The 139,125-nt window shown below is 43.8% G+C and overlaps 13 protein-coding genes across 21 annotated transcripts; 6 read left to right on the plus strand and 7 right to left on the minus strand.

The window, feature by feature from the left end:
• The first annotated feature begins 342 nt into the window (after positions 1-342).
• On the plus strand, positions 343-3,261 carry cpo (carboxypeptidase O). Its single transcript, XM_062380140.1, has 9 exons — positions 343-446; positions 958-997; positions 1,113-1,214; positions 1,304-1,408; positions 1,505-1,621; positions 1,886-1,979; positions 2,129-2,331; positions 2,548-2,632; positions 2,733-3,261. The coding sequence occupies exons 1-9, from the start codon at positions 379-381 to the stop codon at positions 3,005-3,007; spliced, it is 1,089 nt and encodes a 362-aa protein (XP_062236124.1). The 5' UTR covers positions 343-378; the 3' UTR covers positions 3,008-3,261.
• On the minus strand, positions 3,255-4,880 carry nudt15 (nudix (nucleoside diphosphate linked moiety X)-type motif 15). The gene is made up of 3 exons (XM_062380141.1): positions 4,589-4,880; positions 3,689-3,885; positions 3,255-3,596 (listed from the first exon to the last, which is right to left on the minus strand). Exons 1-3 carry the CDS (start codon positions 4,735-4,737, stop codon positions 3,481-3,483), a joined length of 462 nt encoding a protein of 153 aa, XP_062236125.1. The 5' UTR covers positions 4,738-4,880; the 3' UTR covers positions 3,255-3,480.
• Positions 4,881-5,638: 758 nt separating this feature from the next.
• trim25l (tripartite motif containing 25, like) lies at positions 5,639-11,435 on the plus strand. Its single transcript, XM_062380264.1, has 16 exons — positions 5,639-6,446; positions 7,152-7,247; positions 7,561-7,794; positions 7,971-8,130; positions 8,217-8,249; positions 8,343-8,381; positions 8,466-8,510; positions 8,600-8,653; positions 8,736-8,783; positions 8,873-8,923; positions 9,271-9,495; positions 9,619-9,741; positions 9,910-9,945; positions 10,045-10,113; positions 10,221-10,286; positions 10,531-11,435. The coding sequence occupies exons 1-16, from the start codon at positions 5,817-5,819 to the stop codon at positions 11,103-11,105; spliced, it is 2,484 nt and encodes an 827-aa protein (XP_062236248.1). The 5' UTR covers positions 5,639-5,816; the 3' UTR covers positions 11,106-11,435.
• A 53-nt stretch (positions 11,436-11,488) lies between these two features.
• trak2 (trafficking protein, kinesin binding 2) lies at positions 11,489-25,669 on the minus strand. 5 transcript variants are annotated; one of them, XM_062380258.1, is made up of 17 exons: positions 25,566-25,669; positions 22,735-22,931; positions 22,058-22,243; positions 18,607-18,666; positions 17,914-17,990; positions 17,707-17,823; positions 17,372-17,590; positions 16,954-17,032; positions 16,722-16,852; positions 16,465-16,539; positions 16,179-16,316; positions 15,861-15,940; positions 15,552-15,692; positions 15,159-15,457; positions 14,569-15,072; positions 14,385-14,484; positions 11,489-14,239 (listed from the first exon to the last, which is right to left on the minus strand). In XM_062380258.1, exons 2-17 carry the CDS (start codon positions 22,787-22,789, stop codon positions 13,456-13,458), a joined length of 3,045 nt encoding a protein of 1,014 aa, XP_062236242.1. In that variant the 5' UTR covers positions 22,790-22,931; positions 25,566-25,669; the 3' UTR covers positions 11,489-13,455. The 5 variants fall into 5 exon arrangements, with proteins under 5 accessions (XP_062236242.1, XP_062236243.1, XP_062236244.1 ...); XM_062380259.1 differs by lacking the exon at positions 18,607-18,666; XM_062380260.1 differs by lacking the exons at positions 22,058-22,243; positions 22,735-22,931; positions 25,566-25,669 and adding an exon at positions 21,488-22,014.
• Positions 25,670-25,692: 23 nt separating this feature from the next.
• Positions 25,693-31,864, plus strand: stradb (STE20 related adaptor beta). The gene is made up of 13 exons (XM_062380265.1): positions 25,693-25,968; positions 26,396-26,481; positions 26,630-26,696; positions 27,349-27,429; positions 28,466-28,568; positions 28,702-28,823; positions 28,916-29,024; positions 29,238-29,361; positions 29,451-29,622; positions 29,758-29,862; positions 29,942-30,198; positions 30,274-30,316; positions 30,440-31,864. Exons 3-13 carry the CDS (start codon positions 26,685-26,687, stop codon positions 30,599-30,601), a joined length of 1,290 nt encoding a protein of 429 aa, XP_062236249.1. The 5' UTR covers positions 25,693-25,968; positions 26,396-26,481; positions 26,630-26,684; the 3' UTR covers positions 30,602-31,864.
• Positions 31,865-33,691: 1,827 nt separating this feature from the next.
• nbeal1 (neurobeachin-like 1) lies at positions 33,692-68,523 on the plus strand. 2 transcript variants are annotated; one of them, XM_062380830.1, is made up of 54 exons: positions 33,692-33,718; positions 34,185-34,580; positions 41,505-41,596; positions 42,583-42,744; positions 42,959-43,040; positions 43,147-43,274; positions 43,382-43,464; positions 44,529-44,614; positions 45,198-45,561; positions 45,802-45,908; positions 49,008-49,091; positions 49,322-49,420; positions 49,550-50,121; positions 50,402-50,534; positions 50,655-50,774; positions 50,934-51,243; positions 51,346-51,431; positions 51,615-51,704; positions 51,819-51,996; positions 52,116-52,249; positions 53,090-53,249; positions 53,493-53,595; positions 53,702-53,861; positions 54,890-55,048; positions 55,206-55,365; positions 55,876-55,964; positions 56,140-56,745; positions 57,114-57,289; positions 57,374-57,662; positions 57,756-58,064; positions 58,160-58,309; positions 58,395-58,552; positions 58,841-58,965; positions 59,092-59,218; positions 59,320-59,474; positions 59,557-59,690; positions 59,786-59,887; positions 60,040-60,135; positions 60,227-60,351; positions 60,766-60,906; positions 61,021-61,151; positions 61,319-61,428; positions 61,729-61,846; positions 62,043-62,140; positions 62,250-62,366; positions 62,489-62,578; positions 62,731-62,840; positions 62,947-63,119; positions 63,224-63,318; positions 63,644-63,760; positions 63,870-64,031; positions 64,316-64,464; positions 64,556-64,691; positions 66,079-68,523. In XM_062380830.1, exons 2-54 carry the CDS (start codon positions 34,530-34,532, stop codon positions 66,181-66,183), a joined length of 8,196 nt encoding a protein of 2,731 aa, XP_062236814.1. In that variant the 5' UTR covers positions 33,692-33,718; positions 34,185-34,529; the 3' UTR covers positions 66,184-68,523. The 2 variants fall into 2 exon arrangements, with proteins under 2 accessions (XP_062236814.1, XP_062236813.1); XM_062380829.1 differs by lacking the exon at positions 33,692-33,718 and adding an exon at positions 47,160-47,246 and having other exon boundaries at positions 34,515-34,580.
• A 79-nt stretch (positions 68,524-68,602) lies between these two features.
• Positions 68,603-72,999, minus strand: LOC133933667 (uncharacterized). 2 transcript variants are annotated; one of them, XM_062380832.1, is made up of 8 exons: positions 72,888-72,999; positions 72,702-72,739; positions 71,803-72,003; positions 71,626-71,694; positions 70,105-71,489; positions 69,870-70,007; positions 69,196-69,307; positions 68,603-68,770 (listed from the first exon to the last, which is right to left on the minus strand). In XM_062380832.1, exons 2-8 carry the CDS (start codon positions 72,736-72,738, stop codon positions 68,697-68,699), a joined length of 2,016 nt encoding a protein of 671 aa, XP_062236816.1. In that variant the 5' UTR covers position 72,739; positions 72,888-72,999; the 3' UTR covers positions 68,603-68,696. The 2 variants fall into 2 exon arrangements, with proteins under 2 accessions (XP_062236816.1, XP_062236815.1); XM_062380831.1 differs by lacking the exon at positions 72,888-72,999 and having other exon boundaries at positions 72,702-72,852.
• Positions 73,000-74,018: 1,019 nt separating this feature from the next.
• LOC133933668 (adrenodoxin-like) lies at positions 74,019-78,384 on the plus strand. Its single transcript, XM_062380833.1, has 4 exons — positions 74,019-74,498; positions 76,337-76,461; positions 76,587-76,716; positions 77,189-78,384. The coding sequence occupies exons 1-4, from the start codon at positions 74,359-74,361 to the stop codon at positions 77,295-77,297; spliced, it is 504 nt and encodes a 167-aa protein (XP_062236817.1). The 5' UTR covers positions 74,019-74,358; the 3' UTR covers positions 77,298-78,384.
• A 365-nt stretch (positions 78,385-78,749) lies between these two features.
• On the minus strand, positions 78,750-81,280 carry LOC133933875 (uncharacterized). The gene has a single exon (XM_062381114.1). It carries the CDS (start codon positions 81,278-81,280, stop codon positions 80,525-80,527), a length of 756 nt encoding a protein of 251 aa, XP_062237098.1. The 3' UTR covers positions 78,750-80,524.
• Positions 81,281-81,349: 69 nt separating this feature from the next.
• Positions 81,350-90,429, minus strand: LOC133933876 (rho GTPase-activating protein 20-like). The gene is made up of 15 exons (XM_062381116.1): positions 90,199-90,429; positions 87,954-88,039; positions 86,517-86,690; positions 86,278-86,427; positions 85,664-85,705; positions 85,473-85,557; positions 85,250-85,327; positions 84,833-84,899; positions 84,411-84,599; positions 84,124-84,290; positions 83,719-83,883; positions 83,214-83,326; positions 82,943-83,135; positions 82,384-82,498; positions 81,350-82,269 (listed from the first exon to the last, which is right to left on the minus strand). Exons 1-15 carry the CDS (start codon positions 90,271-90,273, stop codon positions 81,350-81,352), a joined length of 2,619 nt encoding a protein of 872 aa, XP_062237100.1. The 5' UTR covers positions 90,274-90,429.
• Positions 90,430-94,524: 4,095 nt separating this feature from the next.
• On the minus strand, positions 94,525-102,276 carry pspc1 (paraspeckle component 1). Of its 2 annotated transcripts, XM_062380899.1 has the most exons (10): positions 101,748-102,276; positions 101,028-101,177; positions 100,773-100,924; positions 100,485-100,580; positions 100,182-100,378; positions 99,997-100,081; positions 99,735-99,840; positions 97,794-97,851; positions 95,919-96,055; positions 94,525-95,571 (listed from the first exon to the last, which is right to left on the minus strand). In XM_062380899.1, exons 1-10 carry the CDS (start codon positions 102,165-102,167, stop codon positions 95,278-95,280), a joined length of 1,695 nt encoding a protein of 564 aa, XP_062236883.1. In that variant the 5' UTR covers positions 102,168-102,276; the 3' UTR covers positions 94,525-95,277. The 2 variants fall into 2 exon arrangements, 1 of the variants encoding a protein (XP_062236883.1); XR_009912091.1 differs by lacking the exon at positions 97,794-97,851 and having other exon boundaries at positions 95,431-95,571.
• Positions 102,277-106,575: 4,299 nt separating this feature from the next.
• lypd6 (LY6/PLAUR domain containing 6) lies at positions 106,576-108,236 on the plus strand. Its single transcript, XM_062381117.1, has 4 exons — positions 106,576-106,741; positions 107,669-107,767; positions 107,864-107,994; positions 108,072-108,236. Exons 1-4 carry the CDS (start codon positions 106,621-106,623, stop codon positions 108,234-108,236), a joined length of 516 nt encoding a protein of 171 aa, XP_062237101.1. The 5' UTR covers positions 106,576-106,620.
• A 577-nt stretch (positions 108,237-108,813) lies between these two features.
• On the minus strand, positions 108,814-111,790 carry mmadhca (metabolism of cobalamin associated Da). Of its 2 annotated transcripts, none has more exons than XM_062380997.1 (8): positions 111,747-111,790; positions 111,259-111,304; positions 110,890-111,031; positions 110,542-110,759; positions 110,238-110,343; positions 110,003-110,124; positions 109,830-109,916; positions 108,814-109,669 (listed from the first exon to the last, which is right to left on the minus strand). In XM_062380997.1, exons 2-8 carry the CDS (start codon positions 111,268-111,270, stop codon positions 109,451-109,453), a joined length of 906 nt encoding a protein of 301 aa, XP_062236981.1. In that variant the 5' UTR covers positions 111,271-111,304; positions 111,747-111,790; the 3' UTR covers positions 108,814-109,450. The 2 variants fall into 2 exon arrangements, with proteins under 2 accessions (XP_062236981.1, XP_062236982.1); XM_062380998.1 differs by lacking the exon at positions 111,747-111,790 and adding an exon at positions 111,405-111,729.
• Positions 111,791-139,125: the final 27,335 nt, after the last annotated feature.

Below are 139,125 nucleotides of genomic sequence, written 5' to 3' on the forward strand. Positions count from 1 at the left end.
GAGCTTTGAGTCGACGCGAGGAAAAATATTCAATTTGGCGCTTAGGAAGCATTAAAAGTCATATTGGAAAAGAAGTTAAGGAGGAAGATAACAGTCAAGAGCAAAGCTTACGCAGCAATTCAACATAATAAATAATATCACATGACTCTTTTTTATTGCTATTTTTTTTATCAGCTTGTAAATAATTTCCGCCTGATGTTCACAAGGACAAGAAAGTAATTTAAGAAACATATCAGTGAAGAACATTAACCCAAACAATGATTGTGTTTGTGCTGCCTGTGCCTGGAGCAAAGGTGCATCTTTATCTGATGGAGGTCTTCTATAAAGACTCTCCTGGTTTCAACAGACGCCCTCACTTTGTTCTGTCTCAAAGAGATCATGCTTTACTCTGCAGCTCTGGGCTTTGTGTTGCTACTCTCAGCAGTGGAAGCTGCAACAAACGAGAGGTAAGTTTTACTCAGTTTGTAAAATGACAAAGACACAGAGAGGTGGTGCTAAAAAAGATGGAGCATCAGCTTCTTTCTGGATTTCTAAGCATCCAAATCCCCACACTGGCACTCAGGGATTGGGTAAGCATTCAGATGCTGAGCACAAATAAAAGACGCTGGGGGGGGCTTCATTCTGCTTCTATGACCAACTGGACGTCAAACTTAAATTAAACCTGATTTAAGGGAAGTCGTATTCTGTGGTAACTTTGAAACACCGTGTTCCTGTCTCCGTACACAGGCCTTTGTTCAGGCCGTGATGAAGTTCAATGAAACAAAGTTTTGCGAACTGGACAATGCTCCTTCCGAGAAAAAGGAAATATTACGACGGCAGATAATAACTGCAACAGCAGCATGTTTCCTTGCTGATTCAGCAATTTTGACAGTGGATGTTTCATGAGAGGAAGGGGGGGGCACTGAGGCTGCATGAATCTCACATGTCTTGCCATGTGTGTGTTTTTGTTTGCAATAGGGTAAACTATGACTACTACAAATACCATTCCATGCCAGAGGTAAGACCGACTGATAACTGTTAAAACACACACATTCACATGCTGTTATATAAATGTATATACACATATATATATATATATATATATATATATATATTTTATATGTGCTCTACAGATCTCCAAATGGATGACTCAGATTGCACAAAATCACTCTGAGGTCGTGACCATCGTGGATTATGGACAAACCTACGAGAAAAGGAATATCAGCTTGCTTAAGGTAGGACCGTTGTTTAACGGTTGAGTTCAGAATCCACTAACATGTGTATAGAGTATTGGTTTGTGCTCAAGTAGGCAATTATCTTTCAGATTGGTCTGAGCACTGGAGAGAGGAAAAAAGCAATCTGGATGGACTGTGGGATCCACGCCAGGGAATGGATCGCCCCGGCCTTCTGTCAGTACTTTGTCAGACAGGTAGGAGAGACGTGATTTATAATCAAGCAACAAACTCTCTGCAAAACCAATTAGTCTGTCTGAACTTAAAAGTTTCCGTCTGCTCCCCTCAACCAGATTCTGCAGACATACAGAACAGACCCAAAAATGGAGGAGATGATGAAGCACATGGACTTCTACGTCACGCCGGTGCTCAACGTGGACGGATACATCTACTCCTGGAAGGACAACAATGTCAGTCCTCTCATTTCATGGATATTTATCTATTAATTTTCCAGGGCTCTGTCCTCAGGCTCACAAGTAGCAGATGAGAAGGATGTGAAAAGATGAGTCTATTGTGGCGATGGCGGATCCATTATTCAATAAATTCATTTCTGATGCTCAAAATGCCTCAAGTATAAAATCATCTCCTCTTCAGAATAAGACGAGCACTGTATGTAATGTCCAGTGCTAATTTGATCCATTACTAAAATGGAGTGAACATTGTGACCCCTCCAGACTCGACTGTGGAGGAAGAACAGATCTCCAGGACCTTCGGGCTGCAAATGTGACGGCACCGATCTCAACCGCAACTTTGACGCCAACTGGGGCAGTGAGTGTCATAGCTCTGCATTCAGTCTAATCTACACGGCCCACTGCTTGAACATGGAGAAAGTTGAACTTGCTAACCCGTGTTGTGACAGGAGGTGGTGTGATGACTCTGATTCGGATTCTTCTATTTTTCAATTGCCACTCTCGCAGCGGTCGGGGTGTCGAGTGACTGCTGCTCAAACATCTACTGTGGGAGTGACCGGGTGTCTGAGCCCGAGGCCCAGGCTGTGGCGAGATTTGTCGGCAGCCGGAAGGACGACATCCTGTGTTTCCTCACCATCCACTCCTACGGCCAGCTGCTCCTGATTCCCTATGGAAACCCCAACTTCATCGCCCCCAACCAGGACGAGCTGGTATTCACGTGGACAGACACAATAATCTGGTCAATTCATGACAAGAGCGTTCACTCCTCCTGTTTATAACCATCACTGCATGTGTCTACATTGAATAAAATAACACTCTTCATATTTTTTTCTACTGATACTTATATACTTTTCTCAGTTTACTGACTCTTTGGATCCTCCGTGCACATTTCAGTGAATGACAAAAGCTAACGTGTGGTTCCTCAGATGGAGGTGGGTCTGGCTGCAGCAGAGGCTATAAAGGCCGTCCATGGGAAGATCTACAAAGTGGGAACCTCACCGGCTGTTCTGTGTAAGTACATGCATCCCTTCTCATTATGGTGACACTCAAGTGATTATGAGCCCAAACTGGAAGTAGGTTTTATGAGACTAAATGAAATCTCTTTCCACAGACGCCAACTCTGGTTCATCCAGAGACTGGGCTCGGATGCATGGGATCCCCTTCGCCTACACCTTCGAGCTCAGAGACAACGGGACGTTCGGCTTCGAGCTCCCAGAGGATCAGATCCAGCCGACCTGCGAGGAAGCCTACAGCGGAGCCCTGCACATCGTCAACTACGTCCATGATAAGACTTTTAAGGGCCCCATGGACGGAGCCGTGGCCACTGCTGCTGCAGCCCTGTGGACTGTGCTCTTAGCCGTGGGCGTCACCAGCGCCTCCATGTGAGATGGAACAACTCATCCTCCACATACGTCCGACTACAAATGATGTTTGTCTTTGTAAATTCTGAAAATGTATCTGATAAATTAATTAATTAATTAATGGCATCCTTCGTTGAAACTACTACACTGTAGCTGAGAAGTGAACTTCCCCATGGTTAGGCTTATTGTTTTCATCTGAGCTTCATGACATACAGGCATCACCTGTCACTTAAAAACCACAAACCAAAAGAATAAAATATTTGAAAGTGTAATTTTTTACTTTGGTTCATACTTGTGTTTTATTTGTGGCATCATTTAAATGAGTTTAATTTCTTATATAAAAAATACAAACTTTTCAATGTAGCAGCAGTTTGAAGAAATACCAGCGTGCACCATGAGGTCTGAGGACAGGCAGCTATCTGCTCAAACTACAGAGAACAAGGTGTAGAACGTGTGTTTATTTTGTGGAAGGATGCGTTGTTTGAGTACCATGCAGTCTCAATGCTGAGTTTCAGTGTCTGTGAACGGTTGGAAGCCTTGTTGTCTCACATCGGCCAGCGGCAGGAACAGCTGCTGCTCTGGAGGAAACTGGTCCCAGCGTGTCCACGTCCATCCTGAGAGAGAAAGGACCACACGCTCTTTCTTAACATCTGCTCAGGTGAGACGAGAGGATTTTTCTCCCCCGTTTAAATCCCAACTCACACACCTTCGTTCTTCTCGGGTTCCAGGTTCTCCGGCTCTCCCGACCGCTTCCTGTCCAGGACCCCCTGCATGAATATGGTGACGTAGTGGTACTGCTCCTCCAGCCTGATGGAGTTCACCACAGACGCGAAGCGGACGTTTACCAAATGCACCCCGGCTTCCTCCAGGACCTCCCTGTGAGCACATTCCTCCCACGTCTCTCTGTCAGGGACATAGAATCAGTCCGTCACATCTCAGAAGCGAAGTCAGGTCATTTTAGGGCAGGTTATATGTTCTATACACTGAGAAACACACACACACACATATGACAGCCTGCTAAATCCTCTAGGTCAGTGGTTCTCAGACTTTTCAGCCCACTACTCCCAAAACAACTGTTCCAGAGCCTTGTGACCCCAATTATCCCAAATGTTATTGATTTGATCAAGTTCACGAAGTTCAGTGTCTCTGAATGGTCAACGATGTGCTGGTTTAGCAGTTTGCTTTCAAAAGAGATTTGAAGAAGATGGCAGTTTTCCAAATGCCCTTTTGTCTCAAGGCATTTTTACCATAAATGAAGAATACATTTTTTACAAATTTGCTAAGAATCTGTTTACACTGTCTATATTAGTTTTTATTCCATATATATATGTACTAATAAAGGTTAATAGTCTTTTTATCATCTGATACTCACGCTGTTCCCCATCCTGCATTTGAGGAAGTAGATATTAAGTGTTTGAGGAAACTTTTCCAGCAGGAGCTTGAACCAATGCAAAGTCTAAACACGTGATAATGTTTGCCATCACCTTGGGGAGAATTCGGCGTATTAAAAAACTACTAAAAACACTTGATGTCTGACTTCTCTGCATTGAATATAAATAACAGCTCCTGAGCACAGTCACGTGTCCGGATGAGCCTGTCCACCCACCCGAGCTCCAGGTGCCCCCCGGGGAGCTGGTGCTTCCCTGCGCCCATCGCACTCCTCCGTTTCCCCAGGAGAACACAGCCGGGGTGGGCTGCGTCGGTGACCAGCACCCCGACCCCCACCCCGGGGCGTTTAGCGCTCTTATCTGACATCTGAACAAACTTAAAACGCCTCGTGAATCAACACGGGTTAGCAACAATAAAGCTAAAGCTAAGCTAGCACAACAAGCCGCAACCTGCTAGATTATTACCCCCCCTCACGTGCACTTCCGCCTTCACTTCAGAAAAAAAACATGTCAGTCCTGCGTTTCCTCCTTTTCACCACCAGAGGGTGCTTCAACAAAAATCACAATTCATAATATTTCTAGTTTTATCTTATTTTACATCTCTTGGCCACTTTCCTGTCTATTCACCAGACTTGTCATATAATATAGGATTTTATTTAAAATTTAAATTGTATTATTGTTGTTGTTGGGTATTCTGGTTTCTTCCACATCTAAAACCCATCCATCCAATTGGAAATTCGAAATTTCCCACAAATCTAAATGTCTTCAATTGTAAACATATTTAATAAATGAATGAATAAATGCAAATGGTTATTTATATCTGGAGTAAAACCAATCAACCATGAGATAATTTATTCTGCACTGTATTTTTCTACAGGAGCGACTTTCAGTGAAAAGATTCAAAGAAGTGAAGGTGACACACAATCTCACCTTCACTTCACGTCGCCAGTTATCTGCTTTTTATTCATCTGAGAGCCATAGTTACTATGTTTATATGACTTTCTAGGATAATGACTTTACACAAAATAAGGGATGGATGGATGGAAGGATGGATCGATAAATAAATACATTTATTGATAGAATTTTGGCAGGCCCAATTCTCGGGTTGGAAACCTGTGAACTGAACTGTAGCCTCTGAATACTTCTCTACGACTGGACGAAATGATCAAGTGATTAACACATTTACTTTCATGCATTTAGCAGGTTCCCACCGACACCCGTTTTCCCCGCTCGACCTGCCTGGTGGCTCTGGCCCCGCCCTGCTCACCTCTTCCTGCTCTCACCTGAGACTCAGCATTTAACTCCCAGACGTCCAGGCTCTCCACACCTCTGGATCTTTCTCCTTCACTGTTCTGCTTCATAGAAATTACTTTACTCTACTAACTACTGTCCCTCCGTCTTTGCATTCTCTCAGTTTCTTCCTTTCATTTGCTGGACATCGTCACCATGAGTGGTAAACTGTGGACAGAGGAGCAGTTTAACTGCCCCGTGTGTCTGGATCTCCCCAACGATCCAGTCACCATCCCCTGTGGGCACAGCTACTGCATGGCCTGCATCAAGGATTACTGGAGCAAGGACGACCCCCAGGGGACCTACAGCTGCCCCCAGTGCCGCAAGGCCTTCAGCCCCAAGCCCACCCTGTCCAGGAACACCATGCTGGCAGAAGCTGTGGAGCAACTTCGGAAGGGGGCCAGCAAATCTGATGTGCGTGAATCTATCCGTAAAGCCCGTAGGGCGTCCTCCTCCTCCACCAAACCCAAAGGGAAGCTCTCCTCCTCAACAGTGACCTGCGACATATGCAAAGGGGATCGGCGAGCAGCGGTCAAGAGCTGCCTGGTGTGCATGAGCTCCTACTGTGAAGCCCACCTGAAGCCCCATCAGACCAAGAAGGCCCTGAAGCAGCATGAGCTCATCGCACCCACGGGCAATCTGGCCGAGAAGATCTGCACACAGCACAAGTACCTGCAGGAGTTCTTCTGTCGCCAGTGCAAGATGTTCATCTGCTGGCTCTGCACCAGCGACCTGCACAAGGGTCACGAGTGTGTGTCAACCAAGGCAGAGCGCTTGGAGAAACAGGTAGGAGAGTGTGGAGGCTGCAGGGGCCTCTGGAAGAGGGGCCCTCAGCCAGTAACCAGGGTGTAATGGGATTTAACTGTGACTACATTTCAATAAAATTGAAATACTTAAAAATATAGGATTGTAGACCAGTGCAGTTTCAGTTCAAATTCATTTCTCTCAGGTCACCGTGACCTTTGACCTTTGACAATCAAATTAAAATCATTATCATTTGAGTCAAATTTAATGTTTGTGTCAAATTTTAAGTCGTTCCCTGAAGTCATTCTTGAGATATCATGTTCATTATGGGATGGTTGGACAAACTCTGTGTTATGGCTCTGACCAGTTTCAGTTAACACACAACATCATGAATCTTTCTGTTCGAACTCGTCGTGAAACATCAGAGCCTGGCTCATTTTGACATCATAAATATTTTAGATGACGGATCATAAACTGGAAAAAGGTTTCATTTATTTCCATTCATCCCATCAGTGGAAAGACAGCAACTCCTCACTCCTCCTGCTAACTGCCCATTGTTCTGGTGGATTTCTGTTGAAGGCGTCATCCTCTCTGCTTTTGTGTGTGACAGAGGCTCCAGCAGGCCGAGGACATTCCTGACTTCATTCCTGTCCATTCATAAAGATCCACCTTCTGCTGCGTCACGCACATGAAGTTGTTTCCCTGATTGCTTTGGGTGACGTGTCTTTATTGTGTGTCCCTGTGTAGAAAGTGATCTCCGAGCTGCAGGTGGGGAATCAGCAGAGACTGAGAGACAGAGAGCAGGAGCTCAAAGACATGAAGAAGATCATGGAGGGGATGAAGGTTGGTCTCTCTGGAGCCATTTAGAATGAAAACTACATTGACCATAACATCCTGAAGTGCACAGTCATTTCATTCCAGTGAGCTTCACTGTGTGTTTGAGTTTACTGGGACACAATAATCTACGGCGGCCCAGCTATTTAAATAACACATCTTCAAATAAGAAGAAACAACAATAACACAACAGCAATTCAAAAAACACATTGGAAAATGAGATGTGTTATGTGATTTGTTGATGTGTCTCCCATTGTCATTATGATTTGCACTTCCTGGTATCACCTGACATTCTCCCCCCTCCCCCACCCCGTCTGCACAGCGTTCCTCAGAGAGGGTACACAATGACACGGAGCAGGTGTTGTCGGAGCTGCAGCGCTCCATGGAGCGTCTGCAGGAGCTCCTGGAGGAGGTGCTGGACCAGGCCAGCATGGAGAAGATGGGCCAGGCCCAGGAGGTGGCCGACAGCTTGGAGGCTGAGATCATCGAGCGGAAGAGGAGGGACACAGACATGAAGGACCTGGGGCGCTGCGAGGACCACATTCACTACCTGCAGGTGAGAGGACTGTGAAGCTCTTCAATGGGTTTGGGGGCGGGGGGGGGGGTAACTCAGTGCTGACTCTTTCATCACAGCTCATCATCATCATCGCCCATTATTTCCACTCTACAGGGCCGGCCACCGTCTGTGCACATGTAGAGTTTGTGTTTATATCTCCCTTATTTTCCCTCCAGGCGTACGAGTCCATGATCAGCCCCTTGGAGTCGGGCGAGCTTCCCAGCGTGGCGGTCAACCCAGACGCTTCCTTTGAGCCTGTGCGAGACGCCATCCTGGACCTCAGGGAGCGAGTGGAGGACCTGTGCAACCAGGAGCTGGGCAAGATCACCAAACAGGGTGAGTGACAGGAGTCGTTCCTCTACTTGACTTCTCCATTCACACTAATTCATCTCACAATCTGATCATCTGTTTTCTTTTTCCAGTTAATGACACAACAATGTTCACCTTGGCAGACGGTGAGTTCCAAATGTTTTTATAAGAATAGAGAAAGTTAAATTTGTTTTAAGATGACGTCCTTCTTAAGAGTGACTCCCTCTTGCCTCTCACAGCCAATCAGAGCTCAGGAGCCAAAGCCGGGTTTTTAAAATGTGAGTTTTGAATTTTCCTATTAAACACAAATATATAATTTCATCTTTACATTATTTAAATAACCCATTTCTATTTCTGCACAGTGTTTTCTGGTCTGGGATCCCGCAACACAAACAGCCGTTCGCCAGGTATGAGATTCTTTTCTCTCTAACGTGGCTTCACTGCTTCTGATCACTCCGTCATTTTAAGTAAATTAAATAAAATCGCTGTCATGCAGCTTCCTCATCCAGTGTGTCAGTTGGAGGTCGGAGTACAGACAGAAAAGGACTTGGTAACTGACATTACATTACACTACCACACATAACAACAGTCAGTCAATATGCTCTTGTTAAACATGACATGTAATCGCTCAGGTTTAGGCTTTCAGAGTCAGGATGTGAGGAGCAGAAACGCACCACGAGGTGAGAATTTGTGCTTTTACTTTAAACTACACTAAAGCAAGAAATGACAATGTGTGCGTGTTTAAACATGTCCTCGTTTGTTGTTCCAGACACAGGCAACACAAACTCCCCCAGACAGAGGAGAGAGGAGAGGGAGACAGGTCGGTTGGTTTCTTATCACACTAATGCATTTTCTAGTGTTTATGATAAGTTTGGTTTTAATTAGTTATTTGATTCTATAAAAACAAGGAGAAACATCATGATTGACAGCTGAGAATGACTTGTGATTGGTCAAGTGTTGGACCTTGATACCTCGGCTCTATCCCCCGCTCACTTCTGCCCAGACTCAACATGGCAGCCTTTCTATCTGCTTCTTTAGCAGATATAAGAGTTATAGAGCTTTTTAGGATGTCAAGATCTGCTAAAAACACATAACAGGTGAGGCACGGCTTTAAAGACTATGTTTGACCTTGATAAGTAACACAACTTTGATGTGTCTTCCAAACAGTGAGGGAGACCAACCCCAGACCCAGCCCGACTCCCAGCCCAGCTCCCAGCCACAGAGCGTCCCAGTCCCTCGGGAGCAGGTTCAATCAGAACCAGGCCCCCAGTCCGACTCCCAGTCCGACTCCCAGCCGCAAAGAGTCCCGATCCACTGGGATCAGGTCCAGTCAGAACCAGGTTGCTCATGCTGCGTCTCCGACTCCAGCTCCAGCTCCTGCATCGTCTGGAGGTATAAACTAAACAAACCTGCAGACAAGCCTCAGTGTTGTAACTTTTTGCTGCCACCATCTGGTAAAACTCGAACAGAGCAACTCTTAAACATTCACTCTTTGTTGGTCAACTCTCTGCTCAGGCTTCAGTCGGATGGCGTCGATCAGCAGCCTCTTCCGCTCCGGCCGGCGGGGCATCCAACAGGCCACCCCCGCTACCTCAGCAATCCCCTTCACCAACACACCATCTGGAGGAGGAAACCCATGTAAGGCCTTTCTACATTTCATATCCTCTCCTCTCTAGTCAAAATATCATAACCACTACAGTGACTCTACCGGTTGTCTACGTGCCTGTTATAATAATATGTATTCAACCTTCTATGACTATTCAATTATGTACTGTCCAAGTGCGTTACTCTGTTCATCATCAACAGGGGGGATGGACGCTCTGTCCGAAACACCAACAGAAAGTAAGATGGCGGCCTTTGGGGAATAGAATATCTGATTTGCACGTTCACTCCTATTCAAAGTTTTCATGTGTCTAATGTTTTTTTTTGGTTTTTGGACAGTTAACCCTGGTCTCTTCTTGGACACGCCCACCCCTGAAACCATGAATCACGCTCCTGTTTTCCCTCTATGTGAGTTAATGTACCAATATTTTCACCAAATCTCAATTCTTAGACACAAAAGAAAACTATGTAAAATAAAGAAGATTTGTGCCTGAACTGATTGTTTGATTTTCCAGTGAGAGAAATCAGCATCGACAGCATCCAGGCCCCAGAGCCGAGATCCAGAGAGGAGTTCCTCCAGTGTAAGTCTCAGTGTTCTACTACTAGACGAAACCATTAAGGTGCTGAGTTAGCATGTCTTTACATCTATCTTCATAACAACTGAGCAGAAACCCTACTGGTGATGTGACTGCGTTGAGGGAATCAAGTAGACCTTGAGTTGAGTTTATCGAACTAGTCAAACATCCACTTTAATGCTTAAAGAATATTCTTAATTTTCAAACTGAAGATTGGATACTTGCTCATTCATCCCTCTCTCTCTCCCAGACTCTGTGAACTTGACCCTTGACCCCAACACAGCCCACCGCCGACTGGCTCTCTCCGAGGGCAACACCAAAGCCATCCTGCAGGTTGCGGCGCAGCCCTACCCTGAGACACCACAGCGTTTTGACGGCTGGACCCAGGTGATGTGCCAGAGCCCGCTGTACGACCAGCACTGTTACTGGGAGGTGGAGTGGAGAGGCCGCGGCTCCTCTGTGGGCGTGGCTTACGGAGCCTTGAACAGGAAGGGCTCAGATGCAAGATCTGGCCTTGGGTACAACGCCCAGTCCTGGACCCTGGAGCTCTCCGACACCTGCTGCTCAGCCATGCACGCCAACGAGAAGAGGGACATACCGGTCACCTACTCCCCCCGTCTGGGCATCTTCCTGGACCTGTCCATGGGGACGTTAGCTTTTCACAGTGTGGCAGAGAGCATGACACACCTTCACACCTTCCGCGCCAACTTCACACAGCCCGTCTATGCCGCCTTCGGGGTGGGGAGCGGTGTCGGGGTGGGTCTGGACTTTGCCCTCGGCAAGTTTACCTCAAGCAGTGACAGCATTAAGATCTGTCCCATGTGAGGACGCAGGCTGGACGGTGGTGAATCATACTGGAGTGGTGTCATCAGAACAGCTGCCTTCAGAGTTTAAACACAGCAACTTGGTGTAAAAAGCCTTGTAATCCATCTGTCACAAACTGACTGAAAGTTCCTGTGATGATTGGTTTTAATGTCTTTCTTTTTTCATATTTTAAATGCACTTCTTTTTTAATTTATTCTTTTTCTTTTTTATGATGGAATTATTATGATGATGAAAAAATATTGGGTACTTTGAAACTCCTGTATAACCATGATCCAATCCTAGGGTATTTATAATTGGCTGTTCAATTTTAAACACCACAATAAACAAATATACCACAGTACTAAGAAATGAATTATTATTTAACCAATAAGTGAGTCAGTGAGTGCTTTGTTTCCATTGCTTTATTTTAAAAAAAGAGGCAGCCGAATAAAAGCCAACAGTAGTTTACAGAGGATCATGAGCGTAGAGCTAAAGAAAGAGACAAACCTGAACCTCCTGCTGAACTGAATGGAGGGGAAACGACTTATCTTAGGATATGAACAGTCTTCTTCCCTCTTGCCTCCCAAATCACAAACATACAAAAACATTAAACCAAAGCTCTTCTTCCATTGTTAAATATGTTACAGCTAATGAGCACAGATCATGTCACGTGTACGTGTAAGTCAGAGCATTCCATTTCTTTTAAGAAATTAAAATAACACTTTGGGATGGATTTGGTTTCCCTTCTGCAGGCCTCTACATACAAAAGCAGAAAAATACAAATAAAGAAAAAAGAACAAAATGCTACATATATTAAAATCTTACGACAAACTGTTAGCCGACATTGTTACAACAGGCACCCTTTATGCTAAATTGTCTCATTAACATGTTAAAATCTATATAAATTTCAAATAGTATTGTCAGTAAAACAAAAGCTTAAATAAGACGATAAAAGTGCAGTAACTGATGGGGGAGGGGGGGCTGAAGGGTCACAGGGGTCAAGCACAAAGCTCAAAAATGTCCTTTTACCTAAACATGAGTTTATGTTGTATAATAGACTACATACCTATAGTGTGGACCACATATGATACAACCCCCAATTTTAAACAGTAAACAACCTCTCATAATAAACCTGGATGTGACATACAAATAAAATCAAGTGTCAGTGTTAATTTTTCCCTCAAAACAGAACCTGAAAGTCTCCCAGGCCTGAAAGAAACACCATGGCTGAAATGACCTTTCTTTTAAAGCCCAAGGTTGTAGTGAAATGTTAATATCCGCGCAGTGATTCCTTCAAATGAACCCGACCTCCACATCCCACTGAGTGCAACCGGTACTCTACATACAAACAAACCCAGAACAGTGCTAGCTTCTACTTAAGGCCTCAAACCATTAAAAACACACACAAATCAAGGTCCTGAAGGAAAAGGCAGATCTCTTTTTACCTGATGCCTGATTTGGTTCTCACCTCGCCTTCAGCCTGGCCCCCCCCCCCATCTGCCAACAGGTGCATGCTGGGACCTGAAGGCAAGGTCACTTCACGTGTCATGCAGATGCCTGACGCAGGGCAAATGGACAGTCACCAGACATCTGTGCAACGATGGTCTATTATAAAATCATTATTAGAACATTAATACTGGCATGTTAGATGCATGATCTGACCACAGGATGAACCTGGCAGTATGTTGTTCAAGCCAGCACTTGAAGTTCTCCAGTCCCTAAGTTGAATCCCTTCTCTCCAGACTGTAGATGTTTGAATTCACTGAGGCGAGAGATGTCTTTAAACCAGCGGACATGATGCTGTGTTATTACAGACCGAAGGTTTTCCAGCCCTCTATAGAACAAGCCCTTGAAAAAGCAAGACTCTGGATGTTCAAACCCTCTTTCTCCACCTTCTTTTACTTTCTCTTATAACATGAATAAACCTGCAGCGACCACTCTCTCTTGTCTTCGTCGCTCCACCCCGCTGTATATCATCTTCTTTTCTAATCAACTTCCACAAACTCTCTTCCACATACAGTTCTCTTCTGCACTCGACTCGCGCCTGAACATCCAGAGCCTCGCAGGAAAACTACAGGGCCTAGTTCATACACGACTGAGAAGGACCAGAGATGAGTAACCTGTTCATAGCCCGGCTGAGGCCTTAACATCTAGCATCATAGCAAACATCTAGACACAGACACTGTGGTGTCGCTAAAAACAGTCTATTAAGTTGAATTGTGCTTTTAAATGAAGTCATAAGAAGGAGGGATTGCTCTGACCACTGATGTCTTGACTCATCTCTCCATAGGCAGAAAGGAGGAGAGATGGGGGGAGGAGCAAGGGGATGGAGGTGTAGGAGAGGCTGAATCCTCCCAGTCCAACCTCCTGTTCAGCGCTTGGCTGAACCTGATGGAACGTGAGAGACGGACGGGAGATGCCGACGCCGCTCTTTAAGGTTTCCCCATGGTGGTGGGGCGAGGGCCAGGGTGGTTGGGTGAAGTGGGGGTTTGGGGTTACCAGCTGTCTTTCCAGCTCTGGCGCCAATCATGGCTGGGAGGCTTTGGTTGCGCCTCAGGCCGTCCAATAAGCTCCCTCCGCTTGCCGACACAAAAGTGGAAGAGTCCTGGCGGTGCACTGAGGCGTCAGACTCAGAGCCGTGGAGCACCTTTGTGAATCCCAGCCGCCGCAGCCTCTCTACCAGTCCTACGTTGACTGGGTCGGGCCTGGCTCGGCCTGGAGGGACAATGGCTGGGGTGTTCTGGGAGGGGCTCGGTAGGTCGGGGTGAGGGGCGCGGCCCAGGTTAAGCCCATAAACGTCCTGGAGAAAGAGCTCTGCCGGTCGCGAGGCAAGGAAATTGTCAGCGGGGTGCTGGCGAGATTCTGAGGGCACAGGAGGGTGACAAGGCGAGTGTGAGGGGGAGTTGGCTGGCGTGATTGGGAGGAAACGGAAGAGGGGCTGCCTAGGTGTGCTGTTCTGCGATGAAGGTGGGGTGTCAGTGGACACTTGAGCAGAAATGCCCCTCTCCAGGACCAGCTTGGCCAGGCTGCAGGTAGACGCTGGGGGGCGTCGAGGGGGGAAGGAGTCGCCCAGGCTCAGTCTGCAGGGGGTCACAGGGGTACTGGGACCTGTCCTCATGGAGCTCGGAGTGTTGGCCATGACACACGACTGAGAACTGACAAGCACAGACAGACACGTGTAGGGAAAGGAGATTTTGTTATTATCGTTTACCAAACCCCTCAATTTCTTGTCATTAACATGGTATGACTAAAAAGCTGAAATAACATAAAGAGCTTCTTCATCTTCCATCCCAGACTTACCTTGGGGTGACCTGTGTGACGTCACTGGGGTGCAGGATGCGGCAGGTCGTGAAGGTGTAGGTGGAGAAGGTGGAGCTCTGACACTTTCCTGGATTTTGGACTGAACACACAGCAGATGACCCATTAACATCTTACACTGTAGGATGCCACGTCACCACGTAAACATTCAGTGTTCACTATTTACCAGAGCAAGATGCTGTCGTTGATACTGAGGTGCAGATCTGACTCTGTGATTGGACCGTTGCTGTAGAGGTTGTTGGAATGGGCTGAGATGAATAGCTTGATGTGGCAGTGACATGAAGTGCAGGTGTCAGACAGATGTCCGACTGAACCAAGGAGGGAGATGTCGCCATTGTGGGGGAGAGAGGTGGGACAGGAAGAGGAGACACCGAGCGCTTTCTGTCCTTTCTCTCCTCAGGCGTAGATGTGTAGCGCACCTTGAAGGTGATGCCACCGTCGTCTTCCTCCTCATCCTCCACCTCCTTACCCTGCTCGGCTGCCCCCTTCTCAAGGACGCTTTTCCCTCTGTGCTCTTCGTCCTCCTCATCTTCCTCCATGTCAGACAGGCGGTAGACAGCATCCTGAGTCAGTGGCCGGAAACCCTTCGTCACTACGCCTGGGTGTGGGTCCAGGATGGTGGCCAGGTGTGGTTGGGCCAGCTGCTGCCAGTGATGGAGCGTCAGTGAACCTGAAAACCAGACAGTTGGGATTGAAAACACTTTTCACTCTTTGCCTTTGAAAGCACCAACAACCAATCCGGCAAATTCTAAATACCTTCCATGGGTTTGACGATCTGAAGCTTCTCAGGGAGGAAGGTCTTAAAAATACAGGAGCTGAATGAGAGCTCTGACAGGTTGGAGTAAGAAGAGTGCATGCTGCCCGTCTGTGAGCTGCAGCAGCTGCCCTCTACATCTGCCTCCGCCCCTGCCATGGACTGCAGCTTCTTCTCTCGCTCTGTGTGGAAGAACTGACGCTCAGACAGGAAGTTATGTCGCCGCAGCGACAGACGGTGGAGGGCTCTGGTGAGGTCGTTTCCACCCGGAGAGCCGGGCTGCCCTATTCGCACCTCCTCCCTGCAGACAAACACACATTTAATGAGCTCAAAAGGTCCAAAATGAGTCCTTTAGGTAAAAAGCATGAAAGGAAGTATATATCTTTGTGAAGTACCCCTGATTGGACTGGAAAGGCTGTGCAGTCATCACCAGAGAGCTCTGTCCTGAGCCAGGGATTGGAGGAGTGGCTGAAGCCGGCCGCGATGCCACGATGTTGACGGATCGGACTGTTTGGAAGACTCGCTTCTGGGATATCCTGCACGAAGATGTCAAAAGGTCACAAACAAGGGCCACAAATGATCAATTTACTCTTGACTGCTTCAGCAGTTTTCTTTCCTGTTTCTTCCTGACACAACATCAAACACTCCGACTCTGAATCTTGAGACCTCTTGATTCTGAATTGCAGTGTTTTGTTTTTTCTAACCTTTGGTCCTCGACAGCAGTTTCTTCATCCACACTCAGCTCTCTCCTCATGGTGCCCTCGATCTCTGCCGCCAGGGAGTCCTACACACACACAAGCACACACGTTTGAAGATTACTATCTGTGGTTAAAGGCTAATTGCACCACAGTTGAACATTCAAATATTTTTTGCTAGATGTTTAGATCCATATCTGCCCCAGAGTAATCTTCTTCACTGTCTTTTTTAAGGCATTTCTACGCTACTTTCTGGGTCACTGACACCAACTGTCAAAAAGTTGAATGGCAACAGTAATTGTGATGACTTCAGTGTGTTTCTCTCACCATGGGGTAGAGGCCGTAAGACAGGTGCCTTCGCATTCCAGTAGAGGGCGTGTTTTTATTGCGAAGGTCCCTGATCTCCTCCTGAGACTCATGAAGCATCTCAACACACTCAACGTTCCTCTCTGCCATCTCGTTCAGCTGAAGTGTACATGAAAACACACACATAAACCAACACACACACACAAACAAGCAGCAGTTCTTTAATAAATTTAATTCTCTATGCAACAACTAAAAAAGAAAACAAAGGATTGAATGTATATGTGTGTGTGGATGTGTGGGATGGTACCTCATCTGTGAGCTGTCTCTGAGCTTCTTTGGAGGCCTGCAGGTGGATCCTCAGCTCCTCTTTCTCCAAGGCCAGCTACAGAGAAAACAACACGACTCTGGCATTTAAACAGATACACAAACTTTATTTGTTACACACAATAAAAATCCTTCACAAGAAAAACGGTTTTGATTCTATTCAACGACCCACAACAACTTAAATGTGGCTTTAAAAGTAAATAAAACTTTGAGACAAAAGATATTACAGATATTCCTCACCTCCTTCACTCTGTGTTGCAGCTCCACTATCTGAGAGAGCAGCTGAGCGATCTCCTCCTGGTGTCTGACCAGCTCCATGTTCTTCTGAGACAATTCATCTGTCAGAGACACCATCTGGATGTTGGACTCACCTGGCAACAAACATGCACACAAACCAACACCAGTTAAAAAGAGTATTTCACACTTTACGATGTGCTCTGTGTTTGTGCACATGTGTATGTGTTTCACTCACGGAGCTCCTTGACACAGTCGCTCACAAGCTGCTGCTCCTTCTCCTCATACGTGATAGTATCTGTCTTCAGTTGACATGCCTGGAGTGGGGACAGTACAAAAAAACAGTTAGCAGCAAAAGCGGCAAATTCATGATTCATAAACCATTGACCATTTCTTCAGCCAGCACACTTGGAAATCAGGACATTACAGAACGATTCATAAAGTGATCAAAGCACTAAACTGAATCTACTTCCTCTTACACTGTGACATTGGTTTTAATTCAGATAATTGGTGTGCAAAATTAAATTGAACTTTGTAAATCTGTAATTTATTGCTGTTCAAAATGTGTTTATATATTTTACCGCTTCCCATTTCACTTCCCATTTATTATATTACTGTTCCGCTGATTCACAGGTTCAACTGTGTACGCCTCGTACCTCAGACCTCAGCACCAGGTTCTCCTCCTCCAGGTCCTGCAGTTTGCTCTGCAGAGACTCCAGCTGGCTGAGTGCAGCTGCGGCGACAGACCCCCCCGGCTGCTTAGGTTGTTGCAGAGGAGTAGACACGCTGGAGTCGGTCTCGCTCTCTTCCGAGGCGCTGGCCACCATCCGCAGCAACTCATCCTTCTTACTGAGCTCATGCTGCAGCTGATGAACCTGGCCAGTGAGGAACGTTTTTCGTAGTGGTTAGTCTTTTATGATCTATAGACAATTGCCCATTATTTTTTGTGGCTAAAATTGAAAGAGATTTGAAAAAGGGGTTGATCAGCTACCTGGTCCAGGGCCTGTGTTAGCTGCTCCTCTACGGCCTCATTGCGTTCCTGTAGCAGGTGGTTCCTCTGCAGGAGGGACTGGCCGATCCGAGCTGCCAGCTCCAAGTCTCTGTCCCGCTGTCCAATGAGAACACACATACCCCAGGGTTAATAAGCCAATAAGATGCTGTTTCTTAGTAGAAAAACAACAAGTCAAGGGAAGCCTACCTCGGCCAAAAGGTGAGTGACCACTTCAATGTCATTGTAGGTTTTGGTCATCTGCTCCACACGATCGGCACCGAGAACTGGCCAAAGAATATTTTTTTTAAGGACACAGCTAAAACATACATGCACACACACTCTAGCATGCACATTGTGGCATGTGCATGCAAATTGTGCATTCAAACTAATGGACCCACTTCACTACCAAGCCAGCTTTACTTACCACCTAATAAATAGTTCTGAACGCTAGCAAAGTGAGCATTGGCTCAATCTAGAAACAGCTGCCAGTCATTAAATTATGTGGTTAAGCTGTTTGTGAAGCAATCTGCTGAGCACAACTGATGCTATTGATATTAATTTGTGGGATCCACAACATTGGGATGTGGTTGCTTGTGGTAAGATTGAATTTAAGAGTCTCAGTAGCCCTACACAAACACAAACACGTAAATAGACCACAAACACAATACACTGCTACATTACTTCAAGCTGCCTACAGTGATGTACACTACATAGATGTCTGCTGTCATCTACATGCATACAGCAGAGAGGGGCTCCAGCTTTGTGGCTCTGGAGTGGTTCCAGATCCAAGTGTAATTACATCTGCCTGAACCCCACTGAAGACCAAAGCCCCTCTCTCACTCTAGAGCTAAGTGGGGATGTTGCAAAGCAGAACAGACGGAGAGAGGGAGAGAGAGATACCTTTGGAGAGGCTCTGAGAGCCGGGATGGGAATAAGAGGAAGGCTCCAAAGCAAGATACGCTAGTGAAAAACAGAAGAGAGAGAATAAGGGAAGGGGGGTCAATAAGGTTTAGAAGCAACCAGCAAAGAAATAAGCAAGAGAAGTGAGGAGCAGAGAGTGAAAGCTGAAGCTTCAATAAACCAGCTTCATGTAGAAACATTAGTTTGTAGAGTCAGAGAATCTACACATCAGTTAGTGTGGAGCCGCTCTCAGCACCTGAGTGGGTGTCACCGGCGCTGCACCGCTCCCACTTCCACCTGCGCAAAGAAAAGTGTCATCTCTCATCACTGAACCATCTGCTTTGATTTAACAGGGGAGCAACGCGCCACGCACTACAGCTGTGATTTGAGGAGAAGATCACCGTATCCTGAACATATTTAACCACACATTAAAGCTACAATTAAAATAAATGAACTGTGCTACTTCCTTGATGCATAATCCATTTGATCAACAAAGATTCACAAGAAAAATCAACACTGCAGCTAACAAAGATTACTGAAGAAAATAATAAAAGAAAAAAAACAACTATAGTTAATTTGTGTAAGATCTTTTTCTAATTAAATTACGACATTATTCTTTAAAATATCAGATTTATTTCCTATCCAATATGGCCCTTACACTCAATCTTTGCTAAATGTTAAATTAAGACTGTTAAGTACAAGTATTAAGTGTTAAAATGTTTTCATAACAGATTTTTTCTCCCTCTCCTTAATTTTGCTTTGTAGATGTAGCTTTAACTTCTCTGATAAAAACAATATCACTTTCACTCTCAGGATTAAATGTAAAAGGAAAGCCGGGGCAGCATGGAGTGCAGCAGCTGCTCAAACGGATCAGAGCCGTTGTCCAGTAATCAGAGGCCAACACTGACCTCTAGATCTGGACGCTGCACTCTCCTCCAACAATCAGCTGTTAAAAATAAACTCTGGCTGGCACTGCGATCTTTTGTGACACAGGAAGACAGATTCGGTACATACGTGATCTCCTGTGTAACAGTACGACTTAATCTCCTAATGTGATTACAAACACATCCACACATCTTTACCTGTTGGGAGGCGTATGGTGTTGCCGTCTTACAAATTCTGTCTGTGGTAAGGCTGTATCATATTCCAGGACTTTGATAGCTACAGATATAAATCCAAGTGCAGCCTCAAACTGACGGGATCATACACTCAAGAAGGTTTGTCAAAGCAAAGGAAAGGGACTGAACTCTGGTCACATTAAATAACTACAAAGTCCAATGAGTTATAAAATGATTACTGTTGTTTTGATACACACACACTGATCAGAGGGTGACTAGTAAAGAAACACTACTGACCTTTTTTATTTGAGATTGATCAGACTTTTGACACCATAAACTTTAAACTACACCAGCTGCAGGTACTTTATCTTTATTTAAAAGGCACAATGTAATAAATAATCAGAAATTCTGATTATTAACACAGCTCAGTAAAAATGCCATCAACTCCTGGTTCTGTTCAACTGAAGGTGAAAGTTGGAGACAAAGGTCAAGTTTAAGGATCTGTACACTGATACTTTTGGTTATATTGTACAGTAGCTGTTCTATAGGTCTTACTGTTGTGTACACACACACACAAGGTCAAATGATGGGTTGCGCTGACTAGAGAGCATTAATACCTATTACAGACTGATCCTCTGAAATCTGTACACGTGGGAACATTCCGACTCATCTCTTTCCACAGCACAAACATGTGAATACACCATCAAAATCTACATCACAATCGAAGCTGACAGATTCACAAAATAATAAGAAACAACATCACACCCTCATTCAACTATTATCTAAGTATGCTAACAAATATAAACTTAATTTACACAAATCTACAGTTCAAAATATAAATAGCATTTTGCCACATATGTGAGTCAGCTCCCTCCTCTGATTTCACAACAAGACACACAAACTGGACACTTGACACTTGAGATGTTTGTAGCTCCATGTAGGAGTTTGGAAATATATGCCATTGTCTTAGTGTGTCCACACTACATTTAGCATTACTCTGCATTTCTTCACATACATGTTGGTTTCAGGAGAAACCAAACCAGGGGGCATTTGCCTATTATCATGCCATGTCTCTGCAGGGACATCAAGTGCTATTAATAGGCCACGTTGGATTTTACACAGCACAAGTCGGACAAGCAGGAATGTGAAACTGAGGCTCCCTTACTGTAGCTCTTCTCTCACACGTGCAACACTGTTTGCAAAATGTGAGCAAAAGCGGCATTTACCGTGTGACACTTGACAGCTTCTATAGTCTGTGCAGGAACGGACACTCTCCTCGGAAAACTTCAACAGTTATATAGGTCAAACATTAGCAAAGAATGAATCACTAGAGTGTGAATCTGAGAGGAAAAACGTGCTGAGGAAATGTATTTATACACATATAATAAAAATCTGGTCAGATATAATTAAAAAACAAAAATGAACAAGAACACAAATGCAGAGGGGAAATATGTGTTTCAATCGCTTGCGTTAGAAAAGACTAAACAGGAAGTTGATTCAACCGCCAACACCGCCCCTGCATACCACAGCCTATTTGAATGTAAACACACAAGCATTGATTCAGACTTGTCTACTTCCTGTCTTTCAAGGATTTAAATCACAGTAGTAGTACTGTACTGTGATACACACACACACGCATACACATACACATACACATACACCCACACCCACACCCACACCCACTCCTCCTCCATGTCATGCTCTGCCTGACCTTGAAGACATGACACAAGCTGCCTCTGCAGTCACACCGGCTCACATGTCTCCCTCTCTCTCTACAGCCTGTCAGGCAACACGACGAGCACCATGATGACGCCTCCACTCACCTTCCACAGCAAAGTTATCGTAAGCCTCCTCATTGTAGATGTTCAAGACCGGCATGGCCGTTGGACTCGCCTCTCTACAGTCCCGTCTTCATCCTCTATCCGCCCACTCTGCCTCATCACCCGCTGTCCCGTGACTCTGGATTTGAACTCAGATATACTTAACTCTAGATCGTTGCATTCCTTTTGCTCACTGTCTATCCTGCCCCTCCCGTACACACACTCAGAGTGTGTGTACGCACACTCTGAGTCTCGCACACACAGGCAAACACAAATAGACACAATGACAACTCCTGTGCCAGATAACATCCACAGTAAATCCCTGTGATATTAACTGTAGAGGGTGCACGCTGAATAAAATCATTCACGTGTCAAATGCCCTGATACACCAACACACCATCTGCTCATCCGCTGTGATATCACCACAGGCTCGACCAATCAAAAGAGAGTAGAGAGACACACAGATGGAAAAAAGCTAGACAGAGGCAAAACGTGGCTGTTTCCATCCAAACAACTTCCTCAAAACTTGTGAATTCCTGTCCGACAATGTGAAATATTAATACTGACACTTACTCATGTAGCGGAACGTCTCCTCTGCCAGCATGGGGGAGATGGCGTTGATTTGGCCGGAGCCTTCGTCTGGGGAGCAGCTCGGGGAAACCACCCAGTCCTGGCTGTCTGACAGATACACGGAGCCGGCAGAACCAGAGCCCAGCGAACCAGAGCCATAATGCCTCCCACTGCTGCCAAGCCCCTCATCTTTGGGAGGACAAATGCATTAACATTTAGATTCTGACAATAATAAGGCACCTTTAAATCCTGGGTCAACATTGAACAACAAACCTTCTAATGAGTTGAGCGAGAGAAGTAATATTTTTCCTAAAATATTAAGTGGCTGAATGATTTGTAATTCTTTTATTAGGTCAGAATAATGCAGCCAAGTGAGATTGTCAGACTGCAGTGTTTATGGTTTATGTGTGTTTTCATGGCTCAGGCACTACACAAGCAAATGTCCTTCCACTTGAATAAATATGTGGTTTACTGGGACAGATGGGGGCTAACTATAGCATCAGGCTCAATGACACAGCCGACTGTACTACAGGGCAGCGATACATTGGCAGAGAAGCTCATCGAAGATGTAGACAAAGCTCACACGTGACTTTCAGTGCAAGATGTGTCACTGATTATGTTACATTGTTGTATCACTATTGATTTGACATGCAACACACACAACACAACTCCACCCCTACCTGTCTCGGTGCTCGACTCCTTCTTCTCCACCGCCCGTGGTTTCACCTCGAACATGTCCTTTCCTTGGAGCGAGAGGGTCCTCGCCTCTCGCAATAAACAAAGCTGGACAGAAAGACGGGCGGGGCTATGGGCGTGACATCACATCCTGTTTTTGCAGTGACGGACGGTGCCAAAAAACACACAACCACACCTTTACCTGTAACAAACGATTAAAGATATTATATAGATAACTTTGTCATGGAAAAAAAGATAATATTACAAATTCTACACCGTCTTCACTCAATCTTTCACTTGTTGATGTAGATATAAAGAATTACCATGTTAACTGGGTTTTATTTTGTTGTTAATCATTAGTATATGTGTGTGCATGGAGGATGTCTGCCATCCATCTCTTTCCAATGATGCTCTGCCTCTTTTCTACCTCCCACTAGGTTATGGGCATTTACAACCAGATGAAAACATTCCTCCCATAGCTTTTACTGTTGGACACTTAAACCTCTAACTGTCCTTCTGGTGTTTTCTTCAGGATTCCACAAAGCCTAAGGAATATCTCCTCTTTTTGACATTTGACAAGGTCACAAGAGGAAGCCAGCTGCTCTACTGTGACTCTGACACGTTTCCTTCTGAAGTGCCACATGTTTTATGGGAGGCTGAGGGGTGACACTGAGCCCTCCCACATTTCCTGCTGCTTATCTCCATTGGGACTGGTCTAGGCCTTAAAGGGATGAGTGGAGGAATGAGAAAGGATGCGCTCTTGAAGGGATCAATTTCTGGTAGAGAACTGGAAAAATGACAATCGATCAGCCTGTAATATAACGTACTAAGCAGTATGTTTTATTTATAGTCTCTTTAGTCTGGCATATTGCTATTGTTAGTGGCAGCACTAGTGCCCCCCAATGAAACGTTTAAGACAGCTCTGGCCAATGTTATACTACCAGTTATAACGTCCTCTTTTCCTCTAAAATGACAATATTGTTCAAGGTCATACATTGAATCCTACCACCAATTACAACCTCAGCACCATCTGTATCACCGACCTTAGTTCTTGGCCTGTAGCTTTGCATGCACACACACATGCAAACACGTGTGTGTGTGTGTGTGTGTGTATATCAGTGAGCATGTCTGTGAAAGGACAGCGTCCTTGTGCAACATTCATCCTCTGCTTACATAACACTGAAGCTAAAACTGCTTGCTCTATAAAGGAGATTACTGGGATGCACGCAATGCTACAGCCTCAATGTGCTGTTTATCATTAAAAGCCTGACCCATTAATGACATTGGTAATGACTGCATGATGTTGGATTATAGTGGTATCATTCACACAAGACCTTGGAGCAAGTGTATACACAAAACTCTGCATGTATTCATCATAAGTATGAGGCAGAGAAAGAAATTCTTATTGTTGAAATACAAGAGCTAATCTTGTCCCCTTGTCCAAGTGCTGGTGACTGATCCCCTGAGTAAGACTGTCACAGCCAGAGAGATGCTTGTTTATGATATAACTCTGTCTTCTCATTACGGAGAGTCAGTAAACGTTTTAGAAATGTCATCTTAGGAACAATTGCATTAAATTAATTTGTGTTTAACATTGATGACTGCACACAACTTTCCAAGTGAAGCTCTGCAAGGTTATTGTGAAATACAGACAGCAGCAGCCTTACACACAACACTAGTCCCTCCCAGTTGGCCCAGAGGACATGTCTACTTACATCAGCTTTCTGCAGACTTCATATTATTTCATGTCTTATCTAGACATCCAGCTGATGCTCACATCCATAGTGACCTACAACCAGTGTGGCTGTGTAAATGTCAGAGTCTGAGGTACAAGCTGAGGTCAAAGCAAATAATTCAAAGCCCAGAACTAACAGATATGCTTCCATGCACACCTGAAACAGTGGAAAGATATCATTCTTTGCTTTATGTGTATTTATCCCTGTTATCTACTTGCTTCACTGTTTCCATTTGTGACAAACTGGCCTGAAGGCTTCTTGCTCCAAGGAAAAAAAGACATGGCAGGCAGCATGTGACTGACTGGAACGGACTATTTCAACAGCACAATCCCAAACGGCACATCAGCAGCAGGTTTATTTGGCATGCCTTCACAACAGAAGCGCATGGAACAGTCTGCATCTACTTTGACAATAATTCCCACACTGGGCACGATGTAGAAAAGCCTATAAAGTTGAGGTTGTATTGTGATTCAGTACCACTTTCTAAATAACGCCATATTTACCATAAGATCCAAATATGATGAGTAGTAATTCAGAGTAGGCCTGTAATATTTATCTATATGGATAATAATCATAACACATCATTTTCCTTTTGAGATGGAAGATTGATTTTATCTCTTGAGTGAAGGTTTTGTGGTTTTCAACTCGTCTTTGATGACAGAGAATGACTAACACTTGCTGAACAGCAACACATGTAATACATCTTAGGAGGATCAAGTGTATGTGGTGGTATTACCTTGATATACTATGGAATTGAGTCATATTGCTATTTATAGCCTACTAACATAAACTGCACACATGTATCTCTCATATATCGATATACAGGTTGTCACGTGGATGTTTACATGTGCCACTAATGTTTAAACATGTTAAAAACATTAAATATACTGTTGTTATTATTGAGTATTGAGGGGGGGGGGGCTGCGGTTCTTCTTGTTTCCTGTGCGTGTGGATGACAGCTTCACCATTTGTTAGCAACACGGTGGCTAACACAACACAACACAAACACAATCACCACAGCGCGAGCTCATATTGGCAGCATCCCTTGTGCTGAATATTAGCGGAAATCGATGAATGTTATCGATTATCATGAATCTTACCCTATGTCGATAATAATCCCGGGCATGAGGAGGACATGAGCCGCCAGCCTGAGCCCCGCACTTCACCACAGCCTCAAACAATGGAGGGTGAGGATGGGAGGCGGAAAACACCTACTGGGAGTCATCACGGCGCGACGCTTCGTGTGGTGACGTATATATGAATCGCCAGTAGCTTGTGTCAAATTAAAAGTCCTCTCAGAAAAAGGCTTCAATCTTCGCTTTTTTAATAATGTAATATTCGTGACTGACAGGAGAAACCCCCGCAGTCCTCGACCCCTCTCGGTGTAGATTTGACAGCAGAGACGGAGGATGGACTTTGTGAGCGAGGACTTGTTCTGGTTTTCAGGCTCTTCGTTGTATTTTTAACTTGTTTACGTCGGGGCGCCCGTCGAACTGGAGACCGGTGAGCAGCCTCTTCTCGTGTCGGCTAATTTTAAGTTAGCACAATACGTGTACGGCTGAGCTAACGTTAGCTTAATGCTCGGACCAGGCACACATAAAGAGCTACGTGAGTGAGCTTAGCTAGCTGTCATGTATTCTGTTCCCTTTCCTCAGAGTTAAACATGTAATATAATAATTAAAAATGATATGAACGTCCTCTTTATTGTTTTCGTTCACTCACGTACACCGATATTAATGAGTAATACATGTGCTCTGGCTACAATACAAATGGCTGCAGGGAATCTAACCTCGAAGTGGAATTGAATTTCATAAATGTGTTGGGGAATGACAGCGTCAGCTCACAATGGTTCGCTTGGCCGCAGTAGAATATGACTGTAGCCCAGGCAGCAGCAGCAGCAGTAGGAGTGTAAGTAAACACTGTTTTCCAGACTGTTTCCCTCCCGATGTTAAAACCTGCACCGACTCGTCTGGACCTGGATCTCTGCGGGTGATTGTTCCCATCCGAGGCAGCTAGGTGAGTGTCAGACGGACGGGTGGATGGCTGAGTTGTGATGGATGCTGGCTGCTTTCTAGTCCAGTGATTTGTGTGTGTCTGATGGTGGTGGGTGTCTCATGTTACTTCACTGCGCCTCATCTCCCTGCCTCCCCCCATCTCCTTGCAGCCTGAGATCGGATGAATGCCAAACCCTGCGACTTTGCCTTCGCCAAAAGGACTCCATGTCTTTCTTGGTAAGGACACCAGTACCACGCTTTAAGAGCCTTTCGCTTCTTTGTGCCTCCGTGCTTTTTTGCGTGTGTGTTGCTTCACTTGGACCCGGTAGATATCTAGTCACGAATCAGATTGCTCATGATGCTGACGATAACCCTCTTTGTGGTACATGATAAACCCAGGATACTAAGAAATGTAGTGAAAATAATGAGCTTTCCGATGGAGTTGCACCAATATACCAATGTTTTTTCAATATATATCTATCTAATATTATTAATCAAATTTATGTTGCATCAAGTTACTGAGTTATATGAGATCTATCTATCTATCTATCTATCTATCTATCTATCTATCTATCACAACTGATAGGCACATCTATATGTTATATTTGTTGTGTTCTGCTGGGACACATCAGTCTCTCAGCTGTCTCGTTGTTGCCTGTTATCATCACTCTCATCCTCCCTCCACTCACCCCTTTCGATAAAGTGTCAAGTGAGTGCCCCCACAGCCCTGATGCTTGTGTCACCCATATCATATTGGACCCTCCAAAACTCTGCACGGCATGTGTATGACCCCATACCTCCTCCCAGGCTTCACACTTTCCTCACCACTCCCCCCCCCTGTCAACCTGCAATGCATGTCTCACTTGTGTTCCTCCCTCCCCTCCACCAGGACTGTTCCTGCATCTCCCATGCTCAGGTCCAGCCATTGGACATAGAGGAGCAGTATGAGGACACCAGCCACCAGTTCCTGGTCAGTACGAAAGACACTGTCAGCATGAAGACAGTGGTCTCACTGATGCTCTTCCATCATATCATCGCTTTTCATTTGTCATTTATCAGCTCTTTGGAGCTACTCAACGTTGTTTGAGATATTGACCTCTGGAAAAAGCACCCTACAGGGATATTCCATCACGTTAGCATTGCACTTCCATAAAGTCTACTGGCTCACATGAGACAGATTATAGCAAGACTGATCAAATTGTGTGCAGCAGAGGCCCAGTCACCCTGATGTTCACTGTCTAGCATGTTTCAAGCTCTAAAAACTCAAGATTTCCTACAATTCCTTTTATTAGACCCTTTATACCTGGTGAATGACCATGTCTCTCTCATTCCCAGTTCAAGACACAGGCTTTTTTGTGATGAATTGAACTGTCAACCCCTCACATCCTCATTGATTATCTTTTCAGACAATCCCCATTGGCTGGTAGAACTTAAGATGGTCACTAAGCTGAACTTCATAAACACGACCCCTTAAAATATCAATCTGCATAAAAAAGCAGTTTCATTTTTTCCTTTGATATCATCCCTCAATATGTGACCATTGATACTGACGTTTATGATATTTAGTAATTATTATTCTTAATAATATTTAATGTTCTGCGATTGTTGGAGGAGTACAGGACAACACTCTCTGTCTGTGGTGAGCAAAGGCAACTTTAATGCTAATGAGTGACATAATAGAGCGGGACAGTGGGATCTTATCACATGTGGTCACAGGGGAGCCAATCAGGATGCCTTTTAATACCAGGTGGACTTAATCACTTGTGATCAGATCTCCTAATGGCAGGTCTGAGGTCCGATCCTCTGCCCTGCTGCTCACAGTATGGGGGGGGTCCAAACCAGCCCCCCTCACATGAAGCGTACCAGAGAATAATCAGAGTTGAAATGTGTACGCCTTTGAGTCCCTTCACTGATATACTAAATTGTGTTAAATAAATGAATAAATAACAAAGATAAAAGCTTAATCGATGTTTGTTGTGTGTGTGTGGTTGTGTGGCTCCCTGCAGAGCTGTGACGGTTCTGAATACACTCTGCAAGGGCCCGCGGGTGGCGATGACATCACAGGGCTGTCGGCTGAGCCCGCCCACTACCAGCTACTGGCTGAGCTCGGTAGGAACACCACACGCTTTGGTCTGACGTTAACTTCAGACAAGGAAACTGCAAAGAGATCAACTCACACCATCCCCCCACGTTTTCAAGACAAGAGTGAGAGTTCACCTCAGCTTCATTCCCTGTGTTGCAGGTAGGGGCTTCAATAACCTGAGCCAGGTGAGCATGGCACGGCACATCCCGACCAACCAGCTGGTGGCTGTCAAACAAACCAACCTGGACGAGTGCACCGAGGAGGAGCTGCTGCAGCTCATGGTCAGCTGCTCTCCACAAACTGACACATGTGGTTCTAAAAGCTTCTCTTTGGTCTGGTGTGTGTTTTGTCTCATTTCTTTTTTCGTCCCCAGAACGAGGTTCTCCTGTCCCGGCTTTTCCGCCACCAGAACCTGCTGACCTCTCGCCGGGTTTTCAGCTCTTGCTGCCAACTGTGGGTCCTCACACCGCTCATGGCCTATGGTCAGCAGCTGCTCATACCTTTTATATACTTTCTTTTTTTTGGTCCTTGAAATATCCAACGGATTCTATTTGCGCTCGAAACATTTAAAGGTTTTTTAAATGCTGTTGATGTAAATTCATGTGATCATGAAACATTGTACTGTTTAGATTAAAGGTACAGTAACATCACTTCTTCTATCTGACTATCTCCTCTCGGTCTCCTCTTCCCTGCAGGCTCCGCTGACCGCTTACTGAGGACATATTTCCCTGATGGAATGAGTGAGTCCCTGATAGCCTACTTGCTGTACGGTGTTCTGAAAGCGTTGGAATACCTGCATCGGATGGGCTATGTTCACCGGTCAGTGGGAAACAGATGTTAACATTTAGAAAAGGTCTAAAAGAGTTTTGAAGTATTTGTACTTTAGCTACTGTATTTTATGTTTTCAGGGCACTGAAGGCCAGTCATATCCTGCTGTCAGGGGAGGGGCGTGTTTACCTCTCAGGGCTCCACAGTATCTACAGTATGATGCGTGAGGGAAAGAGGATGAGGGCGGTGTTCGATATGCCCAATCACAGCCCCGCCCTTCTGCCCTGGCTCAGCCCTGAACTACTGCGACAGGTCAGGACTCCCCCAATTCAAATCCCAAATCGTATTAGCTATGCAGTTAGACGTTAAAAATATTGAAGTGTCGTTTTTTCAGCTTGATTCTTTTCTGTTCTGTCGCTCCTCTCACCGTGACGTTCTCCTCAGCAGGACCTGCATGGTTATGGAGTAAAGTCAGATATCTACAGTTTAGGTATCGTTGCCTGTGAGCTGGTCAGTGGCAGGGTGCCTTTTCAGGACATGGCCCCCACTCAGGTAATGAAATAAACAGCATGCCCATATAAATTGTAAGGGTCAGTTCATTGTTAACAGGACGCTGTTGTTCTCTGTTCAGATGCTGCTTCAGAAGCTGCGTGGCTCCCACTGCTGCCTGCTGGACGTGGCCCCCTTCCCCCTGGGCGAGCTCGGGGGCCTGAAGGTGTCGCGGTCCGGGGTGGACTCCGGCATCGGGGAGAGCGTGGCCACAGGAAGCCTGACACACAGCGCCACTGCTCCTCCCACCGACCGACCTCAGAGCCCCGGACCCAAGAACCACTCGGCCACCCTCCACAACCTGGTCCAGATGTGTCTGCAGCAGCAGCCCGAGCTCAGGTCTGAATTTGACAATCTTATTTGAACACAAGGTTGTGCATGTGACAGTGTTTACCATGTCTTTCTCTTCTGTAGACCGTCAGCGTCTTCACTGTTGACCCACGCCTTCTTCAAGCAGGTAGGTTTCCTTCCTGTCTTGTCTCGGGAACTTTGTGTGGATGATCCTCGATCATTCATTGAAACAACAGCATGAGGTTGTGTCTTGCTGTTGTTTGAGCAGTGTGTTGTTGATCCACGACAGGTGAAGAGGCACAGAAGAGACTCCTTCCTCAGCCTCATGTACCCAGCGGTGCCGCTCACCAGCCCAGAGGACACTCCAGTATCCAGCCCCCCCGGTCCATCCTGCCACGCTCTGACAATGCCCAGCGCCGACACTCCCGAGGCTGTGTGGGACTTCTCCTAACCCCTTCCATATCCCAAGATTGCTGAAAGCCATGACTAGTAAACCAAACTCAAGACAATCAAAGCAAAGTGGCCACACTCTACTGTGCTTTCATTTTGTTCTTATCACTAACCTAACTCTCTGAGCCTTTTTAGTAGTTTTGTTTAAACGTGTTTATCTAATGCATATATGGATTTGGTTGTTGGTGAAAGTGCTGGATCTAAGAAGCTGCTCTGGTAATGCACTAAGGATTCATAATAATAATAATAATAAAGATAAGGGACTACCGATGAGTCACAGGAGAACAGATTATTAGTTGACTACTAATCACACTCTGACTATGAGGGCAAAAGGCAACTACGAGTTAAAGAAGTCCAGCCAGATACACTTCATCGTTAAACACAGATATTGTGTGTTTAACAGTTTACGTTTAGAACACAGTATTTTGTTTCTACGGTGAGTTTGTCCGTTAAGTGTTATGTCTTCTGACTGTGAATCGTGAATACTGTGGTACAGAAAATAGAGGTTACCGACTCATATGTGCAAATATGTTCACCGATATCAGAGCTTTCCACTCCAGAGCCTAAGAATCATTGCGTTGTTTTTTTTTGGAGACTGACAGCATAACAGTGATAGTTGTCTGTACATTTGTTGTCATCCACTGCACCCAGGAAGATGCACGAGCTAATTCAGCAAGCAAAATGTAAGAACTCCACTTGAACATAGAACATAACATACGTAAGAACTACTTCAAATGGCCGAAAACAACTGAACAATTTATAAGGTTATTTCAGTTTACAAAACTGACCTTGATCGCAAATGTAAATATATATTTTGCTGTATGTTTGAACATATATGCCCCTGTATTCCTGTATATTCATCTGAAATGTTTGCCTATGAGTTAATAGGATAAGGTGCAACTTGGCTTATTTAAAAAGAAGCACTTGAGCAATAGAATCTATCTCTCTATGTATCATTAGTGTTTCCTGCAGGAGTCATGTTAGAACCCAGCAGTAGAGACACTAGATGAAGGTAATCACCTTCCCTGATCATTAGTGATAAGGCAAAAGAGAGATATCTCTATTCTGTGACCCTTACACAACAACGCCTTTATGTTTTACTGAAACCTGATTTCTAAATATGGTGATTGATCTACTAACTGTGACAAAGTGTACTGTGTATAGCAACTGTGATTTGCAGTACATATCAAACCTGGTAGCTGTATGAGCCTGATATATACACACATAAATGATATGTATCAATAAAAGAAAATGGATTTCTTAACTTCCCTGTCTGCCTCAATTTCTTTCTTTATGGTTGTGGATTTATTGGTGTGGCAACATGAGGAAACGAAGTAAAAGGTCACTGGCACAGATCTGGACCCAGATACAATAAGATATGATAGTTCTTTAAAGGAAATTTTTACTGTATTTACTCTGAAAAAAATTATTGTCAGTTTTTGGCCTGTTTCGTCATTTATAATCACTTTTCGCCATCTGGTGGTTGATTAAAGTTACTGCAAGTGCAAAATAAATGAATCTTTTCATATACTACTACTGCATTACTAATACTTCTACTAGTACTGTTACTACTACTAAAACAAATAGTACTACTACTACTACTTCTACAACTACTACTACTACTAAATAGTGAAAAACAGTAGTTATTTGAATTCTCCACCAGGTGGCAGTCAAACATATGCAAAGTGTGCAGCAACCCTCAAAGTCCACATCGACAACGTAAAGGAGAAGAACTGTCGCAATCACTTCGACCATGTTTGATAAATGCTATAAACATTCATTTCACGTCTATTTAACAGAGTTTGCAGTTTAATGTGATGCAACACACACACATGGGACTGCAATGTAGTTTAAAACAAGGGTGTGTTGATTAGTTTTCGTTAAATGTATGTGTTGTCGCGGGGTAACATCCGGTTTGCCTACGAAATTAAAGGTTGGTCCAACGACGTGCATGCGAATTATTCGTACTAAATAACAACAAATAATATCACTACAGATAGATCTGTCACATAATAACCGAGATATACAGGTTATTCAAACAATAAACTTTTCTTTTACAGCGACATTACATTGTTTTCCAGCTGTTGCTCAACCTACGTTTAATACCACTGATTTGATATGTTTGAAGAACATATTCTAAAATTATCTTACATCTCGTAGCCACTTTTCTGTCATCCAGTTCATTGACAAAGTGTCTTTAATATCTTATTTATACTTTTTTATGAAGCTTTTGATTCAGTTTAATATTTTAAATTAGAAAAACATGTCAGTCCTGCGGTTCTTCCTTTTCACCACCAGAGGGTGCTTCAACCAAAAATCACAATTCATCATATCTCTAGTTTTATCTTATTTTACATCTCCTAGCCATTGCTCTGTTACTCCAGTTTATGAAAAAGTGTCCCTAATTTTGTAGCCATATTTTTTTATGAAGCTTCGGATTCACTTTTATATTTTAAATTAGAAAAACATGTCAGTCCTGCGTTTCTTCCTTTTCACCACCAGAGGGTGCTTCAACAAAATCACAATTCATCATATCTCTAGTTTTATCTTATTTTACATCTTCTAGCCACTTGTTTGTCAATCCAGTTTATGAAAAAGTATTCCCAATATCGTATCCATATTTTTTTATAAAGCTTCAGATTTAATTTTATATTTAAAATGAGAAAAACATGTCAGTCCTGCGTTTCCTCCCTTTCACCACCAGAGGGTGGTTTAACACAAAAATCACAATTCATCATATCTCTAGTTTTATCTTATTTTACATCTGTAGTTTTATCTTATCTCACATCATGTATCCACTTTTCTGTGAATCCAGTTTATGAACATTAAGTGTTCCTAATATTGTATACATTTTTTTATGAAACTTTCAAATCAGTTTTATATATAAAATTACAATTCCAATAGGGCCTCCTACTGCTCGGTGCTCGTAATAAAGTGTGTCTCTTTGCATTGAGGTGTTCAGTTTGTTTAACATCTTTCACGTCGGTCATTTCCGAGTCGACTCTTATTGTGAAGAAGTGGTCGGGACAGGAAGTAGCTGCGGGATGTTCCGCGCGCAACTGATGTTTACGTTGACTTGACGCATTAGCCCCAGTGACGGTCGGTCTCTGCTGCTCAGGTGCGTGTCCCCCTCCCATCTAACCGGGTTTAACCCTCTTTATACCTCGTATATGTGCTCAGGTGTGTGTGTTTGTGTTCATGTGAGACTTGTGTAGCCGGGTAGACTCCAGAGGCGTTTCTGTCACATGAGGAGGAGGAGGAGGAGGAGAGAGGAGAGGAAGGCTCAAAGAAAACCTGAAATAGGGCTTTTTTTTGACAGCTAGCATCTAAGCTAGCTTGTTCAGGTAAGGTCGTCTGTAGCCTTCACGTCAGCCGAGCTGTCACCGGCTCCTTGCTGCTTATTTGTGGCAGAAATACACACGGCTGTTGGTGTGTGTTGTTGCCGTGTAGTTAAAACCTCCAGCGTCGGTCCGGTCCTGCAGCTGTAAGGGAGAAAGTCTCCTGTTGTGTTGCTGCTGCTGCTGCTGTTAACAACACAATCTTCCATGATATGTCATTCTGTGTGTTGTTGTCATCATCCGCAGTGTGAGTGTGTCCCTCCGAGAGGAAGAAGCCGAGCTGAAGAAGAGGAAGCTCGGGCCCAGCTGCTCCGACTCCCCTCTGGGGCTCTGCTCCTCTCCTCCGCCATGGAATAACATTTTTGGGGCGAAAGTTTCTGCCTCAACACGTCAACCATCGCCCTTTTTCTGGATCTTTGAAGGAGAGTAACACTTTGACAGACATGCTGACGATGAGGATGATGATGAAGATGATGTTTATGAGCAGTGATACCAAGCAGCAGAGGTTCAGCTCATGACTGGAGAACATGAAGCAGCCAGGGAAGTGACCTCGGTGGACACTACAGGCCGTGGGTGCGACACACTGGCACCATGGCATCCAAGGAAAGACTGTACGAGGTCTGGATGCTCTACTACACTAAGGTTAGGACACACACACACACACACACACACACACACACACACACACACACACACACACACACACACACACATACACATAAACACACACACACACTCTTAAGAATCATTGCCATTTTTAAATATATTTCTGCTGATATATCTCTAACATTGGCACCGGCCTCTAAAAATCCATATCCAGTTTTTGCCTTTGGCCAGAGGACTCATGCAGTTTCTTTGTAAACTCCACAAAGAAACCAGGATTCTAACCTTCTTGCTGAGAGGCTATAATACAGGATTATAAATGGATAACTCATTGAACCATAAAATCAGGTATTACATGTTGCTATGTAGCTCATAACAGCACTGACTAAACATCCCCAGTAACGGCAACATCTCATCATCTGTAATAAAAACATCCACACCAGTAGGGAGGCTGTGTGGACACGTACCACAATCTAATATGAGGATGGGGGTGGGCACTGCTGCATGTATAGTGTGTGGTTTTAGTGGTGCAGACAAATGAATGACTCTCTAGTAGAGACAGCAGCCCTTGAGTCAGCTGTTGGCTAGATTTAATTCACTGGGCGATGCAGCATGTTCGCGAACTTGGCCACCAATCAAAACAGTCCGCCTGAGCCTCTCCTCACGTGAGCCAGGCTGCAGTCACACACTTTCTCCACACAGTAATCCCTCACAATCACACACACATAGAGTACACACCAAGCTGTTTCCTGTAAGTTTCGGATGTGATATTGAATAATCCACAGATGTTGACACAAATAGAATAACTAATTCCCATGTTGTGGGTGTTTTTGTGGGTTCAGCGGTACTAGAAGTTTTCAGGCACGCTGCTGCTCGCACTGACTTGTCACAGTAACTTGCCAAAAGGCCGCCAATTGCTGCCAGCGTACACATTGCATTTGCTCTAGCAGGAGTCTGTATTTGCATTGACTAAGCATTAAACTGCGACCAAGGATCATTTCATTCCATCCTGGCTGTAAGCCAAGGTCCACAGGGCCAGTATTTCTCTTTGCATGAGGCAAAAAGAAGCTGAGAGTGAAGCATTTCAAATATATATGTGTGCGGCAGAATGTGTCTCCCTCCCGGAGCAGCTGAAATGTCAAGTGTGGCTGGCGGAGCGTCTCTCTTCTATGTGTTTGTATTTGTGTTTTGCCAGTATATGTTGCCTGTGAGCAGAACCTGCAGACATGTATCAGATGAGGAATATCTCTATGTGAGCCCTGAGACCCCCTAGGTCCCACCAAAGGGTTAATGGTTCTACATACAACCTCATGGCTTCACATCCCCTTCGCAGCCTCTTGCTGTCTCAAGCAACGATTATCTTATCTTAACTGTGCGCGAGGAATCAAGACGCCATCTATTTAACAACACATGTAATCTACCTACATTATCCAGGGTTTACAACACTGAATGTTGTTGGCATTTGGATGGTAAAATTAAATTGATGCACATTTCATTTCAAATAGAACCATAGTACTGCAACTTTGAACTGGAAGTAGACACAACTTCGAAACGTGTTTTCTTCTTTCCTTCCCCTCATGTCCTCTGTCTGTGTAATGATTGACAACAATAGAGACATAACTGCCTGTAATGTCAGAGGCTAACGCCGGAGCTCTTCCCCCGAGGAGGAGTCAGGTCAGATGTGTGCTGTTGACAGTAGAGGCTGGCTGTTTTAGAACTAGCTCATCCTGTTCTAACAACACGACACCAGCAGCCCTATCCCACCTCCATATCTCTGTGTATCACCTTTGTGCACCTGATTATCATTGGCTTCAGCTCGTGGGCTTGTTCTTAAACACATGTGTGACGCTTGTGAGGAATAATTCTGCTGAAAGTTGTGTTTCAAGTCAGAAGAGGCAGCTGGTCAATATGTTGTTGGGTGAGCATCAATACCAGTCTATGGTCAATACACAGGAAAATGTACATAGCAAGTGGGAGGCAGGACACTCCTGTTTTTATTTATAGCACATCAACACTGGCATTGACCCGTTCAGAGGGTTAATAATATGATAATTTAAATAATGAGTAGTTGCGGTGGCTAAGCTTCTTGGAGCTGTAGAGGGCTGAGGGGTCACAGCCGATGCCTAAGACAGTTACATAACAAGCGATCCTCTTAGCTGCCTGTCACTGTGTTGTCCTCCGAGCAGAGGGAAACCGCTGGTTGCTGCTGGTGCACAGTGGCAACAACACAACCCTGTTTCACCAGTATAAGGGCTTGTCAGAGAAAGTGGAGGCTTTAACTGACTCCTCCTGAATAATGCCAGTTACTCTCTTAAAGCCTTCTTGTCTGCTGCAGAAAAGCCCCTTTAATGCCCAACCACACAGAACACGCCTCAACAGACACTGGGATTCATTTCGACCTCCACTGGGAGTCCAGTATCGTAATTTTGGTGGAGAAATCTGCCCTCTTTAAAAAAGTAAAATTGGCACCAAACCAGGACTTTCTGGTTGAAGATTCACAGAAACAGTCATCCTCTCTGATTTCACTCCACCCCGACCAACAGCAATTTGCATAAACCCACTGCACTGAATGGGAGTCATGATTTAGTGACAGGATTGGCAAAAGAGAAGCAAAAGGAAAATAGACGGGGAGAGAGGGGGAAGGGAAATGGAAATAAAAGTAAGAGTTGAGCAGGAAATGATGGACTAGGAGAAAGTGCCAAAGTTTCACATATTTGTACAAGTATATAATATATTGTATGAGTAGATTACATGGGTCTCTGTCTGGCTTTGCTGCTCGTTTTCTTGTTACGGTCTAATCTCTGCATAAATGTACACACACACACACATGCATTTGTCTTTACACCAGCCACGCAAGCTACACAGTTTCAGGAACTGGTTTATGTGCTGGTATGCAAAGTTTGTCCCCTCAGGTTAGCTTTCCTTCTCACAGCTTCTCCTTGCATTCTATGCTTCTCATTTTCCTCTGTGCTATGTATATCTCTGGAATAACAGTGATGTCAGTGATATTGTGTGTCAGACATGCTTCATTTTACTTGCACCCCTACCACCCAGTGTCTATATATACACCCCGAGCAGTGACCTCACAGCCCGAGGAGTTGTCACTGGCTGCCGGGCTGTGATTGTGCAGGAACAGAAAGACCACAGACCTCTTTAAAAAACCAACAGGGAGTGGACCTTTCTGGACTTTTTTTTTAAGTGACTCCATGCCTCTTCTAAAAGCCAGGTCACCCACAGCCACCCAAACTAAGCGAGTAGCCACCCGACAAGTTGTCGCACCATGCCTGTCTAGAAAGGTGAAGCTTGTCTGGCTGCCAACTTCTGCAGCAGCACTGTGTATACAAGCATTTTATCTAACCATAATAGATTAATGAAATCAAATTGTGTCCTTTTCAGTTCGCTGTAAAAACTACTGGTGTTGAGTTTCCTCTGAAAGTAATGACATATTAAGGCCCAGGGTGTTTTTGCAATAACTGTTTTATTTAAAGTAGTAATTATTGTTTTTATTGTAGGGGTTTAAGACGTGGCTGACTTTGGTATAATGTGGTTTCTGTTTCATTTCCTTTCAACATCTTGGTTTCTTTAGGCAGTAAAAAATTATTTTGCCCAAAGGAACCTTCATTTATGGTCCATGTGGATTATCTCCACAGGTACTTATTGCAATACATATGTGGCCACATTGTTTACATCTGGTGATCGTATGTGTCAGATCAGTTTCCCACCTGTCTAGTCTGACATTTAGTTAGTTCCCTTATGATTAGTTTTTATCTGTTGCTATGACGCAGTGCTGGCAACATGCTGTTAGTCGGAAGGTTATTATATCACAGATCAGGTCAGCACATATCTCATGTTTTTCAGAGTGTGAGTCTCTCATATCAAAATGCGTGAGAGCTGTCTTAAGACATTGATCCCCAACCAGCACCTTCAGGGCAGCGTAACACTTCCCTTCTGTGGCTCAATGGGGATCACCGTTTCCAGAATGAAGTTCATTGATCCGTGTTGACCTTTGTTATGGAGTAGAAAATAAATAATAATGTATATACATCGGAGAGGCATGTGATCCTCTCGTAGGAATTGTGTTTTATTCCCATACAAACTGGGACACTAGATGATTGTGTGAGTTGGAACAAGGTGATTGTTGTTTTTGCGTCAGGATTCCTACTTGTACATTAGGGTCATTATGTCTGGCCAGTGATGAAGGCCAAGGATAAGCAGAGCCATGTAGAGCAGGGTGTGTCCCTGCCTGCCACAGTCCAAACACTCAATGGGCATCTGTGCTCTGGAGCTGCTGCCTAAAAAGAGGACATTCTTTCTGACACACACACACACACACACACATACACAAGGCAAACGAGTTTTCCTCAGAGATGTTTTCTCGATGCATATTCTACTGTGAATTTCTTGGCTGAGTTTGGATGTAATTAGTTATTTGTTGCAATAAAAACAGGGGGAAGCATCATGATTGACAGTTAAGACTGACTCATGTCTGGTCGAGCACGTGTATCGGTGGGACCTTGCTAGTGATCGCTTCTTTACAGACTCTAGCTCCAAGGCAGCTTTCTTATCAGGGATGTTTTGGCTTCATATCTGGATAGTGGGAGGAAGTCGAGACGTGTGGTCCATCTTTATTTACAGTGTATGGAGTGAAGCTGCAGGCTCAAATCGTCATGCAGTTTTCATCCACAGTAACATCCACATGAATATGTATGACCATTGACTATCCCTGAAGTTAAATAACAGCTGCGGCAGCATCCATAAACATTTTTGTCTCCTCATATTCAGTGATTCATGCAGGTCTTTAAAGTAACACAGGAAAAAGAAGCACACAAAGGCAACATGTCATGTTCTCTCAACAAAATGTGCTATTCACACGTGGCTGTTGTTTATTCCTTTCAGATGTCTCTCTCACTCTTTTCTTCTGTCTCTCATCTCTGTTTCTCTCTGACTCACACACACACACACACACACACACACACACAACCGAGGCCAACATCTCAATATTGCTCTGATGACTTCACAAGGAACTGCAGAGAAGCTGGTTTCCTGCTTCATTCTGGCTGGTTCCCACTCTGACACGCAGACAGAAGCAGTCAGCCTCTCAATTCCTACTCCCACTCTTTAGCCACATGGCACCGCTATCCTCAGAGCCCTTACCCTCATTTCTATTCATTTTCAAGCTCTAATCTGCACATTCTTTAGTTTTCAAGCAGAACAAACGGTGGCCATTTGTGCCAAATCTAGGCGGGGATAACTTTATTATAGGGAAGACATAGCAACACTGATAATACAATAAAATACCTTAAAGCCAGATACAGTTAAGATAGGCCCATTAGAAACCCACTGTGAACATGAGCACTGTTATTTTGTCCTAATTTGCAATTTGTTCTCGTTCCCCGTGTTTGTTTCCTGGGGTAGCTTCAAAGCTCCGCTTTATTTTATTATCTGAGCTTAAGGATAGGAGAGGTTATCTTATAATTTACTGCAGATACTTTCTCTTTTGAGTGAATCCTAATGGTTTTAACTTTCCTCTAACTCCTGTGAGTCTCCAAAGTTTCGGTTTTGGATGAATAGTCATGACAAAATAGCTTCAAATTATAATTTTAATTAATGGCTTCCAATACTGTTCAGACAATGCTACCAAAAGCACAATATACTGACTGGTGTTGTAATCTGCCCCAATCACCTCTTCAGTCCTCCTTGACCCAGATTGCTTATTGGCATCCTCCAGATGGCCCCAGCAGGATCTGCAGGGGTTGTTGTGTGCAATTGATTACTGCTGTATGATGAATTAAAGCTGATTTATTCACACGTCCTGCACCCTGGATTTTAGACAGGCACTAGGCTCCAGGAATTGTGTGACGATTTGCTACTTTTCTCTGTTTAATATCCCCCTCTTGGTCAGATCCATTGAGTGTGAGTGTCTGACAAGATAAATGGAGATAAGTTTGTATGAATAATTTCTCTCAAAGAAAAAGAACATGTGTAGCATGATCAAAGTCTAAGCTTCCCTCAGAACAATGACTATCCAGCTTTGTCTCTCTCTGTTCCTGCCGGTAAAACCTTCTACTCCCTAATCCAGGACATAGCAAATGTGTAGTTACTGCCTAAGTCATGTGTTGACAAGTGCGTGACATAGAGGTGACTCATTTCTGTGTTCATTGTCTGTTAAATCAATGATGCCGGTCATAAAAACGGACACTATTCGAAACCATTTGTATTTACTTTATAGTCCCTGCATCTTGCTTGTTGCGCAGTTTTGCAGTGAAGTCACGTGTGTTTGTAGTTCTTGTAGTTTGTTTCTGACGGTTGAGGGGAATTAAAACCAGCTTTACTGGGACCCTGCCGTCTGAGCCAGGCCAGCGCTCCTCTGTGGCGGATTTTGCCTTCTCATCCGTCTCTGGTTCCAGGAATTTAGGAAATGCAGATCAGCCGACTGCTGAACTCCCCCTGCCTCAGAATGTAGTCAGGCCGGTTTTCCACTCCCAACAGGTGCATGCTGTAGTTCCTGCTTCCTAGAAAGACGAGACACACACACACACACACACACACACACACACACACAGACACACACACACACACACCTGAGACATTCCTGCTCTTTTGTGTTTCACATGCTTAGGTAGTAGCTTCATAAGCAACTGTATCCCAATTTATTTTTCACTACCTTATTATTTAAGTCCTTTAAGCAGTGAAAACATGTCTTAAGCATTTGCTTGTTTGTGTTATATCTATTGTCACTCATTCTAAATTACAGTGCGCCAAAAGCTTGTGGCTTATTGTTGTATACGTGTGGAATTCACAGTGATAACGTATGTATGCATAATTAATGTAATCAAATTGTCTGCTGCCAACCTTTGTTTGTGTATTTTAACTTATTTTTTTAACAAAGGCAACTAACCATTCTCTCCCTCTTCCTCTTAATTGCTCTTTACTCCTCCTTCTCTCTTTCTCTTATCTTCTCAGAGGGATCCTGACTACTTGAAGCTATGGTTGGAGATTTTCATCAGCTCCTATGAGCGATGCCTAGATGTGGACTTTGAAAAGCCACCTTCAAGGTAACCACTGGCAAACTGACCATATTCAATCATTTGGGGTTCATTATAAATCATTCAAAAATGTTTATATATGTATTAGTTATGTTAGTCATCTTTGATCAAGCAAGAAATTCGGTTTATCAACTAATTGGGAAAATAAAATGCATCAGGTTGTATATGCAACAGAATTGAAGACTGAAACTACACTAGTTGGTGGAGGCTATCTAATTTCGGCTATTTAGTCCTGTACTCTCACCTATGAACCCTTCTTACTCCATTTTCCCAATACATTTAACTTTGCACCATTGTAGTTATGTGCCTAAGGTCATCCCTGGTAGACTCAGACCTTCCTTTTCATCTATGCATCAACCACTGCGCGACCACATACTGTGAGACCTCCACAGCACAAACCTTGTAGCACGGCCATATCAGATGCTTCTGTGCAGAGCGGACACGTTAAGTTGCAGGTTATGCATCTATATGTTTCGACATGGGAACAGAAGAAAACCTGTGCATGTGGAGAAAGGTGAGGTCTGCTGATGTCTTGGCTGTGCTGCCAGCTGTGATTGCATGAAGGAGGGTCGTGTGAGGGTGAAGTGGGGCGGAGGAATATGTCTCCTATCTGTTTAGCTTTTCATCTTTCTTTTCTCTTCCCCCTCCCTTGAGTCATTATCTCCCATTTCCTGCTTTCACTCCAGCTCCCTCCTTCATCTTCCTTTCGCTTCTGTCACTTTACCTTTTGTCCCCCTCCTTCCCTCTTGTTCCTTTCCTCCACAGCTGCCACATCTGTCCTGTGCTCCCACTGACATTCATTGCATTTCTCTCTCGATCTGTCTCTGTCACATGCTGTTTTTCCCTGAATACATGCAGGCTTGTGAGCAGAGTCTCTTCCTGCAGCAAGGCATCCATAACTAACCTCTAGATAAAAGTATGGTGCAGTAGGGTTTCCTTCTCTCTAATGGAGATTCCTAGTTATCTTGCTTTGTTCATTGTGTCTATTTTTCCAGGCTAGAGGAGGTTCCCCCGGTTTTGACCCTCCTCCCAGACAACATACTACAGGTTGTGCGCCACCAGCTGCTGCAGTGTGTCCAGAAAGCCTCCGATGGCCTGGAGCCTGAACAACAAAACCTGGCTCTGCTGCTACTCAAGTTCCTGATCATCATCTGCAGGTGAGGAGAGTAAACATACACATAAGCTGCTTTCAGACATGCACTGACGTCTGGAAAGTTTCCTGACATTTTCTGAAGGTGAGAGTGCAAATGTCAAGGTCAGTTGTTTGGACATTTTCCAGAACCTTTCCTGAAAGACCCTCAGAGTAAGCTCTATTTGAAGAGATGAATGAATCCTGTTTTTACTTCCTTTGTGTGTGTGTGTTTCTAAAAGAAACCTGTCCAACGTGGAGGAGATAGGCACTTGCTCTTACATCAATCACATCATCAACATGACAACACTCTACATTCAACAGGTCTGACTCTGCCCAATTTTTTACTCTAATTTCTAAATTTATTTTTGCGCAGCACAAACTTTTTATTTTATTGTTGAATGACATGTTTTTGTGTGTGTTGATGCAGCTCAAGAGCAAGACCAAAGAGAAGGAGATGGTGGACCAGAGTCAGGCGGAGGAGTTTGTCCGTCATGCGCTGGCATTCTGCGAAAGCCTCTACGACCCTTACCGCAACTGGAGGCATCGATCCTGCGGGTATAAAAACATCCACTAGAAAAGAATGCAAAAGCAAAATAAAATGTTCCTTTTCATCTGTTTTTTTTGTTTCATGATTCTTTACGGTTTGCCCGTTTTTCTTCCAGGGAGCAGCTGGGTACAGTCGAGAGGAGCAGACAGAAGTACAAGGCAGCTCCACTCACTGTTGAGTTCGTTCCCTTCTTTTACCGTAAGTCTCTTGTTTTTCAGTCCACTTCTCACTCCTTCTTTTCCATTTTAAAAACTCATAGGACAGAGAGGGTCATCTATAACCAGAATGTGATCCCCGGCTCCTCCACTTTGCATTGTCCTCGGACCGGACCTTGAACCCCAAATTGCCCCTGACGGCTGTGCTGTCAATAAGACAAAGTGCTGTATAAATACTGGCCATTTAACGTCTATGCTTCATACTTTACATTTAGTAGACATTTGGGTATGGATGAGGAAACAGTCTTCTACATTATAAAAAAGTTAGTTATCACATGAGCTCCTCTTTCTCTATCTTTTTATCTCTCATGACGTCACTCGCTCCCTCTCTCCCTCTCCCTCCGCCTCCACCTTTTCCTCTTCATGTCCAGCTGAATCCACTCTTTGTGACCGTGTTCAGTTTGCAAGGCGGCGAGATGAGCCGATAGCGAATGGTGTCTGTCTAGGCACTCCAGCAGCACTGGCGGACATTTTAAACAAACACTCCATTCTGCCCTGTGTGGCTGCTGCGGTTTCTCCTAGAGATAACACCCAGTGCAAACCTGATAGACTGTGTGTGTGTTTCTCCCCATGCATTTTCATACTTTAATGTGTTACAAGCAAAGAGCAAGTGTGGGGGGAAAACTGTAAATACAGAACACTTTTTTCCCCTAGTGTATGTACTTAAAATGTTGTGGTTTAAGTAAATCTAATTGTGGCATGATAGGGATAAAGGAACCAGACATCACGGAGCCAAGATGTCAGGATTCTTCTCACCAATTGAACCTGTTGACAGATGAGTTAATGGATGACTGGGACCACACTGACCCAGAGGTCACTGGCAGGACCGGCACATGCCTGCACTGTGTGTGCTAACTGTCTTATCTGGTATCACTGAGCTTCTGTGCACGAGCGTGTGTATCGATGAGACAGAGAAGATAAAGGCGTGTCTGTTTGTGTGTTTTGTTTATAGACAGAAGTGCAGGGACCGTAGTTGGGAATAGTTTGGCTTTGTGGTTATGTTGTATTTGCATGGCTGATATGTGTTTGTGTGTGTCCTCTTCCCAGAGTGCTTCCAGGAAAGTGAGCATCTGAAGGAGAGTCTGAAATGCTGCCTGCTGCACTTGTTTGGAGCCGTAGTAGCTGGTGATCAGGTAAGCGTCTGAATGAACTGGAGGTCAGTGTTTACCTCACAGGATATTGGCTTGATTCAAATCCAGCTGGTAATGGATTTGTTTGGAAAGTGTTCAAACATGATACCACATTCATTCAGTCAAAGTAAAGCTGCTGACTCAGGCTTTGAGTTTCTTTGGCCACAAATTACCCATCCATCCATTTTCTATACAGCTTATTTATACAAGTTGCAAGGGGGCTGCTCTGGCTTCTGTTAATCTAAAAAAAAAAAGTTCCAGCATGTTCTTTCCATCAAACCACAACTTCCCAATTTAGATTTCTGTTTGTGTGCGCAATAACCAAACGGGATACAGCATGTAGTTTAGTAATTACTTAAATAAGTTCATTCGAATTTTTAGCATAATCCTCTCTCCAAACAGCAAATAGAGGAAGTAAAGTATTTAGTATGAAACTTTTATTTATGATGTGCAGTATCTTTTGCCTCTATTGTCATATATGCTTTAATAAATCTTGGCTAAATATACAATGGCTCTACCCTTTCTGCTCCTCTCATCTCCCATACCTCACTTTGTTTCCCTCCCTCCACAACTTTGTCCCTGGCAGAGGAACGCTCTGCTTGCCATCTCTCCGGCCACCATGGAGGTGTTAATGCGGGTGCTGGCCGACTGCTCCATGGGTAGCTGCCCATCAGATGAGGGCGAGGACTGGGACAGTGAGGCCCCCGACCGAAAGGCCCTGCTGACTCTTGGCTGCCTGCGAGAGGTTGTACAGCGCCTCCTGGCCTCCAGCTCTGATCAGCGGCAGGTGGAAATAGCTTCAGTCCTTGAAAACTACTTCAAGGTGCTCAACTCAGATCCAGCAGCTGTGGTTGCTGCTCTACAGCAGCAGCACCAGGCCAAGGGCAGAGTGCAAACATTGGGCCGTCACTGGGAGAGCCGATTTGTGGCGCTGCAAGTGAACATGCTTGGTAGGGAATTAATAATGGTGACCTTTGTCTACATTTTAATGATATTAAGTCGATTCTGTTGACCTGTTCCATTTTGTTGAGTCTGTTTGCAAAGAGTGAAACTGGTATTAGTCAATTTGATTCATTCAACCATCTGATTTTATATCTGTGCTTCTTTTTCTCTCTCTCTGTGTCTGACTTCCTCTCTCCACCTGTCGCTTTGTCTATCTGCCTCTGTCTGTCATTCCTGCTGTCTCTTAGACACTATCAGGGACATGTTCCTGTGTTCAGACAGGCCAGTTCTACAAGCCATCTTCCTCAATAGTAACTGTTTCGAGCATCTGACACGACTGCTGCAGAACAGCAAGGTAACTGCACAACTCTTTTTTTAATTTAACCTGAATTCACAGGGATTTGTATGGCTGGATCTTGTTTTTTTTTAATTCCTATGAAATGTTTGTCTTCGTTTTTATCAGCCAAATGAAATATCAACTTATTAGTAGCACTTGAAAATATCTCGTATCTGATATTACAAAAGAAAGGACGTCTGCTTCCCACCGCCTCCTTATGACAGCAATAAATATGGACATGGTCAGATCGAGTAACTGACTTTGACCCCCATTCAGACCTGGTATCAACATCTCTCCTGAGCGATCTGAGCTCAGATGTGAAAATGCATTGAGGATGATTTGAGATGTGATCACTCAGACCTCATTTAGAGGTGGTCTGGGTTACATGTGGCCACATTTTTTGCCTTTTAGCATTTTAGTTGACGTCCTCTGTGCCGCTACAGTTTCACAATAAACCCAAAGTCATTTTACACTTCTCAATGTTTCCCCTTTAACTGAATAATGTATGGCCACATCCACAATATTAACACTGACCGCCACATATTGATTTTTATCAATGGGTAAAATCTTATTTCATTCCAAAGCTCTGCAAATTGATTCAGTCAGCCCTCGGCTACGCTCTTTCTCTTTACCTATCTCTCACAGCCACTCACAGACACACACATTGACAGCAGACCTATAACCTCAGGTCTTTGCAAAGAGAATAAACCTAAGTATTTATTTGCATATAGAGTGAGGAAGTCAGATCCGATGACAAGTGGTCACACGAGAAGAAACACATTGTATTGTCAGTGTGACCAGATCTCTCAGGATGGATATTAATACCAGGTCTGACCAGGGCCATTAGGGATGATGGTGCACTTAAAGGTGCATTTGGTTTAGCAAGTCTCTTTCAGTTCCAATACAGTGCCCCAATCTTAAAAAGATCTAGTAGTAACAGTTGATGTCATTAAATTAACTGGCGTGAAAAGGACACTGTTCTTAGCTGTACGTCATGTTTAGTATTTCTGTGAGTGTGAGAATGAGCATTTTATTCCCACATTGCATGTTAACCTCCCAATAGCAAGGCTGGATCACCAACACGCCTCCTCACAGTGACCCTGCTGAGGGTCATGGCTGTAAACCTTAACCGCTCACCCTCTCCTCCACTTCCAACATCTTTCCTCCCACTGCACCTTCCTCTTGTCTCTTCCTTGTCTCCATTTTCTTTGTCTATCAACCTCCCTACATTGCTATCTTGACATGTTGCCTGTTGTGTGTGTGTGTCAGCTGGTTAATGCTAGGTGCACGGCGGCAGACAAGGACCAGAAAGATATTACCAACAACAGGTTACTGACAGCAGAGAGGGACACTCAGGTACCGCCGAGAAAGCCCCCACCCCACCTAACCTGAACCCCTCACCATCCATCCACCTGCCCCTCACCCTCTACTGCTGCCAAGTCCCTCTACCTTGACCTCACCAGAGCCACAAAGCCTCTCCACAGCAGGAAACTCGCACTGCTGCATGTAATTGGGTCACATTTTTAATAGAAAAAAGATTATCCACTCATTGAAGCACTGAATTGTCATAGTTGAGCTGAGCCATCCTTACGCTATAAACTCCTCTTATTTGATTATTTAGGCTCTGCTCTATCAAGTGCAGCAAGTTGGAGAGTAGCTTGAAAGATTCGAGATAACATGGCGGTCTTTAACCAGCTCAAAACCTCACAGTGCCTGTCTGATACACCTCAGGACTTTTTTATGAATGGTGCCATGTCAATTTGTCAGCTCTGTCACTGAATCATCTCATGTGCACAGAAAGGTCACTTGTTGCCCTCAGAGTAGACCAGCTTTCCTTCTTCTCTTTGTACCTCCTACTCACAGAGCCACCTTTTATAAGGTATAATCCTCTCCATTGATGTGGATAATAGGAATACAGGTGGACAGACCTGCATGAAGACACACACACACGCACACACACATCAATGTGCCTTTTGTTGTAGAGCAGCGGTAATCCGATGCAGCGGCAGATGCAGCTGCTTCCTGCTTGGTGCGTTAATCAGGCATCAAGCTTTTTTCATTCCAGAGATCGCCAATTAAATTCTCATACACTAAAGCAGCTATTTAATTAAAAACACCCGAAACAAATTCAAACACTGCAATTAACCCAAGTTACTAAATTGTCTTGCTGTGGAGAGACGAGCATGCCTTTGTTTTATCTCATCTATATTATTGACTTTTCAGTTTCCTCATGCCTCCACAGCCCTCCTCATCCCCCTCCTCCCACCTCCCGCCCCACATTTTCCTGGTTTTCTGCGGTACACCTGTACTATGGGTTCCACTGGAATGCTATCACATTGGCCTGGTGTGTGTTTGCACAGAGTTCAGTGGTTTGATATGATCTGGACTCTGTGACGATGATCTCAGTGTTTGATTTGTTTGCCACAGTCCCTCTCCAGCTGGTCCAAGACTCTATAGGTGTGACCAGTCTACGGCTGTATGTGAATTGAATAAAGGGGTCCAGTTCAGTGGCCCTCGAACGTGACGTGTTGGTCATGAGCAGGACAGAGCTGGATGGAGATGTGTTTGTGTATTTTTTCTTTGTCTGGCTTGTGTTTCATGGGTTGCATGCATTCTGTATGTCAGAGTGAGGGAAAAGAGTCAGTTACTTCTGTCTGTTTGTGGTGTTTTTATTTATTTATGACCAAGCCAAGAGCTTCCTGCTTCAGCCACATCATCCTGCTATTATTATTATTGTTTACCTGAAGCAGAAAGTCAACACCCTCCTTATTTTCATCTTACCATCTGCAGTACAAGCTTTTATGCCAGCTCCTACTGCAGTGAAAACATCTCTAACCATCATCAATGATTTAACTTGCACACTAATTGAATCAAGCCCCAAGGCATCCACTTAAGTCTCTCTTTCATTCCTCCAAGTGTGATGCATGTTGTTTTCAGATCCTTAAATAAGTTGATCATTATAATTTTAGCATCACAAACCTTCTCTGTGAACGTGGCTTCAAATTGAATGCATGCTCGTTGCAAGAGATACAAATAACATTCACTTGGATTAAGAGGAGATTGACCTTGTGTCCTATCGTTTGTTACCAGTGATTGATCTGTATGATTTTCATTCAGGTGTTTCAAGGGCGACTAGACTCCCTCGCTGTAGCAACCATCAAAGCCCTGACAACAGTGATGCACAAATCACCAGCTGCAAAGGTAACAGGAACCTCAATACATTCATTGAAATAAAACATCAGATTAAGTCTACTAACTACTGTATGTTTTGAATGCAGTATGCACTCGAGCCTATTCCCATGTGTTTTTTGAGCTATTATCTTTTATCATTATTATCTTTTTTCCACTACTAATGCACACCTGACGTGAAGATACTGTTCATGCTGCAGTGCAACTAATTTGATCTTTTCTGTTTTCTTCCAATCCTGCAGGAGGTATTCAAGGAGAGGATTGGCTATAATCACCTTTATGAAGTGCTCATCTCACTCGGCCAACCATCCCGACACCTTCTGAAAGAGCTGATGAATATGGTGAGAGAAACATCATCTTTGGTGCTTGTAGACCTTGTCGGCCTGTCAGCTTTTTTAATGTTTGTTGAAGTATGTTCTGACGTTGCCCGCTGTGTCTGTGTATATGTAACTGTTTCTATTTGTGTGTAGGCGGTGGAGGGTGAGCACACCTCAGTGGGGCTCCTGGGCATAAGTAATGTGGAGCCCTTACTGCTGCTGGTCCAGTGGCTCCCGGAGCTGGACTTATCTGAGCTGCAACTTTTTACGGCCGATTGGCTCCGACGCCTCAGTTGCCTTAATCGCCAGACCCGTGCCACTTGTGTCAATGCCACCATGGTCATGCGAGCACTGGCCGCTCTGGAAAGCCATCAACGACTACATCGAGCTTGTGCCGAGAGCCTACTGGGTCTGTTGGGCTCACTGGGTTCCCAGTCCTTGAGTGCTAGGGAATTGCTAGGTCTCCTGCGCCTCCTCAGACCTCCAGAGTCCAGCCAAGCACATCCTTATGTAGGTCCTGCCCTGAGAGCCCTCCTGGCCATGGTACGCAAGCAGGGCTTGGAGAGTGCCATGCAGTACTTTGACCTGTCACCCAGCATGGCAGGCATCGCAGTACCAACTGTGCAACGCTGGCCAGGGTCTGCCTTCAGCTTCCTTGCCTGGTTGTCACTTGACCAGGACCAGTTGGGCCCACCCAGCAAGGACAAGAGGAAACAGCTCTACAGGTGAGATGAGAAAAGTTGTGATGTGAAGAACAGGGACATTGAGAGTGAGAAATAGACTGGAGGATGATGGCATTCACATCACTGTAGTTTTACATCAGCTAAATATAATTATAAATATTATATAATTAATATAATAATGACAAGCTTAAAGCATCATTACATAGCATAATACCAAGTTTTCTGTCTTTTCTGCTTTTCTTTGAACCCTGATAATAAAATCACATGGATAAAAACGTCAACACCTTCTCATAGCATTTTTCCTTTATTTCATCATGTACAGCTTCTTTACCCCGGGAGGGACAGGGTTCGAGGCCTTTATTAGCTCAGCGGGGGTGCTGGTGGTGGCTGTATGCACCAAGAAGGAGTATGTCACTGTTATGCTGCCAGACAACTGCTTCTGTGACTCTCTCTGGGTGAGTCAGCTTCAGGAACTTTCATTTATCAGAAGGGTGGGGACAACTGAAATATACAAATGTTAAAAGAATATTAATTTCCAATAAAATAGCACTGATTTTGAGTCTTTCTTTCTACAGCACAGCATCGGTGTGGTGCATGTACCAGGAAAAAGACCATTTGGACAAAGTCTTGTCTACATTTATGTTGATGGACAACAGAAACTGTCTGCCCCCCTGAAGTATCCCACCATGACAGAGGTGAGACCTGCAGTCATGTAATAATTCACTAAAAAGGCCTGGCATCAATAAATGATGTGTGTCCTGCAGTGCACTGCGTCTAATGTTTTAATCAGTTTTATTTACATCATGAAGGTTTTTGTTTGCTGACTCCATTTTGTTCTGCTGTCTCCCCTAAAGCCATTCACGTCCTGTTGCATTGGCTCAGCGGGCCACCGCACCACGACGCCCCCACCCTCCCAGATTCCAGATCCTCCCTTCTCCTCTAGCACCACGCCCACCACTCGCTCCTCACTGGGCGGCATCCTGTCGCCGCAGACCTGGGGGGGACTGCTTGGGGGAAAGCCTGAGTCTGTGACTAAGCTCATCTCTGCAGGGACACAGGACAGCGAGTGGGGGAGCCCCACATCCCTGCAGGGACAGTTGGGGAGCGTTATGGTCTTCCATGAACCCCTGCAGCCCAATCATATAAAAGCCTTCTGTAGTTCTGGTAAGTAGCAGGAGATGATGGGATCAGAAATTAAATAAAAACATTGTTAGATTTCTATTTTTGTTTCTTTCTTACATTCTCACTCCTATTTTTTTTACACAGGTCCAAACTGCATCTCTCCATTCAAAGCCCAGGATTCTGAACTTGGTGACCTCTCAACTAAATTGCTGCTACACTACTCACCCAAGGTGTTTCTACCATTGCAGTTTCAGCCACCCCTTCTTAAAGCTTTGAAATCAGACATGTAGACAGAACACAGATGGGGTTCTTGAGTGGGGAATTTGTTTTAGACATTTATTAGTGAATGAAAAAGAAAGAAAGACTTTATCTGAATAATACGAAATAACTAAACATATTCCTTCTTTCTACAGGCTTGTAGAAACCCCATCTGTCTAGATCTGTCTCCAAACATGCTTCATGGACGCCTAACTGGCAACAAAGTTGTCAACTGGGATATCAAGGTGGGAAGGAATATGCAGCTCATGTTGTCATGTGTCTGTTCTGTGCTCACAGGAATATTCCAATTTGTATTGCTTGGATTTTTTTATAATGCATTGCTGTGTTATCTGTGGCAGGATATGATCAACTGCGTGGGTGGCCTGCCAGTGCTCTTCCCCATACTGGAGCAGTTGGCACTGGTGACACCTGACCATCATGGCAGTGATCCTGCAGCTGGGTCCGATTTCATCACCCCTGATGTGACCACGCCAGCTGATGGCGACTGGGTCATTCTCCCAACCAACAGAGCTTCAGGTCTGTTTTGCCACAGCATGCAATAATTCATTTCTTGATTTCCCTGTTTCTCTTACCTCTTGCATCAAGACAAAGAACAGCATGTTGGAAAAAAAAGGAATTTTGTTTTTTCATTTCAGAGGCTCGTCTGGAGAAGAATCTGGTGGCCACCTTCCTGTTGGTGCTGAAGCACTTCCTGCAGAGACACCCAATCAACCAGGAGAATCTGCTCCACTCGCATGGTGTCGGTACAGTGGGAGCACTGCTTCAAAAGGTCTTTGTTTTGTGACATTATTTCACCTCTAATAGCTTTTGACCCCGAATGGAGTTTTTTTTTCTTTGATCCATGTTTTTCCTCTTTTTTCTTTGCGTCTGTCTGTTTTCCCTCATTACCTCATTCCTTAATCCTCAACTCCTTTTTCCCCGCTTTTTCTTTTTCTATCTTTTGTCTGATCCAAGTGCCTCTGTCTTTATTTGTTTATCGAGGGGTTAGAAATCCACTCTGAATCGGCACATGCACCACGGAAAAGTACAAGCCTCCACAGAGACCCAGATCAAAAGAAATCAGATGCAGTAATAGTTGCTTGAGGCACAGTAACCACACCCAGTAAATTAAAGTTCAAATACACCACTAATGTGTTTCCCATTCCTAAATGTTCCTGTTTGCAGAGAGAGTTATGGGTGTCACTTTGCTCTATACGGCTCGCTTACAAGTCTCATCATTGTTTATGGGACATATTAGACACCTTTTTTACACGTTTCTTTCTATTGAAAGGCCCGTTTCCCATACTGGCTCTGATCTCTCTCTCCCCCCTTCTCAGACACAAACTCTCACACATTGACAACAGATCTGCATACTGAGACGGGCTTAAAACAACATAATTTGGTTTGTGCAAACAGAAAGGATGTACATGTTAATATGCATATCGAGCAGGGAAGTGAGATAACATTCTAATGCTACTCTGAACTGTCAAACCTAGAGCCCGGGATCTTGCAGGACAGATGTTAATAACACGTTTTAACAGGGCTATCATTTTGCATGTGTGCTTGTAAATATGTGTATAGTCAAACTAGCGGCAGTGAAATACAATCTATTATTTATGTGTGTGTGTAGCTGCCGGTGGGTCACGTGGACGTCAGTGTGCTTGTCGCTATGCAGCTGCTGATCGAGCAGGTGACGTATGAGAAGAACCAGTCTCTGCTGCTGCAGTTTCACACACATCTTCTGTTCAATTTCAACATCTGGAACAAAGGAGACTTCCCTCTACGCATTGGTGAGATTGACTGTTCAGCGTTTCCCTGTTAGAAAACATGTTAAGCACTTGCATATCATATTTTCACAAAAGGTGTTAGATGCAGATAAATGTCAGCAAAGTCTCAGAATACTTTAAAGTGATGAAAGAGGAATCTGTGGATGCACCTCCTGTGCTGTTTGATGCAATGCTGTTATATTGTGTGTGTGCGTCCTTGAAGCTGTTCCATTTCTGAACTGTTTCCTTGCTAATTCCCATATGAAGGTCACATCCAGTACATGTCCACCATCATCAAAGACAACAGGAAACTGTTTAGGAAAAAATACGGAGTCCAGTTTTTGTTGGACACCATACGCCTTTATTACGGGTGAGACTCCATATCCAAAAGTTAAAATGCATAAAGATTTTATATGTATTGTGTTTTCTCCATATGTTTCTCACCAAACATCACCATCGTCTGTTCTCCTCTGTAGGAAGAACAGTAATAAAGACAGTGACCTGAGTGAGGATGACATTCGTACCGTCAGGGCATCTCTCTGTGGCCTCATCAAGTACTACATCAGCAAGGGCATGTCACAGGAGGAGATGCAAAGCATTCTGGGATACATTGCTGCCATTGGAGATGAGGACCAGGTTGGTTGATGGGGGCTTGTCCCTTTTGTACTAAATCATGCTGTCGCTTAATACGATTGTCCCCAACAAGGCGCAGAAACCCCCTACAACTGAATCCAAGTAAAACATTCAGTGTGAACAAAAGGTTTTTTAATTTCCATTCTTGCAGGGAACCTGTCTTTCACGCCAACATCTCCAAAATTTGGAGTAGGTCAAGTTATTATTTGCCAGTTGACACATATATTGTGAAACTGGTTAAATCCAACTACTTTTGCCACTGGAGGATTAATGTGAAATAAGATGACCTTTAGCTGCAGGATTTTCTGTTTCCGTGTGACATTTAACTTCACTGACGCTTGCACAGGAAGCTGTGAATCCCATTTCCTGCCTGGAAGCTGTTTTGCCATCCGCTCTCTTGCTTTCTGCATTATTTTTGAAAAAACATTTCCCCCTCTGTAAGCAAAATTCTGCAGAGTTTGCCTGAAACAAACCACTTTATTACTTTATATTTTCCACAGAATTTGCAATATGACACATACTTTGTGAGATCCATTCTCTTGTCTCTTGTCACAGCTCTTTCCCTGTTTTAGCGCTGTCTTTTCATTTTGTGTCACTTTGCATATCCTCTTACACTGCAGCACTATATATGGCAGCTTACATCACTTCTATGAAGATATGGTCAATATAATCTCATGATCCTCTTCCATTGCCAGGCATCTGCTACCTCTATGATGCTATATATCCGCTCAAGTAAAACTGACTCTTCAAATGCCGCCTCTAATCAATCATGTGAAAATGTAACTAAGAAAAATTATCTAAACGTTAAATCTAGTTAAACAAATACGTAGAACAATTGCTTTACCCAATTAACCCTTAAACTTCACCACCATTGAGCCAATTCAGCCTCCATTCCCAGCTCGTGTTTTACATTTACCTAAATTGGTTAAACATCCGACCCACAATTTGCCTTGTCGTGTTCTCCAGTAATGTAGGAATCTGTTAAAACAAGCCAACTTGACAGTGCTTGTGTTCTGTTGTGTGTGTTGCAGCTGTGCAGCCTGCTGGAGTTGTTACTGAGCCTTTTTCAGAGCAGTCCGGCCAGGGACCAAATCTTCCTGCTGCTTTTTGAGCCCGGGGCGGCGGACTCCTGCTACGCTCTTCTGCTGAACAGCAAACACTCAGACCGACTACGAGAGCTGGTCTTCAAGGTGGGTTACAGCCAAGTACAACATCCTCAAAGGTTTTAAATACGATTTAAAAGTCAGGCATTTTTTTACATATTTGAATGTAAAATAGTGACTATTGTACAGATACGTTCCCCCACATGTGTTAATATTTGAGGTTTTTTTCTCCGCCTCTGTTCAGCTGTTTGAGCGCATGTTGCGCTGCGATCGCGTCTATGAGAAGAATAAGCAGCGCTTGAGGCTGAGAGAGGTGGGCTACGCCGGCCTGTCGCTGCTCTTCTCCGAGCTTCACATCACTCCGACCCTGATCCGCTGTCTCCTCAACCAGGTCCTCCACACAGGTCAGCGTCTGTTTTTGTCGTTGTTTAAACTAATGGTACCTTGTTTTGTATAAATGATGAAGAGAGGATTTGGGGATAAGAAGATTTTTGCAAACATTTATCTTACATACTGGGCTGCCAGTAATGATCAGTCTTTTGTTTCCGCTCGTGCCACGATTAATCTTCACTTCATTATTTTTCGCCTGAGTGGAGGTTTAGCTTTTAGCTAATTAACATGATTGCTTCTTGAACTAATGAAATCAGTTTCATGGATCCTCATTAGAAATAAACACCACAACACCATATCTCAGAAAGGCCTCAAGGGATTTTTTTCAAATTTAAACAAACATGAACTTATTAGATTTATATGCTCATTATGACAATAAATACTTAATTGCTTTTTTATTAAGGATGAAGGCTCAACATTTGGAAGAGAGGCTAAAAACATGTCTGACCAATGGACCATATTATTAGTAGTGGCGATCAATACTGCACATACTGCATAAAGGTGTGTGTATCTAAAATCCACAGATAACATGGTGAACTACAAGGACCTGATGTCTCTGGTGCAGCTCACTCATCGGGCCGGACCCACCGTACGCCTCCTCGTCTGCAAGAGAGTGAGTAATCACCTGGACGTTAACCTGCAGATGCACACTATTAATTAAACTGTCTCTTCAACTCACAGATAAATGGTTCTGAAATCATTTTACAGCTAGATAAACATGGAGCTTTAAAATCATGTTATGGTTGCATTTATCATGATGTTAAAAAAATACTTTTCTTCCTCTTCAGGTTTATCAGCTGCTTCAGTCCCAACAGGATGCGGCCATCCAGATTTCCAAGCAGCAATGTTGGCAAGACACCCTCATGCGGCTGTACCTGCGGGGTGAAGGGTCCTTGCCACTGCGGAGTTCTGACACCGTCAGCACCTGCAGCCTGGACCTCAGTCGGCACAGTGTCAGCAGCATCAACCGCCTGGAGCTGCCGTTGGAGAGGAGGACACGGGCCGGCAGCGCTAGCCGCCTGGACCGGCTGGAAGATGACCGGCTTAGCATGGGAGACACACGCTCTGTGGACAGCCTGGATAACGGTGACATCATATCACTGCTGGACACGCCGTCTTCCTCTGCCTCCACTGAGCCACAACTCAACGTCAAGCCCTGGGTGGTGGGAAAGTCAGGCGGCCTGACCCTGGATCTGTCCCACCTGCAGGGCTATGAGGGCGCGGAGAGTGGCAGCCAAACACCGGGCAGCATGCCCAGTACTCCGTCGCCAGTGGAGACTTCAAAGCCTTTCCCAGGAAGCTCTGTGGATCGAGAGGCATCTTCATCCCTGACTGAAGACAGCTTCCTCTTCAGTGACAACATCTCATTGGGGGAATCCTTCAACAATGCTGAGGTGAGATGAGCAATCACATGGATATGACAGCTTTAGGAGTTTAGTTTGACAGGATCAGATCCTTTCCACACCCATTTCATCTTGGAAATGTCCAACTGGGCTCAGACTTCAGGAAGTTCAGGCCAATTAAACCCTAATTAGCCCCAAGGGCAAATCTAGTCTGTAACAATGTTCGGCACAGAAATAAGAAGGAGTAGACTTGAATGGTAGTGGCATTATATTTGTCAGAGTCTTAAGAATTGCCTCCTATCTTTGTTATATCCTATTGCGCACTGCTGCAGATATACATCTGAGGGATCAATAAAGTTTTGAATTATAATACTCTTCCTTTTCTTTTTCTGTATGTTTGGTGTGCTGCCGCCCTCTAGCGGGCTGAGGAGGAACTGTGCAACATGCTGCTGGAGATAGTGCTGTGTGTGATGTGGCGAGGTGTAGAGGGTTCCGATGATTCTGCGTGGCTGGAGCGCGGCCAGGTCTTCTCAGCTCTCACCAAACTAGGAACTGCCAATGAGCTGCTGCTTCCTGTCGACCAAATCAAACTCAGGTCAGCCCCCTGTTAGATCACAGACTTAATTGTGGTAGTATGGACTGAATACTTCTAGAACATCTAATGGTCTTTTTTCTCTAGTCTCATGGAGCGTATGTTGGAATGGGCAGTGAGTGATAACCGCGAGGCATCAGCTGCCACGTTGCCACAACACACGGAGAACGCAGTGCGGCTGCTCCACATGGTACAAGACTTCCTGCAGGCAGAGGGCCTGGTCAATCCTGGTCTGTGGACGGAGAAGGTGCTGGAAGAGACTGTGACGCTGATGGACAGTCTCATGGTGTGGTACTCTGCCGGCACCCAGTGGTTTCAGCTCTCCCAAGTTGGACTGAGATTGTTGCTGGGCTTCATGGCCCAGGAAGACCCTGAGGTGAACTATTTCATGCTGTTGAATGTGTAATTGTTTTAGTTTTTTGTCAAACAAAGCACATGCATGCAAAATAATACATTACCTGTGTCCCAGGTGAGTGCATTGGCCACGGCGAAGCTCAATGGTGTCCTGCAGACCAAGGAGGTGTCCAGCCAGGATGAGGCCTGCTACCTGCTGGGGAAGGTGGAGGGCATCCTGCGACGCTCCATCCAGGAGCAAACAGACGACACCTACTCTTTCTTGGTTCCTCTGCTGCGAACGCTGCTCTCCAAGGTCCACCGGCTCCTCTACATGGAGCTGCACCTCCCCCAGCTTCCTGACACCAACGGAAGCCCGTCCTTCTTTGAGGACTTCCAGCTGTACTGCAACTCACCTGAGTGGCGTGTCTACCTTGACAAATACGTATGAGATATACAAGTTTTTTATGAAATGTATTTTTATAAATTTTATTAAAAGTATATTGAACCTTTTTTATTTTTACCCCCATATTTTCCCAGATTATTCCGTATATGAAGCAGTATGAAATAGAAACATTCAGCCAGGGCCATGAGACCATGGCTCTGTACTGGAAAGAGAGCTACGAGGCCTTCATGGTCAGCCTGCATAAGAGAGAGAGGGAGAGGGGTGAGAGCAAGATCCGCTTCCAGGTTAGTTGAATAAATATACAAACCAATAATAACTGAAGCCTCTCTCATTTTCGTTAGGGTCAAAACTTTTTCTCTTGTCTTTCAGGAGCAATTTGTGGAGCCCTTCTCACGCCGTAGCCGTCAGGAGAACCTACGCTACAACAGCATGCTGAAGCAGCAGCACAGCCAGTACAGTGCTTCTCTCAGGCAGTGGAAGGCAGCACGGCGGGGCTTGGTGTGCGAGAGAGGCCCCTGGGCTGAAAGGTACTGATGTGAACCTCTCTCACCAGCTGCATTTCTCCTAGAGATGTTCTGATACCTGTCATATAAGGCAAAAATACCAGGGTGGGCATCGGCGAGTACATGTACCGATCCGTTGCCACGTCTTTAAAATAGGTTAGCTCCACCCATAAAGACCATTCCATTTTCTTTTCTTGGAAATCCTCTTCTTCTGGTAGAAGTTAAAATATATTTTATGCAAATATGACAGGTAGAGATATAAATAATGTGTGGCTCTGGGAGTAATAAAGGCTTGTTTTGTAAATATTTCAGGCAGCAGGATGAGATGCACTGGAGGGTGTCCAGTGCTGAGAACTTCTCCCGCATGAGGTTGAAACTAGTTCGCAATTACAACTTTGACTCTCACCGAGAGGCCAGCGCTCTGAGAGACAACCTGGGTAAGACAACGTTCCCCCTTTCTTTGTATGAGCCTCTGTACTGCCATGTGACATTAACTGCTGCACCATATCTGCATGGCCACCTTTTAGTTTTGAATCCCCACTTGTCTGTGCTGCTTGACTCAGGTGTCCATCATCAGCGTGTAAACCCAGAGTCTCTGCTGCTGGAGGCTGTGAAGCAGGTCAAAGTCAGCGACTTGGAAGATGACATCCTGGAGCTGCCGGAGGATGACCCTGCTGCTGCTAACAACCAGTCAGTCCCCATATTCAGTAGAAGAACCTTGATCACACAACCGATACTCAGATTAGACTTACTTATCTAGTAACAATTGATTCCCTTTCCTTGTCCTGAAGGGCTGAAGCAGAGGAGGCAGGCCAGAAGGAGAAGCTGGTGCTGTGGGAGGACTGTGAGTTGGTGACAGTGGTGGATGTGGTGCCCGGCCGCCTGGAACTCACCACCCAGCACATCTACTTCTACGACAACAGCCAAGATAAGGAGAAAGAGGAAGGTGAGGGACAGTCAGATGAGAAAATATGGAGAAAACATCATAAAGTTTTTACTTGAACTAACAGTGTGCTTGTTTCCTGAAGGAGTGGGCCACGACTTCAAATGGCCCCTCTCTCAGATCCGAGAGGTCCACCTGCGCCGATTTAATCTGCGTCGCTCTGCTCTCGAGATCTTCCTCATTGACCAGACAAACTACTTCCTCAACTTCAAGAAAGAGGTGATGAGCCACAAGCTTGATTTGACCAAAAATAATTGACACAAAAAAATAGTATGATAGTAGAAAACTAATGCTGTGTACAACAATTTAAACAGGTGAGGAACAAAGTCTATAGCCGCATGTTGCTGCTACGATCGCTCAGTGTCTATGGAACTCGCTCACCACAGGAGCTACTCAAAGCCTCTGGGCTCACACAGGTCAGGACACAATAATATAGAAATGTCTTTATCATTTACAGATTTTAAATAGTCTCAACACACATGTAATTTAATTAAATGTACGGTGTCAAATGAGTCAATCAGCTCCATTATTATTGAGTGTAAAATAATATTTTATGTCCGTCACACAGAAATGGGTGAATCGGGAGATTTCAAACTTTGACTACTTGATGCAGCTCAACACCATTGCAGGCAGAACGTACAACAACCTGGCTCAGTACCCAGTGGTACGTTCCTCTACTGAACACACATTTTATACGTCTCTGTCGACTTGGTGAAAGTAAGTATTTGAACTGATGTTTGTGGGCTTGTTTTCAGTTTCCATGGATTCTAGCTGACTACACTTCAGAGGAGCTGGACCTGTCTGATCCTCGGGTGTTCAGGGATCTGTCCAAGCCAGTGGCCGTGCTTAACGAACGCAACGCCAAGGCTGTTAGAGAGAAGTATGTTTCATCCATGCCTATTTCAAGTCTTATTCCGAATTTTTCAAAGATGATAGCCCCAACCCCATGCCAAGCATGCCATGTTGGGGTTATCCTTCGGGATGTTTACCCTCATCAATGCTGCTAAAAACTTGATGTTTTCCTACACGTGGCATCTATTGCACTTCTGTCCGTCCTGGGAGAGGGATCCCTAACATGTGGCTCTCTCTGAGGTTTCTATGTATTTTTACCCTGTTAAAAGGGTTTTTAGTAGTTTTTCCTTACTCCTGCTGAGGGTTAAGGACAGAGGATGTCACACCCTGTTAAAGTCCTATGAGACGAATTGTAATTTGTGAATATGGGCTATACAAATAAAATTTGATTGATTGATCGATAGGCGATGGCTTAAGTTTAATTTCTGAATGTGCCCGTTAGGTATGAAAGTTTCGAAGACCCAACAGGCACCATCGACAGGTTCCATTATGGCACCCACTACTCAAATGCCGCTGGGGTGATGCACTACCTCATCAGAGTGGAGCCCTTCTCATCATTGCACATCCAGCTGCAGAGTGGACGGTAAGGAGGACCACAGCAGCAATGTCTGCCCTGTGTCACTGCCACGCGTCTCTTGATAGTAATCGTAGCATACTACCACAGCATGATCAGTCATACTTTCCTGCCTTGGTTTAGGTTTGACTGCGCAGACCGTCAGTTCCAGTCCATCCCAGCGACATGGCAGACCCTGATGGACAACCCCAATGATGTCAAGGAGCTCATCCCTGAGTTCTTCTACTTCCCAGAATTCCTAGAGAACCAAAATGGTAAGATTGGATTAAAACCTTTCTAATCATTTCACATATTGTATAAATAATTTGAGGGTAGCTCAGAGAATTCCCTATCTCTACTATTTGACACAGATTTACGATTCGATTCCGCTTTGGTTTTATCTCCCTTTGTTTCCTTATCTTTGTTTCTTGTTGTCACCCAGGTTTTGATCTGGGTCGCCTGCAGATCTCTAAAGAACGGGTTAACCATGTCATCCTTCCCAAATGGGCCAAGTCCCCTGAGGACTTCATCTACAAGCACCGCAAAGCCCTGGTGAGGTTCAGATCCAGTTCTACTGCTGTAGTAATACTTTGCTCAACTTTGCATTTATGCTCAACATTATATATGGAAAGGGATGAAGCTTTCTACGTTTTTTTAGGTACATTATCACAACCACCTCCATTGTCCATACATTTGTTCTCAGAAAACCCAATTCTGCACTGCCCTCTAGTGGATGTATTTCTACACAACCATGCCAACAATAATGCTTTAAGTAGATAATGTCTGTTTAATTTGTGGATTTTTTTTAAAACTGGATAACAGCCTCACTGTATGTGTGTGTGTTTCCAACAGGAGTCAGAGTATGTATCAGCACACCTTCATGAGTGGATTGACCTGATCTTTGGTTACAAGCAGAGGGGCCCTGCAGCGGAGGAGGCCCTCAATGTCTTCTACTACTGCACATATGAGGGTAAGCTCAGCTACAATGCTGTCATTTTCCATTAGGAGTTTCTCTTTTCATCTGTAATAAAATAGTAAACATGATTAAATGCATTAAAGTTTAACTTCCCCTCTTAATTCTTAACAGACTTCTTATTGAGACACATAAGTTCAAACATTGTGCAGGTCAATGATCCCTGTAAATAATAAGCGTTGTGTTGTTGCAGGTGCCGTTGACCTGGATGCCATCACAGATGAAAAGGAGCGGAAAGCCGTGGAAGGCATGATCAGCAACTTTGGACAGACACCCTGCCAGTTACTCAAGGTGCGAATAATCTATTTTACAATATAATCAAAAAGATTTGTTGAACCTGCAGTTACTTAAGAAAATGAAGTTCTGTAGCTGTGTTTGTAATTCAGATTTTGACTTTTAGGAGCCTCACCCAGTGCGTCTGCTTCAAGAGGAAGTGGAGAAGAGGAAAGCTCAGCTGGACTCGTGTCCTCTCAGCTTGTTCGAGCACCTCAGTGACCTCAAGTCCTTCTTTGTCGAGGTTCGATCTCTGCTGCTCATTTACTAATGAATGGAAAACATTTTTTTTGTTCTAAATTTTTAATGAAAACTTCCCTCTATGATGAATCTGATTTCTATTCTCTTTTCCCCCCCATGCTGCAGGGCATCAGTAATAATGTGCCGATGGTTAAGGCTGTGGTGCCAAAGAATCAGTCTCATTCCTTTATCACCCATGGGAGTCCTGACACTATGGTAAGACTGCCGATAATGATGATAATAATAATAGAACTGCAGGGTTGTAATTTTAGTGTTCCACTCCTGTAGAGTATATAAAAGTTGAAAATGAATTTGATTGTAGACAATTATAGCTACAGACGTTTTCATGGAGTTTCCACTGTCTCCAGGTGACGGTTAGTCAGAATTGTCTGGTTGGGACCCATGGGTGGCTGCCTTACAACAAGAATATATCCAACTACTTCACTTTCATCAAGGACCCCACAGTGTCCAACTCCAAGTGAGAAGACGCACAACACTTTACAGCTCAGTGCAGCAAAACCCTGTTGTGCTGCTCTTGTGTCCTGATGGGTCTTTCAACCTCTCCTTTCGCCGTCTCCACCTAGGACGCAGCGCTTCCTGTCAGGACCTTTCGCCCCTAGCGTAGAGGTAACAACAGGGCTGTTTGTGGTGTCCCATGATGGCAAGTTGCTCTTCAGTGGTGGACATTGGGACAACAGCCTCCGGGTGACTTCACTGGTCAAGGGCAAGACTGTGGGGCAGCACATCCGCCACATGGGTAAAGAAAAGTCTACATCTTGACTTGTGTCACCTCTAAAACAGCTTAACATTTGCAAAATTGCGATTACATCCTGTAATTTGTGTGTTTGTTCTCTTCTCCAGACATTGTGACCTGCCTGTCAACGGACCACTGTGGTATCCACCTGATCTCCGGCTCCAAGGACACAACCTGCATGGTGTGGCAGGTTCTCCAGCAGGTTAGGACACCAACGACTCACTCGTAGTCAAAGACATTTATTGACATTGGTTTTTGAAAATGTTTTATTGACTCTCCAGTTTAACTTTCTAGAGAGAGTTCAGTTTAACTTTCTAGAGAGAGTTCAGCTTTCTCTAGATTTATAGAGAAGTGGTTTGTTTTCGAAAGGTCAGAACCAACTATGCAGAATTAGTGAATTAAAAAAGCCTTTTGTTAAGACTAGTCCACAATTTTTCACCTACATGTGTTTTATTATCTTATTGTTTTGATGTTGTGATTTAATGTTTTATCCATGTAACTACAGCCTGATAATATTCTACCTGCAGGGTGGAGCTCCTGTGGGTCTCTGTCCCAAACCAGTTCAGGTTCTGTACGGACACACGGACGAGGTGGTCAGCGTCAGTATCAGCACAGAGCTGGACATGGCTGTGTCTGGATCACGGGTAAGCACACATCATTTTACATAAGATTAAAGAAGGATTGCTGTCAGAAGGGAAACTGTCAAAGTGTGTTTGTTTGTAAATGTGTGCACACACACTCTTTGTGCTCCAGGACGGGACAGTGATCATCCACACGGTGCGTCGAGGTCAGTACATGCGTTGCTTACGACCGCCCTGTGAAAGCTCCCTGCCGCTCTCCATCCTCCACCTGGCCGTGTCCTGGGAGGGTCACCTGCTGGTCCACACCTGCCTCGAGGGCAAAGCTACACTTAAGGTGCATGCAAGTTTTTTTTCCTCCCACACATATATACATTGAATGAAAAGAGGGATATTTGGTCAAATTAGGAAAAAGGCTGAATCTGACCATATGTGAAAGGCACCCTCATTACAGCACAATGTTTCAGTTCAAATTCTGCTTAGTGGCCAGCTCAACTACATCTCCAGCTTTTTGAGCATCAGTGAATGTAATATATCAGGAGTGCCTCAAGGGAAACTGCACTGGTTGATGGAGGCATAGAACTGTAGGGTAGTAATTCAAATTCGTTTCCATCTCCCCAGGATAAAAATGCTCTTCATCTTTACTCTGTGAATGGAAAGCACCTGTGCAGTGAGCCTCTGAAGGAGCAGGTGACTGATATGTGTGTGTCAGGGGAGTATGTTGTCCTCGGCAGTGAGCAGGGATACCTCTCCATCCGTGACCTCTACAGGTAAACTTCCTAACGAGTGTTTATCATCAGTTGAAATTTTCACCTCGTTTTGGAATGTGCTTCAGCTCTTAATACTGTTCCTCCTGTTCAGTCTATCTCTGTGTGCGGAGCCCATTGCCATGCGGGTGCCGGTGCGTTGTGTCTCGGTCACCAAGGAGCAGAGCCACGTCCTGGTGGGACTGCAGGACGGCAAGCTGATCATTGTGGCCGTGGGAAAGCCAGCGGAGGTAAAAAACTCGCTGAGGAACTACATCGCTCAGAGCCTGGAGGGTTCGCCGCTCATGGCCTCCCCCCTGCTGGCCCCGCTAAGAGCCCGCTCGCCAACACGCCTGTTGCACCAGCGTGACCAGCTGGTGTTTAGTCCCACTTGCAGCTCCCAGAAACGCTAATCCTAGTTCCTGTTCTATTCTAATGCTGTAGCGCTGTTATATACACATCTACACAAACACACAGACACACACACACACACAGAGACACACACACGCACTTACCGCTCCTCAGGGATGGTTATCACCCACAGTCAGTCATTGGGCTTCACTGCTCTCTTACCAAACCACACACACACACACACACACTGTGGTGTTTTTATAGTTGTGTGGGCACTCCTTGACAAAATACATTCCCTTGCCCCTAACCCTGTGGTGGGGGAAGTACTTAAACATTTTACTTTAGGAAGGTACAAATAATTAGACGAAGTGTACTCAAGTAAAAGTACTAAATTAAGTTTTCTACCTGAGTAAAAACAAGCAAGGACTTGCTGCTGCAGGAAGTAGGATCTCATGTCACCTGCCCACTCTGATCTGATCAGTGGACCAGTTGCCCCTTGTACATTTAAAGTACATTACATTGTGAGGACCAGCCAAAATATCCTCTGCATGTACAAATGTCCTCACAGTGACTGTTTGGAACCAAAATTGGCCCCACGAAACTCTAGAAAGACAAATACACACACAGCTTTTCACCTGAGCCACACAGATTTAACACATTCCGTCAGCACACAGCTGAGCAGACAGTCGCTACTCCAACCACAACTGTGACATGAAAACTTGTTGCGTTTACCTCATTGTTTTTTCTTTTTTTTTTTAATAGCATCTGTGCAATAATGGACTTGATTTGGCCATTAACCTGGGAAACTCCCATACTGTTTACCTGAAGTGTCATTTTGTTCCATTTTTGCGTGTGCTCTACGAACTATAACAAATATGCTGTGAAACAAACGTAACACTAATTAATGTTTCTGCAAATTCAAGCCATATTAAGAGTGTAGCTACAATCTGAATAATGCAAACTAATAATCTCGCGCCAAGTTAGTCTTGATTGTTTTGATAGTGTAAATAGTGTGTTGGATGTGTAGATGTATGACGTTCCCCCGCTCTGAATCATTGCACCTTTTCATCCTCCCCATTCAAATCCACTCACACAAAAGTCAATCAGGCTTTTGAGTGTTTTTTCTTTATTTCCTCACAAAGTCAATCAAACCTGAATGAACTGATCAGTCACTCATGAATCATATCCCTCCTCCCTTTTTCCCCCTCCTCTCCTTTGACTTCATGCAATTCTTTCTCCACTCCCTTGTCCCAATTCCTCCTCTTCCTCTTCCTCCACTCTTCTCAGATGCGTTCGGGCCAGATCACACGGAAGCTGTGGGGCTCCAGCAGGAGACAGACCCAGATCTCTTCAGGGGAGAATCTCTACAACACCCAGCACGACCACAACTGACCCATCCCAGTCCCCAATGTCCCTAAACCCTCCCTCCACGCACATCCCACATTCCTCACCCAGTTTGTCTCCATACTTCTCACCAAACACTTTGCTTCATTCTATCCTTAGGAACCCCCTATGTTCCTTCAGCACCTTTCCACAGTTTAAACGGGCAGTGGGAAGATGCTTTGAGGGGCTCGAGCATCAATTATCACAAAGTGTGCATGTAGTCCTGCGTTGGATTGACCGCATGGCGCTGGCGTTGTCGTTCAAATCCAGCAGTAGCACCAGCGTGAGCACCACCTGGCCACTACCTGTGACTTCTCTCTTCATGCCTCAGCTTCTCACTGATTTATTTACATCACACTACACAACACTGTTTCTGTTTCCTGTTGACAGAGGCACTTCTCTCAAAGGCACATTCTCTCAAATCTGACAGGATCTGTCAGCTAACTGCAGGAGAGTCTGTGTGTGAGAGTGTGTGTCTGCAGTGTGTTACCATTCTCTAGATAAAGATATAGTTTGAAGTGGCCTTGTTGCAACCCCTTAGTTTGCCATTGATGCAGACAGGCGGGTCTGTGCTCCTTAGGCTGAGACTTTTCATTGCCTCAAAGCTGGCACACAGCAGCCTTATGCAGTAAGACAGCTCCATCACTCATAAGACCAAACTCTCTGCCTCTTTTTGTGGATTTCTTTGTTATCTTGACAAATGTATGCATGTGCATCTTGGCATCGGTTTGAACACATAGTGGTCTTGGACCATTTTGAGGTTAAGTGGGAGACACAGGGATGGAGATGGTCTTTTGTTTTATTTTTGGACATCGGTGACTTGTTTTGTTTAAGAAACAAACCCGCAAGAGACAGCATCTGTCTGTCGTGTTAGCACGTCTCTTAAGATATAGTTTTGTAAGATAAGAAACAAGTGAAACACTAGATTCTAAACTTTTCATGTGAAGATTTATCACAGAAATTCTTGTGTCACACGTATCCCTCCGTGTTTCATAGAATGTTTTTTAAATTACTTGAATCTGTGTTTATTTATAAGTAAAAGTAGCAGTCTTTTCTTTTAAATCTCATTTTCGTCTCATGAATATACAGTCACCGGCGAATTTTAAAAACTCTTCTGACTGTTCAGACACCTGGAAAAGAAGGAGAAAGAAGAAATCCTCAAGGGCTCTATGAGATGTCAGTGTTAACAGCAATATAGCTCCTTCGCCGGGTGCCTGTCGATGACTTCTTCAAGTTTTTCCCTGAAAATGTTGCTCAACCAGCCCTCTGCTGTAACTCCGTCCTCCTGTAGATTAGCCGGGATAGAAATGCACCCTTACTCTCTCTCCTTTCCTTCCAACTGCTCTAACTTGACCTGACTATTATCGTTTATTTTTTCACATCTCATTCTCCTTCCTGTTGTTCTTGCGTCTTTACTCTTGTCACATCCGAATTAAACACAAACCACAGTATGAAATGTCTATGGTTGAGATTGTGTTGATTCCTATTTTTGCACCATAATATGTGTGTGTGTGTGTGTGTGTGTGTGTGTGTGTGTGTGTGTGTGTGTGTGTGTGGACATGCTACTGAGGCATGTTTATTTTTTTATATCCAAATTCTTGATCTCATCATACATGTTGATATGGTGTCTCTGATTGTGTGAACATCAGCAGCCCCCTGGTTGCTCTTGGCTCACTTGTGGGTTTTGGCATTGGACACAGGGTTGCTCTAATGGTTCTCTCGTCTTCTCTCTCTTTTTTTCAATTTTTTTATGTGATTTTGTCTTTAATCCTTATTTAAAAGTCACAGCAAAGCATCGTGCAGAGACCAATCTGTGTCCTTCTTTACGAGATTTCTGTCTTTCATTCGTCCACGTTTGTCATTCAGACAAAAGACCACTGTTTGAGTTGTTCCACGACTGCAACAAACGGAGTGCCTTTATCCCAGCGTGATGTTAGATTAGAGTTTTTTTGTTTTTTTTTCATTACTGAAGCCAGAAGCTTATTGTCCCTGTAAATCGAAAATCAAAGCAGCATTCCACAAGTTAAACCTCCACCGTTTTCCATGGGGAACCAAGAAAATAGGACTTAGAAGCAAAATCAAAAAAGTACTATTTTGTGTCTTAGCAACTCTTCTCTGTGACTGTCACCAAATGGATGTGTGTATATCTGTGATTATTTATGGATACGGTATATATATTGTACAGCATGATTTTTATTTCATCCTATTTGAAATGTACTTTTGCACTTTCCAGGTACTAAATTGTAACAAATTGTTTTAACTTGGCTCCCTAAACTGTACAAACTGCTTTGTATACACAAGTGGAAAATTATTATTAAAAATTAAAGTCTTGTCTAAATTTAATATAAATGTGCGACCAAGTTTTTTACGGTATGAAAAAGAATGAAGAGTGACTGCTTTGGCTGAGGTGAGGAAACAAACACATTCAGAACAAATCTTAAAGTTTATTCAAGGAGAAAAACATTAAACAATGTTTTCTGCAAGAAAGATCCAGACATTCACACACTGTTTCTTTGTGGTCTTCAAGCAGTGAGTGGGTACGAGCAGATGGACGCTCTCCTCAGGTCACAGTCAGCGGCTGTCCACCAGCTCTCATCTGCAGGACAGGGTAGGGACAGATTGTGAAAGGAATGTTGGCTTGCCAGACATAACACACATGTTCTGTAGGATATTCTTAAGATCACGTTTTAAAAATGTAAACATTCCTGGTTACTGGTCTTTAAAGTGAAGGAGATGGTCAGGATATCCCAATTTTGTATCCCTGCAGTTATGTGAGCTTAACCCTTTAATAGTGCGGCTAAAACAGTGATTGTATAACACAAGCACATACCAGAACATGTGAGACCACATCCACAAACCCCCTGATTGTATTGGATTAAACAAGGCTGCTTTGTTTTACTTAAGACCTCAACTTGTAGTTGCACTTTAATTACCTCTCTGCCAGATACAGAGAAATGCTGCCTTCAAACATAGTCCATTTGTGTGTGTCTGTGTTGTGTGTTGGTTAGAGTGTTGTCTTACCTATCTGGAACATCTCCAAACACACAGGTTTGTCAGTCTGAATGTTGGGGTGACCCGGCTTCCAGTCACTGTAACCCCACTCTGACCCATCTACCCATGATGCCTTTTGGTTCTGATGTGGGCAACACACATACGGTATGTCAAACATATGCAGACATATAACCTTGATTCACTTTTATTAAAGTTGAGAGGAAGCTCTCCGATCCTTCACCTAAGTAAAAGAAGCAAAGCCTCATTATACTTTTATACTTCCTCCATTCTTGCCAAAAGGCATCAGATTTAATCTCTCAAATTTACAAATATCGACAAGAATCCTACTTTAAGACCCGAAGACCAATTTCCCATTTCACTTTTTTGCTTTCTGGTCTCACTTAGCAACAGGACAGAAACAGATGGGTGGTTTTAAATAAAAGTTCGAAGGTCAATGTTTTACCAAGGTAAGAATAACACTATCTGTCCTGTTGATAACATATCTGATGACACTCTCCTTGGCCTCCATTCAGTGCCAAGGCAAAGGACCAGACTGCTGGCGTCATTGAATAATAGAGCCATTGAATAATAATGGTGATATAAAGAAGGTCCTTCAGTGTTTTCTTTGTGAGAGCCTGAAATACAGATTGTCTCCTCTCTCTTTCAAAATATGGCTAATAAACTTTCAAGGGAAATGGTCTTGCCTTGACGGTGCCTCCCAGCCAGGTCAACACAGGGTTTTTCTCACCACCCTTGGTCACCAGGGAAACCAGGCGAGAATGCAGATCACTGCTGGGTACAGAGGCAAGCTCAGCATTTGGGGCAAGAGCTCTGCAGATGACCTTGAATAAAAGGACAACGGAAATTGTTAGATTCGATTTGAAGAACTACAAACGCAGACATTTAGTTATTGAGTGGTCTTTCTGTAGATTGTCTAACCTGTGCGTCCTGGAAGGTTGTTGGTGTGGGGTGGAACTCATAGCAGTTTCCATTGATGACATCTCCCTTACATGCCACTGTCTGTGTTTGGATTCTAGAGACCGAGGGTTCAGTTCCCTGCCTGAAACCATCTGGGATAGAAATGAATGGTTCGGTTCCCTGCTTGAAACCATCTGGGATAGACATGAAGGGTTCGGTTCCCTGCCTGAAACCATCTGGGATAGACATGAAGGGTTCGGTTCCCTGCTTGAAACCATCTGGGATAGACATGAAGGGTTTGGCTCCCTGCCTTAAACCATCTGGGATAGACATGAAGGGTTCGGTTCCCTGTCTGAAACCATTTGGGATAGACATGAAGGGTTCGGTTCCCTGCCTGAAACCATCTGGGATAGACATGAATGGTTCGGTTCCCTGCTTGAAACCATCTGGGATAGACATGAAGGGTTCGGTTCCCTGCCTGAAACCATCTGGGATAGACATGAAGGGTTCGGTTCCCTGCTTGAAACCATCTGGGATAGACATGAAGGGTTTGGCTCCCTGCCTTAAACCATCTGGGATAGACATGAAGGGTTCGGTTCCCTGTCTGAAACCATTTGGGATAGACATGAAGGGTTCGGTTCCCTGCCTGAAACCATCTGGGATAGACATGAATGGTTCGGTTCCCTGCTTGAAACCATCTGGGATAGACATGAAGGGTTCGGTTCCCTGCCTGAAACCATCTGGGATAGACATGAAGGGTTCGGTTCCCTGCCTGAAACCATCTGGGATAGACATGAAGGGTTTGGCTCCCTGCCTTAAACCATCTGGGATAGACATGAAGGGTTCGGTTCCCTGTCTGAAACCATCTGGGATAGACATGAAGGGTTCGGTTCCCTGCCTGAAACCATCTGGGATAGACATAAAGGGTTCGGTTCCCTGCCTGAAACCATCTGGGATAGACATAAAGGGTTCGGTTCCCTGCCTGAAACCATCCGGGATAGACATGAAGGGTTTGGTTCCCTGCCTGAAACCATCTGGGATAGACATGAAGGGTTTGGCTCCCTGCCTTAAACCATCTGGTATAGACATGAAGGGTTCGGTTCCCTGTCTGAAACCATCTGGGATAGACATGAAGGGTTCGGTTCCCTGCCTGAAACCATCTGGGATAGACATGAAGGGTTTGGTTCCCTGTCTGAAACCATCTGGGATAGTTATGAAGGGTTCAGTTCCCTGCCTGAAACCATCTGGGATAGACATGAAGGGTTCGGTTCCCTGCCTGAAACCTGCTTGGATTTTATGAACAGGTTCAGTTCCCTGCCTGAAACCATCTGGGACATGATTTGCAGCAGGTGCCTCCCCCCGGACCCAACCACCACCGTTCTTCTGGGCTGGAACATCAACAGGGACTGAAAGACAGAGGGCCTCTAAATTAAAGACATTTTTTAAAGGACAGTTTATCGATCATATTTTGCATTCGTAAAGGCTAATGAATCTAGAGAATAAACTACATCTATCTTCCTAGAAATAACATCTTATCCTCACTTTCATCTGTCAGCCTCTGTCTTCTGTCCATCTCTCCAAACCCATTCCCAAGAGAGGGGCGGATGACAGCTACAGGACAAAATATAGAAATTACCTTATTGCACCCGGCTAATCAATGTATTCAAATTGGTTCTAAAATGACCGCATTTTCCGCAGGGCTTCGATAACTAAACTCACCGATGTTGTCTTGCACCAGGCCAATGTTGAGGTCAACCAGGAACCTTCTGGAGAGCTCAGTACCGCGTCTGTAGCTGTCTGGAATGGGTGGACGGATGTCATTGTCATGTTCAGTGCCCTTTTGAAAGCCATCGTGGAGCTGGTAGGTTGAAGATGTCTTCTGCAGTCCTCGAGCGAGTGCGATTGGGGCGGCTTGGAGGCCTGAAAGGTACCGTTCATCGTTAGATCACCCATTCCCGCTGAGGATCATGCCAACAACTGGTCCTGCTGTTTCACTGTCAGATGCTCCCATACAGGCAGAGAGGAAGACTTAGTGATATTGCTTGAAGGAATCTAATACCTCCTTGCAGATTTAACAAATACTTACCTGTCAAATCATTTATTAACTTTTGTTCCAGATTAATTTATACAGCTTTTCTCTCACTGTGTAATAAATCACTCATGGTCAAAGTTTAATTTCTGTACAGCGGCTGAAGGTCAATTGCTCTGATAAAACTATTAATTATCACAAAGCACAATATTTCTGCTTTGGAAACAACCCATAAGGCCACAATTAATTATGATGTGGAAATGTCAACAATTAGTTATTTGTAGAATTGGGAAAAGATCTTGCTATTGTAATAGCTACAGGACAGATAAGAGAACCAATATCTGTTTTTAAAATATCAGTGTGAAGAGTGTTGGAAAAACTATTCAATAATATTCCAATCGGTAACAGATTCATTTTTTTTTTTTTTCAAAATTAGGTTAACAATAAAGTATTATAAGTATTTCACTTAATAAAAACTTTTTTTTATTTCAGTAAGCAAATTAAATTATTCACTAAATCCAGTAACAAAATTAGATATGAACTATCAAGACGTGTTACAACCTAACAAGGAGAGATTTAGTGATCTTACCTGACACTGCCAGGAGCAGCAGCAGGGACCTGAACATCCTGTCAACAGAAGACACAGAGCAACACTGAACAAATGCAACCGATCACGTTAACTTAGTTTTTCTGTAAGCTCAGTTTGTTTTGTGAATGACTTCTGTCCTGTGTTGTGTACGCTGATGTGAACATGGTCAGTTTGTGAGCTGCTTACCTGAGACGGAGGTGACACACACTGAGCAACTCCGACAGAAAAGGCTACTGATTTATATATCAACCCTTCACTTTGAACATGATCATTCATTAATCTTTATCTCCCACAGATGATCACTCATATTTGATGCACTTATCAGTGTTGCCTGATAAAGTCTTGAGCACAACGCTGATATAACAGGAGCTAACAAAGTTCAGGCTGTCAGTAGTTGTCCTGTGACGTAGAGCTATGTTGTACACATCCTGTTTTCTGGGTCCTGCAAAGATATTGAAGGTGAACAGCACTTGGTTTAATCGAGGGCAGCTCAATCAATACTTGTTAACAGACAGGAGAGTAGAACAGTGTGCGATGTGTAAATGTGACAGTGAAGGTCACTGATGTGTTTTGATGTTGTTGGGAGTATATATGCACTCGAGACCTAGTGACAGGGGTGGAAATAGGAATTCAGGGCCCTTGAATTCCACTTAAACTCAAATCCACCTGGTGTGTGTTCAGTAATCCACGTTTGTAGTTGTATTTTACCAAATAAATTGTATGTTTTTATTTTTTTGTGAAAAATCAATGGCAACACTAATTACTTACATAAATAGATAAGATTACATCAAATCAGATAAATAAATATGTATGATACAACATTTAAATAGCTGGCTCTATCTTGATTAACTCATCATGTGTCGAGGTGTGGCCATGTTTAACTTTATTTAAAAGTCCAAGGTTTTGTGGATTCTTTATTTTTTCTGTGATGAACTTGGCAGCAGAGAAGAGAGTGAAGGTCCAAACAATGTTCCATCAGCCAAAATAGAAAAAACATCAGTAAAACTGTAAAAAAAACACACAAACTCTTTGGCAACGTTACATAAACACGTTGTTGGCGACATCAAGCTAACGGAAGTTAGCCCGCAAAGAGCAGGAAGCTGGGGGGACCACTTCAATATAAACGTCTTAATAAAAATACCTGGTTTGAATAGCGATAAAAATGTCCTTATATATTTAAATGGATGAATATAAACTTATAATTAGCACGTTTAACCCCTGAGTGGTTAACCCGCGTTAAATTGCAGCCTTTTGTCGAGTAAAGCTTTTATTTTGTTTGGTAATGGCCGGAAGTAGTGCTGTTATGCTAACGGTGAATCGCTTCCTGTTGTCAGGAAACTCCTCAGGGACGTTGACCTCACCTATGATGACATTAACCTGAACAGAGAAGCTTCACTTTTAGCTCCACGAACACCGGACAATGAGCTAATCGTCTGCGGGACGTACAACGAGCAGCTGCCGCCGGTGACACTTCACGTAATGACGGTGACACAGTGACGTCCTGCAGCTAAAACATCTAGCCTAGCCTGGCTAAGCTAACTCGGTCGGTGAGAGTCAAACATCTCCGGGACGCCTCTCCGACAGAAGTGCGACTTTCCTCGCTGTCAACTGGACCGTCTGCGTGTTACGATCCTCCATCCTCCCGTGTGTCCGACAAATGGCTCTGGTGACGGTGATAGGGAGGCTGCTGGCTCCCGTCCGGTTACGGGAATACTGCCGCAGGACGGCGGCGGTGGCGGCTCCGGGCTCCTGGCTGACCGGGCTGAGGGGGTTCACCAGCGGCACACGGCCGCTCAGGTTAGTCGCTTTCACCGCCCAGGGAGACAATCAGTCTCATTGTGTTTGTCTCACAGGAGTTAACAAGGTGCCACATGATCAACACGAGGAAAACTACTCAAACAATTAATTATTAACAGGGTGAAATAATGTAGAAAGATCGGAGAGAGATATAAAGCTCGGTGAGATCCACACGTGACGGATCCCTCTGCAGGACACAAGTGCAGCAGACAACAGCAGAGTAACAGTATTTAAAATTTTGATTGGAATCAACACTTTATAAGCGTAATAGAAAAATGTGTCAATGTTTAAAGTACATAGGAACATTTCTGATAGAGATGAAGGGAGGAGCAACGACACATGGATCGAGGGGTTCCTGTCGGTAATGGTAGAATATGGGATCCACCATCATGATCCGGGATCCAAGTCTCAAATTCCAGGTGTAGTTTGAGCTCCACGAGCCAAACTCCATTCAGAAAACACGCAATTCATCGTGTCATATGCTGTGATTACACATCAGGCTGAAGAGCAGGTCGACCACGAGTAGAGCCCTTCCAGCCATCAACGTACTGCTGAACTTTGTGTTAAGTACACAGAACAGGTGTAATGGAAGCACCCTGAGGTACTGTATTGATATTTGTTGCTTGTTTCTCTAATGCAAACACATTGTTGGGCCAGTAGTTACAAAGCGCTGAAATACAGGTTTGAATGCAAACATGGTTGCTTGGAATTTGGGTCACATTCATGAATGTAAGCCACACTAATAAGCTTATTTCTTGAATTGAATGTGTCCACTTGTAATAAATCCATATAAAGGACAACAGGCAAGGCAGTTGTATTTATTAAGTACATTTAATGCACAGAGGTATATGTACAGGGACATTAAAAGCAATACAGATGAAATAAAGAATGTAGAATGAAAGAGATAGTGTCAGAATAAGTGGCTGCAGCTGAATCCCTCAGATTGAAGGGATCAGTCCATCTGTGCAGGTGCAAGGCTTTGGATCAAGGCCGGGGTTCCCCAGGGCCACACAGCCTGTCGGATTGCGCAACGCCTGTTGATTTGCAGCTCAGGTTGAAGGTTTGGTTTGGCATGTCGGCCTTAAACCGGCTGACACCGTCCCCATGTGCTCACGTCAGGCGGCTCCAGCTGACCCTAACCCTCTAACAACTATCAGATTCACAAATGCACTTGGCATCTGGGGCAGTTTAAAGACTTTGTTTAAATATGTCGTTTTGCTAAGTAGATTCTGCTCCATAATGACAAAAGATGGCAGATTGTCAGTGTTTTGGGGCATTCACAGTTTCATTGTCACAGTGAGGAGACAGTAACATATCTGGATGAGATGGAGAGGTGCAGTAAAGTCAAGAAATATACTATAACAAACCTCAACAATACACTGCTTAAAACGTGGTTATCAATATTATATTATCTTCATTTTAGGTTCATTAAAACCTAGCTAAGGCAGTTTGCTTCTTATCATTCAGTCTGTCAAGTAGCAGTTGCAGTTCTACATCTTTCATTAAACTGAACAGTTGTTTCTCTCTGTTAGTGGAAACTACCCACTCTCTATAAAGAGCTTTCATACAAAGCTGGTGAAATATGTTAATAAATATTAAGCCCATTCTCCCCAGACATTTGGACTTGTATTGATCAGCTCTGACCACTAGAGTGCAGTGGAGGCAGAGAAACAGTCATTGCTGTGTGAAAATTAACCCATTTTCAGTAACACTGGTTCCAGTTTACCTTTTTTTGTTCTCAAATGTGAATCATACTTTGTCAAAATAAATAAATAAAAGGTCAAATGAATAAACTGTGCCTTCTGTTTTCGTTTTTTTCTCTCATGCATGTTTCTCAGGTCGGACAACAAGGTGACAATTAACTTCATCAACCGAGACGGGGAGAAGGTCACGGTGAAGGGTTCCCCTGGGGACTCACTGCTCGATGTCGTCATTAATGAAGACCTGGACTTTGATGGCTTTGGTATGTAAGCACACACACATGCATGTAAACATTTTGTTACCTGAGATATCAAGGTTTTAATTACTGATTACTAATTACTAGTCATCTTGCTCAACTGCTCAAATGTGTGTGTTTGTGTGCTGCAGGAGCGTGTGAGGGAACGCTGGCCTGCTCCACGTGCCATCTTATATTTGATGAGGATGTTTACAAGAACCTGGGGCCGGTCACAGACGAGGAGCTGGACATGCTCGACTTAGCCTATGGCCTTTCTGACACGTAAGCAAACACAAACAGACACAGGCGCGCACATAAGAATGGGTGAGTCTTTGCACAACAAACAAACATGTTTGATTGAGGCAGTGTGTGTCCCTCCCTTTAACTAAGGGTATCATTGTTTGCATACAACTGTAACAAAGTGTTTCAGAAGGATTTGTGGGAGAACAGTCACTTAAGGTTTTAACTCAGAGGTTTTCTGTCCTTTTGAAAATTTAGGTAAACCTGTTAAAAACTATAGGTATAAATAAGGTAAATAAAGAGTAGAGCTTTCATTTTGAATCCACAGGAGGAGAAACTTGTGGCACATTTATCTTTAAAAATCACTCAGGACGGGTGTAAGACAAAGAGTAAAAGTGGAGCAGACAAAACCGATCTTATCATTTCCAAACTAGCATATGAATTTAGACTTTAACATCAAAGTGTCCGGTTGCCAGTGTGGACGCTCGGATGTAACTCCTCATTTTCTCTTCAGATCTCGTCTGGGCTGTCAGATCTGCCTGACGAAGTCTCTGGAGGGAATGGTGGCCAGGGTCCCAGAGAGCGTAGCCGACATCCGACAAAGCAAAGACGAATCTGGTTAACCGCGGAGCTGCTGCTGTGGAACGAGGGTGTAGACAGTGTGGTTGTGTCCGGTCAGAACTGAGTGTACGACATGCGCGCGCACACACACGATGGTAGGTGTTAAACTGCCAGTACTGCTACTGCAGTACTTGGACAAATGCCACGGCACTGCATTTATTTTTAAACCTCCCACCTCACAAGAAATCTACAGACTACTTTTAATAACTAGTAAGAATGAGTACAGGACTTGGACTCAACAAAATTATTTTTATAGGACGTAAAAGTGCCCCCTTCGGTTTACTGCACAGAGTCTGTTCGGACATAAACCGTTTATAAAGATGGACGATACTTCTCTACTTCTTCCACTATCTATATGTGAAGCCTGAATATCGTGAGTACGGGCGCTGCCTTCTTGCACATCTGGAGACAGAGTCTGTGCTGCAGCAACCAGAGGAGGGATTTTATACTATTTTGAGATACTTGGCTTCACTTTTGGGGAGATGTCATGTTGTCCATCTTTATAAACAGTCTGTGGATAGAACACTGCTGCTGTATTGTGATGAATAACATCGACATTTAAGAGGTATAAGCTCTAAACTTAGGTAAACCAATCACCTCATTGTAAACTCTGCCTTTTCATCATTTCAACATTTATTTGTCTCTGTGGATGTAGTGGACGGCAGTGTGTGTTGTGGGACTCTCGCTGTTCTTCTGTTATCCAGCCAAGTGTCTTTCTCTCATTACTGCGACTTAGTTTCCACGTCGAGTCGCAGAGAACAAGTTTCTTACATCCAGACGTTCCGACCCGTCTCTTTCTGTGTGAATCCAGTCGTATCCACTGACCAAGCTGAGTGACACGTGTGTGTGTGTGTGTGTGTGAGCCAATAACAGTTCTCGATGCCTTAAAGATTGTGCTGATACTGACCCCTCTCCAAAAAAAACGTATTTTATTATATATATATATATATAGATGTACTCCTGCCTTGTTGGTTTGATTAAATCTGTCTTGTGACCATATAACTTCATCATGTGATTGTACATAACTAGAACACAAACACATCTGTGCATAGAGTGAAAAATAATGTAATAAAAAGTCACCTTTCTAAAGGCGTGTTGAGCTGTCACTTTGTACAAGTTCAATATGGAGTTTGAAGAGAAAATCATCTCAGTAAATCATCGTTTGGTCTTTTTTAAATGTCTATTTTCCGCTTCCAGTGACAAGAACCAGAATGGCAAACCCAATTTAAATTTACTAGCTTCAAATTTCACACACAATTATCAAGACACATAAATTATTCCCTGAATTCTCTCATTGATAAAGAAAGTTGGGGGGGAAATTTGGGATCAGTCCCGACCTCAATTTCAGGAAGTAGTTTTTGAGTAATCCTGCTAAGAATCATAAACACTGACAATAACATAACCGCTTTGGTGGAGGCAATAATTCATCACATTTAAATCCGGTTTTCCCTCGTCTGTCATTTTATTTGCAAAAGCAGAGATTTTATGCATTTAAACTTCAGTAATTCTGAGGAAAAACATAGTGAAACAATTCCTGTACAGAGGCAACAACATAAAGCATAGACACTATTTAAGCTGCTTAAAATATAAGCTTTAAAAAACATGAATGTTCCCATTAATCATAATGGAAACATTAGGGCGAGATGCGTTTTATTAATTTTAATAAATACAGGCTTGAAAATGTGAAAAGAACATTGTTGGCAATAGATAGAACAAGATACATAAAATATCTGCAACAGCCTGTTGGTATTCATGATAATAAGCCTTTGAAATGTTTGAGTAGAAAAGACAAAGGAACGTTTACACTTGATGAGCAAACTTCAGCGGCTTCTAGACGAGTCCGTTCACTGCTGTTTACACAACATTTGGCAAATAGCAACATGAATAATAAAGCAGATTTCTAATAATTATTATAAAAAGCCTAAATGGTGAATAATCAAACTTAACTTACAACGCCACCTGTGTGGAAGTAAAACATACATGTGTAGATCCTTTAAGCTGCTTTTATTATGAGATGAATATATTTATACTGAAAAAGTTCTGTGCACATGCGTCTTAGCCAGGCTGCAATTATTCTACAAGTGATATTAAAAACATGTATAATTATAGACCATCATGTTCAAATGTACAACAGAGGATTAGGGCAGTATACAAGAAATATTCAGATTTCAAGAATAAGGTCATAATATTACAAACCTCAAGTCCTAATATGATGAGAACATTTTATTTTTGTAGAATATTGACTTGATTTACATAATATTACAACTGAATCCTCATTATTTTCTCTGATCATTTCTCCCTTTAAGTTGCCCTAATACTACAGAGTACATATGCAACTGTTGGGCTTCAACAAAATCCTTAAGATAAAGTTAAGATTTTTTAACTTAAACACACTTCATTAAAAAAAAGAAAATTATGAAGATCATTGAAGGAGAAACTGTGATCAGGAGAAACATTAAGTTGAACCTTGTTTTGTCTATTTGCAGTAACAGAAATAAGATTGAAAGAAGGCAACACCAGGTCGTTTTTAAATTGGCAGTTTTTTTTACTTTGGCCTGATATAGTTTAAGTTTAATATTCTGCAAATGCAAAATATTGATACATCCTCAGAAATGAGGACGTATCAGGAAAATTTTTGATAAATGTTTTTGATGGGTAAGCGCTCTTTGCTAAGTGTTAAAATGTGTGTGTATATACTTAATCATGCACCTGTTTGTTCTTCAACTGCAAATGGGGAGAGAGTTACTGTTGTAGGTAAAACATATTAAAATGTGATGTATGTGCAACCAGCTCAGTGTATTCAAGCCTAAAGACTTAAAGACCCTGTGCTTTAGCCTCTGCTGAAGCAGGTCTGTAGCTGGAGAGTTGAACTACAGTGAACTGAGGAACCATATCAACTCTGGACTGTACTGAATCTAGAAAGGGTTGAGTATGAGTGTTTTAAAAGCAGCTGTAGGATTCTATACCATCATCATTACACTGCAGTAAAGCATCTTATGTTGTTTTGTAATTTGAGTTACTTTCCTTCCGGGTTTAATCCATAGACTGTTTCTAAAGATGGACGACACATGTCAACTACATATGAAGCCGATATATTCTGAAAAACGCCGATGTGACATGGATTTATGACCTATACTGCAGCCAGCCACCAGGTGGCAATCTAGACTCTTCTGCTTCACTTTAATGGAGCAGTAATGTCGTCCATCTTTAAATACGGTCTATGATTTAATTAGACGTAGGATTCTTCGGCAAAGAGAAGCTCCTCGAAATCTGGCTCGGCCGTGGGGTCGTTGCATCTCTTCAGCCACTCCCTGCGACTCTCCACCAGGGCGAGTGCCACCTGCTGGCTGCTCTGGGGGTTGCTGCGCCGGTGCGAGGAGAAGTAGTCCTTCACCGCTTTGGTGGCACATGGCGAGAGACAGAAACGTGCCTCTGGCCTCTCACCCTGCGGATCCACCTCGGACACCTTCAGTCCGGGGTCGCTGGGCAGCCTCGCCCGGCCCAGGGTGGAGGCTTGCTCCACCACCTGTCGCCCAGGCTCTGACCCCCTGCGCTGATGTAGCCTGGTGTTACTCCCGCCCTTAGTGGAATGAGTCTTGTGTCTCTTAAACAGGGACAGAGATGGAGGGCCGGCCTTGTAAAATAAAGATGTTGTCGGCTGCTTCAGCTCGCTCACGTCACCTTCAGCTGCACTCCTCTGGTTGGAGATGTTACTGGCTGCAGAGGCGTGGCTGGTGCTGAGCTGCCTGGAGTCAGAGCTATGGAATAAGGGAGATTTAGGGAAGTGGAGGTTCCCAGTAGAGCGGTGGTGACATGGGAGGCTGGATGAGTCCTGTTTGACACGGCCTCCTCCTCCTCCTCCTCCTCCTCCTCCTCCTCCTCCTCCTGTATCTGACACTCTGGGCTTCTGTTGGCTGCTGGAGAGCAGTTTTCCTCCTCCCCTCTCGCCTGCTTTTCCTTTCTCTGGGACGAGTTTGCGCGACATATCACTGGATCCTTCCTGTTTGTATAAGCACATACAATGAATTTAGGCCAATACAATATAATACTCCAGTCATAAGAAGTTTTTACTTACCCCAGTCTTCTCTTCGTCTTCTTTTTCTAAGTTGTCTTGTTGGGTCAGTGACAGTCTCCGGTCTTTCCTCAGCCAGGAATTTGGGTGGAGGCCCCTGCAACCTCTTGAAGTCCCCCAGTTGGATGATTCTCTGGGAATGGTCTCCAGCTCCGGAGATTCATTCGAGGTCAGAGCGGAGCCGACGCTGGTGGACAGGGATGCAGTAGTATCGTTGGAGGGCAGGCATGGTTTGGACGGATGAATCCCCCGTCTGGCTGCACAGTGGTCACTGCTCAGGGAGTCAAGGGAATCCAGGGAGGAGCGTGTCGGTGCAGGGGAGGTGGCGGTAGAGGAGAGGCTGGAGGAGCTGGCTCCCAGAGCTCCTCCGTGAAGGTTCGGCTCGCCTCCAGCTCTCCTGCTCGGACCTCCAGAGTGTGTGTGAGCGAGTGTGAGAATGCTTGTCTTCTTTATTGGCTCTTCGTCCTCATCCTCACCAGTGAGCCCGTCGGTACTCCCTGAGACACACGGCCGGAACTTGGTCATGTATGCGATGGCCGGCTCTGAGCGCCGCCTCTGTCTGTGCCGTCCATCCAGGGACAGGGAGTCCAGGGCGGAGGAGGCGTCAATGGTCGGTGAGTCCTGGCCGGGGCTGGAGAGGTGTGGGTCCTGTCTCCGGCCTCTTGATCTCCGCAGCGGGTTTAGCTTCAGACCAAGTGGGCTGCCTGCAGGGGTGTGGTGTGTATCTGGGTCTGTGTCTTGGTCGTAGTCACTGAACGTGAGGATGGAGTCCAGGCTGCCCTGAAGAGCTTTGGATCGAGGCTTCATTCGGCTGCAGAGACCGGGCGACCCCCCGCTGATGTTGTCCAACTCGTTCTCCAGACTGTCGTAGGACGAGTCGGTCGGAGGGTCCTTCCACGACTCTGATGGGCCAGAAAACAATTTATGTCAAAAGTAATTTTGATAATCTACTTTTATGGACTAATGTATCTGTGACTTTAAATCTCTGGATCTCTGCATCTCCATCATGTCTGTACCTGATCCCAGCTCGTCAGTGTTGAGCTTCTGTGGCAGCCCTCCAAACAGAGAGGTGGGGTCCTCTCCTAGGATCAGCTGACAGTGTTCTATCATGAACTTCACCAGTTCACACACCTGCAGCACACAAGAAGAGGAGAAGAGGAAACGCCTGGTGGAAATATATGTACCGGTTGTTTTCACACTTTTCAAGGCTGGTGGTAATCTCCTGCTCTTCATTTCTGAGCTGCTGCTGGTGTTACAATGCGTCCTTCTTTCAGGAACAGAAAAACAGCTTTGCTTCATTATTTTGTGGATCTTACTCAACTTGTTTCTTGGGATGGCAACTTTGGTGACAAAACTAACAAATGGTTCTTTGTTGCTGAGTTGTGAGACGCTTAGAGAGATTTATTTGCGGTGTGGCAATGTAATAATCCTGGGCGTCTATCAAGGTCTGGGTCAAATTCCACAGTGTATTTGTGATATTCTCACAAAACTTTTTGGACTGAATTTATTGTTGATAAATGTTTGCTCCTCATCTGTAAACTCAGTACGAGCCAATGAAGATCTCTCAGATCTCACCTTCTTAGCTCCCTCTCCTTCCACCTCAGGACTACAAGGTGCTCCGGGAGGCCAAAGCATGCTGGGAGCGATGCACACCGATAAGTTGAAACTTGTCATTTGGTTCTCGTGAGCGTTCCCCTCGATGCCGTGCAGCACGGCCAACAGGTGGCGTAGCAGCAGGGCGTTTCCTTTGGGCAGGCGACAGGTCATCCTGCCAGAGGTCGGATCAAGTAGTTAAAGTAACACAGAGAGTCGAGTAGACTAACCGGACAGAGCGTGTGGATGTTACCTCTGTATGTCTTGCACCCGTTCTTCCTCCTCCTCCTCTTCCTCCAGAACATCCATCCATTCTAAATGTAGTTCAGAACACAGCAAGCTGCCCGGGATGCTGCGCAGGAAATCCTGAAAGCATCCATACAGCATTTTTTTATTAAATACAGAATAAAAACTATCCTGCAAATTATCGTGGATTTCTCCACAAGGTATCTTTATGTACTGGCATTAAACGGACTATGACAAATATAAATAATTGCTTCATAAAGACGTGACATCTCTGTGTTATCCCTCCAGATAATAAGCGATTATAATCCAGATTACATTAACAACATGAAGGCTGCTCTGCTGTGAACAGCTTGTCCTGCTCACGTAGTTGCATATCATGTCACACTGAGGCTGAGCAGGATGGAAGCAGATTAATATTGTGCTTACAGATGTGGGTTAATAAGGTGGCAAACAGTGATGCATGCACACACACACACACACACAGTCTTCAAACTAAGCAAGTGTCCTCGGACCTTAAAGACTCCGGCTATGATGAAGACGTGGTCGCGTGTCAGAGGAAGTTGAAACTCTCCGGCGTCCAGAGAGTCCCGCAGCTCCCTGACCGCCCGAGCCCCCGCCGGCCGCCGGAAGATCCCCCGCGTCCACGAACCCTCGTGGTACAGGAACGCCAACATGTCCTAATGGGAGAGGAGAGAGGAGGGTGAGGGGTCGTCTTCCTCCATATATCTCCATGTAGTAAAAAATCAAAGCCGCAAACTCTGATTAGAATTCATGATACAAGTTTACAGCCTGATAATTGGAGACAGTTGCTCTCTACCTGAGAACCACTTCATTGGGCCCAAATGAATGTGGCTGCAGGGGGCGCTGTTCTCAGTAAAAGTTACAGTGTTACTAGAATCCTTGGTGTACCCACTCACCATGACCGGCTTCGGCAGAGCGTCCTCTGCACAAATGGCGCTGAGTGGCTGTCCGAACAGGAAGCCACGGGGAGCAAGTGACAGCTCATTGAGGTGTGAGGAGGAGCCTCGCCAGAACGCCCAGGTGATGAGGGACCGCCTCCTTTTAAACGGCTTCTGAAACAAGTCTGGAAAGACAACACAGTTTCCCAGAATGCATGAGAATACATCTTTCATTTCTTTTAAACTACACTAACCGTCATTTACACAGGACAGAGTGAAGCTCCGTGCACAGTGGCTGGTCTCACCTGCAGATACTTGCTGCAGCGTTTCCGTGGGTCGAGGCTTCAGGATGAACTGGCACTGCTTGCTCACCTGCAGCTGCTCCGCCTGCAGCGCCCTCTGCCTGTCCACAGCCGGTGCCGAGGCGTCCCTGCCTCCCTGAGACATCGAGCATCTCACGTGGCTCATCTGGATGCAGAATGGAAACTCATGACCTGAGACACAGAGGAGGAAACAGGATCAATCCCTGGAGGCTTGATATAGTTCCCATAGAACAAAAACCACACACCAGTGAGCCCTGGCTGCCAGGAGCTAACTGTTTTCTGAGAGGGAATGGTACCAGTGAGTTTAAAAGACACATCTCGCCCCCTGTGGTGGTGAGAAACAGAATCGGAGATCATCCAGGAAACAATACATTTAGAACAGGATGTGTCTAGGTGTTGCTCACCTATCAGAGGATAGGGAGTGTTGTCCCTCTTCGAGATGACCCACAGCTGATAGTCTTTCACATTCCCCTGAGAAGAAGACACAAGAGTCAGAGAGACAAGACACGAGATGCTACCAGACCTCAGAGGACAGGGTGGCAGGAAGAGAGATGAAAGAAACGTATTCACCCTCAGTGGTCACACGCTGCTGGTTTGACATCACATGTTAATTGTGCGGCTAAGGTGGTGCAGGACTAAAGTGTTGGTGCTGAGCTGCAGCAATAAATCTAAATCAAGGTTTTAGCAAGTTTACATGATAGAAAAGATAAAAGGACTGGAAACAGAATGTTTGTGCTGTAAACATCTATTCTAGCTGGGGGGGTGGGGTGGGGGGGGGTCCACTATGAACTGTTTCCTCTCATTTAGTCTTTGTCACTCACTATGATGCTGAACTGCTGCAGAGCCAGTCGGATCACCTCATTGGTTGAGTCTGAGTTGCTGACAGGAAGTGTCTTGGTCTAGTGGGGGGAGCAGAAGACACCCGTGCACATCATCAGGAGAACAGAGCAGCACGACAGACACACACTAGCTAATATTTAAAAGTTTGTGTATAAAATGTTCACCATGTTAAAATGACAGATACAAACATCAGAGTAAACTTACAACAGCGAAGGAGTTGATTCCCTTCCCGTACACTCTCAATGGAATGGTTTTAGGGTCCTCCTTCTCTTTCTCCTCTTTTATACGACTGGAATTAATGAAAAGAGGAAACACCAAGTGTGAGGCGTCTAACACACACACACGTGTAAATACACACACACACACACACACACTTTATATTGTGTGAAGTTTACCTTTTGAGGAGGGAGAGCCATCTCTCCTTCTGTTCTGCTGAGCTGAGGGACACAGTAGAAACATGTCACACATTGTTATAGTGTGTGTGTGTGTGTGTGCTGACTTGGATTTGTGTGTTTCCTATTTTAACTCCACACCTGTCCATGTGTTCTGCTTTCTGTAATTTTCAAGAAAATAAATCTGGAGAGAAGTTTTGAGTTCCTTCCTCAAAAATGATCCTGGCCCCTGTTTGCTCCTCATCCTGTCTGTTTTCTGTTCTTGGAATTTACCGTCGAGTTTACAGCGTCATCAACATATTTACTATTGAAACATAAACACAGTTTACAGCCACTGACGTTGGGCGGCGTGAACGGGATCAAAGTTTACAGAAAACACGATGTTTGAGTTCTGACGTGTCACTCGGAGTCTCATTAAAATGTCTCAGCAGAATGTGTCCAGGTTCTTCTAAACACCGGTGCTGTTAAACAAACACTCACACACAGTGTTACAGTAAACCAAGAATTAGAGTGATCAGAGAGGCTGGATATGTTTACAGGAACATGTTTTTATACGCCCAACACATTCCAGCTTGTTTCTGCATCTTTGCAGATTTGTGTTTGTGTGTTTGTGTTACCTAAACATAGCACCCGAGTTGCAGGTGGGCCAGCCCATGACGAAGCTCCTCTCAGGGTTGGTGCTGCCCTCACACACCTCGTCCATGCAGCTCGCCGTCCACATGTCACACACACGCACCTGGGCCTTCTGCTTGAAGTGGTTGGCTGACCTGGGAACGTAAAGAGTCGGCGTGAAAACACACACATACACATTTTTACCTTGGACTGTGGAGGGAGAGAGGAGCAGCCCTGTGCTCACTTTGCTTTGGCGATAACCAGGAGGTCATTAAACAGGAAGAGGTGTCTGTCCTGAGTCTGCATCCCCGTCTTCAACTGAGCGTGTGCGTGGAGAAGAAAGGACCTATCAGGGGCGGCGAGGAAGGACTGGACCAATGGACACGTCTCTGGACACAGCGGAGGCAGGAAGCTCTCTCTGAAACACACGGAGCACGTCAGAGAGAATAATCACAATTTGTTGTTTTTAAGTTGCAGCAAAAGAAATCTGAATGACGTTTCTGAATATCCAGACTGAACCCGTCTGACCTGGAACATTCTCTGGAGAGCATGTCTGAAAACATTATTTGAGCTGATGAGAAGTTAAAGCATCTTTGGTGTCTGCCACTATCACAGCATGTTTCCCTGTCACACCTTCTCTTTTGAATCCAGGGAGTTTTGGGGGGGAAGTCTTTACTGCAGAGGGGGAGCATGCAGGACAGTGATATTCTCAGTGTGGCCTTAACTTCTCTTAGCCTTTTTCCAAAGCCCTGCAGTGTTACGCAAACTCACGTCAATATCTAAACTCTTTAAAAATGCAGCTAAGTTCTCTGAGTGGCTCTGACATCTCCTTGTGTAACCACTGACAGCGTGACTGGGGGGTAATGCTGGGCAGCAGCTAACTCATTGTTTGTAAATGGTGGACAGTATCAGTTCATCTGAAGACATGTTCCGTGGCGATGAAAGAAAGACTCAGTCATCCCCTGCTGCTTAGGATGAATGACATGTGCCTCCTTCATCTGAAGATCTGGCCCGATGTGGACACACTGTGCACGTTCATTGAGTTTGCATGATCCACATTTGACTTTGGATTCAATAGAAACGAATGAGGCTTCAAAGTCTCTCGTGTTCTGCTCGTTATGTAAACTGTGTTGAGTCAGAGGCTGTGAGATCCAGAGCAGAAGGCAACGAGAGGTCAGTCACAGCAAAACTGCAACTGTATCTTTGCACAGTATAACTTTCAGGAACATGGGTTTGAATGTTGTGGCTGATCTGTGTAAGTTATTTTTCATTTGACTTCTCCTCACGTGCCTCAAGGCCCATTTTTGCGTAGGAGGAGCTTTTTAACGAGGTTATTTCTTCTTCACTTTCCTTCTCCATATGTTCTACAACAGACACTAATAATAGCTGCTGATCCTCTGGTAAGTCTGGTTACAGGTGGATTATCTATCCGAGTGGATTCAACACCTCAGTCAGGGTTGTGCCAGGGGCATGTGACTGTGTGTGTGTGTGTGTGTGTGGCCTGACCACAGCGACCTCTTTGTTAGAGAACAGGAGGAGGTCTGGCGGTTTCTGCAGATGTTGGAATTGACCCACTCAGCCTGTCAAACACAACGGCTTCAACAGCAGGACAATAAACTCACTGCTCTAAGGACCGTGCACTGTTAATTTAGAAGACTACCTGCTGATTGTGATTTGTTACCTGGAGATGGTCTTGGACCTGGTGAGAGCTTTGGTGAACACCAGAGACGGAGCCGACTGACGCCGATAACTCTGAGACTTCATCAGCTGAAAGAGACAAAACAAAGAAACACACGTCCATTTACATTTTGCTTGTTTGATTTCCTATCATCAATATTCATGCTTCATTCCTGCCACACTGCTCTGTAAAAGCAAAAGGCTCAAATCCCACCGTGTGTGCGTCATGTTTACTGCACACATGTTACATAGGCACCTTAATGTTCTGTCCATTCATCACCGAGCGGGGACTGACCTCGACAGCGCCAAGCACGGCAGCCGTTTGAAAGAGGAGACGTTAAACACAAAGGAATGTCGGATCATGAGGATCAGTGTTCCATCTCTCTCTGAACTCTCTCACACTTCAGATACCCAGTGAATTATCTTTGCTGCAATTTGAAAGTCACGTTTATCTTCTGTTTCTGTGCCTCTCAACACTCCAGAGATCCTCTTTTTTCTTTGCTGGATTCTCGTTTCCTCACGAGGATCAGTGAAGATTCATTTAATCTAATTATAGAAGGATTTCTGAGTGTGAAGCGAGGTGACAAACAAGCTCTAGACAACCATAGTTCATTCACTGTCTGAAGGACTAACACAACCAGTGGAACAGTCCCAGGTTCCTGGTTAATGTGGTTATTTACTCCACCTGAGCTCTAAGAATTTCCAGCAGGTGGAAAGACGAGGGTTTAGTAGTTTCACCACTGAGCTCTCAATGTAATGAACGTTTGAGATCTCTGGGTCTTTATTGTCCCTTAATATCTTGTGATTTCTGACAATATACAGGACACTGGAACAGATTTTCAAATCGTTTTTACATCTTGAAATACTCCATATGTTTCTAGTTGATAAGATTGCTTTTAATTACTTGTTTGATGTTATTAAAATTAGGATAAACTGTGGACGCTGTCTCTAAATATGCAAGATGGCAGCGTTTGCATCTGGGATATTTTGGCTTCATTTCTGGATAGTGGGAGGAAGTGGAGACGCTTTGATGGCGACATCATTCCTACTTACCATCATGAATCATTTTTTTAATCTATATAAGCTCCAGGTCGTGTCTGTAGTCCTACAGGTCGCAGTGATATCTATAAATTACCCTTTTTGAACCACACATTTTGTGGTGTGAACTTTAAATCGTCCCTGCAGCTCTTTGCAGCGGTATCTTTGGAAAACGTGTTTTTCTCACACATCCTCCGTCAGCAGGTCGAACACAGTCTCCAGCTTGTGTGCAGGCTTTAAAACCTTCTGAGTGCAAACAGAAGTAAAAGAGTCCACAGTGAGAAAAGATCAGATCCCCTCCCCCCCCGCCCATCAACTGACACGCATGTCCACACACCTCTTGACATTTCACGATGTAATATCGTTGGTTCAGTCGTGTCGCACGGTGCTGAAACATTCCTCACACTCCAGCCACAACATTACAATGTTACCTTTCAGCCCTAAAAATACACTGCGACATGATAAGCCAATGTGGAAATATGACTTTCCTGCTCTGTTGACCAGCTCTGATATTAGTGACTGTGTCCCAACACACAGCAGCTCAGAGGAGAGTAAGCCGGGCTGGATTCATGCCTCCAAACTGTGACGTTTCATTTACTCTCTGCGAACTTCAGTTGATATACACATACGCACTGATCACTGTGTTTGCTCATACTGTCAGAAACCTACAGGACCGGCAGGGACACTCCGAACATACATGTGGAATCATTAACCCAAACAAGGACAGAGCAGCAGGACTCTTTTCTTACATCAGCATGATGTCTTGCAGCCACAGACTAACTGAGGAACTAATCATCCATCAATAAAATAGATATTAGGCTGAATATCAGATGGTACACTGCACAATATCTTTGTCTCATGTCAGTCACACAAAAGTCAAGTAAACTGTAGATCTACAACACACTACTTAATTGTTATTTTCATTATTGATTCATCTTATTATAATTGAATTTATGGCATCATTTGCATTGAATGATTAATCAGTTGTAGAATTAATTGGTGATTTATTTCTGAGACGCTACTGAGTGCAGGTGGGTGTGACCCCATGGCAGGTACGTGATGGTACATCTCAGGTGAAATAACTGAAGCTGGACACAATCCCATGCGCCTTTACGCACAAACTGATTCTTATTAACGTTTCTCCTTAAATCATAAAATCAGAAACGTGTTCCCTAAATCTCGATGAACGCCTCAGGTGGTTGTAAACATACCCGTTTGTTTTCCTGCTGCCCTGCTCCCCCTCGGCCGAGGCTGTCCTGCTGCTGCTGTGGAGACATGTTGTCCATCCAGCCTCCAGACGTGCTCCGGCTCACTGTCCAACTGTCCTCCGGGGATGCAGGGGACACAGGAATCCCATTAATAACCTCTGTCTCCGGAAGATGGAGACCATCTCAACACAAGCTCGGAGGAAGTCACTGAAGGTCTGCTGCTGGGGACGCAAACAGTCGATTCTGTGAGGAGGGAAGTTCAGGTGAGTTTTTTGTAGATGAAGAGATATATAAAAAAGTGAGTGATAGAAGCAGCTGAGACCAGAGATGTGCCTCCTGCTCACCATCAATGAAGTCTGAGCTGTAACCAAAGCACCTCCTGTCTGGATTATCTGTGCCACTTCTTAATGCGTCTTTACGCACAGAATGGAGGCGGCGCCAACACGCTGCCAAAAAAGAGGTCCGCCTATTTTTAACATAATTAATTTCGCACAATATCCTTTATTTATTTGTTTTACAAATTAGAGGACAGGGTTTACTTTGGGGATTAACAAACAAACACAACTACTTGTGGCACCTTGTATTTATATGGTAGAAGACACAGCTACTGATATTATATATTAGATAAGAAAGATAGAGAGTGAGTAAATACTCTACATTAATACATATTACTCTAATCTGAGTAAATTAAGTTTTATTTATGCTTCAACATACCCTTTCCTACTTCACTGTAGTACTAAATTTGAACCACAAGAGGGCATCCAAGGTTCATCATTAACCATATTGACGAAAGACATATCTCTTGAAAAAGAGCCTTGAGATTATAAGAAGATCTCATGAAATTACAATAATAAGGTTGTAATTTAAATATAAAGTGATTATATTATGGGAGTAAGGAAGCAAAAAGTTCCACTTCATCTGGATCCAGAATCTTGAATCTCCTTGTTTCTATAGAAACTATGAAACGTCTTTGAATATCACAGATGTGAGTGATAACCATGACCATTCATGTCCTCCTCCACAAGAGGGCAGTATACCCCAAATCCGTGTGGTTCTTCGTTCAGAATAAACTTTTCAAAATCCTGATACTTTAATGTGACGCTGATGGGATGAAATATAGAGTATTTCGTAAGTAAGTTATCATAATAATAAATAATAATAGCAAAACTTTATTTATATATCACCTTTCACAGCAGTTACAAGATGCTTTACAAGTTACAAAGGAAAAGTGAGGGAAGATGATAGGAAACAGTTAAAAAAACGAAACAATAAGAAACAAAAGTTGTGAGTTTGATTCTTATGAAAGTCCATCCTTTAACAAGCGGAGCTACTTGACCAGAGACACACAAGCCTACTTCTTTGAGTTCTCAAGTCCTACTCACTGAGACTGAGTGGAATTATGAAACTATACACATGAAAGACTTGAGAACCCAAAGAAAGAGACTTGTGTGTCTCTGGTCAAGTAGCTCAGCCAAAGCTCATTTAACTAGTTCTCTCAAGTGAAAATGCACTACACATATAGACCGTCCGTTACTGCCATTCCATTGTCCTTCTGTAGTGTAGAGGAAAGGCCACAGGTCTTGATAGCAGACTGTTCTTGGTTCAGAACCTGCTGAGGTTAGTGTTAAGTTCTCTTGTGAAAATGCACTACACATATAGAACATATAGAACGATGTAGAGGAAAGGCCACAGGTCTTGATAGCAGAATGTTCTTGGTTCAAAACCTGCTGAGGTTAGTTTTAAGTTCTCTTGTGAAAATACACTATAGATGAAGAACATCTGTTAAAGGTATTCCATTGTCCTTCTGTAGTGTTGAGGAAAGGCTACAGGTCTTCAAACCAGAAGGTTCATGGTTCAAGTCTGACCAAAGACAATTTACATTCTCCCATTCAAATCCATTCTGGGGCAGTTTTGTATTGTTAACATGTTCCAAATGAACAGGAGAAATAGAACATCTGTTAACATTACTAAAGGAGCCCTCCACTAGCCTGGTGGAGATGCTGTGGGACTTGGCTCCTGAAGGTTCTTGGTTCAAATCTGACCAGAACCAAACTGGCTTTGGCTTTGTCCCGGAAACAGGGTGTAGGGAAACAGGTGGAGGTTGAATAGTTGCATGAAAGAGTCCAGGCCCTCAACCAGTCTCCATGCAATGTGTGTCTGGCCAGAACTAGGCTCTCCAGAATAGCTGCCTTCTCCCATGCTTTGCATGGGAGAAGGCAGCTATTCAACTACCTTAAAAGCAATATACACTAATACATTTTAGTATTATAAGTATTGCAAAAAAAGAGGGTTTTTTTGACTAAGTGTTTTGTTTAATTTTGCTAAGTCTTTTTTAAATTGCATGGAGCATTGAGAACTGTCTAATGTGAGATTTGAACCAAGAACCTTCTGGTTCAGGGACCTTTAGTATTACCTCCACACTACAGACAGACACTGGAATAACTTCAACAGATGTTCTATATGTAGAGTACAATTTTCACAAGAGATCTTAAAGCTACCTGTTGCAGGTTTTGAACCAAGAACCTCCTGCTATAAGGACCTGTAGCCTTTCCTCTACAACACAGGTGGATGATGGTTTTATTTTAACGGATGTTATATATGAATAGTGAATTTTCACAAGTGAACTTAAAGCTAAACTCAACAGGTTTTGAACCAAGAATCTTCTGCTATAAAGACCTGAAGCCTTTCCTCTACGCCACAGAAGGATGATACCAAAACAGACATACTATATGTATAGAGCGTTGGACTTCAACAGATCATTGGTGGTTTGAATTGGGAGCTGGATTTTAGAGAAATGCTTTTAAGAAGTAAACAGCAGGTGTCCGACCAAGTAGCTAAGTCTGTTGTAGCATGACTCGAGCTCTGAGGTTGCTGGTTTGATTCTTATGAGACCCATCGTCTAAGAAGCTGAGAAACTTGACCAGAGACACACAAGTCTTTTTCTTTGGGTTCTCAAGTCCTTCCTGTGTATAACTTCATAATTTTACTGAGTGTCAGTGAGTAGGACTTGATAACCCAAAGAAAGCTCAGTCTGCTAGAGGATGTGTATATGTCAGCAGAAATAGGGAGAGACATTTAAAAAAGTAAATAAACCAAACTACATCACTTTTAGCTTCCAGTCCCTAGGAATCAGTCATGAGCAGTATTGACTGTCATCTAGGTCACAAGGTTGTAATGTAGGGCACATTCAAACTTTGAAGGACGGAGACTGTTTCTTTGCCTTGTGATGTAGATATGACACGAAGTTTAAAAAAGTGAACACGATAAATAGAATTCTTCAGGCCTCACAAATGTATGGTGGAATATAAAGGAGGTGGTGGATTTCAAAAGGAAAAAAACAACTGTTGCCCCCAAATCTATTGTTCTTCTAGAAACAGAAGTGGGCCATAAAGTGGGCTAAAGGAGAACGAGGCCACAAAGTGAGGGACACAGATGATTCATTCCCCAAATTGGCCACAATCAGCCCCATTAAGAACTGGATCACTTCAATGATTATCTTCCCTCATGTTGATAATGAACAGCCTTGGGCATGGCAAAGAAAAGCAGCACGTCTCTCCCGCCTCCCAACCTTCCTGCTGCAAACACACTTTCCAAGCAAAGTATCAATATCACTCTGATTGTAGAAAGAAGAGTTATAATTCCAACTTTCACATATATTCAATAACATTCTCTAGAGTGGATCAATTCATTACAACAGAAAAGATGTAAAGAAATCTGAGACATCTACAGAACTGTGTTTTAACAAACCCTTATTATTTAATGTGGAGACAAAACGGTTCATTAAAAACGTACCTGTGTATTCACACATTGATCAAACTGAAAATTGGATGTGGGAGAGAACTACAAGCATCATCTTATTATGAGAAGTTATTATGAAATAAAAGTGAGCATGAGTGAAGGCAAATGTCTGATATGTGTGTGTTCTACGATACAAGAGAAAAATGAATTGCATTTACCTGTTATTAATCTAATCTTTAGCATCCGTGACTCAAGGTCAGTGTTTATCACATTTCCCAGATCCAAAGAAAGCCGAGCGTTTGTTTGGTCAAGCACCAGAAAGTATTTAGATGTTATTTTAAAATTATAGAACAGTTAAGAACGGCTTTAAAATAAACCCCATTCAAAGTAATTTGATCAAAGCAACATTATGTAACAGCGCCCTCTGCAGACAAACGTGGGGATTAATTGGGACTAGTAGACAAAACTAAATTTGACCCAATCTGGATCCAATCTGCCCTGTGGCTTAAAAAGATGTGTCTAACTTGCCAACCTGAGAAGGGAGTTTAGTAAATGGAAGAGATAAGTATTTCAAACCACAAAGAAACAAGATTACCTACAAAGTATTTATTTCTCTTGACCATCAAGTACAGGCTGCACCGAAGCCTCAAATCTCCTCCACTGTGATTCAACATTAAATTAGTTCAGAGTATGTTTACAGGGAGGCAAACAATCAAATGCAACAAGAACAAAACCTATGAACTAAGGCAGTATATGGCCCCAGACAGCACTAGTCTGGTTTGGATGTTAAACAATGTCCAATCTGAAATCAATTCAACCGTCCAACAGATCAGCTTCATACAGTCGAACCAGCACAACAGCAGCAACTGCAAAAATGTCTGACTGCGAGTTCCTTCCCTGGCGTACTATGAGACTTGTGCTGCAGAAAAACGTGAAGGGTCAGTGTGTAGGATTTAGTGATAGCTAGTGGTCAAGTAGCACAATGAACCAACTCAATATTGTGATTCAAGTGTGTAGGACTTGAACGTATATCATCCTTCAGCATATGTAAAAATTCCCAAGGCCCCGTCTGAAGCCAGTGTCTTGTTTCTCTGTTCCTTGTTATGAGAAACAAGGAAAAACAACACACGGATAGGCTTATTCTGAGGGAACATGTTTACTGTAATATATTCAGTTTCTGCAAATAAATCCCCTGAACCCTCCACACGACCTTCAAAAACAGACAAAGAAAATGCTCTTTTAAATCAAACATATCCAAGCCACAGGGAGAACAGTAGGTCAACAACTAGGTAAAAAAAACAAGAATAGGCTCAGTAACAAAAGTCCCATGAGAACACGGTCCAGTTAGTATCTGCGGCGCTTGTTATTTGGCCCATCGAAGACGCCCCCTACTGGACTCCCCCTGCCAAATTCTGGAGCTGGTGCAACTTGCGGGGGCAATGGTTGCTGCTGTTGTTGCAGCTGTTGTTGTTGCTGCTGCTGTTGTTGTTGTTGTTGTTGCTGTTGTTGCTGTTGTTGTTGTTGTTGTTGTTGTTGCTGCTGCTGTGGATGTGCCTGCGGCTGCTGTTGCTGCAGTTTCGGGGACTCCACGTCTGGTCGGCCCCCCATTTGTCCACCTTGCGGGTATCTATCGTTTCGCTGTGGTTCCATAGGGGTCAGTGTTACAAAAAGGGTAAGTGGGTTGTTGTGAGATTGTGTTGATATAATAGGAATTGACGCATGTTTGGGGTTAAACATTAAATCCATTGTATCCAAAACGTTTTTCAAAGTTGATCAATCGGAGTTGATCCAGGTGCCACAGCCATTAGCAAAAGGGAGAGAGAGAAAAATGAGTCTATTAGTTATGTGGTTTAATACAATCATTTAGTATAAAGCAGTTAATGGTGGAATTTTGGTCAAATTCAAACTATTTAATTTTTGATACAGAAACATTGAGGCAATGTTCTGACAGCATATTTAATTGTTTGTTTTTCCTGATACATTACCATGGCTCCATTCTCTGACATCAGTTGTGTGCCCATATTAGCAGTTCCCTCTCCGCCAGTGGCTCCTCCCCTTCCACTCATGGCCATCATCTGACCCTGGTTACCACCGGGCCCTGCAGGGGCCGGGCTATAGCGGTCTACATGTAAAACAACGGAGCAACGGTTAGTCATTGGATAGTTACACGAAATTCATTTAATTCCCCAAAATAACTTTTGTAGCTGCATGCTATTCTCATGAACTTAACATCTAAATGCTGAGGGATGCACATGATTGGTTCCTACAAAAAGAGACTGATCCTCGTCGAATAGTTTTCTGCTCTATTCTTATTGCAAATCAGAAGAGGTGGCTTCAGTCAACATGTGCATCATAAGCGTTGCTTGCTATCAGCACAGGATATGGTCAAAAACAGGTAAAAATAAAATGCATTAGCATTGAATCTGCACTTTGTGTGGAGATAAGTTTAAGAATTTTAACTGTTATGAGGTTAGATTGGTGTATCCCCATTAATTATTTGTATTCAAAACATTGCTACTCATTTAAAATACACCTAACTGCATGCTTAAGTCTTCATGTTAAACTTCAAGCAAAACTATAATATCTAACATCTGCTGGTTAATCTGAATATCATTCATAACCAAGAAAACAATTAATTTAAAACTGTGGTCAGACGCTGAAACATGTTACACAAGAAATATGAAGGTTACATTTTAACAGGAACAGAGACTGAAGACTGTAAAATTATCATTTAGACCAAATGGACATTTTATCAACTAACCCTTGGATTGCACATCACCTTCAGTAAAGAGAACACAGATATGAGGTTGTTAGAAACCCACCTTGAACCAGACAGGACTTGCACGGACAAGATAAGTAAAGTTCAAACTAAAGACAAACCCAGCTAAAGAATTCCTCCACTGGTGCCCAGCACACACTTACATTAAAGATATTTCACTCAAATAAAGTTGCATACTTTTGCAATTGTAGTACAGTAGTACCAGTACAAGTATTTGTAAATACTAAAAGTTCATTGTTAGTTCCTTTTACTACATAATGTTGTAATGACTACATAATGAAATAACAACTACACTCCGCAACATTCAGACATTATAAAAGTATCCCCCACATATAAAATATCCCAATATTGTTTCCAGTTTAAAGCTGAGAAGGTGAAGTAAAAAGGAATGAAGCATTGCAGTTTGTAAGGTGATGTGCAATCCAAGGTGACACTCTCTGTGTGGTAAAGAGCCATTTTGAAACAGTTTGATCCCGTTTATCACATGATAGATTTAAACCTCAGCCCCCGGCCCCTCATCCTGCAAAGCAGATCAGCTTTTAGTTTCAGGAATATAGTTTCATATTGTTTGATTCTTGTCATAATTATTATTTCCTCAGTAACAAGTTGCCTCATCCTGATGCAAAGAAAAGGACATTTCAACTTGTAAACATGTTTAAATCATGATCAGCAGTTTAACTCTGATTATCATTGATTCCCAAATGAAGAATATTATGATCTATGATTTCATATCTGCATACGACTCAGGATGAGAGCTCGGGGACTGAGGATTTCTCAAACTATGACACCCCAACCCCGACAATGACAGCCCGGCTCAGCACACTGTGTGTTCTGTTAGTTCAGACATCATGTAGTCAGGTGGTATCGGATGTTTTCTGCTCCATTTGTACCACATACCAAGTGAGTGCATTTGACACCAAATGGGGCCTCAAAACTTCACCTCTCACAAATTACATCTCGTGGAAAAGAACTCACTTGGGATGAGAGACAAATGAGAACAAGTATGTAAAAATGACATCAAAGCACTTATAATCTCTGTTTGTTCCATCAACCAGTCCTCATTTCACAATCATGCCCATACCTCCCAAATTAATGGCTCCACGAGGGCCCAGCTCACCCACTCTCATTTCCTGTTCTCTCTGCAAGAAGTGAAGAAGACCCTTGAGAATAAAACTCTGCTACAGTACAGGTCTGCAGGAAGCCACATTAGCTGTTAATTCACTGGGAAGCTGATGGAAATTCACTTCAAGTGTCTACATCTACAAAGAGGGCCAAACAAACAGGACCCGACTCAATGAGTCAACCTGCTGAATGCCGCATTATCATTATTATCCATTCATTCAGTCATACATTTGTTCACATCCTCTCACATTAAGGATACACATCCTGTTTATAAATACATAATATTACTATTAAACAAGCAGGACATAAATGACCGAAAACATATGAGCCCATGTTAATGGGTCAATATCATTTAAACTATAACACCAATATGCAAATGCTCACAATTTAATAAGTGTTGAAAAACAGCTTTAAATAAATAAATATATAATATGAATATAATGAATATAGAATATAAATACATGAAAAAGTAGCACACTATGCAAGTTTGTCCAAATAATGCATCTAATCCCACAAGTAACAAATTAATGGGAAATTTGGATGAAAATGTATTGTAAAAGCTGTAAACCTGAACTTTTGTATTCTTTATATACTTACCTGTAAAATTAGCAATATGTTACCAATATAATAAATAATTTGGAATTACAATACTAAAGCCTGCACTATCCTAATTTGTCCACAAGAGGGCCACGATGGCCTGATTTACATTCTGGGAAACATCCATCTTTAACAATAATCCATAATTCCCAGCAAATAAAATGTAAGAAAGAGAAAGTTAGTGATTGAATGTGAAAAGAATAATATGTAGGAGGGATATAGCTGATCATATGCATTTTTATGATAGAAAAGTCCTCTAACATATGGTTTGAAATAATGTTTTACATGTATAATACTTAGTTTTTTCTAAAATCCACACACAAGACATTCCCCCCCCCCCCACACACTTCCTACTTAAACTATGCATCTCATGTATTCTACTAAAACGTACCTATCAACAAGACTACTGACTATGACTAAATACTTCAAATAACACTTGGTTTGAGGACATTAAGCTGTGGCTGTGATTCATTTAATTCTGCTGAGGGTCCTGGATGCATGCAAGTTTATTATGTACAGTATGTGTAAAGATGCTGACTCCAACAGGACGTCTAAACGGAGCACAGGATTTGAAAAGAAAAGTTATGACAGATAACAACAACATACAGTATCACACCAACAGACATTCACACTTGGAAACCTAACCTGCCCATTGCATTTAAAAGCACTGTGTAATCAAATCAATGATCTATTCTGTGAATGTTTGAAGATTGATGCTAGCAATGATTAAGGTTCAGTAGTCGAGCTCAGATTTGGGCCATATACTGCATGTATGTTGTAGTGTTTCCCACTCAAAGAATGTATTTGGTAGCCAATCAAGTACTGTATCCAGCAAAACTATACTATCTACTCTCATCTAGATCCCTCATGCAATAATTCAACTTATAAAGACAAAGTAAATACACACAACTCAGCAATAAATTATTGCTATCTATTTAGACAAACAATGTGTAGTTGGACTATTTTCTCAAGGACATGAACTCAAAAGCTACCACTGTACTGTGATATAAACCGATACCACAGCTCCTCCATTTCAATGATTCAAATCCTTCTATCTGCTGGAAAATGAAACAACACTATGCAGCTATTGTGATAATGCCAACTGAGATTTTAGTAGCATGAGAATTTACCAACATATTGTCAACATCAAGTCAAATATGCTGAAGTATGACATGATGTAGTTCTACTTTCATACTGATTCATTGTATGAATGAAAAAGAAATGTGTGTGCTTTGGTTTAATCTTTATTGTAATGTAACTGGACGTGTGTTTAAGTGAATGCAGACATTTCAGCTGTACTCACATTCTCCAGGTAGTTTGGTTTGAAGCCGTCTGGTTGGCGTCTCAGGTCCTCCTGATCTCTGTGTCTCATCATCTCCTCCTCTCTCCTCCTCCTCTCCTCATCATGTCTACCGACAGGGAGGGAGATCCAGAAGAGAAAGATGAGTCAAATAGACAACAGACTTTGCAACATCATGTACTTGACAGGAAAAAGGGAAAGGCATAACAGGTTCCCTTTAAACAAATAGAAGAAATTATGGTTTGTTCAAAGAAAAGCAACACACCTCATCTCTATCTGCTGTCGTCTCTGCAGCTCCTGGTTACGAAGCTCCTCCAGTCTCCTCAGCTCCTCCTGACGTCTCATTAGATCTGGAATAAAGTCAATATTCTCCTTATCAACCAATATGAATGCAGCATGAAATGTGGCATCGAGTGAGCACTGAACAAATACACAACAAACAGCCCTTACCATGTCTCATTAACATGAGCTGGTGCTCGTGTTTGGCCGCCTCCAGCTCGGCCTCCAGTTTCTCTTTGGCCTCTTTAATGTTCTTGTCCACCTGCTCTCTCTGCTGCTTCTCCATCTCACTGAGAGCTCTCCAGCGAGACGAGTATTCAAACTCAAATGTGCCGGGCTGGGCGAAATGTGGCATCTGCTCCCGTTCCCTAGGAAAAGAAAGAGGGGTTCAAAACCGCACTAGAAACAAAGGGCTCGTTTATTTTTACAAAAATGTATTTGTACCATTAGACAACAGCTCCCCTTTGTACTTACTTGTGGTACCTCGGAGTCTTCTGCAGCAGTTTTTCAGGGAATCCTTCCTCATCATCGAAGTGGTCTGAGGGCTCCACGATGGCTGGACAAGGTGTGCTGAAGAAAAGGAATTCAATGAATGTGTTACTCTCACATTTTACAACCTAACTTCCAGTGTGTGTTCTACTCAGGGTAATACAGAACTCCCACACAGTGTAAAGCAGACATAACTCCCCGCACTCATTCAATCCCAGCCAGTTCTGTGTGTTCACTCCCGGAGACCCACTGCCCCCCCTCCACCTTCCTTACTTGGTCAGAAGCAGTGCTCCCTCCGTGCAGCGCTCCAGGGCTTTACGTGCAGCCACTTTGTTGGCAAACTCCACAATGCCTCTCCCCGAGGGACGCCCGCGATCATCGGTCACGACAATGGCCCGTTCCACCGGCCCAAACTGAGAAAAGGCCTAAAGGGGGACCAGGTGATTCTCAGGTTACTTGTCACTCCACAGATATCAGGCAATCAACTGACAAGCAGACATTCTGTAGAGCTGGTCATCGCCGCTCTACCTGTTCCAGCAGCTCGTTGGTCACGGCTGGCAGCAGGTTGCGGACTGAGAGGGCGGCGCCGTGCGTAGCGAAGCGGATCCTGATTGGGCGATTATTCAAAATGGTCCCGTCCAGCTCGGCTTTAGCGATTTCTGCCAACGTTCTGGTTTCCTGGGAGACAAGGGATCAAATTAGGAATGGTGACACATCACTGTGGTACATATGGTATTCGGCTGCAGAGTAAGTTACTACTAAAACGTCATAAGTATTGATAGATGTGTGTGTCTCCTACTCTTTAACATTTGCTCTAACTTTAATTAATTATGTGCTATTTTGTTATGCCAGGGCACAATATCACAAGGTGTCATGTATACACAAACCGTATTTATTATGTTACGTGTGGAACATCACAACGGAAGTCACGTGATAGGAGCAAAACAAAACCTGCTGTCAACACTGAAATGTCAACATTCAGTAGCTTTGGGAACAAAACTGTTAATTTATATCAAATCTGAAATATTTAAAATGTGCCCAACCTTCTCATAACTTAGTAAAACACAACCAGCAACTTGTACTACCATGATATGAAGTTACAGAGCTTTAATACACTGTAAACTAGCATGTTTGCTAATGCTAGCCTAGCAGCTAGCTCCGCGTAGCCATGGTTTTCAGTCAACACGTGAAACAAGAGGAACAGATAAACAGAGAATTCAAAGTGAGGAGGTCGGGACTCGAACGTACCAGGCGGACGAAGCCGAAGCCTCGCTCTCTGTTGATGAACACCTCGTTAACTCGGCCGTATTTAGAGAACATGTCGGTGAACTCCTCCTCCGGGATGTCGAGCGGCAGGTTCCCGACGAAGAGGCGACACCGCTGGGTGAACGTCTTCTCCCCGGGCTTCCGAAAGCTCGTGATGTCCAGGGTCATTTCTTCGGGTCTGTCTCCGCTTCCCTCGGCGGGTCCCTCCGCTGCCTCGGCCCCGGGGGACATCTCCATCTGCGGCGGCTGCTGCGGAGGAGGAGGAGAGGGAGTCGGCGGCGCGGGGCTGTCTTTGTTCCCCGGAGGAGAGTGCTCCGAGGCCGGGGAGTCCTGCTCGCGTTTCAGGGGTTGGGGCGAGTTGCTGCTTTGCATGTTCACCTGCTGCATGATTCGGTTCGCCATGCCGGGGCTGCACCGTCTCTGTGATGGAGGAAGTGGGAGGAAAAGGGGCCAATGAGCCGCTGAGGATGCTGCACACCTCTCCACTGCCAAAGATGGCGACGGCTGCTTACGTACAATACGTAGCGCTTTGTGGATCCAACCAGTGGCGTACGTGAGAGATCGATACGCCCCCTTAAGGAGGCTGTTGGGTGCTGAGAATAAGACTCTATAATGATAATAACTGTAATAATAAACTGTATTTGTTTGATGATGATGAATAAATACAGTACAAAGGGTCACTTTTTTAAATTTTTGTATGAATTTGATTGGCCAACAACATTTTACACCAGCTTTAGATGATTTTACATAATAACACCAATCCACACACTTTACTGGGATCCAGCATGAGCATTATTTGAAGGCTTCTAAATCCCACACAAAATAAATGAGCCATTAGCATATTTCCAGCCCAAACACATTCACTGCATGTGTTTTTGTCATTTGAGCAGGATGTGAATATTTCTCAGGTGCTGCTAAAAGCTTCTTTTTCTACATGACTGACACACCGGACCACATACTGTAGCACATCTGTGTGCAAATGCAACTGAAATTCCTCTTTTTGACAAGTGTCTGCAGGGCTGCTATTGTCCTCCATACTCTCCTGTCAGGGATCATGTATCCAGACGGGTCAGAGGGCTGCTGCTTGTCAAAGATGAGTCTATGTTTGGGTTTGTCCCCATACCGTGCATTGTACTCAGGGAATGTGTATCAGGAAGTGGTCATAGGAAGTGTAACGTGAAATAATGTGGGGGCTGCTCAGGCCTTCAATCACTTTGGAATATTTTACATATCTGAGAAACAGTGATGTGTGATCTAAATTGGGATTATGGGGATAAACATGTATTAGAATCATGTCAGTTTCTATCTCTGTGACTTAAAGACCCATAACTCATTATTTTATTATTATTTCTATAACTTATAACTTATTACGTGTGACTTACTATTCAATGTGCCAGATGGTTTAATGTTAGAATCTGTACATCATGGTGTTCGTGAATGAGAACCAAGAGAATAGTGTAAATAAAACTTTATTATTTTATCGATTTTTTATTTCTTTATTATCTATGAGATAATATATAGTCTGTAAATGAAAATAATACATTTTGTGGGAGGTATCATTCGTCTGCCCGATGGGGAAGATGGGCATGGTGGTGACGTCACGGTGACGCAGCAGCAGCGCCCTCCTCCTCTCAGCAGCAGCAACAGCAGCAGTTCACTGGTTCTCATCTGCAGACTCAGGAGGAGACGCAGCCCGGTGAGTAACATTATAAAGTACTACAGAGACTTTTAAAGATATGTTGTGTGTCGTGCATGAATATCATTGACCGATAACTGTGCTGATTCAAGATTAAAATGAGTTTTAATGTGTGAGCATCACTTTAAAGTCCATTTGCAAATATATATATAGGCAGTTTATAGAATATGATGCTTTCTCTTTTTAACTAAATAAAACACTTTATACTAGTTTCTCTTCCACCAGTCACTATCTCAAAATACTGCTACATTAAAATACAACAATCAATTTCAGTAACATGTAACATGTAATCATGTCAGGATCAAGGATCAACACATTTTCTGTATTATTTATTACAATTATACATTTTATTTCATAGTGCATTTCTAGAAACTAAAGGCCAACTGTCAATATGATGAATAAACACATGAATAAATAAAGCAAGTGTTAAAATCATTTAAATTACTAATTCTTTACTCCACTATCTAAGTGTTTATTATTAGAAGTCACTGGTCGGACGTTGACCTTTTTAAATCCATAGTTCACAATGTTTTTTAAGACATCAAGCATTTGATGGGCTGCACAGCTCAGCAGGGACTCGTAATATCTTACAGTCATGCACTGAGTCAGTGCGGAGATGCATGGGGGTGCAGACCGTGTGTGTGTGTGTGTGTGTGATGGTTGTCTGACCAGATGCAAGACACCAGTGTTACAACACAAAAAGGAGGACTCCTGTTAGAGTTCCTATAATGTTTGAGGAGTACTCCGTGGATCTCTGACCTCGGGAGCAGTTGTGTGACAGAAGTCGAGCTCCTGATGTGCGTCCGGTCGATGGAGCTGAGCCGCGGCTGAGCTTCAAAGAAAATACCCTGGTGGCCTAAAACTTGATTGAGTATTCTTTAGACACGCATGAGCTACATGGAGCCTTTTTCCTTCATCTAACCAATTAAATTGTTTCCATTTGACACATTATTTTACTACCCAAAGAACGTCAGTTTAAATATTTATGAGTACAAATGCCTTCATTATTACTAATTATAGTAATTCAGGTTTATCTGTCAAACTAAACAACATCCAGACTGCAAACATGTCTATCAAATATCCCATAAGTTATACGGTTTTCTACATACATATGACTTTACATGTGATATTTACAATGTTTAGGGTCAAGTGTGTCTTTCAGTCATAAATATGTGAGATCTCTGACAGCACAGCCCTACAAGCTGAGACCTAAATGGCATTTGCCTTGAGTTATGTTCCACAACCGTTCAGGAATACGTGAGATATATTTAAAGTTATATATTTGTGTAACGCACACCTCAACCTCTGGACCTCTGGTGACTTGATTTATCGCGTCAGATTCAGCAGATGAACACTACTTATCTCCGGTATGAAGAGGTCAGGAGGGGAGCGAGACAGATAGTATTCTAAATGTAATTCTTTGTGTTTTCTTGTTTTAAATAGAAATGCAAGATAAGAGAACAGCGAAGATAAACATGTCAGTATTTCACTGTGGATGTGTCCTGTCGTGTATCATTAATAAAACTGCCTGAGAAGCTGCATGTTTCAGCCCCACTCATCAACTTCTACCCTCACAATCTGTGAACCTCACCCCCTCGTTGTCCTGAGAGACAGAGAGATTTACAAGCTACGCTCCTTCAGATTCTTTCAGCCCTGCGTGGCCTTTTAACTGGGACCCGGAGGAGTGGGTCGGCGCTGATTGAACGCCCCCACCTCGCCCTCCATCTCCTCTCCAGTTGTAACAGGGGGCCATTGTGCCTAATCCCTGCCCTCCAGACTCAAACCGGAGTTTACTCCAGGCGAGGCCGAGCATCTATCCGACAGCTCAGAGTTGGAGAGCTAATCTTGAGTTTTCCTTTCAGCGTGCAGCATTTCATTATGAGCTATACAGTAGCAGCAGGACTTTAATGAATCTAGGCTCATGGGCTGAAAGACTTCCACCAATCCTTCCGAATAATAACGTCATTAAGTCTAACTTCCAGAGAGGAACTCAATTTCCGAGGTGCAAGTTGAAATATCACAACCGATGGCTGTGAAACACAGACTGCCAATAAAGAAGGACGATGTATCTTCACGCAGCATTTGGAGCCAGAGTCTCAAAGACCTGGATCAGTTTATTGGAGCATGGATAACGCAAAGAAAACAAGCATTTACAAGCACACAGCGACCATAACGCCCGGGGATAAAATACATAAACTACACAACACTGAGTTAAAAGGCATCTGAACTCAGACAACTCCAGTGATCGAAACCAGGTCATCTGGTGTTTAATTCGTTGACTGACATCTCAGTGAATCCACGAAGAGGATTTTGCTCCCGAGTGGAACAGAAAAGCTCATCTGATCACGCTTCCAGGAAAATATCTTCGAGAATTAAACTGCAGATGACACAGATGAGACTTGACACGGATCATTTGTAGATCGTATGTAAGAAAATGTTATGTAATGTAATTATTTAAAAGTGGCAAAAAGAGTCATGACTTACAAAGATTGTCCTTGTCCCATACATTTGGACATGGGGAAAGCATAATGTATTATTATATGTTAGACCTGCTCTTCCTTTCTTTGATGCAGGACCAATTACAGACGAGTAAACATGCTGACTAAACTAATGGGCGACCTATTGCATGACAGAGGAACAAAAAGCATTTGGCAGTGACTCTAATGGCTGAATTCCCACAGGATGTAAGGGGCTTGTGACGGGAACATAACTCATGTTTATGTAAGAACAATGTTAATTGTTAAAATAAATGTCTTCCAGCCCCTTGCCGTGCAATTAATCATATCCGGAGACGGATGCTAAGAGTAGGGGTTCCTATTGACGCTTAAATAATGAAGCAGGCTCACAGCATGAGCAGCACACACAGCTGATCACAGACCTAGTTATTGTATCTTCTGTTTTCTGTATTCAAGCCTCTAGTTGTGATGCTCTCTTTGCTCTTTTAAAGGTGATTTATTGTATTGTTATTCACTTTAACATCTATTTATCAAAGCACAGATAAAAGTCTAGAGCAACATCTGTAAAATTGTTGTCAGTGGCCAATGTGTATTTGGCAAATTGTGAATGAAAGTTTATCTGGATTTTACTTAAATCATCAGCTGATAATTCCGCCCCTCTCACTCCTACACAGGCCTGAGTGCATGAAGCTTTTTGGGGCCCATGATGGAGGGCTGGCCAGCTGTGGCCTGGGTCCTGCTGGTGATCAACATCGCCCATTGGCTGAAAACCGTCCAGTCACGGGACTTCACCATGAAGGACATCGTCCTGCTGCATCCCTCGAGTAGGAGCAGAATGTTACTCTGAAAAGAATGTGTGCACTAACCATGAAAACAGTGTAACTATAGATTTGAAACTGAGACTAATTATCCTTTACTTTCAGTTTTAATACACAGCTCCATAATAATAAATGAAATTCAAATGTTAAATTCAAGAAAAGAATTGGCCTTGATTTGGCTCCATAAGCGAGAGGATCATAAGATAAAAGATTTGGGAGCTGGCAGACTGAGTGTGTGTGTGTGTGTCTCGTGAGTAACAGGCTTTGTCCTGTGATTGAAAAGCTGCTGACCCTGAGACCCGGAGCTGTCTCTGTTGAAACACATCCCGGCTCTCAGTGCAGATATGACTCTTGCCAATGGGAAAGCCAAACATCTTGTTTGATCAGCGCGTCGTGGCCAACGTCCGCTGTCTGTCTGCAGAACAAATCTCTTCTGTATGAACTTGACAACTTCTGTCACGTGGGTCATGAGAATAGTCAACAGTGTTTTGTTATTGTCGCAGACCCTGGGCTTAGTGTGTTTTCCTAATCAGACTTAATGGTGCTGGCTAATCACATTGATGAAGATTAAAGAAAACAATGTAGAGTGATTAAGGTTTAAAGTTAGAGCCGGCAACTCGACAAACACTTCACAGACAACAATGCACTTTCTGGGACCTCAGTAACAAACCATTTGAAGTCACAAAAACAACAGACGAAAAATACGCTGTCCCAACGTTTTCTGTGATGCTTCTATAATTTGAAATATTTATCATTTTATTATCCATTACCATACAAGTGAAGTTATTGTGTCTATCTTGCAAAAACCATGTAGATGTGTTGTTTCACACATTTTAAAGTAAAGTTCACTGAAGATGACTTATTAATATGAATATCATCATTTCACGTGCGTGTGTGTGTGTGCGTGTGTGTGTGTGTGTGTGTGCTCCATAGCTACACCTCATCCCGGTGGCTTCAAGTGCTTCACGTGTCGAGACGCTGCAGATAACTACGAGTGCAACCGCTGGGCGCCGGACGTGTACTGTCCCAAAGGTCAGTTCAAATTACACAATAAACAATTCGTCCAAATGGTTTGTGGTTGAAATGGTACAAGACGATTGATAATCAGAGGGGGACTGTGTCTTCCAGAGACCAAATACTGTTCCACGCTCCACATGATGGACCACAATGGACACAGTGTGTCTGTGACCAAGAGCTGTGCCACCCTGGAGGACTGTCTCTATACTGGCTGTACTGATGTCATCGTTAATGGCTACCAGGTAGGTGGAGTCTCTGGATTAAACTGCATTGACACTGAGGGAAGCCACAGATCATGAGTGTGTGTGTCTCCTGTCAGGTGTGCTCGTCCTGCTGCGAGGGGAACATCTGCAACGTGCTGGTGCCGAGGAACGAGAGCGACGCCGTCTTCTCCACTTCTCTGGTCAGCTCGAGCGGGAGGCTTCGACCTCCTGCGGCGCTGAGCCTCTTCACTATCATCATCCTCACAGCTGGACGGGGCTGAGAGGGAAACTGTGCATCTGTGGGACATCGTGGAACACTTTGAGACATTTTGTTAGAAATCTGCTAGACGTGAAGAACAATTTTAAATTCCTTATCTTGTGATATTGCTTAAAGAAAACAGATGCATGTGAATTTGTGTTTATTTTATCCTGCGTGATAAAATCAAACCGCATCAGGGTGTTTCACAAACTTTCCAGAAGGTTCTGAGTCACTGAAAATGCAATTAAAAATTGTAATTTGAGATTTTGGCAAATCAAAATGTGAAAACACTGCGTTCAGACACATCACTGCACTAAATTCTCTTAACATTAGACTTGTCTTCGTGTCTGCCAATTTTACTTTTGTTAAAAGCTTTTTGGTTGATTTATTTATGTTTACTTTGCAACAGTATTAAAATTATAACCACGTAGTTTAACCATTTTGAGAGATTTTATTAATAACAGCCAAATACTCCATAACGTTGAACGGTCTTTTTTTCACCAAGTAGCTCAAACTAGTTTTTGTATATTTTATAATATATATTAAGGACTCTTATTATGAAAATGAGACACATACATACTCACAGCTACAACAAATGGTGTCATTTCAGCTGGGTCACTTTCTTTATTCAGCAGCTCTGAAGTGTAATGCCTCAACTCAGACACTATCCACATTTCAGGAGAAACAACAGAACGCTGTACATACACACAGTGTCGACCAGTTCTTTTAGTCCCACTCCAGCAGCTGTTCACGGCCTTTAAATCTCTTCTTTGTTTCTAAAGTTACATTTTCAAAATTGCCTTAAAATAGCTTAAATGTCACTTTTTAAAAACTTTTTTTCACCGGATTTGCAACTTTGAATCGGGATCTTTTCACACACGTTAAAACAGCTGCCTGGATTTGAACGGTTTCCATGTTAAATTCATGTTTCTAATATTATAAAACAGGATGATTCCATCATTTAAAATCCTCCTGCAGACTTTCTTCAAACGGCAACTATCACATTGTGAACTGAGTGCCCCTCTCCCTGGATGTAGTGTGAGATAAGCCGGGTTTGAAATGACAGTCTCATTCAAGTCCTTAGTAATAAATCCCTGGTCCGGCTGCCGTGTATTGCATTGAGACAAACCGTGTATCAACACTACTGTACATTCACATCCAAGCTTCTTCCAACCATAAATAGAGGTGATTTGTTTGGATTTCGCTCAGTATAAAATATTCTAAAGAGAAAAAAGCCTATTCATCCTCATCGAGTATTTTTGAAAGTCCTTGTAGTCTGGCGATGGCGCTGCTGTATGTAGGCGCGTTAGTGAAAACAGTCCCGACAAACAAAGGCGTTCCTCTCAAGATGTGTCGGATCACCGTGCAGGAGCCCGACACCTCGATGTGAAAGCCCAGCTCCCTCAGGTCCGCGTCTGTTTGCAGTTGGGTCTGACTTGATGGAGACGCAAAGAACTGCAGGGAAACATGCCGCTCATCAGAATCACACAGCTGTCTTCTAAATAACAGTTTAGAAACATGAATAATGTAACAGTGGCCTTCATTCAGTTCAACAGGGAGACAGAGACAGGCTGTAAGACTGAATACCAAACAACCAGCACACAGAATAACTCACAGCTGTTCCTGTTGTTGGGTCGATGAAGTCGGCCCAGTATCCTGCTGTCCACAGAGCGAAGCACATCTCTTTGGCTCCACTCACAAACTGCGGTCAGGAGAGAAAACACAATCAGCAGCTGCTTCATCTCGATGCAGCTCACGTTTCAGGACTCTTCATGCTGGAGGACTGACTCTGTGCAGCAGCTGATCTTTGTCCGGCTCCTCCACCAGCTCCTCACAGCGAAGGCTCCTCTGTGTCACCGTCACAACTGTGATGGACGTGGTGGGTGCAGCGGGAAAGAGCAGCTCCAGATCTGACACACACACACACACACACAGGTACACAAATTGAGTTTCTACTAAGGCATCGTAGTTTTCTTGACTTTAGGTTATGAGTCTCTGTGTAGGAGGATTTCATTTTGTTTACCTTTCCTCAACAGCTCAGGGCAGGAATTGATGTAGCAGTCTGTGTCTGTCTGCGTAAAATACTGCTCAGCTTTGTGAACTCTCAAAGATAAAGGACCCAGTTTTTCCTGGTGAACACAAAGACACACGTTCCAGAAAAATACAATAAAAATCAACACAACACCCTTAGCCCTCAAATATGTTTATAACACCAGTAACGAAAGCTTTCTTTCACTTTTTACTTTTAAAGCAAACAAATAACTTCGGTGTCTACAATGCTTACTGTGGCCCTGCTGGCAAAGAGTAAGAAATACACAAAGACTTACTTGGAACTCGCTGACGAACTGGGCCAGTATGAACTGGTGTCGCTCTATGCTGCTCGGCGCCGTCAGTACGTCAGGTACCGTCCTGTGAACTGGAGCCTTCTTTTGGTCCGCCATGCCCTCCAGGTGGCAGTCAAACCCAACGTTGCCCGGTAACTGGAAGCGCTGGTCCTGAGGTCCGAATGGTCCCATGTTCTCATCGGGCCAAACAGTCCTGGGGCCTGGAGAGGACACAGCAAGGACATTAGTGGGTGTCACCCGTCTGAGGCTTTGTTTTGCTTAACATTTACTAAACCCGAAACCCTTACTCTTCAACAAAATGGAGCTTAACTTCTAATATAACTGCCTCACCTGAGTCTGTGGGAGATACACTTATATACGGCTCATCTGAGCTTGCAGCCGAGAAGGTTCTGGTTCTGCCAGACCTGAGAGCAGCTAGTGCCTGACGGCCCGCTGCCTGGGACAGGATCCACCTGCCTCGACCACACAGCACCTGCAGAGACAAGAGACCGTCTGTCATCAGCCAACTGCAGGATACTAAAGAGCAACACATACAAACATTACACAATCCTTCAAGTGTCTCATTACACCATGTAGCACCAGCCACAGAAAACTAATGACCCAAATAAAGAAGTTTAATTGACCTTTTAACCTGGGTCCACTCAGTAACATCTCTAAGTCTCAGAGCAATTATCAAACATGAGTAGTTGAGCTACTTACGCTGCTGGACATCTTGATCTGTGTCTTCAGCGTTAACCTCGTGAACCTGTGTGACAGTGAAATGTTACTGGAGCAAATAACAAACCCCAAACACAGCTCCAGGCATGAAAACAACAAGCTAACCCGCAGCTAGCTGGAGTTAGCACCCGTAGTGATGCAATGGACGCGTGTCTTTAACGGGAGCAGTGGAAACAAGGAGGTTCGAGCCTGATAGTTCAGAGGTAACCACCGAATGTAACTATTACACACGAGGAAACAGAAGACAAACAAGCTAGCTGCGGCTGTTAGCTCAGTGCAGCTAGCGGATCAGCTGATGGGACACTTCCCCCCTTTTGTCAACAGTGTTTAAAGGCGCTTAACTATGACGACACGTTACACAACTAACACGCAACTACGCAGAGAGCGACAGTCTTTAGAATCTGTGCGAGAAAATACAAATCTCAGTGAGTTAACGAGGTTAAATTAAACATAGAACATGTTGTTCAGACCTGCTTCTGTCGCACGAACCAGCTTTCACAACAACATTAGATAAAACTACGCGAAGTCGAGAGGGACAAACAGATCCTCGCGCGACTATACAAGCACATATTTTGAATTTATGTTAAATAAATACAGCAGAAAGTTTGGATTTTATACACTTCATCTGCCTCTGTGTGAAATGGTCTATTTCAAATATTCGTATTATGACAATAAAACAACCTTTTGTTTAATGCGCTTCAGGCTGCATTTCCCAAGTTGTCCACAAGATGGCAGCAAAGGTCAAGATACCATAATACCACCCTGGACAGAACTACATCAGCTCCTATGAGGCCTTTAAATTCAATGAGGATTTTATTTGTGTATTTCATACTTTTAATGGACTACTTATAGTTTTCATGAAATATATATAAACAATAACTTATCAACACCTGCCGTGTCACTTAGGCGCCTGGGTGTATAAATCAAGATGAAGCCACAGAGACTGTGCATGAAGATGGACGACATGTCAGATCCCCAGAAGTGAAGCCAAAGTGTATTGATCGCTGGCTGCAGTGCATTTCGTCAGCCCGTTCTCCTCCATGTCTGTGGACAGGTCAAATAAAATGTCCCTAAGCTGCTTGGCGTATGTTCAAGGGTTTATTTTCCCAGTATGTTTGGTTGAAATTGGTTGAAACGTCATCAACAGCTGAGTCTGACGCACGATTGGTGGAGAATGTGTATCCACTGGATCGATACCAGACTTTGGCTTCATATCTGGCTTTATTTGTGCTGTACTTCTCTTGTATAGTGACGACAAAGGCCTTTTATTATATATGCTGTACATATATGTATTTAATGCCATTTAAACAACTTTGATGACTTTCCCTTCACTTGATTAAAGACCTGGTGTGTTTGTACTGGACAGTTCCCATGAGGGAGTCTGCAGAGAAACACGCTCAGCAAAATCACCACCCACGATCGATAGAGTTTTAAAAAGAGGAAAAATAGAACATAGAGTTATATGCCGTCAGAGGCCGTGAAGGACAAAGACGACCAGTCAAGTGTTTTTTGCTGGCATGTACACATCTCTTTAGCTGACTGGGACAAGCTGATTGACACTTTCTCTGAGCGGACAGGATTTGCAGTGGGAGTTTACCCCGGGACCAACATGCCTCACTCACTGTGGGCAGCTGCAGCAACGTGATGTGTCCGTGTCCGTGTGTGTGTGTTTGTGTGTGTGTGTTTGTGTGTGTCTCCCGAACCATATGTGGAGCTGCAAAGAGCCAGACACACACAGACACACACACATACAGATAAACATGTACCAGCATCCTAAAGCAGCTGGCAAATGAATTCTTCACCCCAGGCTGTCTCTGAGGTGAAGAGCATCGAAGAAAGTCTCTGCTGGAAATTCTCTCTCCGTTGTGAGATGATCTTCAGCTTCACTGACATTCAAGATGCACCTTGCAATCATTTTTACTACGAATCAACATTATGAAAGTATTTGCTGTGATCTTGTGGGACTGTCACTCCATTTTGAAACATATTGAATGTTGAAAATTGAAAACAGGAAGGCAGAGAACTTATACAGATGATGAACTGGAACCAGCAAGTGTTTGTTATTTAAATGGTGTTATCCTTCACAATGACTTCACTGATGGGGCTAATATTCATATTAATGCATTTTCGAACTTGTGCTGTCTTCCCTGATTGAACCCCGTAAGTCACTGTGGGCCCTACTGCAAAATACATGAAGAGCTCCTCCTGAAACAACACATAATTATATGAAAACAGAATAAGAGTGCATAGACAGTGCTGCCTCATTAGTGGCTGCAAACACCCGGCTTGCACTTGGGAAATAATTGAACAGTTCAGCACTGCCGACAACGCTCGGAGCATTTTGGAACCCATTTTAAGAAATAAGCACCAGGTGCATGGTTTGAGGATGGAGGATGGTGAGTTTTTTAATAATCTCTGAAGAAAGTCACCAACGAGGCTCAAGAAAGTCCAACAAACAGAGATGAGTTCTGGGTCAATGTTTTCTACAGACACAAAAAGATGCTGGTTGATTCATCTTACCAGAAATATGGCATCCACTTCCTTTTATGCACAGTTTTAATTTGCTCTTCTGGAGGAAAAGCAAGAAATTAAGAATTAAGAGGCAGAAATGTTGCAAAAACATATTCATGCTTGGCTGAGTTAGAAAAGTAAAGTGATGAAAGTAAAGAGCAACTAACTGCAGTGGAAATACACAAGAAATAATTCATCATGACTCTTGACTTGTGCTCTTTTGACCACTTCACCTTGTTTATGACCCACCTGCACCAAAACTCCTTAATCTCTTATGACAATGTGATGAATGTGTATATTCTTTCTCTTTCCAAGGGGCCTTGGAGATAGGACAGCCAAGTCACAACGCTTTGACGCCACTGGTCTTCAAACGCAGCCTCCAAAGCACGCGACCCCTGAATCGAGACGCAGCTACATTGTGCTCAACTCCACAGAGCTCCACAAAGTTCCAGTGACTTTCTTTGAGCCGCACTTGGCAGTAGGGGTCAGAAATAGCAGAATATTACTGCAGGTGTCTGTACCTGATGCTCGAGTCTGTTCCAAAACGCTCTGAGCACTGTCAGTGCTGCTGAACTGTGCAATTAGGCCTTTTCCCACTTGTAAGCCTCGGGGCTGCAGTCACTAATGAGGTAGCGGTGTGTGTGTGTGTATGTGTGTGTGCGTGTGTGTTACACGGCGCATAAAATGATATGTATATATTGAGGGCCCCGGGGTGAAGCTGCAGCACCGGCACCGACTGATACTCGGCTGCTGAGGCAGAACCTGACACACTGCAGACCTGAGATCCTTGATCACTATTTACCCAGTTTTTCTTTGTCGGGTAACACCCACCTGGAAACAGCTCCTCTCTGCAGCAAAGGCTTCATTAATATTCAGGCAGGCAGTAATTATGAGGAAGATGATTACTACACAGTTTGCATGAGAGAGCACTCTGGCACGTGGGCACCCTGATCATTTATGTCATTTTACATATCTTTACATATCATGAATGCAAGTGTCCTCTGTAGGGCTCGAACAGCAGCCTGCTCCCAACACCGGCTCTCCTCTCATCAGCCAGAGGAGATTGATGCAGCAGTTTCAATACAAATATGAATGCATGTCTATTTCTGACCACCCTGGAAAGAGATGAAAAACTTAAGAGAATTGTGCATGTTGTCACTCTGTAGCGACACAATCAATTTTTCCACCGTTTTCATCTGAACAGGTCTCAAAACCTCCAAACGAATTCATGGAATTCAACCCAAATATGATTTCTTTGCCGCCACTGACCACAAGCAAAAGCAGCAGCTCCACAGAGTACCCAGACACTTGACTGAATGGAAACTACATATTTGAAATGTCGCCACGTGGAAGGATTTGCATTTCTTGCACCACAGCTCGGATCCGAGTGTGGTAGAGCCAGACAGTCGGCAGCACTGATCAGACTTGGAACGTTAATCACTTTTTTCTGGTCCATTCACCTCTTACAGGGTCTCATCCAGTCATTCTTAATGCAGCAGGAGGAGCAGTCAGGGGCTCAGGGCCTTGCTCAAGGACACTTCAATAAACTCTCTGGAGGAGATGGCGATGGAAAGAGGGACCGTGCGATTACTCATGGGACAAGTTTCACCTCCTGAGCGAAGCCACGAGTTAGACAAAAGCATTGGTGCAGAAGTTAACCCTCACTTCAATATCAAACACTTATGTGCATGTAGCAGATAAGAGCTAAAGTGCCTCCTTCTCCAGATGTGGGGCAGAGTGGAGGTTTCAGATTCGCAGTAACACATTTAAGTTGCAGATTTAAAAGTCATTGCAATATATGAAAAAGTATGAATCTTCCAATTTAGAGGAAAGCAGCTTCTCATCTTTAGTCCACAACTGTTGTGGGTAGATATGAGCAGCTTTAGTAAAGTCTTTTGAGGGTTTGTGGTCGTGGAAGGTCTCCAAAGAGCTGTGGGCTGGAAGAACAAGAAGTAACAGGATCATTTATAATATTTTATATGTTTGAACAGTGTTGGAATTCACAAAAGCGTCTCCTCCCTCACCTTTCGTCTCTTAACCAGCCGGCAGTCCAACGTTCTTTCTGTTCACTCCAGCCCACTGACATTTAACTCAGCCAATGAGATCATCTCTGCCTCTGGAGGAGCCAGGCCTGCGAGAGATGTTTGAATAACTAATACTTCCGTCCTTGTGTGCATCTGTGTGGCAATCAGTGCATGTGCGTGTGTGTGTGCGTGTGTGTGTGTGTGTGTGTGTGTGTGTCTGCGCCTCATCACATTTCAGGGTCCAGAGGCGAGGTAGGGTGACATTTGTGAAGGCACGTAAAACCTTGCCAGCATCTCACAGCACTGTCTGTTTGGATTACGCTCCCTGAACGTCTGTAAAAACACTTCTGTCGTGCACAGAAGATGAAAACAGACAAGTTGACTCCAGTGAGGATGAAAATGAGCGGTGAGACCTACAGCTCATGTTAAATTGTGTTTCTGTGTTTTAGAAATGTTTGAAAACATCTGGACAAATGAAACCATCATCCACAATCTGTTATGATATGTTATATTATCTTGAACCTGGCTTCATCCATGTTAGTGGATGGGAAACTAAGCTAAAGAGATGGTAGCTGGAGGGATGGAGGTATGTTGTAGTGCTCATCTTGCACAGCTTGATAAAACTCAAGCAGTGATGGTTTTTGAAAAGAGATTTGAACCCTTGAATTGCAGCATTGTCTCTGATGCCACCATGTTATCTGTTCACAGCTTCTCAAGCAGAACTCTGTGAGGAACTCCTCCAGTACTTCCAGCTGATTGACGGCCTCGTGCACAAAGGGTGTTGGAAAGAGGCTCACTGGTTTGCCGCGGCCCATAATGCCCCTGTTAACCTGCTCTTACAGTTCCCTTTCAAAACACCAGAAGATCAGAGTCGCCGTCGAATTCTCAGCTCGAAAGGCGACAGTCATGTGACTCTGATACAGTCTGATAGAGCAGAATGAGTTCTCACACTCACCGCCCAAAGGTAACGTATCAGCTAATCTCAGCGGACAGTGCTGCTGCTTGTCAGCCCGTCGGAGGATGAAATGATTCTTCAAACAACAGTAACACAAATATCACACATATATCATGAGAGAGCAGAGCTGGGGACCATGAACGATTCAGGAGGTGGACACACATCCGAGCCGAGGAGCTGAACAAGTCCCCCACATGGAGCTGATGTGTATTGATGTGTTCACTTCAGCTGTCTCTTTGGTTTCATCACACGCTCGGATGATCGCCCTCCTGCCTCAGAACCACCTATACCGACTATACCTATACATTGTTTATGGCAAAGAGGCAGGACAAAGAGATGGAGTTCTGTTGGCGTCAACAATGAGCTGGTTTTGGTGAATAATTCATTAGCGTGGAAAGGTCAGCGAAAGGTCAAGCTCGAGGCGATGAGGTATTTGTCCTCTGCCGCTGGGTCGTCGTCATAAAGTCTTACTGTATTAAATGTATCCGTGACACATATTTGCACTCGCACCAACCAGGTCGCGCTAAAACAATTAGACGCGCGAATGAGCCTCCAGGAAACTGACCGGCGTCATTAAGCAGGCGGGCAGATGATGTCAGCCGACAGCTGGAGGCGCTGGGACGGGTTCATCACACATCAGGCACCGTGGGGCTGATTTAACTCTTCATGCTTGGATTACACACACCAGCATGATACTGGGCCGACGGACAAAGCACCTTTGAGAAACATACAGCCCCATGCTCATGCTATAGTGAATTCATTTACACACTCTGACATTGATTCTGACATATGTGGAGTTCACTACAGTAAACAAGGGTTTCCAGGCAGAGACGGGGTCATTGTCAGACTGTGGATCAGCCTATATACTTAACAGAGGGGAAAGCATTCATATAATATAGAAACATATAAAGTTTATCAGTATCATTTAAAAAAGTTAGTTAGAAAACAATGCAAAAGCCTCAAACTGCAGGCACGAGGTCCGTCACTTCCATTACCACATTTTATTTATTTAAATTGTATTTTGTCAGATTTGAAAACAGTGTCATTTCTCTTCAAATAGAGTTAACATCACTGACTGCTTCTATTGATGCAGCTGGACACATCTACAGTGATCCTGCCAGGGGTCTTCTCACACCCTGACCCTGACGACCCGGCCCGGCAGTGACAAGTTCCCCAGCTTGTGTCCAGGAGACATTAGTCCAGCGCTTGTCCCTCGTGATCCGCAGCCATCTTGAGGCTTTCCCTGCCGTCTCTGAAGCTCTGACGTTGCCCAGCAGGCTGCAGGCTGAGATCTCAAAGCCCCTTCCCCCCCACATCCATGATCAGACAGAGTGCACATCACCCCACATCTGCCGGCACGCCTGCATCAGCTCTGCATCCTTTGTTCTCTCGCTGTCTCCTCTCCTCTCTGGGCTACTGCACGACCCCTTGCTCAGATGTTTCCAAGGTCGGCACCATGTCTAGTCTACGGGTGGTGTCCTCATCCTATGCTGTTCCAAGGAGGCCTGCTTCGGGGCTTTAGGGGGTGATCTGAATATTTTCCTGGTCCCTGCAATACTGCATCCTGGTGGTGTGAGAGGCTTTCTGTGTGATGGTGTTGTAGATGGATGAGAAGTCAGATGAGTCAAAATCAGCCTTTTAATCGTGTGACCACTGATGTTCAAAAGCCCTAACACTGAACTGATTCCACAAGTCCTCAAGCCGACACCTCCTGGTCCACCTCCTGGTCCACCTCCTGGTCCACCTCCTCCTCTACTCTCCACATCCCTCCATCTCACAGCTGGCTCGGGTCACTTGATTCCCCGTGTTGCAGAACCTGCCTCGCTCCACTGACCATAAACTCCTCACCGGAGCTAAACTACCTCAACAATACAACCTGATTGTAGAACAATGTGCTGGGGACGAACAGGCCTGTTGGAGAAGCGAGCATTTATGTGAGTCCTATAAAACCACATGAGACACATTACACACAGCAATCTGCCCCCGTGGTACCATTTGCTCTGCAGCATCACAAATAAAAGCCTTGTGACATGTCAAAGTGTGCACACGTCCTCTCCTCTTCTAATGAATCACACCCTATAAACCTGAACGCCGCCACACTTGACCAGCTCTTGTGTTTTCCGGTCTGCAGGCGGGAGGACAGCAGAGCGAGCGCTGAAGCGTGGCCATGTTGCTGTGCTGTTACTGAGTTTGTCTGCTGGCTTGTACAGTGTGCAGGAATGTGTAAGTGTGTGGCGTGCCAGACAAGGTGAGGGAGTCGACCTCTCTCAATCAGACGGGGGCAATGATCCGACCAGCGCTGACCTAATTTGGTCGGGGGAATCTCTGATCCACTCGTGTTACCGTCAGCGACCTGCGCTCCGTTCAAATTCCCCGCAGCTGTTTGCCGTGACGGCAATCAGCGGTACAGGTGGGGAGATGAGGGGCAGCGGGGGGGGGGAACCTGGTCACTGCTGTGGTTTGTGTCTATTAGCCCGAAATGTCATCCAGTTCTTAAAAGGATTTTGAGGCCCATTTACGAAAACAGTAGAACAGTCAGGTGATTCTTACAAATCCCTTAAAGCAGTGATGTCATTCTGATTTCTCTTGTAAAGCCCTAAAAGAAACCCTTACAGGAATATACAGTTAGTGTGGGAGACATCTTCTGACTTTGAATTGTTCCACCCCCCAAAATCTAAACGAATGTTAAATGTCTTTCTTCCTTTAAAATCATTTATAACATGACCCCTGCGATTTATTTGAGACCTTCATATTTGGATATTCTAACAATATTGGGTAAAACCTTTACTTCAGACAGCCACAAGATGGCGTTTGAGATGCTTTGGCTTCAATTTTGGGGATCAGCCATCTTTATTTACAGTCTACGGTTAAAACCAGAGAAGAGCATATAAAAGGAAATGAGAAGAAATATGAGATGCACACAATGAAATGAAAGTTACACATTTATTTTGTGGGGAATAAAAGTATGATGCCTTCCAGGGAAATACACTTTATATGTGTTTTTCTTACATTTCCTCATACACAAGACTTTTTACAGTCGCAGCTCTCATCTAATCCTTCAGGAACCTGGTTTCAGTTTGTGAGTGTTTTTGTTCAGACCAGAACTCTTGTGTTTTTACTTGATTTCTTATGCGCATTGATTGTCCCTTGATTTTAAGACCCCAACAGGATTTGTGTATAGAAAAATCCTCCAGAGAATGTTGCTCTTTAGACGGCTCATGAATATGACAAATAGATTTATTGAGTCTATTGTGTGATTGACTGAGCACTCATATCTAAAGGTCAAAATAATCCATCTGGGCCCGGAGACACTGAACGAATTGGACTAAACAGAAAATGTTATGTGTTTATGTGCCATAAAGACGAGACAGGTCTGGATTGAATCTGTTTATCCTGCAGGCATGTGCATGTTTATGGAAGCAATTACAAAATGATTGGCCTACATTCATTAAACAAGCTTCAGAAAGCAGGAGTAGAATTGCGATACGTCAGAATATCAGACTGACCTGTTCTGATTCAGCCGACTGGGACCAGATATCACTGAAGCTGGTCGATAGGAGGCTATCACTCCATCACCAGACAGGGTGTGGCTCTCTCAGCTCATGAGTCCCTCTCTTTCAGACTCTCAGACCAGGATCCAGAAATATAATGGCCTGTGTGTAAAATACATTGACACATCTGTATCTGAAAATACAATAAATAAAAACTCATCCCAAAAAACACAAAACAGTCTGTGGAATAATAAACTGGGATATATTTTGAGACCAGTCTTATTCCTGTCCCACTGGATTAAGGCCATCGATTCACCCAGTGCACCTTGAGGTCAGAAATTGGCTGTTTGTCCACCCAATCAATGGCCACCTTACTGCTGCCTATCCACCAATCAATAGGCCTACCTGCTTTAATCTCACCACAGCTCCCACTATACATGTAACCCAGCATCAATCTATCTATTCACAGTATGGCCCTGCATCCTCTGCGGCAGCAAAAACCTCATAATGGAAGATCCCCTGAGGAAGAAGTTCAGAATCAATAGTTTGAGAGAGAGAGAGAGGCTGAGGAGATGGGGATTGTTACGATGGTAATCTCCCTCTTGCTGTGGACTTAACGAGGGAAACAGGGAGAGGACCCTTTGTTGTTTGTTTTATTTGCAGGAGTCTGATGGAAATTTGTAACACTGAATTAAACTGTGAATGATGTAAAATGCAAGAGAAAGAATGAGAAACAGAAAAAGGTTAAAAAAGGAGTGAAGTTCAAATGAAATAGAGATTCTGATGGTAATGCTTTATGGGTTTGTAACTGTTTAAATTTCCTCTGTGTTGCTCTTTGTCTTCAGCCTGCACCACTTAATGCATTTTTTTTGCTGGAAACCATGTTGATAAGAACAATCAGAATTGATACTAGAACAGTCAAAGTATAGTATACAACCAACATAGGCAGCTCAGGATGGAAATGTTAGGTTGAAGGAAGCTGCAGAGGAAAAACAGTGAAGTAGTAATTCAATGAATTGTTTACATCAAATATTGACTGGAGCAGCTTTAATGAGGCCTGGTTTACCGCCTGCTGGGGCCGACTGAATCAGGATGGGTGACTTTATGAAGCTTTGGTGGTTTTGCTCACAGGAAGTGTCGCGTTAGGGGGAAATCGGTGGAACGAACAACAGATAATCAGATTTGATGAGTGATCTGGGCAGAAATAACGACAATAACCTCTTTATCATCAACAACAGAGCAAACAAAGAGGAACAAAGCAGGATCTGGTAGATTACCACACAGTAAGAGGCGGTGACAGATAGTACCGAGCCCCCCCCCCCCCCCACCGTGCTCTCGTGGTGCCACAGCAGAGCCAGATGAGGGAGGTAAATAGGTTCTGACAGCACATTACAAAGCCTCTCGGCTGGGGCAGTGTGTTTTTAAAGGATGGCGAAGGACACACAACACACAGAGAATTACACAAACACATTTATATTCAAGCTTGCTCCTTAATGCAGACACAGCTGGAGGCACAGGTGCAGCACCGTGAGGTAGAAACCCACCAATACGCTTACCCACTGTTCTAATGAGAGTTTTATTGCTGCTACTTTTATTGAAAGCCAACTATGAAGCATGGTGACGATTCATTTAGCTCATAGAAAAAAATCTCCACCCCTTCCCAGTATCCAGAAATGAAGCCAGAATATACTGGGAGCCATCTTGCACAAAGGGTTTAGGTGTTTATGGCATATACTGCAGCGAGCCACGGGGGGGTGATAGAGACACTTTGGCTTCATATTGCTACAGCCTAGTTTTCGCTAGCATTAAGAAAAACATTTCTTAACATCTGCTGCCTGTAGCTTGTTGTTCAGACCTGGGAGCCGTATCAATCTTCATTTTAACTCTTAAAAATATGAAATTCTCTAAGGTTCAAGCTTTTATTCCAGATATTAACTTGTCAATCCGGCGTGTTTCCAAAATGAACACAATATTTCACAGAAAAACTGTCCTTCCATTCTTCCCGGAGACAATTATTTCATCAGGGTCGCACCACTTGCTTCGCCTGCTCAGAGCAAATTACGGCGACCGTCTGGATGTGCAGGCGTGTGTGGAATCTCTGTAATTATCCTCTGCTCCGAGGAGCCTTGAATGATTGTTGGTGTAAATGCATTGATGCCCCGCTCCTCCATTTTCTATTCTTTATTCCGAACCAACGAGGATTCGGCTGCTTTCGCACTCTGCTCTGCAAAGGTTAAAGAAAAGACTCTGCCCTTTTTCCCCGGCACACACACACACACACACACACACACACACACACACACACACACACACAGTCACCCTCCATTGCTTATTCATACACACAGACAAGCAAACACACACACACCGGCAGCAGAAGACGAGGGTCAAGGACAGGAGGGACCTCAGAGAGACATTGTCGAAGCTGATGGCCTCTCCAAAACAAGCAGCGGCCGGGATGCAGTGAGAGGGAGGGAGGCAAATGAAAGAAAGCTATCAGCAGCAGCAGCTGGATTGGTTGTGACAAGGTATTGATGGGATGGAGAGGCTCCACCAATATAGAAAACCCTGCCGTCAGCAGTTCTGCGCCTTCAGGTAATGGGCATATAACATGAATTCACTTCCTCCCTGATGCACTCACTGCGACAGTGTGGCACTTTGATTCCTGCGAGAGTGCTTTCCTTTGTCGCCCTGCAAAGCAACAAGGGGCTGCTGGGAGAGGCAGCTGCATCTGGCCCCATCCCTCCTCCCAGCAGATGCACCTCGCTCTTTGTCTTCCTTACTGCCGCCGCTGCCTTGCATGTTTTCTGCTGAGCATCCAAACTGGAAATAATAACCCCTGAAATTTCCGGCCGCTTCTGTTCTGCACTTCACAACCTCGACATGAAATCACTCCGATTCCCTCTCCACACCACAGATGGAGGTGAAGCGCCTCGTTCCCATTTGCAGCTACCAGCCGGGCTTCACTCAATTACCCGGTGGCGTTTTCGTGACCTTGCACAAGATAGCAATGACCTCGTCGTCCCGCTGAGCTCGTCCTTTTTCTTTTGTTTCCTCCTTTTTTCCAGGGCACTGCAAGTCTTCCATCACGACGTGGGCTGATGGATGCTTCAGGTGCGTGACCTCGTGTTAAACACGGGGATGACAGCAAATCCATTATCTAGTCTCTGTTTGAACACCTGCCTTTTTAATTGCTTTGAAGATTTGTATACTTCTTGGAAAGAATGAATTCTAAGTAAACTCGATTTTTCCTGACAAACATTAACCAAACACAGACTCAGTTCCTGTGGATGTAAAAAACACAACCTCTGCTGTGTAATCACAAACATAAGCCGTGAATAAACCACTGCTTTGTGACTGACGACATGAGAAGGTCTCTGCTGAGAGGTGGTTTTACAGAATAAAGCTGTGTTTGATACAAGTGGAAATCAACAACCGCAGATTATTGAAACAATCAGGTGCAATCGTGTAAAACTATCAACGGTTTCTAAAAATCACTGCTGTGATCAGTGGAGCCTGTGATCAAAGTCCTGCAGATACACACTCTCGACCAATCACGAGTCAGTCTCATCTGATGATGTAAGTGAGTGGGAAGAAACCACATTTCATTGCGTTTCACAGTCAAACTACCGGAGCTAATAGTACAATGTGAACAGAGCTGATTGTGCAGTGCATTTATGAGCATCACACGTACATATATGTGTGTACATATGTGTGTATATATGTGTGTACATATGTGTATTACTCACAGTAAAGGTGGTTTTCCTTGCAAAACAGTCACTTGACATTCATCACATTCCTTAAAAACGAGGAGCAGCAACACCCTGATACGATTAGCTCACGTGCAAAAAACAAATGGCATTTCCATGTGTCGAGGTCTCATTATGACAATGTGTTCTTGCTCTGTTTGAGATGAAGCTCTGTCCTACTTCACACAAACAGCTGAAACTGAAGCTTCGCAACAGAGAATATTTTTGGGAAGAAATGCCGTTGATCTCTGACCCTGATGCACAAATGGTTGTTGATGCTGCTGGAGGAGCAGAAAATCCTTCGCATGTCACGATGCATGAGGCCACAACAGACATTCCTGACACTAACATTTCTATTCAGACAAAGTTCCAGCAAAAAGCTGCAAACAAACATATTTACTTGGAGCACCTGGCGGTTGTTTCTACTGTTATTGTTACTGGACCTGATATTGCAGACAGTCTTTCACCTTGGTGCTAAAATAGGGCCCAATAATTAATGAATGTGAACACGGGACAAAGTCATTTGGGGAGAGCTTCATGTTGTCCTGACGCCAGCACCTTCCTCACGTCGAGGTCATCCTCACACTGAGGAGAAACAAGCTCTTTTAAAAACACCCATGTCCTCTCAAATGGCATATTCATGTGCACAAGTAAAACCACTTTTTCTACCGTGCAGAATGTGCAGCTATGCATAGAGTGATTTCCATCAGGTGTCCATACATCTCCCAGGAAGTTTCTTAGAAGGAATCCAATACTAATCAAAGCATATGACAGTCACTCAATAGTCTGTGAGTGGGGATTTCCATTCCACCAGATACAATCTATACCATGTATTCATCTCTATAAAATAAATATAGTATAATGATATTATTCCCTTTTGCAGTAAGTTGCCTATATAAGGAAATAAACAAACCATTGTATACAATAGTAAAAAAGAGAATGAGAATTGTTCTTTAAATATCATTTTCAGTTACATAGGCTTCCAGAGTAGCATTTTATCATCCTGGACAATTCCTTCTCCATTTGTGTTGTTGACATTGTGCAAAGAGAGTTTATTGATCCTAGAGATGCAGTTCAATCAATCAGTTTCTTCCAATAGGAATATATCCAATCAATATCCATGTTTTCTCCTTTTGCACAGGCCCAAACAGGTGCAGTGTTTATCAGAGAGAGACACTCCCTGGTTTTGTTTACAGTCACTCCAGCTCAGTGAGTGGGTTTTCTCAGTCAGCTCACATTAATGCTCTTAGGTGCACTTCATTACAGCCTGATCCTCCTCACACTACACACCCCACACAGCGTTACACAGCCGAGCTCTGATGAGCGGTGACAGTGAGTCGCACCTACCCGCCTGACGAGCAGGGATATGAGCAGCGACAGTCATTGCTCTGCACCGTCTAATGAAGTACAGCCGCTCTGCTCCATATTTAAGATGTCAGCTCGTGTGCTTGTGTGTCATTCTGCGACTAACCTGTTCTGACTGAACACAGAGGCTTGATACAGTCGCTGTGTGATCAGCTGAGCTGCACCGACACCCTGAGGCCTCCGTGTCACTCCTCGTGTTTCATTAAATCAGCGTGAAGCCAGAAAGCAATCAATGCAGAACACAACTTCACCATTTTCCTACGCAGCGGCTCAGAAGCTGAAGAGGTGTTGTGATGTGAAAGAGAAGTATTCAATCAGTTTGAGTGACAGCTGCCGCAGTGTGTACATGTAACTGCACCTCCGGTAATAATACGATTTTCACACATGAAAGTACAAACCAAGGTTCATCTCTTTGTTACATTGTTTACATTTGGTCTGGTTGGTTTTTGTTCCACGTTTTAATTTGAGGGGCGTCGCCTTTGTGGTCTGCATCAATCTATACTTGACATTGATTGGTTTGTAGAAGGGCAGCTTCCACTTCATAGGTTGCTACATTCTATAGCGACCCATGATTGAGAGTCACATCCTTGTAAATACGCAGCTCCTCTCAGCGATCTGTTGACGTCGTGACATAATGGGTTTTTCCCGAAGGCAACAGGGTGGCAGCTTCTTCATGACCTGATTTAAAAGTAGTTTTTCTGCACCTCAGAATTCACGTTTTCCTCAAATCTCAAAGGAAAATGAGATGAAACCCAATCTGTGTTCACAATTCTATATAAAATCCAGGATGACGGAGCCGTGTTATTATTGTCTGCAGAGTATTTGTAATATTTCAAAGGCATTTCTGCTTTGCAGCCTTGGCTGAGCGTCACAGGATGTGACAGCAGGCTGTGGAGACCACTGTGCTCCGCAGTGACACTCTGTCCCCTCGCATCAACAGCAATGTCCCCTACACTGACCTGTCACTGTCCTGCCTTTAACCACCTGCTCGGGGGGGAAACAAAGCAGCCATGACAACACCTGCCCACATCTGGCCTCTGCAGCCACCTGGCCACGGTTTTTACGGGTCACAAAACTATAGCTGGTCCTTTTTGTGACAGAAAAAAAAAACCCTGGCAGGCTGCTGCAGCGGAGCAGGGGTTAGATGCAGTTACACACAGGAAGCCACAGGAATGATGAGTAGAATGGAATATTACTCAGTGGAAAAACCCATTCATTGCTGGTACGGATGTGGATTAAGGGGTGAATGCAAGAATTATTTTCCATTTACAAATATCAAATAACTTCCTTTTTCTTAATTATTACAACTTTTAAAAAGTCAATTACAACAGCTTTGATGTCTACAAAGGAGAATCAAGGTGTATTTCTGTCTCTGTCCTGATCTTCACCACTCGTGTGGTATAAATAACCTCAGCATCAAACACCAGGCACAGCTCCTCGACGCTGCCTGATCCGCCTCTTGTTGATGACTGCAGCGCGTGATGATGATTAAATTACAGCAGGTATCTTCATCATCGTCACAGTTGGCGTCCGCACTCATCCCCAGAGTAAATAAATTCAAATTCATGCTCCGGTGAGATCAGAGAGCCGTGCTGTCAGACACACATGGAGAATCAGACGCCGGGAGATAAAAGTGTAAAATGATCTGATTTGCTTTGTAATGAACTGGGACGTATAGAGAGTTGAATCTATCTCATCAGGTTGTATCTGGAGTTACTGCCACCATCCTTCAAATGTCTTAAGAGGAGAGAAAAGCAATTGTATGTTTTTATGTTTGGAGGCACTTTTCAGACAGTGACACCAAGATTTGTCTGCATTGATTCCAAAGACAGAGTGGCAGTAGAGGCTTTCTTCTTAATTACAGTTTTGTCTTTGCATCGTGGGAATAAACCATCAAACGACTTGTAAACGACTTGTGCAGCGGCGTGCTTTGAATGTTCATCCTACATTGAGTGGGAATAATAATCTCCAGCCCTGTCTTAGAAGTTATTCATAAACATAATGCTGCCAGTGTTTACAGAGGAGGGTTCAGTATTCATCTTAGCACACCGAGGAGATTACGGTTTGGGAAACACACTTGTGTTGCTGCTAGTTTGGAGCGACACCCTAACATCAATCTAAAAGTTTTGTGCTCTACACAAAGTTAAATAAAAGACGTCGCGGTGCTGGAATCAAAAGATAATCTTCTATTATTCTGAGGCGAGGAAGCTTTTTCATTGCTTACATAATGATATGTGGAAATTGAGCAATATGGCATAAAGTTGAGGAAGAATATTCGGTAGGATTCCTCAAAACGATAAAACTCTCAAGCAAACATTGCCTCTGTGTATTTAATTTAAACGGTTTCCATTTGGAGAATGTGAGAGCAAACACTCTGTGCAGGCAGGTGAAACAGGACGGAGACAGAACGAGGGGAAATCTCTGGATACACATTTAACACAACTTGTCCTCTTTGTGTTGATGAGGTGAAGGGGGCAGTGGAGCTCACTTCCAGTTTCACTCCCAGTTCTTCCTCACCTCAGCCTCTGACTGCTCCTTTAGAACAAGCTGTGCGACTGGGAGAGCAGATTCAGTGATTTCACACGTCACTTGTTCGAAAAAGAAATTCATGAAATCTAATTTCCGAATCTAATTTCCCTCACAATGCTCAAATCCCCGATGACTAGGACACATTAGATGGAGCCGAACCAGATGTGCAGCAGTGAAGGAGAAACCAAGGAGATTACTTTCCCTCTCTGATATTCCAAAACAGCATTTGAGGCAGGTACGTTTTCTTTTTGCTTTGAAATCCCTCTTTTGTATCTTCATGGTTTTGACTTCTGGTATTTTTCTAAGTTCTGCATCTGTCACATGTTAGAAACGTCATGTGGGAATTTTCCTTGGGGGTTGGTAAGAAAAGTTGTGGAAAATGTGTGTTCAAACATATACTGCATTTGGGAAAATGTCCAGACTTCAGTGCATGAGTGAAAGCAGCCATTATGTTCTAAAATGGCTGTAACATAGCACCATTCATGTTGGCATTGTTCCAAGACTGGGGCCTATATATAAAAGAAAGTTCTTAAGGTGATGACTGAATCATTCCCCTTTCTCCTGCACTATATTAACTGTCTGCCGTTTTATTTCAGCGTCTGAATTCTGTTCAGATGGAGGACGACCACCCAGAGGTTTCATGCATAGAAACACTGGAGAAGAGTGAAGCTGCAGTATCCTGGTTTTTAAACGTCACCTAGACCAGTGTGGTGTGTACAGTAAATAAGTCAATAAGTACACTTATTAAGTGGTATCTAAGGGATCTGCAGAGCGTAGCAAACTGCAGCACCTCTGTCTTCCTCTGCTGCTCCTCTCCCCTGTGGGACCCACTGGGCCAGTAATGAGTTTGTTATTAAAGACCGGTCGAGTCATTAAGTCTCACACAGCGAACACGTCGCAGCATTTTTAGGAGAAACAGTTTAAAGGACTGGTGGGATGAGGTGGTGGCTTCTTCCCTTTTCCTTCAGGGTTTCGTATAAACTCCATCTTATAGAACCCCAGATGCCAAAACACTGGAGGTGAAAACACAGACATGTACATCAGTAAGATGCTTAACTCCCACACAGCACCTGTTCTTTGACTCAGCCTATCTACTGGCTCACTGTCGAACAACCTCTGTGTGTGTCTGAGGAAATGTGAAGGTATCAATGCCTCACACACACACACATATTCACCACAAGGCGCAGGGCGAGCCTCCTCTCCGACTTAATCCTCGTTCGTTTGTCTTCCAAGCCTCTCCGACGACTCTGTACATCTGCGTGTGAGAGATATGCGGCTTGCTTTTGTTAAACCAGCGACTCCCCCTTTCTGCCGTCCAAAAACTACAAAACAAAAACAGGCTACACAAAAGCAAAGCCTCAAAGCGCCTGAAGCATCCGTCTGGTTGCTTTTATCATGAAACGGGCTGCAGCTGCACTCCAAAGTGATCGCAGACACTTGGACATTGCTGGATGACAATAGCGACAGAACACAACTATGTGCTGATTCTTAATTAGGCCTCTGCTCACACGGAGTTATAGTTCAATGGTGTGTGTCTGTATCCGGTCTGTCCTTTCACCACCAGGCTGTGCCACCATGTGAGCCAAATAATCTCATCAATTCTGCTTCAGTTTGCCATTGATGTCGAGGCCTGACCAGACTTTAATGTGCTCAGAGACTACGAGAGCGGAAAGACCTCCCACTCCTAAGAAAGGGCCACAACATTTCATCTATATCATGGATACAGGCCAAAAGAAATGGATACTTAAATAAGACTTTGGGCTTTCTTTTCTTTGGGAGTCGGGAAATGATTAAGTTAGGTTATCAGCACCTTTGCCAAAAGCATATTTCAGAAGAAACGATTTACTCCTCTAAAACACATGCATTTACAACTAAATATTATATTTAAAAAAGTTCATTTCTGGTAAGTTCTGTGTTAAGAAGTTATTTTATGCTACAGAAACGAAGTTAAACGTCGTGATTGACAGACTTGTGATTGGTCGACCATGTAAAATAGTAAATGGTCTGTGTTTGTGGGTCAAATGTCTCTGCAGCAGGTTTAAATCGGCTCATGCTCCAATCGGCATTTATTATGAGGTAGCACCATATTTGAATCCTTTAACACTGCAGTGATATTGCAGAGGGGTGTATTCATTTTACTGTATAGTGGAGGTGAGACTGTATTCATGTTTTTCACAGTCAGACGTCCTGACATAGATAAAAACACTTCATCTTCTCTCATACATGAAAAAACACACATCCCATTACATCCCCGGGCCTTTCGAGGACATGGTCAACAACAACCAAAGGGCAAAGTGTGTGTGTGTTTATCCACGTGTGCACAGTGCATGCATATGTGTGTGTGTGTGTGTGGGTAGAGGGGGACATCACGTTTACGCAATCTGACAAGTAAATCTATGGCGAAGGAAAAATGCTCAGCCATTGGAGAAAAAGTCTGCAGCCTCAGAATTTGAAAAGATAAGTCTTCTATAAAAAAAGGCATCGCAGATATGACAGATCTGGGTCTCCACCAGTGTGGAAAAGTGAAGTCACAACAACTCGCTGTCATTATTTCCTCTCTCAGGGGTCGGCGTCACAGAGTCAGTTGTGTTCAGGATTCTGGGTTTAAATTGGTCGAGGGGCTCCTGCTGTGTTTGGAGTATTTCTAGACACAGCCGCACTGCACAGTGTACAGCACACCGCTCGATACCCACCCAGCTTTGAAAAACTTTTTCTTATGATTCCTATCGTAGCTTTGTCTAGTAAAGTATGAAACATTTATGAACTCTGCAGCTTCAAACGTGCAAAAAGAAAAAGCCTGCTCACACACATGCGTCATCAACAGGATCCTGCACTATGCACCTCATTCGGTCAGTGGGGCAGCAGTGTGTGTGAGTGTGAGTGTGAGTGTGTGTGTGTATGTGTGTGTTTGTGTCTGTGTTTGTGCTAGTGTCCTCATAAGGATAGAAAGGGAAGAAAAGTGACATATTTGGGTTATTGAGGATTTGGATGTAAGTTTGAAATCTCTGTGTGGTTTTTTAAGTTCTTGGAGAACCTAAGATCCTCATGAGGTTTAGGAGATTGTTTTCCTTGCATTGTCATTATGGGATGTTTAGTATATACTGTTAGAGGTAAGAGCAGAGGGGAATAAAGCCAGAGTTCCATTTCATTTAATGGCAAATAGTCTTAATAGTAGTCTTGATGACCATTCGCCCATTCCAATATTCACGCAGAGCATCTTTGTGCTGTGGGATTAAACTTCAACTCTGCCCTGATCCTCGTGAAATAATAAAACAAGCACCACCCAGACTCAGGCCGGCTCGGCTTTAGATTTCCTCTGCAACTGAGTTCAAACAGTCTCGAATAAATCGAATTCCCTTTTGCTTCTTCAACTCTGCAGCACACTTTTCCAACATGTCAGCAAGTTCGCCCGTCGCCGCTCCGTCAAGAGTCCCTCGAAAAACAAGCGTGCTCGCTAAATCCCCCTGAGTGCCCCCCCACCCCCTCTCCTGCCTCAACAGTGTGTAGGAAGCGTGTGGAAAAACCGAGGACGATATAAGTAATGTGTCAAACCTGGAGTGAGATCAAAGCAGCCGAGCCGACATAAAAAACCTCTTACACGGCAGCAGCAGCAGGTCGGGGATTTACATGTTATGCAACATGGTGGCTGTCGTATTATAAAACATCCCCTTAAGTTCTAAATGAATCGCTCCCCTTCGCCTTCCCTTGAACCCGACAATCTTCAAGAGGCCGCGTCGAAGGAGAGACTGAATCCCACCATTTTTTATGGGATTTGTTTTTTTCCACTTGCAGGAGTTTTGTGTTAATTGATCTTCAGTGGTGCCGCGGAGGGATTCTTTAAAAGCAATTAAATGCTTTTCAGTTCCTTGTCTGCGACTGACGGCTAATTGTGTTTTCATCGGAGCCTCCCGGCACCTGCAGCATTTCTTAATGAGTCATTTTGCCGAGACGCTATTAAGGAGAGTAATCTATGGAGAGAAGCTGGCGTCTCTTGATGTTTACCTCCTCACCGCAGCGAGGGTTGATGGAGAGGTAGAGGAAAGGATGCAGGTCTTATTTTGACTTTCGCAAACTCACATGAGTTTCCCCTCAACTGGAGAAAGTTTTTCCAACCGTTCCCTTGAACAAAACCAAAGCAAATGTTTCCTGTTTGTTCCTGGAAGTTTGAAAGCTTCAACTGACTCAGTACATGGACATTTTCTTTTACCTTTCACTGTGTATTAGTAATGCAGTGACACTTTGCATTGGTCATGTTCTGAGTGAGTACATTTACTAACCTGAGTAATATCAGCAGCTTCTGTCTGGCTGGAGTCGTACCAGGAACTCGATGCAGAGCAGAAACCATCACTCTGGTTTCTGTGAATTCAGTGGACAGGCTGCTGCTGGACATGTCATCACTCTGATCGGAGACAAGGACCCTGAAGCAAACACAGAAGCTGGTTCAGACTCATTAAATGCTGTAGTGCACGGAGGTGCGGATAGCGGATTGTCTCCTCACAGCAAGTTTTAAAGCAGATTCCAGAGACAAGTTAATGTAGAAATCCTTCTCAGCCTAAAAATTGTCATATGGCGACCCTTAAAAATTATCTGATGACCTGTAAAGGGGCTGGAGCCCCCAGGTTGGGAATCAATTTAGTTGGCAGCCTCCAAAAAGATGTATTTTGCTGTGGGTGAGCTCAGTAAAAACATAGAAACTACTCTGTCACCTGTAAAGACTTTGGAGAAAGAAGCAATAGCAACCAAACATCCAATCAATATCTAATCTACAGTGTGTTTTTATACTTCTTTCATCAAAACACACTTTGAAAAGGTCAGAACTCAAAGGGAAATGGAACAAGAAACGAACTGAACAGAGACTCAAAAGGCTAAACTCAGAGAAAACACACATCACAGTGTCAGGAATGGAAATGTACACGTTTGCAGCGTGTGTGAAGCTTTTTTTTTATCCTGGGATGATCCGACAATCAATATTCTGAGTGTACACAAGATCCTTTTAATATTGTACATATTTTTCCGTGTTGTATTTTATGACCTACAACTTAATCTTTCTCCAAGAAATTCCATCAATCAAAACATACTAGGACAATGACTGGAATTCAAAAACACAAAAGCAAAGACGAGGTCAAAAAAGTAAACTTGATTAAAAAACGACAGAAAAAATGACGAGACAAACCTGTGATGAGGAAACAGAGACACACGGTAACAAGACACAGGTGGGGGTCATCAACACAGGAAGGAAACCAGACAAGAATGGGAAGCATTGAGGTCATTTTCAAATACAGGAATTCAAACAGGAAATAATTAACTTCAAGTGAAAAGATTTAAATCCCTGAATTAAGCATGAGGTCCAAGTTCATAAACACAATAGGTCCAACAAAGGATCTAATAAGAAGTGATCAAAACAGCAACACGTGCTCCACAGAGGCATAGACATGAAGAAAGAAAGAAAGAAAGAAAACATGAATATTGATGCAGAAAGTCATTCTTCTGCAATAGAGATAATGATTTCGTGATCTGCATCGTTTTGTTGGCTTATAGCTTTAAGGCTTGATTGAATTTCAGGATACTGTTGGGCCTTGTGGGAGTTATGTTCTCCACCGAGTCTCATTCAAGTTCACAGGTTTCAAATCAAAGCTGAAAGGAGAGAACACAATCTGAGGAAGAAATTGGGGTTAACTGGTTTATGCAGAAATGACCAGAGACAAATATTCAGATTTTATTTGCTCTGCTCATATCAGGAAACGTTAGATCGTGAAGCAGATCTCAGGTTTTAAATTGAAGGTAGACCCCCGGATGTTTTACAGAGACGAGCCCCTGCTTCTCCTCCCTGCTTCTCCATCCTCTGTTTCCTCTTTGAACTCTGCCAGCTTCAGTCCCAGCTGAGAGGAAGGAAAGACAAAAGAGAGGGAGGCCAGAGGAGAAAAGAGGAGGAGGGGTCGGTCGGTCCGGCTGGAGAGGAGAGGAGGGGTGGGGCCCTCCAGCTGTTAAGGATCTTAGGAGATGAGCTCAGCGAACACACACACTCACCCGTGCTGCGGAAAAGTCCCATTACACACAATGTCAAAGTGTAAAGAAACACATTACTGTAGCTGCATCGAGGGTCTTTGAGTTTATACATCCAGTGTGTGATGTGGCGTCCTGTCGGCCTCGGGGACAAGGAAGATGGACGCTGGAATCATCCATGTGTTCAAGGTCTCTCTTCCCTGATCTCACATTTATCATACGTGCTGTTGTATCAACGTCAAATTCAAATAAAAAAAAAACGGTGTGATTATAAATTAGTTTTTTGCCGCAGATGATCAAATATTGATTGTGTGGTTCAGTGGAAGATGAAATGAGTCGAGGCAGGAAGTGGTCAAACAGCTGTAATGTGATACAGGAGGCAGTAGAGGAAGTGGCAGCATTGATTCCTGTGTGTGTGTGTGTGTGTGTGTGTGTGTGTGTGTGTGTGTGTGTGTGTGTGTGTGTGTGTGTGTGTGTGTGTGTGTGTGTGTGTGTGTGTTAGTCCTTGGGTTTTAGTACTTTCCTTTATCACAACCCTGACTATTTTTATACAAACTGATTTGATTCAATGCTTGACATAAATATGAAATCCATTGAGATGGAAGATTTGTTTTGCCTTTCATAGAAACATCTGTCCTGGGCCCATGAGACACTGACCTCTGACCTGCTACAGCTTCATGATGAAAAGTATTTTAATTGATTTAATATTATATTATATTTAATATTAACACTGACATTCAGATTTTGCCATTATCAAATTACAGTACAGTACATTAACAGCACCAACACCAACTACGGCTCACTGGAGGTTTTGATGTGAACATTATATAGATTCTATAAACGGCCACTTTATGATTCAGTGTTTGTACATTTCCTTTACATCAGCAGCTGAACCATCTCTGCTCTCTCTGTTTCATTTGGTGGATTTATGAATATGTGTCACCTCCACCAACAGTTTTCAGGACGGCCTCTCAGATCACTGCTGAATAAAAGATGATTTTTCCTCCCCTCTCCATTCCTCAAGGTCACATACCAGAGCTCCTCATGTTGCAGATGCTTTATATGGATCAATGCAAAGCCAACATGGATAACTGCCTGGGTACATGGTAACTTTGATCCATTATTAATAATGCTGAGGTGCAGCTTTTCGGTGTGTTTTCAATGTGCTCAGGGGAATCGTTAGTGCACACAGCAGATTCTCAACTACCACACAAACTGTCCTTGGTCAAATCCTGAGAAGAAACTTTTACTACCATGATATTTTGGCTTAATATTAATGCATTTGTTGCAGAAAACCAAAATATGAATGTCATTACCCTTTTGCTCTCTGTCTGTGTGATGTTAAACACATAAACTCTTCTGAATGGCATCAAATCAAAGCTCCTCCTGTATTCAATCTAAAAGATGAGTTGCTGTCAAAATATAATACAGATTGAGTCACAGACCAAACACGGGTTCATGCTGACATGAGATGAGATGACAAAATACAAACCTTAATCCGTCTGACGCAGGTAAACACACGCCTATGAATCAATCATCTGTGTAAACAGCAGCTGAGGATTAACGGGCCTGCAGACGCCCGGGTCAGGTAATTGTGTTGGTGCAGGCAGAGATAACACCTGAAGGCTCGCTGATGAGATCCACCATTATTTTTCCTATAAGAGAAGAGGAATAATTTGTTTGTTTTCAGCACAGACTTTATATAAAGATGGAGGAAGCCCAGATCACCTGCATGTGAACGCTGGCGTCTTACGAGTCTCTGCAGCCGTCGGGAGAGAGATCGAGAAGTTTCACCCTGATTGTAGGGCACCACAGAGACACTCACTGATAAGAATAATACAGTTAGGCTCATTCCTATCCTTGTTGGTGCTGGTTCACACATGTTTGAAACTTTTTAAAGAAAAAACTGTAGAATTTATAAATAAAAACACCAGAAAATCCTGTCCCTTCACGGCAATTTGGCACAGACCAAGTGATGCACGGTGCAGCCGTCCTCCCAAGGACACACGGCAACAACACAGGAAAGCCATTTTTCATTTAATGGGACTATTAAGGTGCCTCTTTGAACGTTTGGTATTAAAGCAATTTTGCATACTGGCAGCAGGAGATAAGTGCTCGAGACGTAATGAGTTCTGTTGGCGGGAATCACATTGTGACTTCAACACACTGCACTTGGCACGTCGGGCGTTATGCTGCTAAAGCACACTTCAGGAACAATCTGCAGCAGACAGACTCATTTCATCACCAGAATAAGTTGCACACAATGATGAAAATTTACTGTCGAAAACAAGTGAGATTAATAAAAACTAATACTGTCACAAGAAAGAGGTTTCACCGAGGTCCTGGAGGAGGCTCGGTCCACAAGCCTGAGAAACAGAAACATGGAATTCATGATTAAAACTCCACTCCTACTTTAACACAACCTGAATACACAACTCAAATTCATACATATCCTATAAAAATCAAACCGCAGCGTAATAAAAGTTAACAATAAATCTTCAGTGCTCACCGGCTGTGTGTGTCTTCTTTTGAATAACGTGCTCATGATCGTTCAGGTGTTTTCTTACGATACCTGATTAATCAACGCCGGATGTTCTCTTTTTTTTCCGTTTGGTTATTTCTTAATTTTCCAGATGGTGTGGGAAATCCCCTGTGTTCGCCTTGAAATGTGCAGGAATGACAGGCGGGGGGGTCCGGTCTTCCCCTTGTTTAATTGAGTCTCAGGTTTTTTGGGGCCCCCCCCTCCTCGCCGGGACTCTGAGTCATCTGTGACCTCGTGGAGGTTTAATTACTTTTGGCTGTGGAGCACCTCTGGGAGCAAACTGGCAGCTGGACAGGATTCCTGTACTGGGAGGTGCTCCCACTCACTGTCACTGGTCTGAACGGATCATCCAGTGCAGAATCATTTTAAAATTATGTCAACTGTTGACACACTGATCCCAATTTGTTTTAGTGCTACCAGCATCTCTTCATTCACATTAGTGTCAAATGTGTTAATAGCGCCTCTCCGTCTGCTCACACAACAAATTAACATTCCCCTCCCACATAATCCATCGTGATTACATTTACAGTTGCTCATTTGGAAGTCACTTCCTCTCCAGCGGTTCAACACTGAAGGTTCAGACGCTCTCAGACGCTTTCAGAAAGGCACTGACATTTTCCTGAAGTTTCTTTTCCAGAACTTTCCCTGCCAGCCTCAAAGTTAAATGTCCGAGTGAGCCCATGTGAGAATACAACAGGAAAAATGTGTCTACTGTCATTTGAGCGACTGAGAACAGATTAAGATAAAGAGAACGTCCAGTACATATGTTCAGGTGTTAGAGGTCTTAGGAGAGGAGATGCTCAGAACAAGTGTCTGGCCCAGCTCCATCCACCATTACACAGCATTACACCCCCGTTCCACAGCAGCAGAACTATTCCCGAGCCCATAAAGGTCGTCTTATAAATTCACTAATGAATAGCTGCTTTAAAAAAGAAGCTGGCTCAGTCCTTTGTTTGCCGATGAAAAGAAGAGCCTTGATTTTTGTATTTTTTTTAACTTTTAATGGCTCTCTCTCTTTAATGGCACTGACGCCAGCAGAGGTTCTCACTCAAACAGACCTGATGCACAGCAGAAGGAAGGATGCACTCTCCTCTATCTCTCTGTCTTTCTATATCTCTCTCTCTCTCCCTCTCCCTCTCTCTAGCTCTCTCTCTCTCTCTCTCTCAGTTAGGAAGTGTGTGAATGTTTCTAATAAGGCTTCTAATAATAGCGTTGCTGTGGCCTCTTCCATCTGTGATCCATCCTCAATCTCAGATGACTGATAAGTGAAGAGTCAGTAGGCTGCACTCAGCTGATAAGACATCAGGCACAACCCTATGGACTCGCATCTAATCTCCACACAGTTTGATTCCAGAGGTTTCTGTGTGTGTGTGTGTGTGTGTGTGTGTGTGTGTTGGGCCACCTAACCTTCACAGATTCACTTCTATTTTTCCAAACCAGGCCGAGGAGATATTATCAACCCATTAAAAAGAAGCGATTGACTCGCTCACACGACAACTGAGGCGCTCTCTTGTCTTCTGTTTTGACAAATTAGCAGATTCACCCGGGTGCCACGCTTCCCTCGGTCCTGATCGGTGAACCACGGGAATGGCCGGGGAGTGAATGCCGTTTGAATCCATTCAGGCTGCAGACAAAACCACGTGTTAGAGGGTTTTTTGACCCGTGGAAGAGGGGAAGCACACGTTGAAACAAAGGCTCCTGAAGTTCAACAACCTGCAGTGAAATGCATTCGCAGCTTTCGGCCGTGAGCAGAAGGTTCAGCTGCTCTGATAACGAGTCTGTTGTGCTTCCTGCAAAAAGGAAGCTTTTAAAACTGAACCTTAAGAAGTGAGATATTTTGCATCCTGGTGATGATGATGAAATCTGTGAGGGTGAAGAACTAGTAGCAGCTATTCTATCCTATCTAAAAACCTTTAAATAATTCGGATTATAAATGAATGCAGTGTGGTTCAGCCAAGTTACCATGGCAATCAAAGTAATCCTATAATTGATTTAGAGACTGGCACCTGATTGGTCCATATGTGACCTTGGCAGGAGGTTGATTGGCTTTGTAAACAGTTATGCTAATGAGGCTGCAGCTCCACCCGCTGCTCCATCAGCACATAAAGGATCCCAGAGGAGTCCTCCTCCCCTCTTCCTCCCTGCTGAGACTCCAGTCACCCACAGTTTAGAGCATGCGGAGCTGCTACTGCTGTATTTGCATTTTTCCCGTAATGAACCCCTGAAATGATTCGAACGTGTATTTTTAAATTCAAAGAGCCTGCAGACTGTAAATGATCATTCAGAAAAGGCTTCTCCTTGCCCCCTTCACACATTGAGTATTTGAGGGGCTCTCCGCTGAGCTAAAGCACCTTCATACATTACAGTCCATTAACAAACAGCAGCAGCAGGGATGTAATTGTGATTTAATGGCCTGAGACAGGAGAAGCAGCAAATGGAAAAACACTAGGTTGATTAAGGAGGTGATAATTAACCAGCTACAAAATGTGCATGAATGATATGTTGAGATTACGTTTCAGCTTCAGGCTGTTTCCCCTAATCTTATAAAAGCATGAATTCCATATTTAGCGGATCTATTTCTGTGCACAACACGCGTTTGAAATCAAAGCAGGCTCCACACACAAGCTCGGGATGCAAACATTCGGAGCTCCACGAACCAAAACACGACATTTGGACATTTACA

This window comes from Platichthys flesus, chromosome 22, assembly GCF_949316205.1.
Source record: "Platichthys flesus chromosome 22, fPlaFle2.1, whole genome shotgun sequence".
NCBI classification, from domain to species: domain Eukaryota; kingdom Metazoa; phylum Chordata; class Actinopteri; order Pleuronectiformes; family Pleuronectidae; genus Platichthys; species Platichthys flesus.

Coding starts and splice junctions, on each gene's coding strand:
- cpo (XM_062380140.1), top strand. CDS start 379: ATGCTTTACTCTGCAGCTCTGGGCTTTGTGTTGCTACTCTCAGCAGTG. Junction 1,215..1,303: donor GGAATATCAGCTTGCTTAAG/GTAGGACCGTTG, acceptor ATTATCTTTCAG/ATTGGTCTGAGCACTGGAGA. Junction 1,409..1,504: donor GTCAGTACTTTGTCAGACAG/GTAGGAGAGACG, acceptor CCCCTCAACCAG/ATTCTGCAGACATACAGAAC.
- nudt15 (XM_062380141.1), bottom strand. CDS start 4,737: ATGTCAGATAAGAGCGCTAAACGCCCCGGGGTGGGGGTCGGGGTGCTG. Junction 3,886..4,588: donor GGGGGGCACCTGGAGCTCGG/GTGGGTGGACAG, acceptor TGTCCCTGACAG/AGAGACGTGGGAGGAATGTG. Junction 3,597..3,688: donor GGAACCCGAGAAGAACGAAG/GTGTGTGAGTTG, acceptor TTTCTCTCTCAG/GATGGACGTGGACACGCTGG.
- trim25l (XM_062380264.1), top strand. CDS start 5,817: ATGAGTGGTAAACTGTGGACAGAGGAGCAGTTTAACTGCCCCGTGTGT. Junction 7,248..7,560: donor AGATCATGGAGGGGATGAAG/GTTGGTCTCTCT, acceptor CCGTCTGCACAG/CGTTCCTCAGAGAGGGTACA. Junction 8,924..9,270: donor GAGAGAGGAGAGGGAGACAG/GTCGGTTGGTTT, acceptor TCTTCCAAACAG/TGAGGGAGACCAACCCCAGA.
- trak2 (XM_062380258.1), bottom strand. CDS start 22,789: ATGTTCGAGGTGAAACCACGGGCGGTGGAGAAGAAGGAGTCGAGCACC. Junction 18,667..22,057: donor GGAGACGTTCCGCTACATGA/GTAAGTGTCAGT, acceptor GTTTTTCACTAG/CGTATCTTGCTTTGGAGCCT. Junction 15,458..15,551: donor CCTTTCCAGTCCAATCAGGG/GTACTTCACAAA, acceptor GTTTGTCTGCAG/GGAGGAGGTGCGAATAGGGC.
- stradb (XM_062380265.1), top strand. Junction 28,569..28,701: donor CCAGCTACTGGCTGAGCTCG/GTAGGAACACCA, acceptor CCTGTGTTGCAG/GTAGGGGCTTCAATAACCTG. Junction 29,623..29,757: donor GCCCTGAACTACTGCGACAG/GTCAGGACTCCC, acceptor TCTCCTCAGCAG/GACCTGCATGGTTATGGAGT.
- nbeal1 (XM_062380829.1), top strand. CDS start 34,530: ATGGCATCCAAGGAAAGACTGTACGAGGTCTGGATGCTCTACTACACT. Junction 45,909..47,159: donor GACTGCTGCAGAACAGCAAG/GTAACTGCACAA, acceptor TGTGTGTGTCAG/CTGGTTAATGCTAGGTGCAC. Junction 51,705..51,818: donor TTGTCAACTGGGATATCAAG/GTGGGAAGGAAT, acceptor TATCTGTGGCAG/GATATGATCAACTGCGTGGG.
- LOC133933667 (XM_062380832.1), bottom strand. CDS start 72,738: ATGTTCAGGTCCCTGCTGCTGCTCCTGGCAGTGTCAG. Junction 71,695..71,802: donor CCTGGTGCAAGACAACATCG/GTGAGTTTAGTT, acceptor TTTGTCCTGTAG/CTGTCATCCGCCCCTCTCTT. Junction 68,771..69,195: donor TTTGGAGATGTTCCAGATAG/GTAAGACAACAC, acceptor CCTGTCCTGCAG/ATGAGAGCTGGTGGACAGCC.
- LOC133933668 (XM_062380833.1), top strand. CDS start 74,359: ATGGCTCTGGTGACGGTGATAGGGAGGCTGCTGGCTCCCGTCCGGTTA. Junction 74,499..76,336: donor AGCGGCACACGGCCGCTCAG/GTTAGTCGCTTT, acceptor CATGTTTCTCAG/GTCGGACAACAAGGTGACAA. Junction 76,717..77,188: donor GCCTATGGCCTTTCTGACAC/GTAAGCAAACAC, acceptor TTTTCTCTTCAG/ATCTCGTCTGGGCTGTCAGA.
- LOC133933875 (XM_062381114.1), bottom strand. CDS start 81,280: ATGTCGCGCAAACTCGTCCCAGAGAAAGGAAAAGCAGGCGAGAGGGGA.
- LOC133933876 (XM_062381116.1), bottom strand. CDS start 90,273: ATGGACAACATGTCTCCACAGCAGCAGCAGGACAGCCTCGGCCGAGGG. Junction 83,327..83,718: donor TCATAGCCGGAGTCTTTAAG/GTCCGAGGACAC, acceptor GGATGCTTTCAG/GATTTCCTGCGCAGCATCCC. Junction 82,270..82,383: donor CACTGACGAGCTGGGATCAG/GTACAGACATGA, acceptor CTGGCCCATCAG/AGTCGTGGAAGGACCCTCCG.
- pspc1 (XM_062380899.1), bottom strand. CDS start 102,167: ATGGCGAACCGAATCATGCAGCAGGTGAACATGCAAAGCAGCAACTCG. Junction 100,581..100,772: donor GGAGCACTGCTTCTGACCAA/GTAAGGAAGGTG, acceptor CCTTTTCTTCAG/CACACCTTGTCCAGCCATCG. Junction 99,841..99,996: donor CGACAGCAGATAGAGATGAG/GTGTGTTGCTTT, acceptor CCCTGTCGGTAG/ACATGATGAGGAGAGGAGGA.
- lypd6 (XM_062381117.1), top strand. CDS start 106,621: ATGATGGAGGGCTGGCCAGCTGTGGCCTGGGTCCTGCTGGTGATCAAC. Junction 106,742..107,668: donor CGTCCTGCTGCATCCCTCGA/GTAGGAGCAGAA, acceptor TGTGCTCCATAG/CTACACCTCATCCCGGTGGC. Junction 107,995..108,071: donor TCATCGTTAATGGCTACCAG/GTAGGTGGAGTC, acceptor GTCTCCTGTCAG/GTGTGCTCGTCCTGCTGCGA.
- mmadhca (XM_062380997.1), bottom strand. Junction 110,760..110,889: donor TGTATCTCCCACAGACTCAG/GTGAGGCAGTTA, acceptor TGTCCTCTCCAG/GCCCCAGGACTGTTTGGCCC. Junction 109,917..110,002: donor AAGATCAGCTGCTGCACAGA/GTCAGTCCTCCA, acceptor TCCTGACCGCAG/TTTGTGAGTGGAGCCAAAGA.